Raw genomic sequence first — 144,179 nt, forward strand, 5'->3', positions numbered from 1 at the left:
CAAGATATCGGTCTAACTGAGTCTGTGACATAGGCTTAGTGAATGGATCAGCTAGATTTTCAGCTGATGCTATTTTCTGCATGGCTAAATCGCCTTGCCCAACTATATCTCTGATAATGTGGTAGTGCCTTTCTATGTGTTTGGATTTTGGGTGAGACCTTAGTTCCTTAGCTCAGATGATCGCTCCATTATTGTCACAGTAGTGGAACCGCGACTCAATGGAAGGAACTCTTGTAAGTTCTGTCACGAACTTCTTTATCCAAACGACTTCCTTTGCGATCTCGATGCAAAGAATATACTCAGCCTCTGTAGTGGAATCTGCAGTCGTGCTCTGTTTGGAACTCTTCCAACTGACTGCACCTCCATTACAAATGAACACATATCCAGAGGTAGACTTTCTATTGTCGATATCTGATTGGAAATCAGAATCAGTATAACTATCCAATTGCAAGTCTCCACCTCCATAAATCAAGAATAAATCCTTAGTTCTTCTCAAGTACTTAAGAATATTCTTGATACTATCGATGTTCCAAACTGGATTGGATTGATACCTGCTAGTCAAACTAACAGCATATGCGATATCCGGCCTAGTACACAACATTGCATACATTAAACTTCCAATAGCCGAAGCATATGGAATCCTGGCCATCTTATCTCTTTCTTCAGGTGTCTTTAGAGACATCTCTTTAGAAAGATGGATACCATGTCTCACTGGTAATAATCCTCTCTTGGAATCAAGCATGTTAAACCTCTTTAACACCTTTTCTAAGTATAGACTTTGGGATAAACCAATTATTTTTTTTGCTCTATCTCTATAGATGCGAATCCCAAGAATATAGGTTGCCTCCCCTAAGTCTTTCATGGAGAATGTATTTGACAACCATACCTTTATAGTCGTTAACATACCTGTGTCATTACCCATCAACAGTATGTCATCCACATATAAGACAAGGAAAGTGATAGCACTGTCACTAACCTTCTTATATACACATGGCTCATCCTCATTTTTTATAAAACCAAAGGATTTAATGGCTTCATCAAAACGGATGTTCCAACTCCTCGAAGCTTGTTTTAACCCATAAATGGATCGCTTTAGCTTGCATACCTTGGAACCATCTTGGGATTCAAATCCCTTAGGTTGTTCCATGAAAATGTTTTCTTCAATGTATCCATTGAGAAAAGCTGTTTTGACATCCATCTGCCAAATCTCATAATCATAGTATGCAGCTATTGCTAATAAAATCCTAATTGATTTAAGCATGGCAACAGGCGAGAAAGTCTCCTCATAGTCGATTTCTTGCCTTTGGCGAAACCCTTTCGCTACTAGCCTTGCCTTATAGGTCTCTACCTTTCCATCAAAACCAATTTTCTTCTTGAAAACCCATTTGTTCCCTATAGGTACAATACCTTCAGGTGGGTCAACAAGATCCCAAACTTGATTCTTATACATGGAATCAATCTCGGATTTCATAGCTTCAATCCATTTTGAAGAGTCTATATCTGATATAGCTTATTCATAGGTAAGTGGATCATCCCCATATCTACTTCTTCATGAGTAGACAACTCTTGTTCTTCTTCATGAAGAAAACCATATCTCACTGGTGGGTGAGATACCCTTGTTGTTCTACGAGGAACAGCTGTAGATGTTTCATCAACGGGTATAGGTTGACTAGATGGATCTATATCCATCTGATCTGCTGGTTGGTCAGAATTCTCCAATTCTAACTCTATTTGCCTTCCTTTGCCTCCTTCTTGAACAAACTGTTGTTCAAGAAATATGGCATCTCTACTTATCACAACCTTTCTGAAGTAGGAAAATAAAAATAATATCCAAAACTATCTTTTGGATATCCAACAAATCGACCCTTTTCTGATCTGGTCTCCAATTTATCGGTGTTCACTTTTGATATAAGTGGACAACCCCAAATCTTAACATGCTTAAGACTTGGTTTTCTTCCATGCCATATCTCATAAGGTGTGGAAGAAACTGATTTTGATGGAATCCTATTCAGAATATACAAAGCTGATTCTAATGCAAATCCCCAAAAGGAGATTGGCATATCAGTATAGCTCATCATACTACGTACCATATCCAATAGGGTACGATTTCTCCTTTCAGATACACCATTTAGCTGTGGCGTTCCTGGAGGAGTCAGCTGAGAAACAATGCCATGCTCTCTCAAGTATTCATCAAATTCAGTACTCAAATATTCACCTCCACGATCTGATCGAAGAGCTTTAATACTCTTTCCTGTTTGATTTTCTACTTCAGATTTAAATTCTTTGAACTTTTCAAAGGATTCATGTTTGTATTTCATCAAATACAAATACCCAAATCTTGATTTATCATCAGTAAAGGTAATAAAATAATGAAAGCCCCCTCTAGCCATTTCTTTAAATGGACCACATACATCACTATGTATTAGCTCCAAAATATTTTCAGCTCTTAGCCCTTGTCCAACAAAGGGTGATCTAGTCATTTTACCCTCAAGGCAAGATTCACAAGTAGGAGTAGGCTCAGAGCCCAATGAGGATAGAATCCCCATTTTCTCCAGTTTTGCAATCCTATCTTCTGCAACATGACATAACCTTAAGTGCCAAATATATTTTGAACTTGAGTTGGTTTTCACCATGGCATTGCATTCATTTAGATTGCTATACTCTGGCCAGTGGAAACACTTTCTTACTGGCAATGAAAACACTTTCTTGTTAGTAATGGAAACACTTTCCTGTTGGCAGTGGAAACACTTTCCTTTGCCTCCATCAGCTTTAGTCTTCCTTTTCTGTTTAGCTATTTTCTTGGAAGGACCAGGAATCTGAGGTTTCTTTTTCTTATTGTCCTTCTTCTTGTTGGACTTTCCAGCAGAAGAAGATGCAACCAAAGCTATCTCTTTTCCTTTATTGCCTGGCATATTCTTTTGGGCAATAACCAGCATGTTGAGTAAACCAGCTAAGGTGCATTCCTGTTTAGTCATATGGAAATTTGTCACAAAATTCCCAAAAGACTCAGGAAGGGACTGAAGGATCTATTCCATCTGTAGTTGGAAATCCATGTTGAAGTCAAGATGTTCCAACTGCTCAATCAGCCGAATCATCTTGTGGACATGATCCCCAACATTCTGTCCCTCAGACATCCTCATACGGAATAGCTGTCTAGATATCTCATACCTAGTATTCCTGCTGTGCTCACCATACAACTCTTGTAGGCGAAGGAGGATCTCTCTTGCACTCTGCATGTTTCCATGCTACTTTTGTAACTCATTACTCATGGAAGCAAGCATGTAACACTTAGCTCTCATATTATGCTCCTTCCACTTGTCCAAATTTTCATGTTCCTCTTGTGTGGCCTCTGGAGGTAAGGGACCAGGAACATTTGAGTCTAGAACATATCTTATATGTTCAAGATTCAGGACAAGTTTCAAATTTCTTAGCCAATCAGACAGATTAGGTCCTGTCAACCTATTGCGATCAAGTATGCTTGCAAGGATATTGGATGGTGGTGGTTGTTTTGTGCTCATTTTTATCAGAAAATTAACTGCAGAAAATAACCAGATTAATTAGTAAATGTATCATGTAATTAACCAAAATGATTATGGTCTTTTAATCAAATTGGTCCTCCCACTAACTTAGCGAATCCTACACTTCCAAAGTAGAAAACGGAAATCCTAGTTGGATGGATCTCTAGTGGGTGATTGAATTCTTATAATTCTATTGATCATCCTCAGGTACATCCATTATTGGAATTACAATAAACTATAAGTGAGCAACTCCTTGCCCATCACATCTCATGTGAGGTTCAATCCTTTACCTAGCCCCTAATGCTCAAAATCTCAGGTACATCCATTATTGACTTATCTTGCATTAGTTAAGTTGATCCCATTGAGCCAGTAATTATGCAAATAATTTTAATGTCCTCAGGTATATCCAATATTGGCCACTAAACCATTTACATATTTACAACATCTCATGCTTAACAATTATTCTTAAGAAAATCTCTTAAATTAATTGCATCTCATGCAACTATTTAAAACTTCTTAAAATAATTGCCCCAATGGAGGGCCTATGTTATAATTACTTAAATTATAGCATTTCCAACTTAATCATTTGTTTGGAAGATTTTATGGTCATTCTATTTACTATTAAGGTCTCACTTTGCACATTATCCATTTGGCATGCATATATCATATAATTGCATACATTCCCATACATCTCATACATTCATGGATAAGCAGTAAATATGGTATGATCATGGACTTTCTAAGGGATTCAATTCTGAGCCACCAAGAATTGAATCAGGGCATTCCTAGGTGCATTTCATTCATTCATTTTACAAGAGTTGCTAAAGGAGTACATAATCAACACTTGATCTTGAATTCCTCCCACTGGTCCCACCAATGCTCTTGACCTCCTTGAACTTCTTGCAATCCAATATTACATAGTAATCCTTGGCATACCAAGGCGAATTTACAAGAACTTAAATAAATGAAATTATAACCCAAAATTATTACAAACTTAATAATACATGCCCAAAATAAATTAAAATAAATTAATTAATTTACAATCCCAAAGAAACATAAAAGAAATAAATCCAATCACATTGGTCTTTTATAGTCCATGATCATCCATCATGCATATCACTATTTAACAATTAAATAAAACACACATACTTAAATTAAATTGAATATCTCATATTCAACTTAAAAATCCAGATTTGAATATGATTCAAATAAATTTAAAAATTCAGATTTGAATCTCATTCAAACAAATTTAAAAATTCAGATTTGAATCACATTCAAACAACTTTAAAAATTCAGATTTGAATCACATTCAAACATTTTTAAAAAAATCAGATTTGAATCACATTCAAATATTTTTTTAAAAATCAGATCTGAATTTTATTCAATCAATTTTAAAAAATCAGATTTAAATATGATTCAAACAACTTTAAAAATTCAGATTTGAATCACATTCAAACAACTTTAAAAATTCATATTTGAATCACATTCAAACAATTTTTAAAATTCTGATTTGAATCATAATTTAATTGTGTGATTAAAAATCCTAATTAAACATTTTAATTAGTCATATAATGAACCTTTCATCATGCAACAATTGCAGAATTTAATAACAACCATGCGCACCATGATCTTCCCAAGCCATGCGCACCATGTTGGAGTTCATCAAGCATGCCGCCACACCTCTTGATCCAACCAGCAATGGATCAATCATCTCATGATCAAATCACACAATTAAATCATGTAATCAACAATCTAAATGGCAAATATAGTGGCTCTGATACCAATTGAAGGCAGGCGTGAAAAACACAAGTTTATACCATTGAATTCAAAAATTTTCACCTAGGGTCACATGCATCATGCAAGATTTATTTTTATCTATTTGATTTCAATGATAAACAACATATTAAAACTCTTTTAATATGTTTTTGGATCTGTATTTGCCATTTAAGATTTTAAAATTAATCAGATTAATTTTAGAACCCTAGATTAAATCAAGAACGATTACACTAACCTCTTGATGCACTGCAGTGTGTCTGCGCCTTTGAGATTCGTCTTCAGGACACCAGACGTTGTCCCTCTAGCTTGTCCACACCAAGAACACCTATGGCAGCCCTTGAATAGCTTCTAAAGCTTTTTCTATTAATTAGAAAATCAAGTTCTGCCTTTTAAGAGATTAAAGATGTAAACAGGACACTAGAAACAATTTCTAGTGTTCTTAATTCAAGAGATTGATGGCTAATCTCTTTGAATTGATAAGAGATGAAGAAGAAGAGATGAAAACCCTCAAAGTGGCGTGACAAAGGAGTGTGGCTGCTAGTTGTATTTTATATTCTCATAACAACACTTAAATAGCTAGGTTAACACATTAAACCCTTGTCACATGTCACCCTTTGATTAGCGCTAGGTTTAAGTGACCCAATCACATTGTGCCAAGTGTCAAACCTATATTTAATCTTGATTTTAATCATCTTACATGATTTAAAAACATTTGGCAAGCTTATGTGTTATGCTATGTGTCACCATGTCATGGTGCCACGTGTCACACTGCAAAATGACCAAAATGCCCCTGTGTCTTAATTTTGAGTTCTTAACCCAAAATAATTATTTTCTTCTTCTAATTAATTTATATCAAATATAAATTAATTAATTAATCTCTATTAATTAATTTCTCATTAATTAAATTCATATTTAAACACTTCAAATATAAATTTAACTTATATTATACATCCAATAATCTAGATTTGGTTTCAAGTCATACTAGGGACTTTGCAATCTAATTGCATACCAAACCTATTTAATTAATCAATTAAACTCTTTAATTAATTAATTAAATCATATTTAATTAGGTGATAACTTGTGTATGTGTGTGACTTACTAGGCTCATCACTAATTGGCAATGAGACATGATATCAACTCTTAATATCATCAGAACTCTTTCTTACCATAAATGATTTCTCTAAATCATTTTATGAACCTCATAGACCATGGTTAACACCTAGCATAGCATGCCATGGCCACCCAATTACTAATAAGGTTTACCTTAAATGAACCTATAATCATATGTTACCATGCACTAGAATCTCTCTATTACAAAATCCCAACTCAAGCTGGAGTCATGGTTTATGTCAAACTCCATTTGCTATGAATATTATGTTCTCTTTTAATTCAAGTTCTTGATTAAAAAGATTTTCTCATCAAAAACTCTTTTCTGAATAAATCTATCTGTACTGGCAAGTAACTTGAAACATCAATAAAAATTAAATTAACATAGGATTTTATCTCTATTTACTTAGAGGAACATATTCCTTCTTGATCAACACCTACCTCCATATATAACTAGTAGGAGCCAACACATGCCCATATACCCATACAAAGTACAAGTATGAAAGCAGTATCAAACTCAAACTACCTATATACAAGATAACTGTGCTATCTCAGGTCTAAAGATTATATGCACTGATATGATTTATGACAAAACATCGACAAGAGTAAACTCCATGTGCTTGTCATAAGTGTCACTGGTTCGGCCTACTTATCATTTATAAGTGCCTATCATGTTTGTTATATGGCATGAGACTCACCATTCCATCTTATTTATATCTCATATAAATAACTTGGGAACAAACATGAATACAATCTTTCTGGATAAGTCATGTCCTTATTATGAAGTATCCTCGATTGTGAACCTATTTATGATACTTTGTGCTAGAAATATTGTCACTCATATTCTTAACAACTTAAGAATAATATTTCTAACAAAATATCAATGGACCTTTTCTATTACACATAAATATATTATATAAACAGAAAAGTGGAAATGCCATTTATTAATAAAAATATGTACAAGATACATACTAAATGATATGCTCTAGGGCATACTACTAACAGGAACCCTATGGGACATTTATTTGAGACTTAATTGAAGGATTAATGATAATAAAAATGTTATGGAAATGCCAGTAAACCAATGCCAATCAATAAAGACAAATCATGAGATGAGGGGCATTTTGGTCATTTCACATAAAGAGTCAATTTTTGACCAATTAAATCAAGTGAAAGTATTGTGATAAAATATGATGGAATTTTGATGAAAATACAACTAAAGAAGAGTAATTGAAAGAAGAAAAGAAAGAAAAGAAAATTTAATTCTAATAATGACCTAAGCATGATTATATGATGACCTCATTAAAAATTTTCACTAATTATAATTAAACACATAGAATATAAGAGACAAAAATTCATTAAAAAGAAAAAAATTGGTCATCTTCTTCAAATCCCTCTCTTGGCCGAAACCACTCCATCACCTCTCTTCCTCCATTTTTGGTTTTTCAAGCTTAATTTCCCTTGAATTTCTTCCTTATTTTTCATAACACTAAATACAAAAACTTGATTATAGACCTTGATTAAGAGACTAGTAGCAAAAAGAAGAAGGGAAAGTGAGGAATTGGAAAGCTTGGAAATCTCTCTAGTGAGGTTAGTGCCTAATCCTATCTCCTTCCCTCTTTAAATCTTGAAATTTACTTGAATTGAGATGGAATTTCATGAGAAATGGAAAAGATGATGTATGATTAAGGGGTATGGAATTTCGATTGATGTAGAGAGAATTAAAATTTTAAGGATTTGATGGAATTAAACTTGTTTAGCAGTGTTAATTGATATGTATATATATATGAATTTTAAGTTGAATTGTGTGAGTTATATGAGATTGAGAAAATGACTAATTAGGGGTTAAGAAAAATTGGGGATTTTGTGCTATGTTGTGTGATCAATGTTGTTGAGGTCAAATGTTGATCATTTGATGAGAATTGGTTGAGTTTTGAAGTTGGTTGTGGTGTTGAATGGTTGAATTGGGGTGTGTTTTCTGTGCAGGGATTTTGGACCTTGAGTCCAGTGTGTTTATGTGCCCATAAGTAGAGCTATATAGCTCTAATTAGTGTGAGACTAGTTGGAGAGTAAACCTTAGACATAATGCTAGAAATGGTATGAAGAAAGTTTGCCCAAAAACTGACCATAGCTTACCCTAAAATTGGCTTGAATTCAGATGTGGCATTCTAGACCTAGACAGAATGACCATTTGAATAGTGCTCAGTAATTTGAGAATAACTTACTCTAGGAAACTCCAAATGACCTGATTCTTAAACCCAAAGAAACCTGAGACATAGTAGAACATTTTGCATGCAGATCAGGAGACCTAGTTTTGACTCTAACTAATTCAAACTGTTAGGCAAAGTTAGTCTATCAAATATGCCTAGACCAAACCTAACCTAGAAATCCTAAATTTTAGGACACCGACCAGTTGTGGCAAAAATGCCATAACACAGTCTATAAAACTGCAAATGTAGTAATTCAAAAGCCAAAATCCTCATAAGACCTAGAGCTACAATTTTGATGTTTTGACCAGAACCCAAAACCAAATGCAACTTAGTGAAATTGCTAGGAGAAGTCAGGAATTCCTAATATGGAATTCCTACACCTAGACAGACGTGCCATTAAACACCCAAATGGTTAATAGACTATAACTTCCACTAGAAAACTTCAATTGGAATGAGCTAAATTGATCTGAAAACTTAAGAAATAGAGCTATAATTTTGATTCAGAAACCTTACTCAAATTTTGAGTGTAAGAACATTAAATATGAATTGTAAAGACTAACTTGAACCTGAAATCCTGGAGATACGGGGTTCATGAGTCTAGGTTAGTTAAATTACCATAACTCATCCTACATAGCTTGAAATTTTGTGATTCTTAAGCCTATGTGACCAAGACACATAGGACAACAACTCACATGAAGAACATTAGACCAAAATATGATTGTAGCTTATCCAAATGGCTAGACAAAGTGAGGTTCCAGAATCTACCAGGTTCTAGAACAGTAAAGGGTCAGTGAGCTAGTCTTGGTAAATTCACCATATTGTGAGCTATAAAACTCCAAGTTGAGTGATTCAAAAAGAGAATTAAAGTTAACATATAAATGAATAACTTTGATAAAGAAAGTGAGGTCAAATTTCTACTGTAGATTGGCCTAATATAACAGTAAACACAGGTTGCAAATTCTAAAAATTTTGAAATACTCCTAAAATGACTTGAATTATGGTTAGCAATTAATGCCAATAGCTTAATGAACTAAAATGTGGGGTGAATATGAATTTGGGGCTATGTCCCCATTATTAAGGACATAACTAAGATTGAGCATGAATATGACATAATATAAAGAACAAATGCTTAAGGTACTAATGTGCTCATGTATGCCTAAACTTTATGTATGGATTGGATAGATTGGCATGCCAATAGGGTTTTGATTTGCAGTACTGCTTATGGCCTTGTGCCATTCTATTATCATGGCTTTCATGCTATCCTGTTATCATGGCTTCCAGCCATTCTGTTATATGATGATGTATATGGCTTTATGCCTAATTGCTATTATGGTTTTTTAGCCATTTTGTTGCATACCTGGTTGACATTATGTGTCCCATGGTATGACGGCTCGCGACACAAGTATGTCCAGTGCTAGTTTACCCGCTTATCTACTCCAGTCAGTCTGTTATAGGTTACTTGGGCAGTAAAAAGCATTAATAAGATTAAATATGTGTTGAAACAAAAAAGAAAATTGAATATCAAGATAAAGAAAAAGAAAGATCCTAATAAAATAAATATTCTCAAAGATCAATAAAATGTAAAATGATGTTTAAAATCATTATAGGACCAACTAATAAGATGCGTAAAGGAGTTGATATCATAAATTTTAATTAGCCTTAAACAAATCTATATTTCATTAAATATGCATTTTTTCTGATAAGTATTACAAATAGCAGAATATTACTTTTATTTGTAAATTATATTTTCATTGTATTTTTGCACCACTAAGTAGAAATTCTTAGCACGTTGATTTTTCCATCGCGTAGGTAGTTCAGATAAAACCCAGTAGACTCCAGACTGGGATTTTTGAGAGTACATATTGCAGCTAGTGTCCAGCGTGTCACCTCACTTCGCAGTGTATTTTGGTAGGACCTGCTAGGCTATTTTAGTTATTTTTTTTATCTTGTATATAAACATAAGTTTATAATGTAAATTATGAGTTCATGTAATTAAATTTGTATATGATGTAATTAATAAAGTTGAAAATTTCATGTATAAATAGAGCATGAATGGATGAAAATTTGAATGAATTTGATGACTTGAAATTGAGAATTGTGGATTGAGATTATGAATTAAATTTAAGAATGTTGATGAGTATATAAATTGATATAGAATATTTTTGAAACAGGTGAATAGTATAACTCGTCAAATGTTAATAAAACAGGGGAAACTCTGTCCGTTTTCCCCATTTAAACATTTGGAAATAAATAATAAAGGAAAAATAAAAATTAATAATGAATAAAATATGACAATTGAGTTTTAAAATGACATTTAAAATAAATTATAAATAAAGTAAGGTAAGGTAAGGTGCTTCGGCACAGAATGTAGCATTCCTTGCTTGGTTACACTGTAGATCGGGTAAGGGGTGTTACATTTAGTGGTATCAGAGCATGGTTTAGGTGTTCCTAGGCATAGATAAATAGAAAGACATAGAGGATAAGTCATGCATTGCATTCCATAAGAGTCGAGGTGACGTTAATGCAGATATATTTCTTTGTTTGTTTTAGGTTAAGGTATGGACCCAGTGTCCTAGAGAGTCGTAGAGGAAGAGGTGGAAAGTCATGCTCCACCCATGGTTGATGCTGGGGACAAGGGAGGACCTGCTCCACTAGTGGCTGAGGGGCTTGCACAACTCCAATAGGCTTTGTTTGAGTAGATGATGGAGTTCTTTAGATGGATGACTGGTGCAATTCCACGAGTTCAACCTCAACCCCCATAGAAATCTCATTTGGAGAAAATAAGGATGTATGGGGCAGTTGATTTCAAGGGTAAGTAGGAGGATGACCCTGCAGCAGCCGAGTATTGGTTTGAAAGGATAGAAAGAGTCCTTCAGCATCTCCATTGAACACCAGAGCAGAGTGTGTAGTGTGCAGTATCGTTGCTCCAGGAAGATGCTTATCAGTGGTGGGATACAGTCTCACATGTGGTTCAGCCAGAGCAGTTGATATGGGATTTCTTCTTGGCTAAGTTCAAGAAAAAATATATCAGTAATGTGTATCTAGAGGCAAAAAGGAGAGAGTTCATCAGTTTAAGGCAGAGGCAATTGACAGTTTCTGAATATGAAAGGGAGTTTGTCAGATTGAGCAGATATGACAGGAAAATAGTCCCGACTAAAGCTGAAAGATGTAGAAGATTTAAGGAGAGATTAAATGACAATATTAAGCTGCATGTCACAGCTTTAAGGATCACCAACTTCTTACAATTGGTAGAGGCTACATTAAATGTGGAAAGAGTCAGAAATAGTGAGCAGAGCCAGAGAGATAGGCAACGAAAGAGAGAATTTAGACCAGGACAATCTAGTATGCCGACTGCTAGTAAGAAACCCAAAGGTTCACAGGACCAGACACAGGGCCAGAGAGGCCAGTCTGTAGTATCTGTGGCCAATTCCCTAGGCACAGTAGTAAGGAGACTAAACCAAGTGCCAGAATATACCCATTGTGGTAGGAGACACAGAGGGGAGTGTCGACTGTTGACTGAAGGGTGTTTCAAGTGTAGAGCTACGGATTATTACTTGAGAGATTGCCCCCAGAGGAGTAGTTCAACAGCTCCAACACAAGCTGATAGACCTACCTTTACAGCTCAAAGGGGTAGGAGATCTGGTAAAATAGAGGCAGCTGATACTTCATAGAAAGGCTACTTCTGAGATAGTCGAGAGGCTCGAAGTCAGGGTAGCACCACGGGTATATGCCATGGATGCTTGAGAGGAGTCGAATCCAGACACAGAAGAGGCAATACAGGAGAGTAGAGAAGCAAAGAGGTAGCAATTCCATACCCATTTACATTAGGTAAATTTCGAGGACAATTTTATTTAGAGGGGAAGAATTATAATGCCCTCACTTTAGGTAGTTCCGTACGTTCTACTGTTTTGATGACTAACGTCTATTTAGATAGCCAGAATGTCTGGAACCACACTTAAACTAGACTAAGGAGTCATAAATTAATTGAATAAAGATTAAGTAAAGTTAAAGGAAAATAAAAGAAATGAAGTGCAAATCGGTTAAATGAGCAGGAGGTCCCGGTGATGGGTGACTCTACAGGGAAGTAACTAAAAGTTTAGTTACCAACCCCACACTTATAAGGAACCCTCTGGGACATTTATTTGGGACTTAATTGAAGGATTAATGATAATAAAATTGTTAAGAAAATGCAAGGAAACCAATGCCAATCGATAAAGGCAAATCATGACCCGATGATGGGTATTTTGTTCATTTCACATGAAGAGTCGATTTTTGACCAAAATGTCAATTAAATCAAGTGAAAATATTGTAATAAAATATGATGGAATTTTGATGAAAATACAACTAAAGAAGAGTAATTGAAAGAAGAAAAGAAAAAAAAAGAAAATTTAATTCTAATTATGGCCTAAGCATGATTATATGATGACCTCATTAAAAATTTCCACTAATTATAATTAGACACATAAAATATAAGATACCAAAATTCATTAAAAAGAAAAAAAAATGGTCATCTTCTTCAAATCCCTCTCTTGGCCGAAACGACTCCCTCACCTCTCTTCCTTCATTTTTGGTTTTTCAAGCTTAATTTCCCTTGAATTTCGTCCTTATTTTTCATAACACCAAATACAAAAACTTGATTATAGACCTTGATTAAGAGACTAGTAGTAGAAAGAAGAAGGGAAAGTGAGGAATTGGAAAGCTTGGAAATCTCTCAAGTGAGGTTAGTGCCAAATCCTATCTCCTTCCTTCTTTAAATCTTGAAATTTAGTTGAATTGAGATGGAATTTCATGAGAAATGGAAAAGATGATGCATGATTAAGGGGTATGGAATTTTGGTTGATGTAGAGAGAATTAAAATTTTAAGGATTTGATGGAATTAAACTTGCTTAGTAGTGTTAATTGATATGTATATATATGAATTTTAAGTTGAATTGTATGAGTTATATGAGATTGAGAAAATGACTAATTTAGGCAGTTTGGAAATTTAATTGGCAATCAATGCCAATAAATTTGACACTCAAAATGTAGTATGTGGGTGTCATTAGAATTAACATACCCCTTAAGTATGAAGAAGTCAACATTTTGTGTAATGCCCTCACTTTAGGTAGTCCATACATTTTACTGTTCTGATGACTAACGTCTATTCGGATAGCTAGAATATCTGGAACTACACTCAAACTAGAGTGAGGAAGCATAAATTGACTGAATAAAGATCAAGAAAAATTAAGAAAAAATTTTAGAAATGAAATACAGCAAAGTTAAATGAGCCGGTACCCCAGTGATGGGTAACCCAACGAAAAGCGACTGTAAAGACACTTGTCGACCTTATAACCATAGAGGAACCTTGTGAAATAATTTCTGGAATGTCAGAGAAGAGTTACGGTGCCCTAAGTAGCATTAGAATGCCAAGAAAAGGTTAAGAGAATTTTTAAGATCGGTACAGACAGTTTTGACTCCTTAAGCCAAATGGAGGGCATTTTGGTCATTTCGCCTTCAGAGATGATTTTTGACCAACTTGTCCAATTGAGTAAATAAATTATATGACATAAAATGTGAATAAGTATTGCTAAAAATTAAATTGAAAATGAGTAGAAAAGAAAAGAAAAGAAAATAAACTAAATGGGACTTATGACATCACCATGATGTCATTAAAATGCCTCCACCCAATCACATTATGACACATACTTGTAAACCTAATTAAAAGAGATAAAAATGAGTTAAATTGAGAAAACAAATTCTGCTCCTTGTCTTCCTCCTTTAGCCGATTCTCTCTCTCACTCCTCTCACCATTGTTAACCAAACTTCTCACTTAAATCCTTAGCTAATCTTACCCCATAACCCTAGGATCCCTTCACTAAAAATGTTCCCTACACCTTGAAGAAGCTTTGGGCAGCAAAAATTTGAAGAAAAATTGAAGTTTTACAAGACTCAAACTTGGTTCCGAAGAGGTTAGTGCCATATCCACACTTCTTTCTTTCTTTGATCATTGTTAGTGTAGTGAATTAGTTTAAATTCTTATGAAATTGAAAGAAGATGATAAATAATTGAAGGATCAATTTTTAGCAGCCATGAATTAGGAAAGTGTTTGATGAGTTTTGATGCAATTAAAGATGTTTATGGGTGGCTTTGATGGTGATTATGAGAATTTAAACATAAATTGATGTGTGTGAAGTAGGATTTGAATATTTGAGAAATTTTGAGTTAGGGTTTGAATTAATTTTGGTACCTTGGTGTTATTGAAGGAGTGGAAGCATGGAAAACATAAGTTTAGATCATTGAATTCAAAAATTTTTCATATAGGGTCACATGCATCATGCAAGATTCATTTTTAGCTATTTGATTTCAATGATAAACAGTATATTAAAACTCTTTTAATATGTTTTTGGATTTACATTTGCCATTTAAGATTTTTAGAATTAACAGATTAATTCATTAGAATCCTAGATTAGATCAAGAACAAGTGCACTAACCTTTTTGATGCACTGTAGTGTGTTTGGCACCTTTGGGATGCGCCTAGGACACCAGATGTTGTCCGTCTAGCTTGTCCACACCAAGATCACCAATGGCAACCCCTTGAACAACTTCTAAAGCCTTTCCAATCAATTAGAAAATCAGCTTTTGCCTTTTGAGATATTACAGATGTATACAGGACACTAGAAACGATTTCTAGTATTTTTAATTCAAAAGAATGTTGGCTATTCTCTTTGAATTGATGAGAGATAAAGAAGAAGAGAAGAAGAGGTAACCAAGGGTGGCGGTACAAAATGATAAAGAGCATATTGTTATTTTTCTTTTTCATTCTTTCCCTTATATAGCTAGGTCACCACTTAAAACCCTTGCCACATGTCACCTTCTGATTGGCTCTGGGTTTAATTGACCCAATCACATAGTGCCAAGTGTCAAACCTATATTTAATATTGACTTTGATCATCTTACATGTTTAAAAGACAAATGACAAGTTTATGTGTAGTGCCATGTGTCACCATCTCATGGCGTCACATGTCACCCTGTGAAATGACCAAAATACCCCTGTATCTTAATTTTGAGTTCTCAACCCAAAATAATTATTTCTCTTCTTCTAATCAATTTATATCAAATATAAATTAATTAATTAATCTCTATTAATTAATTTCTCATAATTAAATTCATATTTAAAAACTTTAAATATAAATTTAACTTATACTATACATCTATTAACCTAGATTTGGTTTCAAGCCATGCTAGGGACTTTGCAATCTAATTGCAAACCAAACCTATTTAATTAATCAATTAAACTCTTTAATTAATTAATTAAATCATATTTAATTTGGTGATCACTTGTGTATGTGTGTGACTTACTAGGCTCATCACTAATTGGCAATGAGACATGATATCAACTCTTAATATCATCAGAACTCTTTCTTACCATAAATGATTTCTCTAAATTATTTTATGCACCTCATAAACCATGGTTAACACCTAGCATAGCATGCCATGGCCACCCAATTAGTAATAAGGAATACCTTAAATGAACCTATAATCATATGTTACCATGCACTAGAATCTCTCTGTTACAAAATCCCAATTCGAGCTGGAGTCATGGTTTATGTCAAACCCCATTTACTATGAATATTATGTTCTCTTTTAATTCCAGTTCTTGATTAAAAAGATTTTCTCATCAGAAACTCTTTTCTGATTAAATCTATCTATCCTGGCCAGGAACTTGAAACATCAAGAACAATTAAATGAACATATGATTTATCCCTATTTACTTAGGGTAACAGATTCCATCTTGATCAACACCTACCTCTATATATAACTAGTAGGAGCCAACACATGCCCATATACCCATACACAGTACAAGTATGAAAGCAGTATCAAACTCAAACTACCTATATACAAGATAATTATGCTATCTCAGGTCTAAAGATTATATGCATTGATATGATTTATGACAATGCATTGACAAGAGTAAACTCCATGTACTTGTCATAAATGTCATTGGTTCAGCCTACTTATCATGCATAAGTGCCTATCATGTTTGTTATATAGCATGAGACTCACCATTCCATCTTATTTACATCTCATGTAAATACATTGGGAACAAACATGAATACAATCTTTCTGGATAAGTCATGTCCTATATGAAGTATCCTCGATTGTGAACCAATTTATGATACTTTGTGCTAGAAATACTACCATTCATATTCTTAACAACTTAAGAATAGAATTTCTAACAAAATATCAATGGACCTTTTCTATTACACATAAATATATTATGTAAACAGAAAAGTGAAAATGCCTTTTGTTAATAAAACATGTACAAGATACATACTAAATGATATACTCTAGGGCAAACTACTAATAGTTATGGCTTGAGATTGATCTTGTTGAGACTGTTTGTTGATCATTTGAAGTGTTATGAATGATAAATTGTAGTTGGGAGTAAGGAGGATGGAATATTGGGAGTGCTTCTCTTATGCAGGAAATTCGGACCTATGAGTCTAGTATATTGTTTGGGTTATAACTAAAGTTGTGTGACTCCAATTGGTGTTAGGCCAATTGGAGGTGAAACTAGACTCAAAATGCCCCATTTTTCATGAAGAAACCCTACCCAAATTCTATCAAAATCTTGGTCAATTTACTATCCCAATCCAGATATTCAAACACTAAACCTAAAAAAATGAGCAAATGAATAGTACATGTTCATTGGCCATAACTCTCTCTAGACAGGTCCAAATGACCTAAATTTTATACCATTGAAAAGCTTAGACATAGGACTACAACTTTCATTGAGAACATCAAGTCCAGAAATGTCTCAAACCAAATGAAATTATTCCCTCAAGTTAGGACACCAAACTGACCTGCACCATTCTGTCCAGAATTTCCTGGACTAGAGCTCACCTAACCAATTTTAGAAAAATAGTCATAACTTGGTCTAAAAAAACCCAAACTCAATGAAACCAGTGGAAAAATTTCTATAAGACATAGATCTACAAAATTGGTCTTTTGACCCAACCCTAGAAACCAATGGAAATAGGTCAATTAACTAGGTTAATTTAACATATAAATTCTGGAAATTTTCAAAAGAACCATTTGACCCCAGAACACTCATTTAGCTATATCTCCTACTAGAAAACTCCAATTAGGTTGAGCCATACTGATTTGGAACCCTAAGAAATAGGGCTCCAACTTTTTTTTAGACTTGGTCCTCAAATTATGAACATAAGAACCCTAAAATGGGAGTCAAAGTTTCTGATCTGAACATGAGTCTTATTAGAACAGGGTACATGAGTCCAGGCCAGTGATTTGGCTATAATTAATTCTATAAAACTTGAAAAATTATAATAAAAATTTTTGAGTGACTATAAGACATAGAATAACAACTTTTATGAAGAACCTTAGGCCTAAAAATGATTATAACATGATCAATTAATTAGACAAAATAGACTCTAGAATTTGCCAAATTCTGGACCATGAGAAAGGTTCATAAAATAACTTAGCCTATGATATGAAACAAAATGGAATAGGTTGTTAAGCATAAAAATAACATGAATTAATGAAACTATAAGTATGAAATAACACTATTATGCCTAAAGTACACATACACTCATTTATATAGCTTGGATCAATTGGTATACCAATTAGGGACTGCATATTACAGTATTGCCCACAGGAATAATCATTGACAGACAACATATGTCTAAGATGATTATTCTACTGGCTTTATGCCTGCTCGATGGCCATAGTGCCAATTTTCATTATTACTGGCTTATGCCTACCTGCTGGCCTTGTGCCTAACATGACCGTTGTATACTGAGAAGACATACGGATGTCTAACTAGTATACTCTCGTGTATCCAGTCTTTATAGTCTGTCATAGGTTACTTGGGCACAGATAAAAGAAATAAGCCATAAAATTTGAATAAGTACCTGAGAAAATCATTAATATAAATTTTATAAGACTGAATATAAGGTACATGCACAGTAAAGATCCTGATTAACTTATTTGCTTCCGAAGCTTTCTAAACACGCAAAAGACTATGAATTTATAATGTTTTATATTTTATTATAAGATTATATGTAGAATAATTATTTTTGTTGTCTAGATTATTTTTCTTTTATATTATGCACCACTAAGTGTTATGCTTAGCGTGTTGGTTCTTACCATGTGTAGGTACTGGAGAGCAGTAGCAGCAATAGGGCCTAGATCGGACTTGGACCAGATCTGCTACAGTGTGAGTTGTCACCTCATCAGTCATTTTGGTAGGGCTCATGTACATACTAGATTTTGCATTTTGGTATTGTATGTAATTAAAGGATGTAGATAATTTTGGATTGTATATAAATTATAAATTATTGTATATGTAAACTTTATATGAATGAAATATAATTTATTTTCTTGAAATTGATATGAGCATGAGAAATGATATGATGAATGAATAGATGAAATGGATATGAATTATTTTAACAGGTAACATGAAACCCACCATGCACTAATAGAACAGAGGGGACTCTGTCTGGGTCTCCATAAAAATGAAATGGGATAAAAAAAAAAATTCTACAAGTGAGATAATAAAATTAAATGGATATTAAATTAATATTGTAAACGATAAGACAGAATTGGGTGCTCTGGCACTGAATTACTCGGCTGCACTGTAGACAGGAGAGGGGTGTTACATTTTGACTTGAATAGTGCCATGAATAGTGCCATTACACACAAAAATGTAAAGGATCTAATTTAAGAGCCGTATTAGGTAGGATAAGACTGCAAAAGTAAAATTATTGGGATTAGTTATTAGAAAAGGAATGAATGGATGCTGAAGCACTTTAAATTTATGTGTTTCAATTGGAAAGGGATCTTCGAAGAAAAAATGAAAATTGGAGTAAATTGAGTCAACAAAAGAGGTTTATGCACAACTAGTGTTTTTATTGGTTATGTTTCTTCACATGTCTTTTGACTAAATGATTTTATTTCTTATTGTATTATGTTTATCAAATATTGAATTTATCTCAACAATTATTTAAATATGTTATGGTATGAATAAGTTTAGTTTTGGAAAATGAAATTAATTATGATTTTATTTTGTTATGAATTGAATGAAACTGGCTTCGGAAAAATTTTGATTGAAATACGTTTACACGGTTTACATGGAAAATTTAATTTGAAAAATGGTATATACTTCACATGGGAAATGGATAAAATATGTTTTGAATTGTGATGGGCGTAAAAAAATTATTGGATATTGGAATTGACTTTGAATTGAATTGTATTGTGATTTATGCTTACAAAAAGGACAAAGAGATTCATGATATGTTTTATATCTCACTATAGATGCTTGACTAGGTTATTACCCGTCCCTCATTTGTTGAGGAGACACTAGAGTTAACTTTGTTTTGATTACAATGGTACATGCACATGCTTCGATTCTCTTCTTATTAGAGGTTAGATCTAAGTTTCTCATGGCCTTTTCGGAAGTTACATTGTTGTGGTGTTGTAATGTGAATGATGATTCGATCTCCTCGACCATAAGGAGTTAGAATCACGATTCGATCTCCCCAACCATAGGGAGTTAGAATCGCTTTGAAGATAGCCCTTACGGATTAGTCATGCATAGTTAGTGAGATAAAGAATGGTTTTGGAAAGTGAGAAATGGTGATTTTAAACTGTTATTTGAGTAAAATTGATTTGAAAGAGACTATTTGTTTTGTAATAACTATTTTCATAGTTGATGGAATTGTTTCAAATGACCAATTACTATTAGAAAATTTTTAATTATTGACTAAGGTCACTTAATTATTTGATTGTACCATTGAAAATATTGACTTGATTTTATGATTTTTGAAGGAATCAACATTTCCAATTTTTATTATGAATTGTCACTATATATATTTTTTTTATATATACTTTAAATTATAGTTGTGTATCACTGAGTTCACCACTCAGCGATAGCTTTGTATGCTATCGTAGGTGAAAGGACTATAGAGCAGCTGAGTAAGATTCCTTGAAGATTCACTGGGATTAGCTCCGGGTATATCATAGGTATACCTTTGTATATTAGATTTTGACGTATGCATGTAATTATATGTATGTAATTTATTTGAGCAGTTGTACAAAAACTCTTGTAAAATATTTTGGTATGTAATTAAATGCAAATTGTTGTAATGTAAATTTAAGATTTTTATTTACCTTTATAGTTTTATAATATTAATTTTATTACCTTAATGAATGTAATATTCAAAATTCTTTCTGAGTTTGGTAATGAATGAATTGTTCCCTCTATGATGAGTTTGATTTAAAAATTGAATTGAGTTGCTTGTATTGATTTGGGAGATGAAATTGAGTTTATTGGAGTTGTGGTTGAGAAAACATATTGAAAGTGTTTTTCTTTTCAGATTTTGAAGAATCGTTTTCTCAAAATACAGCCGGCACTCTGCCGAAATTTTGAAAAAATTTCGTAATACCAGATTTTAATCGAGAATTTGATCCATGACCAAAATTTCAAATAAAGGCTTTTAAATAAATATTCAATGTTCCACCACTATAAAAATGATCGAAAATTATTTTAAAATCCCTTGTAGTATATTTAATGGGTTACCGGTAGGCGAAGTACATTAATTCATTAGGTGTACTACAGGAGCATGTTATGCCTTATGAAGGGATAAGGTGTTACATATTTAGTGGGATTAGAGCAAATTTTAAAGTAAATTTTGAATTGTGAATTTGAAATATTTTTTAGTAAATACAACAGCTTAAATGTTTGATACATATAGTACATTTACATCATAAATATGAACAAATAGAGAGAAATCTCCTTGTGTTGGTTGTACAGGAGATAGAAAATCTTGTGAAAAGATATGGAAGAGAAGGATGAGACAATAGAACAGTCTGTGATGGCGGAAGTATAAGGTGAGGCCTCAGCTCCTCAGAGTGTCGAAGGCCAGATTGTACAAGTTCCACCGGTACAAATTACCGTGCAAATGGCCCAGCAATTGGCCACCTTCTTTCAAACAAATAGCTGATAGTCTGTCAGCCCAAGTTCAAGTATAGACCCAACCCCCGTAAGGGCAACATGAAATAGAGAAGAGTGAGAAACCTATGGGGTAGAGTTCGAGTAGTGGTTTAGGAAAGAGAAAAGAATTTGAAGGACCCTGAGATCAAGGATATGATAGAGACCGATCTTCAGGACAGAGGCCACCAAGATCCAGTCATCGAACAACTAGAAGTTCCTATCCTCCCTGCATCTGCAACTCTTGTGGCAAACTACATGGAGGTATTTATCATAAAGCCACTGGAGCCTGCTATAATTGTGGTGAATGCGGACACTTCACTAGAGATTGTACTAGAGTACATCGATCTGCTCTCTGAAGTTCACAGACAGTCGGTTAGGGCCGAGATAGAAATAAAGTTGGTATTCCTCGCAATCATAGCACAGCGAATCAACCCGAACATAGTAGAGCATCAGTCAGAGCGTCTACTATGTGCCAGGGAGAAAGAGCAGAAACTTCGGATGTAGCTGCTGGTATGTTCTTTATTTTGGAAGAAACAACTAGTTATTATTTGATCCCAGCACTACTTATTTGTATGTTAGTGTTAGAATTATATGTTCTGTTGCTGTTCCTTTACATAGGAATAAATTTTGATGCATTAGTGAATAGTTCTTTAGGATAAAAACTACGATAATAAGTGAAATTAGTTTTGGAAGAGTTAGTCAGCAAAAAGTATTTGCTAGCATACAATAATTTATAAAGCTAATTAGTGAGCCTACTTAATATAAAGCAAGAGGACCTAAAAGTAAGTTACATTAATATAATTACTCTAGATGAGGGCAAAGATGTTACTGTTAGTAATTATCAATGGATATTGTAATCAAAATAAGTTTCGAATATTAGTGAAATTGAGAAGGATAAGATATAGAAAAGTTGATCTATTGAGGATGTATCGTAGTAACTATGCAATGTTCTTATTGTTTGTACTGTAAGCTGCAGACTACAGTACTGACTTGAGATTATTATGTAGAGTTACATACTACTCGATAGTACACCAAGATAAAAATAGTTGCAAATGACATCTATTTTGGTATAATTATGCCAGTACAGAATTTTATTATTGGAAATAAGTTTGAAAATCCTACTTAGGGATTTAAAACTCTAAAGTTAGAATATTGAAAGAGTATAGTTATAAGATAGCTAGTGTCATTGACTCAGTTATCTAACCCAAACTACAATACGTCAGGAATTGCTATAAGACTAGAGATTTCAGTATAGTCATAAATTAAGATAACATTGATAGGGCGAGGTCATCCGCTCTCGGATATGGGGTTATAATTATTTTGGTATTGTTAAGAGGATTAGAACTATATTGAAGCCATCTAGAAAAGCCTTGAACAAAAATAAATAGCAATTATATGAAGGTAAAAAGGAAATAAAGGAAATAGAACATAAAAGGTTAAATGAGCCAGGGGTCACAGTGATGGGTGACCGTACCGGGAAGTGACTGCGAAGTCAATGGTAACCCTAAATTCATATGGGACATTGTGACACCGCAGTCCTAGGAAAAATTGCGAAGCTAGGGGAAAGGTGAAAATCACAGAAAAAAGTGCAGAACCAGATCAAATAATTAGGTCAGAGTTTCGAAAGAAATACTGAATTGTTAATAAATTGGATCAGACCGGTGAGAGGCAAATTGGTCAATTCACCCTTAGAGGTGACTCATAACCTAACTATTCAATAAAAAGTGAGAAATTAAAATTGTGAAACACATAATTAAATTGAAGAAGTGAGGAAAAAAGAAAGGAAAAGAAAATAAGGATTATTACATCATCATGGTGACATCATGCATGACTTCATAATTAATTTTAATTTAATTACTTAATTTGACTAAGTCAAATTTTGGATAACTATACATAAAATGAAAATAAAAACAAAAAAAAAAAAATTTGGTCTTCTTCCTTAGAAGTGTGCCGCCCCCTTTCTCTCTTGTTCCTCTCTCATCTTTTCTATTTCCACCATGAAAGCTTATTTTCAAGCTATCTAAACCCTAATTTTAATCATAAACCCCCTAAATCCCTTAGTTAAAAATTATTATTAAGCCTTGAGAAGAAGATTGGGAGAAAGAAAGTGGAGAAATTGGAGGAGAATTGGAAGATTTGAAAAGCTCAAGTGAGGTAAGTAATTTAATCCTCTTCTTTAGTAAAAATTGATTGAATTTAAGTTAGTTTTGATGGAATTACATGAAGAATTTTGAAAAATTCTATGAATTGAAACCATGGGAAATTTTAGCCACCATTAGATCAACTAGGTTTTGATTGATTTTGATGAAGTTAAAAGTATATTTAAGCTTAGATTAGTTTGTAGATGTATAATATATACTTTGATTGCATGAGATGTAACAATTAGTGAATTAGGGTTCTTGACCCTTAGGGTTTTGGAGAGAAAATTTGAGAATTTTTTAAATTGAAGTACTTTGACCTAAGTGAAGTTTAAAATGGTTGATTGATGTAATTTAGAATGTGTTTGAATGGTTAAAATTGAAATGGGATTGTGAATGTGTGATGTCCAATTCTGGATAGCCTGACCTTGGTCACTTAGAAGACCAAAACTGTAATTCTGTCACTCTAATTGGTGTGAGGCTAATTGAAAATAAAAGTAGACACATAATGCCACAATTTTTGTGTAGAAACCCTGCCCTGAAAGTGACACTAAATTAGTGAACAATTAGGTCAAACCCAGAATTGGCACACTGCTACTGTACAAAAATGACTAAATGAACAGTATTTTGTTCATTTGGATATAACTTGGCGTAGGAAGGTCCAAATGACCTGAATTTTATATCGATGGAAAGCTGAGACATAGCACTACAACTTTTATGAAGAATACAAACCCAAATTCTGACCATAACCCATCCGAAAAGTGAGTTGCAATTGGCACACCAAAACTGCCAGAACCAGAATTGTGTCTAGAATTCTGGGTTTGGACCAATCCGGCCAGCCTTAGAAAAATAGGCATAACTTGGGCTACAAAACTCCAAATGGAGTGATTCAAAAAGGAAATTAAAGTTAAGACATTAAGGAACAACTTTGATGAAGGATATTAGCCAAAAGTCCACTGTTGACAAACCAATGGAATAGTAGAAACTTGTGACCCAAAACTGAATTTTTGGGATTTTACTTAGGTAGTTTAGAAATTTAATTGGCAATCAATGCCAACAAATTTGACACTCAAAATATAGTATGTGGGTGTCATTAGAATTAAAATACCCCTTAAGTATGAAGAAGTTGATATTTTGACTTAAATAGTTCCATAAATAGTGCCACTACACACGAAAATGTAAAAGATCGAATTTAAGAACCGTATTGGGTAGGATAAGACTGCAAAAGTAAAATTATTGGAATTAGTTATTAAAAATAGATGCTGAAGCACTTTAAATTTATGTGTTTCAGTTGGAAAGGGATCTTCAAAGGAAAAATGAAAATTAGAGTAAATTGAGTCAACAAAAGAAGTTTGTGCACAACTAGTATTTTTATTGGTTATGTTTCTTCATATGTCTTTTGATTAAATGATTTTATTTCTTATTGTATTATGTTTATCAAATATTGAATTTATCTCAACAATTATTGAAATGTGTTATTATATGAAAGAGTTTAGTTTTGGAAAATGAAATTAATTATGATTTTATTTTGTTATGAATTGAATGAAACTGGCTTCGGAAAAATTTTGATTGAAATACATTTACACGGTTTACATAGAAAATTTGATTTGAAAAATGGTATATACTTAACATGGGAAATGGATAAAATATGTTTTGAATTATGATTATTGGATATTGGAATTGACTTTGAATTGAATTGTATTGTGATTTATGCTCACAAAAAGGACAAAGAGATTCATGATGTGTTTTATATCTCACTATAGATACTTGACTAGGTTATTACGCGTCCCTCATTTGTTGAGGAGACATTGGAGTTAGCTTTGTTTTGATTACCATGGTACGTGCACATGCTTAGATTCTCTTCTTATTAGAGGTTAGATCTAAGTTTCTCATGTCCTTTTCAGAAGTTACATTTTGTGGTGTTGTAATGTGCATGATGATTCGATCTCCTCGACCATAGGGAGTTAGAATCACGATTTGACCTCTCCGATCATAGGGACTTAGAATCGCTTTGAAAATGGCCTTACGGATTAGTCCGGCATAGTTAGTGAGATAAAGAATGGTTTTGGAAAGTGAGAAATGGTGATTTTAAACTGTTATTTGAGTAAAATTGATTTGAAAGAGACTATTTGTTTTGTAATAACTATTTTCATAGTTGATGGAATTGTTTCAAATGACCAATTATGATTGGAAAAATTTTAATTATTGACTAAGGTCACTTAATTATTTGATTGTACCATTGAAAATATTGACTTGATTTTATGATTTATGAAGGAATCAACATTTCCAATTTTTATTCTGAATTGTCACTGTATATATATTTTTTATATATACTTTAAATTATAGTTATATACCACTGAGTTCATCACTCAATGATATCTTTGTATGCTGTCGCAGGTGAAGGGACTGTAGAGCCGCTGAGTTAGATTCCTTGAAAACTCACTGGGATTAGCTCCGGGTATATCATAGGTATACCCTTATACATTAGATTTTGATGTATGCATGTAATTATATGTATGTAATTTATTTGAGCAGTTGTATAAAAACTCTTGTAAAATATTTTGGTATGTAATTAAATACAAATTTTTGTAATGTAAATTTGAGATTTTTATTTATCTATATAGTTTTGTAATATTAATTTTATTATCTTAATGAATATAATATTCAAAATTCTTTCTGAGTTTGGTAATGAATGAATTGTTCCCTCTATGATGAGTTTGACTTAAAAATTGAATTGAGTTGCTTGTATTTATTTGGGAGATGAAATTGAGTTTATTGGAGTTGTGGTTGAGAAAGCATATTGGAAGTGTTTTTCTTTTTAGAATTTGAAGAACTGTTTTCTCAAAATACAGCCAGCACTCTGTCGAAATTTTGAAAAAATTTCATAACACCAGATTTTAATCGAGGATTTGATCCATGACCAAAATTTCAAATAAAGGATTTTAAATAAATATTCAACGTTCCACCACTATAAAATTGATCGAAAATTGTTTTAAAATTTCTTGTAGTATATTTAATGGGTTACCGGTGGGCGAAGTATGGTAATTTATTAGGTGTACTACGGGAGCATGTTATGCCTTATGGAGGGGTAAGGTGTGACACCAGAACCAAATACAACTTAGGGAATTTGCTAGGAGAAATCGGAATTCCTAATATGGAATTCCTGCACCTGGACAGATGTGCCATTTAGCACCCAAATGGTTAATAGACTATAACTTTCACTAGAAAACTTTAATTGGAATAAGCCAAATTGATCTGAAAACTTAAGAAATAGAGCTATAATTTTGATTTAGAAACCTTACTCAAATTTTGAGTGTAAGAACCTTAAATATGAATTGTAAATACTAACTTGAACCTAAAATCTTGGAGATAGAGGGTTCATGAGTCTAGGTTAGTTAAATTGCCATAACTCATCCGACATAGCTTGAAATTTTGTGATTTCTAAACCTGTGTGACCAGGACATATAGGGGAACAACTCATACGAAGAACATTAGACCAAAATATGATTGTAGCTTGTCCAAATGTCTTGACAAAGTGAGGTTCCAGAATCTGCCAGGTTCTGGAATAGCAAAGGGTTAGTGAACTAATCTTGGTAAATTCACCATATTTTGAGCTACAAAACTCCAAATTGAGTAATTCAAAAAGGGAATTAAAGTTAACACATAAAGGAATAACTTTGATAAAGAAAGTGAGGTCAAATTTCTATTGTAGATTGGCCTAATGTAACAGTAAACACATATTGCAAATTCTGAAAATTTTAAAATACTCCTAAAATGACTTGAATTATGGTTGGCAATTAATGCCAATAGCTTAATGAACTAAAATGTAGGGTGAATATGAACTTGGGGCTTATGTCCCAATTATGAAGGACATAACCAAGATTGAGCATAAATAGTGCAATGAATAGTAAATGCAATAATATAATGTAAAGAATAAATGCTTAAGGTACTAATGAGCCCATGTATGCCTAAACTTTATTTATGGGTTGGATAGATTGGCATGCCAATAGGGTTCTGATTTGCAGTATTGCTTATGGCCTTATGCCATTCTGTTATCATGGCTTTCATGCCATCCTATTATCATGGCTTCTAGCCATTCTGTTATATGATGATGTATATGGCTTTATGCCTGATTGCTACTATGGCTTTTTAGCCATTTGTTGCATACCTGGTTGACATTATGTGTCCCATGGTATGACGGCCTGTGACACAAGTGTGTCCAGTGCTAGTTTACCCGCTTATCCAGTCCAGTCAGTCTATTATAGGTTACTTGGGTAGTGAAAAGCATTAATGAGATTAAATATGTGTTGAAACAGAAAGGAAAATTGAATATTAAGATAAAGAAAAAGAAAGATCCTCATAAAATAAATATTCTCAACGATCAATAAAATGTAAAATGATATTTAAAATCATTATAAAACCAACTAATAAGATGCGTAAGGGAGTTGATGTCATAAATTTTAATTAGCCTTAAACAAATCTATATTTCATTAAATATGCATTTTTTCTGATAAGTATTGCAAATAAGAGAATATTACTTTTATTTATATATTATATTTTCACTGTATTATTACACCACTAAGCAAAAATGTTTAGCACGTTGGTTTTTCCATCACGTAGGTACTGAAGATAAAACCCGGTTGACTCCAGACTGGGATTTTTGGGAGTACAGATCTATAGACTGTGTCCAGCGTGTCACCTCACTTCGCAGTGCATTTTGGTAGGACCTGGTAGGCTATTTTAGTTATTTTTTTTATCTTGTATATAAACATAAGTTTGTAATGTAAATTATGAGTTCATGTAATTAAATTTGTATATGATGTAATTAATAAAGTTGAAAATTCAATGTATAAATAGAGCATGAATGGATGAAAATTTGAATGAATTTGATGACTTGAAATTGAGAATTGTGGATTGAGATTATGAATTAAAATTGAGAATGTTGATGAGTATATGAATTGATATAGAATATTTTTGAAATAGGTGAATAGTGTAACTCGTCAAATATTAATAAAACAGGGGAAACTCCATCCGTTTTCCCCATTTAAACATTTGGAAATAAATAATAAAGGAAAAATAAAAATTAATAATGAATAAAATATGACAATTGAGTTTTAAAATGACATTTAAAATAAATTATAAATAAAGTAAGATAAGGTAAGGTGCTTCGACACAGAATGTAGCATTCTTTGCTCGGCTACACTGTACATCAGGTAAGGAGTGTTACAGGTTGAGACTTATGGTAGTCTCTCCCTCCCCACTAGCCAGTGTTACAGTCACCAATAGCTCGGCGGGTTGCCAAGAAGTCTCTTCTCCAGCCTTTAACACCTTTTGAGGAGAGGTAGCCAAATCAAAGGAGTCCTTGGTGGTGTTTTGTCCTATATTTGGAGTCAAAGTACTCATTGGAAGAAGAAAAAGAAGGAAAAGAGTGAACAAAGCCACTGACAATGACAATAGAAAAATTCTACGATGAAAAAGATAAAAACAGGAAGAGGGAAAAGCAATATTAAAGCAGATAGCAAAAGATACGAAAAATGCAATAAAATTTGGCATATTGTACATATAGCAGAGACCATAAATGCTAAAACTCCTCGAAATGTTAAACATGGTGCTTGGAGCATCATGCTGACTCAAAACTTTTGAAATCCCTCCTCTCGTCTGATGACACCTAAGCAACAAGTGCAGAAGATGATCAACACAAAATAACAAATATAGCCAAGCCTAAAGACTTAGATTATCGTAGGGGGACTAATGATATTACAATAACTAAAATAATAATAAGGGTCGAGTAATAGGTAATAAGCAATCTTGATACCCAGACACTCGAAGAAGAAAGTTAGTCGCCTAGTTATGTTAGCGGTACTCGGATCGCTTTTGAAGATAAAGATCCTGAGATATGCGCCTTGATAAGAATCCTACCGGTATAAGACCTCAATCAATGAAGAAGACTCCTAACACGATTCAATTGCAGAACTTCTAATCCTCATAAGAGACTACATCAAAGGCCTATATAAGGTTCATCAGGTATCTAGTTTGTCCATTCATCCTATTGTCTAGTTCCTATTACTAACTTAGGTATCAGAGCATTGGTCATCTAACCCACCTGGTGCTCTTTTTTCTTACAGATTCATCTAACCCACTTGGTGCTTTTTTTTCTTACAGATTCACTTCCTATACCCAACATTCACAACTCGCTAAAGAGGAAAACAACATCAATATCACGTCAGATTAACACTTAATCAATAAATAAATAGTTTATTAAATATGAAAATTCATAAAATTATAGTATTTTAAAATAATAATTTTTATAAATTTTAAATTTAAATATTAAATTTAATTTTTAGCTAAAATATTTTAATTCATAATACTAACAAGAATAATTATTATTTTTTAGGAAAAGAGATTGTCTAAGGTATTTTGCGGTCGCCTGGATGAAGCTCTTCACCGAAGTGGGAAAAGTGAGGAGTCACCACTTTAATTTTGAGGGAAATTAAAGAAAACCATTTATGAAGGTAAATAGAAAAACAACCACTTCGAAAACAGAGATTCTAGGTTCGGGGTCCGTAAACGGGTAGGGAAGGTGTTAGGCACCCCACCTCGTCCCTTAACGAGGGTAAACAGATTTAATGTTATGCTCTTCATAAGTTAAAAAGATAATTAGAGGGTTGGGATAGTGATGATGTTAATCCTTTGTGCGACATAAAGGAATATTTGATATTTCACTTATTTTGGGTTGCCTAAGAATACGAGTTCACGAGATGGCCCTTTAGTGAATAGGTATCGAGTAAAATTATCTTGTGTATTGGAGTTGTGTTATTTTAATTTGGATTTTGTTAAGAGAGCTTGGATAAGAAGTTTCTACCAATCTCTAGGTATGTTTTTAGAGTTTTAAGTGAGAGATTTCGGATACGAACTCTCCTCCGATCTCCATATATTTTATTAAGGTTTTGGCTGAGAATCGGGTAAGAACTCTCCCCCGAACTCTTAAAGTATTCAGTTTAAAGTTTTTAGTGGAGAATCTCTGATAAGAACTCTCCTCCGATCTCCACGTTTTATTTAAATGAGAATTAGGTAAGGACTCTCCCCCTGATCTCTTAGAGTATTCGGTTTAAAGTTTTAAGTGAAGGATCTCGGATAAGAACTCTCCTCCGATCTCCATGTTTTATTTAAATGAGAATCAGGTAAGAACTCTCCCCCAATCTCTTAGAATATTTGGTTTAAAATTTTAATAGAAGGATCTCGGATAAGAACTCTCCTCCGATCTGCATGTTTTATTTAAATAAGAATCAGGTAAGAACTCTCCCCCGATCTCTTAAAGTATTTGTTAGGATCGTATATCATAAGGACTGTGAACTAAGGATTCTGGAGCCAGGGAGCACCAGAAACCCGCGCAAAGCTTTTCTTAACCCACTGAGCCTTATAACTAGAGGGTAGATACAAGATCGAACTTCTCGCCGATCTCCTATATGATCACCTTATCAGAACTCTTTGACTGGCAATATCCGATCTCTTTTGGTTACTAGTTCGGGACCCGATCTCATTCGATTCTCGCTCTATTATGTTATCTCTTGGGCTCGTTTCATAGCTTGACCTCATAACTTATTCCTCTAATCTACTATTCAACCTTTTGTTATTTTTATTTGTTCAAAAACTTTCACGTTAAGATACTTCTACCAATATTTTTTTTAAGTTACCTACAATTTGCCCACAACCAGAACATCTATTTTCGAAGGAAATGAAAACTAAGAAGAAATAAATAAAGTTTATGAATGAATAAAAGAAGTAAACTCAAGAAATAACTATCGGCCTGAATAATCTACGTTAGGATTTTTAGTGCAACTGAACTTAATGGGAATTTCGAGGATAAAAGCAAATAAAATAAAACACGAGCATTCGATAAAATGACAGTCTAGACACTTACCTGTGGGAGGTTGAGGCTATTGAACTAACTCTGGGACCACAAATATTGTAAAGTTGAAAGCTGATGGTCCAAGGACTAATGCTTACTTCGAAGTAACAAGAACTAGGTCAGAATGCAGTTGAGCCGAAGCGATGGTAACCGGGTCGGAATGAGATCAAGCTTGGGGAATAATATGCTGATGTTAGGGTGATGAAGACGAAACTAAACAAAAAATGGTATCGCAGAGTAATGAACAGACTGAAAATGAAGAATTTCAAGGTCCAAAACTCCTTCAATGGAGATGCTTAAGAAAATTGATTTCTAAAGTTTCTCGATTTTATGAGAGCTTAGAATGGCAAAGTAGCAAGACTAAATTAAATTTCAGAGCCTTTCCACTATAATCACTGCCACCTTTTTTGTCCGTCCCTTCTACAGTATTGCATGCAGGTATTTATAGGGAATGGGTGCTCTTAATGAAGGGTCAAGATCTCCCTCAGGGAGACGGAGGGTTTGGATTCAAAGGGACATGATCCGATTTTTGAAAATTAAAGAGAATCAAAATGGAGGGCTGGGATCCTATTCAGAATACCCGTGCTTTCCCCTTTTAATCTAACAGCTCAGGGTCCTGCCTACAAGATGGATCCGAAGGCTAGGAATAAAAAGCGCCGATCCTATCGTCTACTTTTCGATCCAAGGGCTCTGGGTTCATCCTTATAAGTATGATCAACGGTTGAGATCAAGGTGTACAGGACTGTCGTAACTGTTTTGGCGTCTGTTAGCTAGGTGGGCTTTTCTGCAGATGAGGCGTGTGGTGAAGATTTGATCTGCCTACAACGCTTTAACTAACTCAGCACTGATTATGAAGATAGTTGATTGGAGGTTATTTTATCCTATTCATGCTTTTCGATCTCTATTCCTTCTGATCTCTCTATTATGACCCTTTCCTTTTCTGATCTTCCTCACTTCGGGTCCCCTATCGCTTCCCGATCTCTCCCATTCTAGATTCTTCCTCTTTATCCGTCCTGCCTTGGTCAAAGCAATTAATTCTTTGGTTATCGATTCATCCGCTTCGGTTTCTGTATGCAATAAATGCTCAGGTCCTGTCTATATGCACCCGCGAGAAAGCCCCTTCACACTTCACTTCTCCTTCAGTTTCTCTATTTCTCTGATTCTAGCTTTTCCGGTGATAATTCCGACTATGGTGACTGCTTTTGATCTTTTTCCGACTATTTTCTTTGCCCCTCGCCTGAAAATTTATGATCCTGGTGATCGGAGAATCATGAGAACAATATCTGATGACAGTGAGGAAACCAAACTAATTTACCTATCAAGATAAAAAATGACGATTGTGCCGATCTCGAATGGGTCCACCAGTATAATTGGTGGGCCAATCTTAGGCAAGAGTACTGCTAATTTCAATCTTAATGTCGGTGACCGCTTCTTGAAGTTCATTTGGCTCCTCACCACATCGGGCGACCCGACTGCAGCTCGATTCTGGTCGATGACATCGACGATGACTCCACTCACCATCATGAGAGTCCTAATCACCCTATCTGAGCTGCACATCTATCCGATACCTATGGCTGGCTTCTGATCAAACACATCTTTTGATTCAACCACAAGGCTAGGCTTTGACATAGGTCCTTACTAGGTAAGATGTAGTGCTGATCTTTAGAGATCGCCCAAATGATGTAATCTGATCTTTAAAGGTTCTCTTAATGATGTAATCCGATCTCTTGAGATCGTCCAAATGATGTAATCTGACCTTTTGGAAATGAAATGAAATTTTATTTGAAGGTTATTATTTAATTATTACATTGGTTATTTTTTCGATCTCTGATAAGTGCATCCGATCTGGTAGCTAAACGAATCGCCATTAGCCGATCCGTGGTTTTTAAAGTTTGCTCAATCTGATAACCCTAGCTAACCGATCTCTTTAATTTGATTTTATTATTGCATTTCTGGAATCTTCCTTCGACGTGTTAGGAAAGCGAGCCGATTTCGCTAACCGATGCGCCGCTTGGAACTTCATAAGCATTAAATGCTCAAATGGGTATAAATAGGGGATGGGTAAGTCAATTGCGTCCTTATGTCATTTTCAGAACCCCCCCTAGTAATCTCAGCATTCTCAAGCTTTTCCGGCACTGATCACATTCCGGTAAGGATTTTGATTCTTTTTCTCGGTTAATTTCGTTTGTTTTTCTTTGAAAATGAATGGCGCTGAGGGTCAGAGAGCCGCGAGATCGCTTTCCATCCATGTTTCATGGACCTCGGAAAAGGGCGATGTGATTAGATCAGGCGACTGAACAAGCACAGCCATCATTCTGGTTACTGGACCGGCTATTGGATCGAGGCGAGGGGCGTCTTTGAGGAGAGAAAACTTGCCAATTGATGAGTTACCTTCAGTCTTGAGAGAAACCGATCTCCAATCTATAAGTCAGGAGTACAATCTGTGGATTGACTCCTTTGAACTGATCAAATGCCACGGCGATCATCGGGCCGATCACTTCTTTGATGATAGTGATCTCATCATGGTGTATGAAGAGCAGTTGAAGGTTGGGCTTCGTTTCCCTTTGGATGAATTTTACAAGGCCATCCTAAAGTTCCACCACCTCTCGGTAGCTCATGTGCATCCAAACTCCTGGCGGACTCTAATAGCTTTTCGGGGCCTCTGCCGAGCTAAGGGACTGGAACCCACAGCTAAAGTCTTTGCTGAGCTACATAAGCTTGCCCGAAGGAAGGATGATGAGTTCTGGTTCTTTCAGGCTAAGACTAAGTGCTCCCTCTTTACTGATCTCCCTTCTTCATTGAAGAATTAGAAGAACTGGTTCTTTATTTTGAGGAGCAAGATTCGGAACGGCTTTGAGGGTATCCCACGGAGTTGGTAGCATTTGGTCACTCCAATCCCGAAAAAGATCGCCTTAAATAAGGATGAAGATGCCATGGTGAAAGAGTTTAAGTCTCAGGCGTCCACCTAGAAATTCTCTTACTTAGACGCGGTGATGGCCGAACTGAAGTATTGGATGATGCGGCTGATTACTGACGAAGAATTCGAGCTTTAGCTCTCTGACCTCGGCCTTGGTACTACCCACATCTCTGGTCTCTGAATCTTAGCGAACTCACTGACTTCTTCTTTGTGTAGGTATGGCGGGCGGGGATGCTTCCAAGGAGAGCCACAAGCAAAAGAGGGAGGTCTCCAGAAAAGTGAGGGCGATGAAGGGGGCCACCATTGCTGATGCTCAGACCCCTCGTCGTGAATCAGTAGAGGTGCCGAGCTCTCCTCCCCGATCTCAGGAGCAATCGATCCCTGAGGTAGAGGTCGTCGCTGCTACTCCTCAGTAAATCGAGCTTCTGCCTCCCCCGCCTCCTCCGATCTCTTCCAATGTAGAAGGGGAGTCTTCAGGTCCTACGGTTAGGACACTTTCCTGGGGTGCTCAACTTCTGATCCAATCGTTGGAAAGGAACCGCTCTACAAGGGGGAATCCCGGCCTGGCCAAAGTTATGGGAGCTTCCATCTGCTTCCAAGAAAATCAAAACCGATTGGCAGAGGATAGCATGGATGATATCTTAGCTCAGACAATGAGCTTGGGCTTAGAGGCCATTGCAAATCAGCACGTACTCAGAGAGAAAGCCCACACCTTAAAGAAGGAGATCCTTAAGGCAGTCCAAGATGCCTCAGCTGCACAAGCTCAGCTCTCTTCTACTAACGACTACATCGCCATAATGGAAGGCGGATGAAGCATTATGAGGAGAGGATAGCGGAGGTGGAATGAGAACTTAAAGATTCCCTAGTTGGTTGGTCTACTGATCTCGCTCATAATGCTGAAGACCTTCAGGTGAAGGAGGAAGAACTCTGAGCCAAGGATGAGGAACTCCAAGCCAAGGAAGAGGAGAGCACCACAAAGGAGGCCAGGGCTTGTGTGAACGCCCATTATGACCTTCTGGCCGAGCTGAAGAAGCGGTATCCTGAAGAGGACTTCTCTTGGATGAATGAGCTCACCCCAGAGGCCGAAGATGAGAGCGACGAGGATCAAGAGAGAGAGAGAGAGAATGAGAGAAATGATGATGTACTTAGAGAACAGGCTTGGGGAGACCCTCTAGCCGAATGACTTATAATTTTTTATTTTGAAATGAAGTGAAGTCCTCTCTTTTTATTCAATTTCTTGATGAGATCGGAAAGCATCCCAATTGTATGAGTACTTGATTGTTTGAATGTATTAGAACATCAAACTTAAAAGCAACTATTAACCTAAGTATAAGAGGTCGGAAAAACATTATAAGCATGAGATCGGACTAAGCCATGACCAAACACCGGGTAGAACTTCAGAACATTAGAATTGGAAAGACTTGATTCGAATTCTTAAGATCAGAATCATCATTAGATCGAACAGAAACCTTAACTTTATTTTAAGGAATATCTGGGACATACAAGTGAGGAACTCGATTCTAGCATTAGCTAAATGACTTTCCACAATATTTGTAAAGAGAGATTGAGAGGCAAGACTGGATGGTACGGAGATCTGAAATTGGTTCGAACCCCTCTGATAAGAGATCGAAAAACAATTAACTAAGTGTGGGATCGGTTTATTTCATGATCGAGCAATCGACGTGTTTGGAAAAGTCATTTGTGATCGAAGGACGTCGGCTGGGAGTCAATTTTAAAGTCCCTTGACTTCGGTGATCGGCCAAAAGATGGTGTCGACAACTGCCCCTCTTTACATAATTTATATTGAAGGGAATAAAATTTTTCCATATAGAAATTATGTAAAGATTCAGACCCATATTTTGGGCGATTGGGGTATGAAAAATTAAAACGCTGAGGATCAAATTTTGACTTGGAAGTTAAAAGCTAAAAACTAAAATCAACTTAGATCAAGGAACCAGCAGTTGATGATAGGAATTTAAATGCAAGAAATTAAAATCAACTTGGATCAAGGAACCAGAGGTTGATAGCATGAAATTTAAAATGTTGAAAATTAAAATCAACAAGATCAAGGAACCAGAGGTTGATAGCATGAAATTAAAATATTAAAACTTAAAATCAACTTGGATCAAGGAACCAGAGGTTGATAGCATGAAATTTAAAATGCTGAAAATTAAAATCAACTTGGATCAAGGAACCAGAGGTTGATAGCATGAAATTTAAATGATGAAAATTAAAATCAACTTGGATCAGAGGTTGATAACATGAAATTTAAATGCTGAAAATTAAAATCAACTTGGATCAAAGAACCTGAGGTTGATAACATGAAATTTAAATGCTGAAAATTAAAATCAACTTGGATCAAGGAACCAGAGGTTGATAGCTAGAAATTAAAATGTTGAAACTTAAAATCAACTTGGATCAAGGAACCAGAGGTTGATAACATGAAATTTAAATGCTGAAAATTAAAATCAACTTGGATCAAGGAACCAGAGGTTGATAACATGAAATTTAAATGCTGAAAATTAAAATCAACTTGGATCAAGGAACCAGAAGTTGATAACAAGAAATTTAAATGCTGAAAATCAACTTGGATCAGGGAACCAGAGGTTGATAACAAGAAATTTAAATGCTAAAAATTAAAATCAACTTGGATTAAGGAACCAGAGGTTGATAACTGAAAATTAAAATGTCGAAACTTAAAATCAACTTGGATCAAGGAACCAGAGGTTGATAACAAGAAATTTCAAATACTAAAAATTAAAATCAACTTGGATCAAGGAACCAGAGGTTGATAACAAGAAATTTAAAATGCTGAAAACTAAAATGTTGACAAAGTAAGGCTAACCTGACCCGAGAAGTTCTTCCGCGTCGAAGTGTACTTAACAGGATCCCGAAGATAAACGATTAATGGAGGATGAGTCCCAAGACTTAAACCACAACTTTCCTTTTCTTACTCACTTCCTAGGATGCCCTTTCTATTTTTGACTTCCTTCTTATTTTTGCAAAAAGTGCCATCGCGGGTTTTCACTTTCCCCCTCTGCATATTTCATTACTCACTTCCTAGTTTTTTTTTTTTTTGGCTATCGATCATTCCTTGCAAATCTCAGAGCAAAGTATATGAGGTTATCAATATTCAAATCCTAATCTTATGACAAAATTTTAATGGATTAATAGCGCATGAATATAGGTGTAGAAGAAAGATAACATTAGAGTATGGGTATATAAGAAAGATAAATCAAAGTGTAAGTAAGAAAGATAAATTAGAGTGAAAAAATGACTTTATTGTGGCTTGAGAACAAAGGAACAGTTTTGAAAAAGGTACAAGAATGGATCTTACAAATTCCTTGTAGTTAACTTCGAACTCCCTTAACTGCCATTATTTCAAGTAATCTTTTGATGAATGTTCGTGCCGTGGTGTCTTATTTCCTTCCCTAGTCCCATATTCCCTTCCTTATTTCTCCATTTTCTGGTTATAAGGGCGCCCTTTCGGGTTTATGCTCCTAGAATTTTTTTTTTTTTTTAGCTTGCTTTTTCAGGGTTTCTTTTTGGGTTTTCACCCTTCACTCATTTTACATAAAGCGCCCTTGTAGGTTTTCGCCCCTCTTTCGCACAATCTTGCTAGAAGCGCCCTTTCGAGTTTTCACTCCTACGTTTTTTTTTTTTTTTTTTTTTTTTTTAGGCATAATACCTTTTAATAGCATCGGCATTCACGGGTCTTGGGAATTCTTCGCTGTCCATGTGGGTCAAGATCAGGGCACCACCAGAAAATGCCTTTTTAACTACATAGGGTCCCTCATAAATTGGCGACCATTTACCCCGGGCATCATTTTGATTTGGAAGAATCTTTTTCAGGACCAGATCTCTTGGTTGGAATTCGCGCGGGCGAACGCCTTTGTTAAATGCCCTAGCCATTCTTTTTTGGTATAATTGTCCATGACATGCTGCTGCTAGCCTTTTTTCATCCAGCAAATTCAATTGGTCCAACCTTGATTGGATCCATTCTGACTCATCGATTCCTGATTCTTTCAGAATTCTCAGGGAAGGAATTTCTACTTCAATAGGCAAAACAATTTCCATTCCGTAAACCAGTGAGTATGGAGTTGCCCCAGTGGATGTCCTTACGGAGGTCCGGTAAGCATGAAGAGCGTAGGGAAGCATATCATGCCAATCTCTATAGGTGACGGTCATTTTTCGAATTATTTTCTTAAGGTTTTTGTTAGTGGCTACTACCACTCCATTCATCTGGGGACGATATGGTGAAGAATTGAGATTTCAAATTTTGTACTGGTCACATAAACTTTGGACCTTCGGACCATTCAAATTCTTAGCGTTGTCAATGACGATTTCGCTGGGGAGGCCATGTTGGCAGATGACATTATTTCGAAGAAATTTGAGGAATGTATTCTGCGTAATGTGGGCATATGACATTACTTTGACCCATTTAGAAAAGTAGTCAATAGCTACCAAGATGAACCTATGCCCATTGGATGCCTTGGGATTAATGGGACCAATTACGTCGATGCCCCCCATTGCGAAAGGCTAAGGTGAGACAAGATTAAACAATTGATGAGGTGGAACGTTTATCGGATCCGCATAGATTTGACATTTATGACACTTCCGAAAGTACTCGATGCAGTCTTTCTCCATAGTAGTCTAGAAGTATCCTCGTCTCATGATTTGCTTGGCCATCATATGTCCATTAGCGTGGGTTACGCAATTTCCCTCATGAGTCTCAAAAAGGATCCTCCTTGCTTCTTTTCCATCTACGCATCTCAACAATTCGCCATTGGAGCTCCTTTTGTACAGAATTTCACTGCTGGGAAAGTATCCCAAAGCTAATCTCCTGATCATTCTCCTTTTGTTACTGCTTGCCCCCGGAGGATATTCCCTAGTTTTGATGTAGACCTGGATATCATGGTACCAGGGCTTGCCATCAATTTCTTTCTCGACCATGAAACAGTAAGCTGGCTCACCCCTTGCTTTGATCTGCAATATCTGAGTCGTCTGCCCCTCTTCCATTTGAGCCATAACAGTGGCTAAGGCATCCGCGAATTTATTCTTATCCCGACTGTGGTGAGTGAAAGAAATTTCTTCAAATTTCTTGATCAATTCCAGTAGGTATTTTTTATACAGGATCAGCTTCGGGTCCTTGGTTTGCCATTCTCCCTTGATTTGATAAATGATCAAGGCCGAATCTCAATACACTTTCTGACTTTCATTTCGATGGCAGCCTGTAAACCTATGACACAGGCTTCGTATTCTGCGACGTTGTTGGTGCAATCAAATCTTAACTTGATAGCTATCGGGAAGTGTTTTCCATCAAGGGATATCAACATAGCTCCGATCCCATTACCGGACAAATTTACAGCTCTATCAAAATACATTTCCCATACATCAGTTGGTTCCTTTTCTTTGCCGCCAACCTCATTAACATGCTCATCAGGGAATTCAAAATCCAAGGTTTCATAATCTTGGATAGGGTTTTCTGCTAGGAGATCAGCAATTACGCTCCCTTTTACTGCTTTTCTGGTCATATAGACAATGTCATATTGAGAGAGTATGACCTGCCATTTTGCTATCCTCCCTGGTATGAATGGGCTTTCAAATATATACTTGATGGGATCCATCCGGGAGATGAGCCATGTCTTATGATTCAACATGTAGTGTTTAAGCCGATTCATCGTCCAGGCCAACGCGCAATAAGTTTTCTCTAGGAATGAGTACCTTGACTCACAATCATTGAATTTCTTGCACAAGTAATAAATAGCCCTCTCCTTTGGACCTGTGTCATCATGCTGCCCTATAACACACCCCATCGAGCTCTATTGAACTGCCATGTATAGAATCAACGGTCTTCCTGCCACTGGAGGGACTAATATTGGCGAATTTGACAGGTACTGTTTAATTTTCTCGAAAGCCTCCTGATAAACTTGGTCCCATCGAGTAGTGTTGTTCTTTCTGAGTAACTTAAAGATGGGCTCAGCTTTAGTAGTGAGGTTGGAAATAAATCTTGAGATATAGTTCAGCTTCCCCAGGAAACTGTGCACCTCTCTCTCTGTCTTTGGGGATGGCATTTCTTGAATGGCTCGAACTTTGTCTGGATCCACTTCTATTCCCTTCTTATTCACTATGAATCCCAATAGCTTTCCAGATGTAGCTCCAAAGACACATTTGGCTGGGTTCAATTTCAGCTGATACTTCCTGAGTCTTTCGAATACTTTCCTCAGTACTTGTACATGACTTTCTCCCTCTCTGGATTTGATGATCATATCATTCCCATACACCTCCACTTCTTTGTGCATCATGTCATGGAATAATGTGACCATAGCGCGTTGGTAAGTAGCTCTAGCATTCTTTAACCCAAATAGCATGACACGATAACAGAATACCCCCCACTGAGTGATAAAAGTAGTTTTCTCTTTGTCTTCTTCATCCATGGGGATTTGGTTGTACCCGGATGCCCCGTCAATGCATGAACATCTACCCAATCCCATAGTGTTGTCTACTAGCACGTCTATGTGTGGGAGAGGGAAATCATCCTTCAAGCTCGCTTTATTGAGATCCTTGTAATCAACACATACCCTGACTCTCCTGTCTTTCTTCGTTATTGGGACAACATTAGCTATCCACTGAGGGTACTTGACCACTTTCAAAAATCCAGCATCATGCTGCTTGACTTCATCCCTAACTTTGAGCAGGGTGTCGGGATTCATTCTTCTTAACTTCTACTTTACTGGAATTGTCCCGAGAATTAGGGGAATCTTGTGTGTCACTATCTGAGGGTCTAATCTAGTCATATCGTCGTAGCTCCATGAAAATGCATCCAAGAATTCTTTGAGCAAACTGACCATATCTTCTAATTCTCCACTTCCCACAATCTTAAGTTCCCTCTTTATTTCTTCAGTTCCTAGATTTATGGTATGCGTTTCATCCCCGCAAGGCACCAAGGAAGGTTTGTCTCTTTCACCCCATTCTTTTATAGGTTCTTCTTCAAAATCACTTGAAGCAATGGTAGTTATGGGAGTTTCAAAGTTAACACAAGGAACTTCTGAGTCAATTGAATTATTAAGTGTGAATTGGTCAATGGTCCTGGAGAAATGAAAGTGGAGTATATTTAAAAAAATGGCTTTCAATGGCAAAAGAAAAAGAGAGTTGGACACAAAATGTGCTTAGTTAATTCGTTAATACTTTAATCGTAAGAAAAGGGCCCATTTACAGCATTACACTTGTCACCATGGACAAAATGATCAAGCATTGATAACAAAATGTACTTTACTCGAGATTAAGCACAGGAAGGTCTTTTGCTTCCCAATTATCCAACTCTTGCCCCTCAGCCATTGGGGAGATCAGGGCTTCATATAGGGAGTCTAGTTGTATGACATCAATAGATGGCTCTTCGGGAAATTCTTCACCTTCCTCCAGATTCTCATTGGCCGATTTGGTGAAAACATCTGTGATCTTTGGGACAACTTTCATTTTCCCGATTCTCTGGTCAAACCTTTGATCCCGGAGCGTGTTCCTCATCCAAAATCGCCAATCCATGAGAGCATCCTCCTCATATCCCAGGCCGAAGCGGTCGATCTTCTGAATAACTAGTATGGGTTTAACAATACCCTACAACACAGCGCCCAATCCCTTGCCCTTTTCGTATTACTCTTAAGCATTATGTTCGCGACCATAGCCGTAGCTCCTTCTTCTCTCAGGGTAGCTTCCTGTAGCTCTAGTGCCTGGAAAGAACTTTCCAAGGACTTTTCACTTGTTTCCATGTAAGGGACTGATTGCGGCTTAGTGACCAGCATGGCTTCTTCCCCCCTTACTGTGATGATCCTGCCGCCCATGATGTATTTAATTTTCTGGTGCAGGGTCGAAGGTACAGCATTTGCTGAATGGATCCAAGGTCTCCCTAACAGCATGGTGTATGCAGGTTCAATGTCCATCACCTGGAATGTGACGTTGAAAGTGCATGCCTCGATTTGGAGTGGCAAATTGATGTCTCCAAGTACCTCCCTCCTTGTGCCGTCAAAAGCTCTTACCACCATGGCACTTTGGCGTATGTTTGATTGATTAATAGGTAGTCTCGCTAGGGTGACATTAGGTAAGACATTAAGAGCGAATCCATTGTCAATCAAGACTTTGGCGACTATACACCCTTTACATTTGGTTATCACATGCAAAGCTTTGGTGTGCTTCAAGCCAGTCGGGTCTATCTCCTCTTTCGAGAAAGTGATGAAACTAGATGCCTGTATTTGCCCAACTATTTTCTCGAATTGCCCCGGCGTGATATCGGGGTTTACAAAGGCCTGATCCAAAATCTTTTATAGGGCTTGGCGATGCACTTCCGAGCTCAGAATCAGTAACAGCAACGAAATCTGAGCAAGCGTTTTCCTCAGTTGCTTGACAACATTGTATTCACTCTGCTTCATTATTCGAAGCAACAGCTCCTCTTCTCCCCTTGGTTCAGTAGATTCTCCTTTCTCAACTTTCTCAGCCTCCTCCTCTGTGTTCTCTTGTGCCTCTTCCATTTTTGCTTTCCCCTTGTTCTTTTCCCTCTCTTAATTCTCATAACATCTCCCACTTCGGGTTATAAATTCTACCTCTTGCTCTGGCAAGGTGGAGTTACTGGTTGTTTCTGAGTTTGATTGGCAAGTAGCATTATTGGATGGTCCAGCGTAAGTCATTTTAAAATGCTCATGAGGAGCAAAGCACAGTCTGGGAGGAGTGATTGGTTGAACTTGGGCCTGGTTGAGGGTAGGAGTTGGAGTGCTGCTGGATGCACTTTGAGTAAATACCTGGAGATTGTAATTCCAAGGTATTGCATGGGAGTTGGTGACTGGGAGTTGAGGTGGGGTTCGGATGACTGTTATTGGTAGTGGTGGTGTTGGTGCGTTGGGAGCAAAAAAGGTTAATCTAGGATAGGGAGTGGAGGCATTCTGGCCAAACCTGGTTATGTTCACTTCACCCTCCAACCTCAATCTCCGCTGACATCTCAAATTTTTGAGTGACAACATCCTCCGGACTTCTTATTTAAACTCCTCACAGTCTTGCAACTCGTGGCTAACTGCTCCTCCGTCATAGGGGCATCCTGTATCATCTTCAGACCCTAGTGTTTAAGGGCAGAGGTAATCTTCCCTCACTGCCATTGCAAAAATTTCCTCAAAGTGAAAAATCAATTGATCTACCTCCAAGGTTGACCTTTCTTCTTTGGAGTCTATCATATTCACGCCATTGCCCGTACCATGATTGGGCAATGGGTTTGAAGTGACATTGGGGAGAGAACTGTTTCTTTCAATCTTCAACCAGCCATTTCTAATCAGGGCCTGTACTCTTCCCCTAAGAGCTCCGTAGTTATCAGTCGAGTGCCCGAGTGCCCCTCCATGATATTCACATCGGGCATTGGTGTCATACCACCTAGGATATGGTGGCTGAATCGGATCAAGGGGGATCGGCACTATCTGATTTATACAGAGGAGGTATCGGTATATTTCGCTGAGTGGGAGGGGGAGAAGTGGATTAGGATTTCTCTGTGGTCTAGGATTATTTTGGGGAGGAGGTGGTCTTGGTTGAACAGGTTGAGGAGGCGATCTGGGTTGGTAAACTGCTTGCGGTGGATACTGTGGGCATGGGTGAGGATAATTTGAAAAAGGGGATGGAACGTTAGCTATTGTCGGGCCATGAGCAAGAGGATATGGCCTAAAATTATTTTGAGAGAATAGAGGTTGGGTTTGTCGGGTGATGGAGTGCACATCACCTTCTTTCTTCTTACCAAAACTGGCAATCTTTTTTGTAAGATTTTCAGTCAACTCTTGCAACCGTCCTAACCTGAGGTTAGCTTCAATTCTTTCGCCAGCTTGAATGATGTCTGAAAAGCTGTTGGAGGTGTTTCCAATCATCATATTGAAATACAGAGCTTTCAACGTCTCAATGAACAGAGAGCAGAGTACATTGTCAGTAACCGAAGGATATACCTCCGCTACTTTCTTTCTCCATCTCTGGGCATACTCTTTAAAGCTTTCCCTCTCTCTCTGCACCAGATTTTGGAGGTCTCTCCTTGTGGAGGCGATGTCACAGTTAAATTTGTATTGTTTCAGGAAAGCGTCAGCCAAATTTTTCCAGGAGCGCAGTTTGCCTCTACCTAGTTGAATGCACCATCTCAGGGCTGCCCCGGAGAGACTCTCATGGAAGAAGTGGACCAGGAGTCTATCATCTCCCATAAGGGCGAACATTTTAGCGATGTAAGTAGCCAGGTGAATGCGAGGGTCTGAATTCCTGGTGTATTTGTCGAAGTCCGGAACTTTGAATTTGGGTGGCACCACCACATCTGGCACCAATTTTAGCGATGACACATCTACCGAACCATACATATTCAGGCCCTCTATTGCCCTTAATCTTTTTTCAAGAGCAGAAAGCTTCTCATTCTCTCTTGCTCTGCTCTCTCCTACTATATGAGCTATTCCCCCTGTTGGGAGATAAAGGGTAGGGTGAACTGGAGGGATCGGGATAGAAGAGTGTAGCTCGGCATTTGAGACAGTCGGGTAATAGGGGAAAGGTAAGTCATTATTTAGGAGGGTCTAATTGACACTGATTGTCGGATCCGGCATGGGTGGCTGAAAAGTAAAAGAGGTTGAAGCTTGGTGAGAATCAACCGTTGTAGGAAGTGGGGAAGGTAATGGCAAATTTGGTTCTGATGCAGGCTTATTTTGGGATATCTCCTTCATCAATTTCATGAGCTCTGAGACTTGATTTCTCAATTCATAAACTTGTCCCGGAGGTTCTGGACTTGTTCCTGATCTTCCATTTTCTACTTCGTTAGTGATCTTGTTAAGTACACTCGTCTCAGTTGAACTGCTTGTTCGGTTAGGCTTGCTTTGCTTGAAGTAATGTTGATTTCCTGTAGGAGAAATCATTAAATAAATTTCAAATTTTGTTAAAAATTAAAGGTCCTCATTTGGACAAAGGATACGGTGGCGCTAGGAATGGCATCTGTAGAAGGATAATCGCATCAATTTTATCATGGCATCACTCGATAGTCTAATGGTGAATGACTGGATTGAATGCGCATCTATGATACTTGTCCATATGGCACATTCATCTTTTCGCATAACCCTAGCGAGGATAGTTCCTATGGGAGTCATACTATTCATTCACAATTTTGCTAAACAATGGCCCAAAGTGATTTTATTAATCGAATAGTTCATACATAGCATTCTTTATATTGGCCTAGGCTGAGGGAGATTTTTAAGAATGCAATGACATCTTTTGAGATACTCATAGAGTCTTTCTTCTTGTCTGGCGGGGTTGAATGTTCTCAAGGCATATTCAGATTCTGGCAAGAGCTCTTGTTTCCCTTGTGCTATCATTCTCTCCAACTGGTCAATATTTTTTCTCAGCTCTTGATGGAGAGTAGCTTGTCTTTCTTTTTCCTTTCTTTCTTTAGCGCATTCCTTCAAAATATCATTGATAAGCTGTGCTTGCTCTTTTAGTTCAAGCTTCTTCTTTTTGCCTTTTTATTTATGCTCTTCCATGAGTATCTCTTGGTGTTTCATTTTCTCTTGCAATTCGTCATTCCGGACTCCTGCCTCCCTTATTGCACCTTGGAGGGAGATCTTTTCCCTTTCCCACTGCATTTCTTGTTTCTCAAATTCTGCCTTTTCTGTCATTACTTCTTCCCTGAGCCTTTTTACCTCCCTTTTGAGGATTTGCTGTCGATCCGCCAACTGCCTTATCCGTTCTAGTAATTACTAGTTTTCGGTATCCGATCTTTGTAAAGAGCTGACCAAAAGAGCATTAGCTTCTTTTGAAAGGGTGTTCTGATGGGGGATGCTACCTTCAGGTTCTGTGGGCTCAGTAGTTGGGTATCCTTGATCCCTGCTGGCCCTCCATCTAAGGTAATCTTTCGTGGCATCCGGCCTTTTAGGCAATTTTTCAATCATAGTGATGCTCTCCCAGGATTTGCGGAATACTTTCGATTCTTCCTCGCTGCCAAGCTCATGATAGAAATGACCTTGATGGTATTCTTCAACACTGAACGCGGATTGGGTTGAACCAAACTGCCTCATTACCAAAGCCGGGGTGTAACTCGTGTACCTGGTCACTCCGATCAAAGATACAGAATGATTACTCCCCGTACTGAACAAAATGAGTTGACCCAACGTCCACAATTTCCTCCAGCAGTAGTTGTGACTGTTGAAGCTTAGAATCTGCTCTTGCCACTGTAGCTCATTCTTTGGACTAATTGCTAATCTAGCCATTTTCTCAATAAGAGGCTGGTCAGGATACCAAGTTAACCCCTTAGTCTCCAGAGGGCACATGTGACTGAGGATCCAGAGGTGTAACAATTGAGAATAGCACTTAATAGATCCCCTGCCTTGTCGTCGACAATAAGTAAGAGTCAATACGGTCTCTGCAAGGATTGCCGGTATTGGGTTGACCTTCTGCTTTTCTACTGCCCAGAACACTTCCGTAACACTGCAGGTTATAATTCCTAAAGTTCTGGGAAATAAGATTAGGCCGTAAATCCCCAAACTAATGTCTTTGAAGCCTGTTCCCATTGTCTGTTTTGAATGTGCAGATCCAAATGTTTTTTTATGTAAGTCCAATACCACCCACGTGTGTTCCCTTTAACAATTTCTCTTGCTTTTGCTTCCTCTGCAGAGACCCCCAATATTTGTGCGAACCGTTTCCAAGTCTGCCTATGCTCGAGGTGTAGGTAGATCCGATTCTGCGCCACATAAGGGATCTCTAGTAATGCCTGATATTCTTCCATAGTGGGGGTCGCATCAATGTCGTTGAAGGAGAACACTCCGTACTTGGGATTCCAGATTGACAGTATGGCTTTTAGCGCCTGAACTTGGATTCTGACCCATATCAAGGTTGCAATCCTTCCATATTTTTCCTCGAACTTTGCCTTGATGTGATCGGGAAGTGATTTCCAACTATTGGATAGACCCTCGAGACCGATCATTCTGACTTTGACCTTGCTTGGATCTAATGGAGGTAACAGGCCAGTATCTGCCCCGGTGACATCACATTGTGGGGACTCTGAACTATGAGGCCGTCCGGACCATGGTCTAGCATTCTGTTCTTGTTTAGAAACTTCTTCCATCGACTGACTCAAGGATGCCATGTTAAAGTTTCTGTTTATTCTTTTACAGATCCCAATTCTGTAACGCTTGTGGAGAAAACTCGTTAACAAAATAAATTCAGGCAATTTCGAATTATACTGTTGGCATGGCGATATCTACGCATCTGTCAAAGTAGGAAGATGTGTAGATCATCCTGACAGTATGATTCAAAATTACCCTCAAAATTTAAAAAAAAATCACAAGAAAACACAAACAGAGTAAGGTGAGAGCAAGTATGTCCCTTTTGTCCTAAAATAGGGAGAATCCTAGTACCGGGTAAGTGCTATCTAATTGAATGTTCTATCTTACGAGGTAGTTTGCTATGGCTTCCAGCTACTGTGATGGTTTAGCTCAAGGTCTAATTTTCTAAAAGCCACAGGTTCCCAAATTGCCCCTACTGTAGATAGTAGAGCCCCATTTCACCACCATGATACTAACATGAGAATTCCACGGGTATCACAGTAGATGGAACAAGTTTCAATCTGAGCAGAAGCCTTCACGGATACTAACGGGGTAAAACCCATGAGTACCGCTACATGACTCCCTCCTACTTCCCTAAAGGGTAAGAAAGCTCGGGTATAGGGCTGAAGTGTGTGAGGACATTGTGTAAGTAATTGGTGTGTGAAATGACACATTTACCTCTTCCCTTCATGGGGGATTTTACTTTTTTTTTTTACGAAAGTGGCTGTGGGAGATAAGACCATCAAAATAAGCAAAAAGAATGGTTAGAAAGAATAGTAACAAATCAATATATCAGGATTTTCAAATTTTGCAAATAAACCCCCCCCCCCCTAATCATGATTTCAATTTATATGAGCATAAAACTAAATCTGTTTTTGGACCTCTAAACCAGGGTACTAAAAGTATATGTCCCCAGTGGAGTCGCCAAGCTGTCGCAAGGTATTTTGCGGCCGCCTGGATGAAGCTCTTTACCGAAGTGGGAAAAGTGAGGAGTCGCCACTTTAATTTTGAGGGAAATTAAAGAAAACCATTTGTGAAGGTAAAAAAAAAAACAACCACTTCGAAAATAGAGATTCTAGGTTCGGGGTCCGTAAACGGGTGGGGAAGGTGTTAGGTACCCCACCTCGTCCCTCAACGAGGGTAAACAGATTTAATGTTATGCTCTTCATAAGTTAAAAAGATAATTAGAGGGTTGGGATAGTGATGATGTTAATCCTTTGTGTGACATAAAGGAATATTTGATATTTCACTTATTTTGGGTTGCCCAAGAACACGAGTTCACGAGATGGCCCTTTAGTGAATAGGTATCGAGTAAAATTATCTTGTGTATTGGAGTTATGTTATTTTAATTTGGATTTTGTTAAGAGAGCTCGGATATGAAGTTTCTACCGATCTCTAGGTATGTTTTTAGAGTTTTAAGCGAGAGATTTCGGATAAGAACTCTCCTCCAATCTCCACATATTTTATTAAGGTTTTGGGTGAGAATTGGGTAAGAACTCTCCCCCGATCTCTTAAAGTATTGAGTTTAAAGTTTTTTAGTTGAGAATCTCGAATAAGAACTCTCCTCCGATCTCCATTTTTTATTTAAATGAGAATCAAGTAAGGACTCTCCCCCCGATCTCTTAGAGTATTTGGTTTAAAGTTTTAAGTGAAGGATCTCGAATAAGAACTCTCCTCTGATCTCCATGTTTTATTTAAATGAGAATCAGGTAAGAACTCTCCCCCAATCTCTTAGAATATTTGGTTTAAAATTTTAAGTGAAGCATCTCGGATAAGAACTCTCCTCCGATCTCCTTGTTTGATTTAAATGAGAATCAGGTAAGAACTCTCCCCTGATCTCTTAAAGTATTTGTTAGGATCGTATATCATAAGGACTTTGAACTAAGGATTCTGGCGCCAGGGAGCGCCAGAAACCCGCCCAAAGCTTTTCTTAACCCACTGAGCCTTATAACTAGAGGGTGGATACAAGATCGAACTTCTTGCCGATCTCCTATATGATCGCCTTATCAGAACTCTTTGACTGGTAATATTCGATCTCTTTTGGTTACTAGTCTGGGACTCGATCTCATCTCGATTCCCGCTCTATTATGTTATCTCCTAGGCTAGTTTCGTAGCCTGACCTCATAACTTATTCCTCTGATCTACTATTCAACCTTTTGTTATTTTTATTTGTTCGAAAACTTTCACGTTAAGATACTTCTACCAATATTTTTTTTAAGTTACCTATAATTTGCCCACAACTAGAACATCTATTTTCGAAGGAAATGAAAACTAAGAAGAAATAAAAAAAAAAAAAGTTTACGAATGAATAGAAGAAGTAAACTCAAGAAATAACTATCGGCCTGAATAATCTACGTTGGGATTTTTAGTGCAACTGAACTTAATGGGAATTTCGAGGATAAAAGCAGATAAAATAAAACACGGGCATTCGGTAAAATGACAGTCTAGACACTTACCTGTGGGAGGTTGAGGCTATTAAACTAACCCTGGGACCATAAATATTGTAGAGTTGAAAGCTGATGGTCCAAGGACTAATGCTTACTTCGAAGTAACGAGAACCAGGTCAGAATGTAGTTGAGCCGAAGCAACGGTAACCGGGTCGGAATGAGATCAAGCTTGAGGAATAATATGCTGATGTTAGGGTGATGAAGACGAAACTGAACAAAAAATGGTATTGCAGACTAATGAACAAACTGAAAATGAAGAATTTCAAGGTCCAAAACTCCTTCAATGGAGATACTTAAGAAAACTAGTTTCTGAAGTTTCTCGATTTTATGAGAGCTTAGAATGGCAAAGTAGCAAGACTGAATTAAATTTCAGAGCCTTTCTATTATAATCACTACCACCTTTTTTGTCCGTCCCTTCTATAGTATTGCATGCAGGTATTTATAGGGAATGGGTGCTCTTAATGAAAGGTCAAGATCTCCCTAGGGGAGACGAAGGGTTTGGATTCAAAGGGACATGATCCGATATTTGAGAATTAAAGAGAATCAAAATGGAGGGCTGGGATCCTATTCAGAATACCCGTGCTTTCCCCTTTTAATCCAACGGCTCAGGGTCCTGCCTACAAGATGGATCCTGGGTATAAAAAACGTCGATCCTGTCGTCTACTTTTCGATCCAAGGGCTCCGGGTTCATCCTTACAAGTATGATCAACGGTTGAGATCAAGGTGTACAGGACTGTCATAACTGTTTTGGCGTCTGTTAGCTAGGTGGGCTTTTCTGCAGATGAGGCATGCGGTGAAGATTTGATCCGCCTGCAACGCTTTAACTAACTTGGCACTGATTATGAAGAGAGTTGATTGGAGGTTATTTTATCCTCTTCATGCTTTTCGATCTCTATTCCTTCCGATCTCTCTATTATGACCCTTTCCTTTTCTGATCTTCCTCACATCGGGTCCCCTATCGCTTCCTGATCTCTCCCATTCTAGATTCTTCCTCTTTATCCATCCTGCTTTGGTCAAAGCAATTAATTCTTTGGTTATTGATGCATCCGCTTCGGTTTCTGTATGCAATAAATGCTCAGGCCCTGTATATATGCACTCGCGAGAAAGCCCCTTCACACTTCACTTCTCCTTCAGTTTCTCTATTTCTCTTATTCTAGCTTCTCCGGTGATAATTCTGACTATGGTGACTGCTTTTGATCTTTTTTTGACTGTTTTCTTTGTCCCTCGCCTGAAAATTTAAGATCCCGACGATCGAAGAATCATGAGAATAATATCTGATGACAGTGAAGGAACTGGACTAATTTACCGATCAAGATCGAAAATGACGATCGTGCCGATCTCGAATCGGTCCACCAGTATAATTGGCGGGCCGATCTCGAGCAAGAGTACTGCTAATTTCAATCTTAATGTTGGTGACTGCCTCTTGAAGTTCATTTGGCTCCTCACCACATCGGGAGTCCCGACTGCAACTCGGTTCTGGTCGATGACATCGACGATGACTCCACTCACCATCATGAGAGTCATAGTCACCCTATCTGAGCTGTACATCTATCCGATACCTATGGCTGGCTTTCTGATCAAACACATCTTTTGATTCAGATACAAGGCTAGGCTTTGACATAGGTCCTTACTAGGTAAGATGTAGTGCTGATCTTTAGAGATCGCCCAAATGATGTAATCTGATCTTTAAAGGTTCTCTTAATGATGTAATCCGATCTCTTGAGATCGTCCAAATGATGTAATCTGACCTTTTGGAAATGAAATAAAATTTTATTTGAAGGTTATTATTTAATTATTGCATTGATTATTTTTCTAATCTCTGATAAGTGCATCAGATCTGGTCGCTAGATGAATCGCCATTAGCTGATCCGTGGTTTTGTAAGTTTGCTCAATCCGATAACCCTAGCTAACCGATCTTTTTAATTTTATTTCATTATTGCGTTTCTGGAATCTGCCTTCGACGTGTCAGGAAAGCGAGCCGATTCCGCTAACCGATACGCCGCTTGGGACTTCTTGAGCATTAAATGCTCAAACGGGTATAAATAGAGGGAGCGTAAGTTAATTGCATCCTTATGTTATTTTCAGAGCCCCTCTAGCAATCTCAGCATTCTCAAGCTTTTCCGGCACCGATCACATTCCGGTAAGGATTTTGATTCTTTTTCTCGGTTAATTTCTTTTGCTTTTCTCTGAAAATGATCGGTGCTGAGGGTCAGAGAGCCACGAGCCCGCCTTCCATCCATGTTTCGTGGACCTTAGAAGAGGGTGATGTGATTAGATCAGGCGGCCGAACCAGCACGACAGTCATTCCGGTTACTGGACCGGCTATTGGATCGAGGCGAGGGATGTCTTTGAGGAGAGAAAACTTGCCAATTGATGAGTTACCTTCAGTCTTGAGAGAAACCAATCTCCAATCTATAAGTCAGGAGTACAATCTGCGGATTGACTCCTTTGAACTGATTAAATGCCACGGCGATCATCGGGCCGATCACTTCTTCGATGATAGTGATCTCATCACGGAGTGTGAAGAGCAGCTGAAGGTCGGGCTCTGTTTCCCTTTGGACGAATTTTATAAGGTCATCCTAAAGTTCCACCACGTTTCGGTAGCTCAAGTGCATCCAAACTCCTGGCGGACTCTAATAGCTTTCCGGGGCATCTGCCGAGCTAAGGGACTGAAACCCATGGCTAAAGTCTTTACCAAGCTACATAGGCTTGCCCGAAGAAAGGATGATGAGTTCTGGTTCTTTCAAGCTAAGCCTAAGTGCTCCCTCTTTACTGATCTCCCTTCTTCATTGAAGAATTGGAAGAACTGGTTTTTTATTTGGAGGAGCAAGATTCAGAACGGCTTTGAGGGTATCCCATGGAGCTGGCAACATCTGGTCGCTCTGATCCCAAAAAAGATTGCTTTAAATAAGGACAAAGACGCCATGGTGAAAGAGTTAAAGTCTTAGGCATTCGCCCAGAAATTCTCTTGCTTAGACGCGGTGATGGCCGAACTGAAGTATTGGATGATGCGGCTGATTACTGATGAAGAATACGAGCTTCAGCTCTCTGACCTCGGCCCTGGTACTACTCACATCTCTGGTCTCTGAATCTTAGCGAACTCACTGACTTTTTCTTTGTTTAGGTATGGCGGGCGGCGATGCTTCCAAGGAGAGTCGAAAGCGAAAGAGGGAGGTCTCCAGAAAAGTGAGGGCGATGAAGGGGGCCACCATTACTGATGCTCAGACCCCTCGTCGTGAATCAGTAGAGGTGTTGAGCTCTCCTCCCCAATCTCTGGAGCAACCGATCCCTGAGGTAGAGGTCGTCGCTCCTGCTCCTTAGCAAATCGAGCTTTCACCTCCCCCGCCTCCTCCGATCTCTTCCAATGTAAAAGGGGAGTCTTTAGGTCCTACGGTTAGGACACTTTCCCAGGGTGCTCAACTTCTGATCCAATCGTTGGAAAGGAAACGCTCTACAAGGGGGAATCCCGGCCTAGCCAAAGTCATGGGAGCTTCCATCTGCTTCCAAGAATATCGGAACCGGTTGGCAGAGGAGAGCATGGATGATATCTTAGCTCAGACAATGAGCTTGGGCTCAGAGGCCATTGCAAATCAGCACGTACTCAGAGAGAAAGCCCACGCCTTAAAGAAGGAGATCCTTAAGGCGGTCCAAGATGCCTTAACTGCACAAGCTCAGCTCTCCTCTGCTAACGACTACATCGCCAGAATGGAAGAGCGGATGAAGCATTATGAGGAGAGGATAGCAGAGGTGGAACGAGAACTTGAAGATTCCCGGCTGGTCAGTCTGTCGATCTCGCTCATTATGCTGAAGACCTTCGGGCGAAGGAGGAAGAACTCCGAGTCAAGGATGAGGAACTCCAAGCCAAGGAAGAGGAGAGCACCACAAAGGAGGCCGGGGCTTATGTGAATGCCCATAATGACCTTCTGGCCGAGCTGAGGAAGTGGTATCCTAAAGAGGACATCTCCTGGATGAATGAGCTCGCCCCAGAGGCCGAAGATGAGAGCGATGAGGATCTAGAGAGAGAGAGAGAGAGAATGAGAGAAATGATGATGTACTTAGAGAATAGGCTGGGGGAGACCCTCCATTTTATTTTGAAATGAAGTGAAGTCCTCTCTTTGTTTAATTTCTTGATGAGATCGAAAAGCGTTCCAATTGTATGAGTACTTGATTGTTTGAATGTATTAGAACATCAAACTTAAAAGCAACTATTAACCTAAGTATAAGAGGTCGGAAAAACATTGTAAGCATGAGATCGGACTAAGCCATGACCAAACACCGGGTAGACCTTCAGAACATTAGAATTGGAAAAACTTGATTCGAATTCTTAAGATCGAAATCATCATTAGATCGGACAGAAACCATAACTTCATTTTAAGGAATATCTAGGACATACAAGTGAGGAACCCGATTCTAGCATTAGCTAAATGACTTTCCACAATATTTGTAAAGAGAGATCGGGAGGCAAGACTGGATGGTACGGAGACCTAAAATTGGTTCGAACCCCTCTGATAAGAGATCGAAAAACAATTAACTAAGTGTGGGATCGGTTTATTTCATGATCGAGCAATCGATGTGTTTGGAAAAGTCATTTGTGATCGAAGGACGTCGGCTGGGAGTCAATTTTAAAGTCCCTTGACTTCGGTGATCGGCCAAAATATGGTGTCGACAGAGATAATGTAAATTAGTTGATGATGTCAAAATCTTTTATAGGTAGCATATTAAATATAGTTGTGACACCCCTTACCTGTCTACAGTGTAGCCAAGCAAGTTATGTCACTCAGTGTGCCGGAGCACCAATTTATGTTTCTATTATAATTTATTCCTTTATAATTCATTTATTTTTCAATTTTGATAAATCTGAATTTATCCGCAATTTTATAGAAAATCCGGCAGAGTACCGGCTGTAAATTGGAAAAACAGTTCCTCTGAACCTATTTAAAAACACTTCTAAAATAATTTCCAAATCCAAACTCCATTATACACATTCAAGTCAATCTCAAAATCACAATACTATTTTCAAAACTTTTCTGTTCACTTCATCACTTGAAGCATATTCACAAATAATTCTCAACATTTCATTTATCAACATACATTATGCAGAAAATCTCAATAATATGAAATTTCATATATTTATATTAATACATAATTACAGGAGTTTATAGTTACAATCCAAACTAATACAAAATGCAAAAGTACAAAAGGGCCACCTATAGTCCTAATATCCTACCATATGCAGTGCAGATGTGAGGTGACTCCGGACCCCGGATGCAGCTCTGAAGGCTCACCCCGTCTGATGTCTGCTGTGCTCCCCAGCTAGGTCTCCAGTACCTGCGCGTGGCAAAAGCGACGTGCTAAGCAATTCTGCTTAGTGGTGACAATATAAAATAAAATAAAATAATTATGCAGAATGTATGATTTCATTTTATTGTAGACTTAATTTCTGGTATTATTTGTAGTATTATTCACTTAAAATTTGATAAGGTTTATTATCATTGCCCGAGTAACCCATACTAGTTGACTGGACTGGATAAACGGGTAAACCGGCACTGGGTACTAAGTACCTCAGACCATCACACCATCGGTCACATTGTGTCTCCCAGTGTGTAACAGAACAGCTAATAAGCTGTAATAATTATCAAGATCAAAACCCAAGCATATCAACTCAAATAACATAGCCAAAGGCTATTATTTCATAGAATGGCATGGGAAAGCCATGAAACACAGAATGGCATGAAGCCATATGCAGTACTGCTAACAGAACCCTATTGGCATGCCAAGCTATCCAAACCAATCTTGTTAGGTATACTAGGGCATTTTACACTTTTGAGTTTTACAATTTTTGAATTTCAAGTTTTGATGTTACTATTCACTTCATTAGTCAACCAAAATGTTGACTTTTGCATAGACAATAGGTATATTGGTTTTTATACTCCCAACATACCACATTTTGCATTCCAAATTTGTTGGTATTGGTTGCCAATTCCATTTCTAAGCTTAAAGTTAATTGAGCAGAATTTTCAGTTTTCATATCTTATATTTACTGTTCCATTTGTAATTTTTGAAGTGGGAATTTGGAAAAATGATCAACATGAAAGTTGTTCCTTATTTTGTCTAGTTTAATTTCCTTTTTTGAATCACTCCATTTGGAGTTTTGTATCTCAAGTTATGGTTCGAAAACCACAACTGGCCGGATTGAAATTTTTCTGGACTGACCATATCTATAGTGCAGTGAACAGTGACTACAACTCACTTGTTGGATAGGTTCTGGTCATAATTTGGGTTAGGTTTCTTCATGAAAGTTGTTGGTCTATATCTCAACTTATTTCTGGTAAAATTTCAGGTCAATTGGACCATTCTAAACTGAGTTATGGCCAAATGAACAATCACTGTTCATTTGGTCATTCTGCAAAAATAGACTACAGTTCACCCGGATTGGGGCAAGCTTTTGGTCTACTTGGTTTGGTTTTATGGGCATGGTTTCTTTACCAAAGTTGTGCCATTATGTGTCTAGTTTCATGTCCAATTAGCCTTGCACCAATTGAACCTCTACAATTCAAGTTATGGCTACCCAAACCTGCTGGACTCATGTCCAATTCTGTAGGTCACCTTGGGCAGCCACACCAACTGCAATTCCCACTAATCAAACCACCTCATTTCTTGTTTACACATAACCAAATGGTCACTAATTGACCATTAAAACTCACTTTCATAATTACATGATTCAAGTCTCCATTTTATATCCAAGCTCTAACCCTATCATCTCAAATCATGCATTTAACTTGCATTGCATCAATCCACTTAGTGGGTACATATTGTGGGCTGCCATGATGGTCTTTTAACTTTATTAACTCACTAAAAACAAACCCTGACCATGGTTGCCATGAATCTAGGGTTTCCATCCAAATGGTATTCAACAATTTTTCTTTGCAATTTACACATATTCAAAGTTCTTAACATGAATTTAAAGAAAAATTCATGGTTAGGTCACTAACCTCAAAGGAGTGAGATTTTCCCACTTGCTAAAGCTCTTATTTTTCTCTTCTTTTTGCTCCCAAAAGAATCTCCAAGATGCAAGAATACTTTTTTGTGTTGGGAGTTTAGGATTTAGTGGGGTGAGAACTAGTGAAATCAAGCTTTGAAAAAGCTTGAAAATGTGGCTATGGTGGGTATGTCACGTAAGGAAGGAGAAAGGGAGAAGAAGTCTGATTTATTTTTTCCTTTTCTAGGCCATTTGTCTCTTTTAAGTAAACTTATGCCATGTGTCAACATTGGGTTGGTTGGGTGAGTTTTTAATGACATCAAGATGATGTCATAAATCCATTTTCTTTTAATTTCTCTCCATTTCTTGTCTATTTAATTGCAATTAAATATTTAACTATATTTATTTATATTTTATGTTATATAAATTATTTATTTAACTAGACAAGTTAGCCCAAAAATCATCTCTGAAGACGAAATGACCAAAATGCCCTCCGTTTGGCTTAACGGGCCAAAATTGTCTGTACCGATTGAAAAATTTTTCTAAGTATTTTCTTGGCATTCTAATGCCATATGAACCTTAATGACCCTTCTCTGAAGTTCCAAGAATTATTTTATAATTTTTCCTAAATTTTTTTTCTTATTAATATTTGAGTTAATTTTTGGTTTCTTACTTTAGTTTAAATATTTTTTTTTTCGAATGTTCTAGCTGTCCGGACCGACACTGGTCACCGAAACAGTAGACTGTACGGACTAGCTAAAATGAGGATGTTACAACTCTTCCCGTCTAATAAAAATTTCGTCCTCAAAATTTACCTGATGCAAATAGTTGAGGGAACTGTTGCCTCATTATCTCTTCACTTTCCCAAGTTGCCTCTTCAGTGTTGTGGTGCCTCCAAAGCACTTTCACCAGTGGAATTTGTTTATTTCTCATTTCCTTCACTTCCCGAGCTAGGATCTGTATAGGTTCTTCTGGATATGTCAAGTCCGGTTGGGTTTCAATCTCTTCCATGGAAATGACATGTGAAGGGTCTAAACGATACATTCTCAGCATGGAAACATGGAATACATTATGAATTTTATCCAGTTCTGGTGGTAAAGCTAATCGATAGGCCACTAGTCCCACACGTTCAATGACTTCATATGGGCCAGTGAACCTAGGGCTTAACTTACCCTTTCTTCCAAATCTCAGTACTTTCTTCCATGGTGAGACTTTGAGAAATACTTTATCGCCAATTGCATACTCTATCTCTTTTCTCTTCAAGTCGGCATAAGATTTCTGTCTATCAGAGGCAACCTTCAAGTTAGCTTTGATTATCTTCACTTTCTCCTCAGTCTGTTTCACCAGGTCTGGTCCTACCAGCTTATCTTCACCCAATTCAGTCCAACACACTAGGGTTCTACATTTCCTCCCATACAGTGCTTCATACGGAGCCATTTGGATGCTAGCTTGGTAGCTATTGTTATATGCGAATTCTGCCAGTGGGAGGTATCTATCCCAGCTCCCCTCAAGCTCAATGACATAACTCCTTAGCATATCCTCCAGGATCTATCACATAATTCACATTGTTACTATCATTTCAATTTATTAATTGCGAAAATTCAATTAGTTCTTAGGTTTACCTGGATTACTCGTTCTGACTGTCCATCCGTCTGGGGATGAAAAGCTGTGCTAAAAAGGAGTTGTGTGCCCAAGGCTTCTTGCAACTTTTTCCAGAATCTCGATGTAAACCTTGGGTCTCGGTCAGATATGATGGAAAGTGGGATTCCATGCAGTCTAAATATTTCACTGATATACAATTCTGCTAGCTTCTCTAGTGAGTAGTCAGTCCTAACTTGCAGAAAATGTGCTGACTTTATCAATCTATCCACTATCACCCACACTGCATCATGCTTCCTTTGGGTGAGAGTTAGACCACTAACAAAATCCACAGTGACCGGGTCCCATTTCCATTCAGGTATGCTTATAGGCTGTAGTAATCCTAATGGAACTTGATGTTCTGCTTTGACTTGCTAACATGTTAAACACTTAGTCACATAGTCAGCTATATCCCTCTTCATACCAGGCCACCAATAATGAGGCTTCAAATCATTATACATTTTTGTGCTCCCCGGCTGCATAGCATAAACACTAGTGTGTGCTTCTTTCATAATACTATTCTTCAGTTCCCCATCATCTGGTACACACACTCTTCCTTTGTAGTACAGACACCCATCTGCTTTCATCCCATAATCAGTCTCCTTTCCCTCTGGAATTTTATCTACAATGGCCATTAGTTTTTCATCTACCCTCTGCCCATCTTGTATCTGCTATAGCAGGGTTGGCCTCACTTGCAACTCAGCCAAAATAGCTCCATCTTAAGCTAAGGACAGATGGGCATTTAGTGATCTTAAAGCTGTGATGGACTTCCTGCTTAAAGCATCAGCAACTACATTTGCCTTCTCAGGATGATAATCAATCACACAATCATAGTCCTTTAGGAACTCAATCCATCGCCTCTGCTTGAGGTTGAGCTCCTTCTGGGTTGGCAAGTATTTTAGGCTCTTGTGGTCTGTATAGATGTATCATTTTTCACCATATAAATAATGCCTCCATATCTTTAGTGCGAAGATAATTGCTGCTAACTCCAGGTCATGAGTAGGGTAGTTCTGTTCATGTGGCCTTAACTGCCAAGAAGTATAGGCGACCACTTTCCCCTCTTGCATCAATACACACCCTAGCCCATTATGTGAGGCATCACTATAAACCACAAAGTCTTTTCCCGACATTGGCTGTGTTAACACTGGTGCTTCTGTCAACATAGCCTTCAGCCTTTCAAAACTGGCTTGGCACTTGTCATTCCAGCCAAATTTCACATTCTTGTGCAACAACTTGGTCATTGGAGCAGCTATAAGAGAGAACCCCTTCACAAATCTTCTGTAATACCCAGCTAGCCCCAAGAAACTTCTGACCTCAGTTGTATTTCTGGGAGACTTCCATTCCATCACTGCTTCTATCTTTTTGGGATCCACTCTAATCCCCTCAGCTGATACTATGTGTCCAAGGAAAGAGATTTCACTCATCCAGAAGTCACACTTAGACAGCTTAGCATACAGCTTCTTTTCTCGCAGGGTTTGCAGAACAATCCTCAAATGTTCATCATGTTCTTCCCTGGTCTTGGAATAGACCAGAATATCATCAATAAAGACCACTACAAACCGATCTAAGTATGGATGGAATATACGGTTCATAAGATCCATAAATGCTGCTGGTGCATTTGTCAAACCAAATGGTATCACTAAAAATTCATAGTGTCCATACCGGGTTCTGAATGCAATTTTTGACACATCTGCATCCTTTACCCTTAACTGATGATACCTTGATCTGAGATCAATTTTTGAAAATACACCGGCTCCCTTCAACTGATCAAACAGATCATCGATTCTGGGCAATGGATATTTGTTCTTCACAGTTACTTTGTTCAACTGTAGGTAATCAATACACAATCTCAAGGTTCCATCCTTCATTTTCACAAACAGCACCGGAGCTCCCCATGGTGACACACTAGGGCGTATGAACCCCTTATCAAGCAACTCTTGCAACTGAGTTTTCAACTCCCTCAATTCAATGGGTGTCATCCTATAAGGAGCAATGGAAATGGGTGCTGTACCCGGCATTACCTCAATAGCAAACTCGACTTCCCTTTCTGGTGATAAACCAGGCAACTCTTCAGGAAATACATCTGGAAAGTCTCTTACTGTGGGTATATTACACAGGTTTGGCTTAGCTTGCCTAGTATCAATCACGTGTGCTAGGTAAGCTTCACAGCCTTTTCTCATCAATCTTCTTGCAACTGTGGCTGAGATAACATTGGACAGGAAATCTGTCCTTTCACTCACAATAGTGATCTCATTACCCTCAGAAGTTTTCAGAGAAATCCTCTTCAATTTGCAATCAACTATTACCTGATGACGTGACAACCAGTCCATACCCAAAATCACGTCAAACTCGTGGAAGGGCAACTCAATTAGGTCTGCTGAGAATTCATACCCCTAAATCCTCAACGGGCAACCTTTATACACCTTATTCACTACCACACTGTGGCCTAGTGGGTTTGTGACTAGAATGTCTTGATCACACTCCTCTACTGGAACTCCCCTCTCTACGGGTAGTTTTGATGCAAATGCAGGAATGAGTGGATCCTGGATCCACTAATGCATGCACAGAAGTTTTGTAGAGGGAAAACATACCCATGATGACATTCGGGGCATCTTGCTCCTCCTGAGCTCTGATGGCATAGGCCCTGGCTGGTATTCTAGTGTCTGGCCTCTCAATTAACTCAGATGCAGGCCTCAGTGATGGACCAGCTGCCTCAGGTTTACCAGGCTTCCTACCCCTTTGTGGTGCAGGAGTAGGTCTGTCAGTTTGCGTTGGAGCAACAGTAGTAGTCCTCTTCGGACAATTCTTGATCTGGTGTTCTGTCGATCCACACCGTAAGCATACACCGGTCACTCTCCAACATTCCCCCTTATGCCACTTTTGACAGTACTGACAAGCAGAAGATGCAAGGGCTGGTCCCCTAAACACCGTCCCTGGAGAGCTGCCCATTGATAGTGTAGACTGGCCTCTCCTAGGTGTGAATCGTGGTGCAGGCCTCGAGATCGACCACTCGTGGTGGTCCTGAACTCTGAGCAGGAGGACCTTTACTCTTCTTACTGGGAGCAAAAAATGTACTGGACTAACCCGAACCCCTCTTCTGCTGTCTTTCCCTTTTATTTTGTTCATTGATTCTGACCCTTTCCACTTTTGATGTTGCATCTACTAGTTTAGAAAAATCCATGATCTCCAGTGCTGTGATCATGACTTTGATGTTGTCATTGAGCCCTTCTTCAAACCATCTGCACCTCTTTGCCTTTGTAGGGACTATCTCCCTCCCATACCGGCTCAGTCTGACAAACTCACGCTCATACTCAGCCACTTACAACTGTCTCTGTCTCAAACTGATAAATTCCCTTCTTCGCTCTTCTAAATACACTTTGCTAATATATTTCTTCCTGAACTCGGTGAGGAAGAATTCCCAAGTGATCCGTTCAAGTTGCACCTCACTGGTTATTGTGTCCCACCACTGATATGCATCATCCTGAAGTACACAAAGACCCACCGTGTTCTCGCCGGGGTGCAATTTAGTTGTTTCAGCACTCTGATGGTTCTATCCAACCAGTTTTCTACGCCCATGGGATCATCCTCCCTTTTCCCAAAGAAATCCACAGCCCCATGCTTTCTCAATTTCTCCAAATGAGATTTCTGTAGTGCTGGTGGAGGTTGTGGCTGTGGTTGTGGTGGTGGAATTGCCCCCATCATTTGCTGGTAAAACTCAATCATTTGTTGAAATAGTGCAAACTGAGGTTGGGCAGGTGCCTCAGCTGCTGGTGAAGCAGATTCTACCTTACCCCCAGATTCAGCCCTTGGTGGAGTACGACTCTCCACCTCTTCCTCAACTGCTCTTTGCAAAGCAGGATCCATATCCTATTCAAAATAAGAAAACAAACAGATCTGCATCAGTGTCACCTCAACACTTACAAATGCAATGCAATGGTATGCACTCTATCTAGGCTCAGAAACGTCTAAACCGATGCTCTGATACCACTAAATGTGACACCCCTTACTCGTCTACAGTGTAGCCAAACAAGTTATGTCACTCAGTGTGGCGGAGCACCAATTTATGTTTCTATTATAATTTATCCCTTTATAATTCATTTATTTTTCAATTTTGATAAATCTGAATTTATTCGCAATTTTATAGAAAATCCAGTAGAGTGCCGGCTGTAAATTGGAAAAACAGTTCTTCTGAACCTGTTTAAAAACACTTCCAAAATAATTTCCAAATCCAAACTCCATTATACAAATTCAAGTCAATCTCAAAATCACAATACTATTTTCAAAACTTTTCTGTTCACTTTATCACTTGAAGCACATTCACAAATAATTCTCAACATTTCATTTATCAACATACATTATGTAGAAAATCTCAATAATATGAAATTTCATATATTTACATTAATACATAATTACAGGAGTTTATAGTTACAATCCAAACTAATACAAAATGCAAAAATACAAAAGGGCCACCTATAGTCCTAATGTCCTACCATATGCAGTGCAGATGTGAGGTGACTCCGGACCCCGGATGCAGCTCTGAAGGCTCACCCCGTCTGATGTCTGCTGGGCTCCCCAGCTACGTCTCTAGTACCTACGCGTGGCAAAAGCGACGCGCTAAGCAATTCTGCTTAGTGGTGACAATATAAAATAAAATAAAATAATTATGCAGAATGTATGATTTCATTTTATTGTAGACTTAATTTCTGGTATTATTTGTAGTATTATTCACTTAAAATTTGATAAGGTTTATTATCATTGTCCGAGTAACCCATACTAGTTGACTGGACTGGATAAACGGGTAAACCGGCATTGGGTACTAAGTACCTCGGACCATCACACCATCGGTCACATTGTGTCTCCCGATGTGCAACAGAATAGCTAATAAGCTGTAATAATTATCAGGGTCAAAACCCAAGCATATCAACTCAAATAACATAGCCAAAGGCTATTATTTCACAGAATGGCATGGGAAAGCCATGAAACACAGAATGGCATGAAGCCATATGCAGTACTGCTAACAGAACCCTATTGGCATGCCAAGCTATCCAAACCAATCTTGTTAGGTATACTAGGGCATTTTACACTTTTGAGTTTTATAATTTTTGAATTTCAAGTTTTGATATTACTATTCACTTCATTAGTCAACCAAAATGTTGACTTTTGCATAGACAATAGGTATATTGGTTTTTATACTCCCAACATACTACATTTTGCATTCAAAATTTGTTGGTATTGGTTGCCAATACCATTTCTAAGCTTAAAGTTAATTGAGCTGAATTTTCAGTTTTCATACCTTATCTTTACTATTCCATTTGTCATTTTTGCAGTGGGAATTTGGCAAAATGATCAACAAGAAAGTTGTTCCTTATTTTGTCTAGTTTAATTTCCTTTTTTGAATCACTCCATTTGGAGTTTTGTAGCTCAAGTTATAATCCAAAAACCACAACTGGCCGGATTGAAATTTTTCTGGACTGACCATATCTACAGTGCAGTGAACAGTGAGTGCAACTCACTTGTTGGATAGGTTCTGGTCATAATTTGGGTTAGGTTTCTTCATAAAAGTTGTTGGTCTATATCTCAACTTGTTTCTGATAAAATTTTAGGTCAATTGGACCATTCTACACTGAGTTATGGCCAAATGAACAATCACTGTTCATTTGGTCATTCTGCAGAAACAGATAGCAGTTCACCCAGATTAGGGCAAGCTTTTGGTCCACTTGGTTTGGTTTTATGGGCATGGTTTCTTCACCAAAGTTGTGCCATTATGTGTCTATTTTCATGTCCAATTGGCCTTGCACCAATTGAACCTCTACAATTCAAGTTATGGCTGCCCAAACCTGCTGGACTCATGTCCAATTCTGTAGGTCACCTTGGGCAGCCACACCAACTGCAATTCCCACTAATCAAACCACCTCATTTCTTATTTACACATAACCAAATGGTCACTAATTGACCATTAAAACTCACTTTCATAATTACATGATTCAAGTCTCCATTTTATACCTAAACCCTAACCCTAAAATCTCAAATCATGCATTTAACTTGCATTTCATCAATCCACTTAGTGGGTACATATTGTGGGTTGCCATGATGGTCTTTTAACTTTATTAACTCACTACAAACAAACCCTAACCATGGCTGCCATGAATCTAGGGTTTCCATCCAAATGGTATTCAACAATTTTTCTTTGCAATTTACACATATTCAAAGTTCTTAACATGAATTTAAAGAAAAATTCATGGTTAGGTCACTAACCTCAAAGGAGTGAGATTTTCCCACTTGCTAAAGCTCTTGTTTTTCTCTTCTTTTTGCTCCCAAAAGAATCTCCAAGATGTAAGAACACTTTTTTGTGTTGGGAGTTTAGGGTTTAGTGGGGTGAGAACTAGTGAAATCAAGCTTTGAAAAAGCTTGAAAATGTGGCTATGGTGGGTATGTCACGTAAGGAAGGAGAAAGGGAGAAGAAGTCTGATTTTTTTTTGTTCCTTTTCCAGTCCATTTGTCTCTTTTAAATAAACTTATGCCATGTATCAACATTGGGTTGGTTGGGTGAGTTTTTAATGACATCATGATGATGTCATAAATCCATTTTCTTTTATTTTCTCTTCATTTCTTGTCTATTTAATTGCAATTAAATTTTTAACTATATTTATTTATATTTTATGTTATATAAATTATTTATTTAACTAGACAAGTTGGCCCAAAAATCATCTCTGAAGACAAAATGACCAAAATGCCCCCCGTTTGGCTTAACGGAATAAAATTGTCTGTACCGATTGAAAAATTTTTCTAATTATTTTCTTGGCATTCTAATGCCATATAAACTTCAATGATCCTTCTCTGGAGGCCCAAAAATTATTTTATAATTTTTCCTAAATTTTTTTTCTTATTAATATTTGAGTTAATTTTTAGTTCCTTATTTTAGTTTAAATATTTTTTTTCCGAACATTCTGGCTGTCCGGACCGACACTTGTCACCGAAACAGTAGACTATACGGACTAGCTAAAATGAGGATGTTATAATAGTAAATTCCAATATTTTTTAACTTGTAATTTTTAAATTCATAAAATTTTAATTTTTTTAGTTTTATGACAAAATTATAAAAATTTCTGTTATTACTGTTAGCTAATAGCTGGTAGCTAATAATATCTAATTTATGCTAAGTGTTTGGTAAAATTATATTTAGTTATTGTTGTTAATATGTAAAATGACTAATAAAGACATATATTATATAATTTATTTTAATATTGAAATAAATATAAAATTATAAATTGAATATATTATATTTTTATTTTAATAATATAATAAATGATATAATATATTAAATTAATATATTATATCATTTATTATATTACTAAAACAAATATATAATTGTTGATTTGTTATATCATATTATTTTTTTATTAAAATAAGAAAAAAATTAAATAACTTTAAAAATATAGTTATAATATAATAAAGTAGTTATTATTGTTGATAAAGAAAAAAAATCTTATAATTTTAAGTTTCTAAATGTAGAAAAAAGTATTTTTTTTATAATAAATAAGTATTTTATATTTTATGTGATTAACAGAAAATATTTTAATAAAGTTGCAATGTGCTAATTAAGGTGTTAAGGTTAAGATTGTAAATGAAAAAGGATAGATGCAAATAATATTAATAATATTGATTTTCGCGTTAAAAAAAAAAAGAATAATATGGTCTAAAAAGGATAATATAGTCTAAGAAATATTTGGTTCAGCTGTTAGATGCAGCTGATAGTTAATAGATAGCTAAATAACTAAACCAAAATATTTCGTGGACTCCTCAAAAAATACAATTGATAAAATATCTATAAGCAACTTTTGGATCAGCTCTAACTATATAGCCGTTCATAAACTGTTATGCCATTTTTATATTGTTTGAAAAAAATAACCCCAATATTACAAGCATGAACAGCTCGTGATGCCTCATGAATTTACGAATTCAAAAACACTCGTAAGATCCTCATTCACTACTTGCAGCAACAAAATCATGGCACTATTGGCTTCTACTTCTATAATATTTTATGCCTTTATGGTCCTTTTACTTTCATGTTCATGCACCATTGATGCAAAGTTAACAATTTTTTTTTAAACCAAAAATACACGCACAGCCAACGTTAATAAAAGGGAGAAAAAATTAATCCTACCCTTACTCAATTAGATTTACTAATTGTAATTTTATTAAATAACAAAATTTTTATATTAAAATTAAGAAAAAATTTATAAACGACAATAAAAAATAAGGAGATTAATTAATTATGTAAACAAGAAGGAAAAAAGTTATTTCTAATTATAATTCTATTTTATTTTAACAAATAAAATAATATATTCATATAATTTTTTTACTATATGAATTAGAAAATTAATTTTAATTTTTTTCTCTCTCTATCTCTAACCGTGCCCTTCCCTCTATTCTTTGTTCTCACAACTCAAAGCACAACGAATTTTAGGCAGTAATTTTTCAACATTTCAGGGGTTGAATAAAATGCACTCAACTCCCTATCTTTTCATTGAGGTTTTCTGTAACTTAATGGCAAGTGATCTGCAATATTTTAATTTGATTCTTGTCAACTCACTGTTAATTTCTAATGGTGAGCAAACAATTCAATGTCAACACCTTTTGAGTTTTTAAAGGTGATCTGTTTGCGTTGAATGATAAGTAAGAAGTGAGAAAGAATATAAAAATAGATAATTATATTTTTAATGAATAAAATATTATTTTTATCTAAGTTTTGATCAATTTGATTAGTTATATAACATTGCACTAAATTTCAAAAATTTAGCTTAAATTATCCATATTAAAATATTTGAAATAACATACACCATTTAAATTTTTGGAAAATTAGATTTTATTTATTTACATAAATAAAAATAATTATGAATTAAAAATCATTTGATGCACAACGAGTTTATATATATATGTTAATAAATGGAGACAAAAATTTATTTTAAAAGCCCATTTTTTAAAAAAAAAATTATATAAAAATAAATACATATATCTCCTCTTAAAAAGAGAAATAATTAAGAATTAATTAACAATATTTTCAAAGAATAATAGAAAATGCATATATTTCCTCTTATAAAGATTAAAATTGCACTCTTTTTAAAAAATTGATAAAAATTTTTATTTTTTTATTGATAACTTTTATTGTCTATTTTTTTAGGTAAAATAACATTTTAGTCCCTTATCTTTGACTTTCATATAAATTAAAGGGGACTAAAATGTTATTTAAAGAAAAATCTTAGATTAATTATATAATATTTTAATTGTATAAGTAAATTATTATAAAATTAAAAAATTGAGTACTACATTTCTAAAAATAAAAAGATATAAATGTTAATTTTATTAAAAGTAAGGGAGTTCAAAGGCAATTTAGCTTTTATTTCAATTAAAAAGACTATTATATTCCTAATTTTTTTTTTTTCAAAATTTCAGGGCTTAATGCCCCCATGACCCTATGCTCCCTATGCCCTCTTAGTGTCTCTGTCCCTGGTCAATAGTTAATTGTGAACTTACAAGAACATGGTTTAGGTATTTGATAAGAATATTGCTAGATTTTTCGAGTTTATACTCTGCAATAAACTTCTTGATATTAAATAAGAAAAGAGAGATTCATTCATACATAAGTCGATAATAAGTGCAAATTCAGATAACTCTATGATTATGAAGAACCAAAAGAATAATTAAAAATAGAAGTATCTTATTTTTACATGGATCAATTTAGTGTCAATTAAATAAGAAAAAAAAATAAAAGAAACAAAAGATATAAAATAAAATAAGACGAATAAAAAAACACTCCATGATAAGGATTGATTATATTTTCAAGGACACAACTTTCTTTATTGTGGAAATTTTTTTTATATACCAATATAATTTTTATGAAAAATTGCTTAAGTCATTGTGAATAAAAATAAAACTATAAAAGTACCTTCTACAGCATCACTTTTCTATAATTAATTAAGACTTATGTTTCAGGACTATAAGATTAAAAAAGAAAAAAAGAAAAAAACAGGCTAGGCTAACAACAAACTTAACTTTTGGCGTATAGAAATATAAGAATTAGTATTTTATACTAATTAATTAGTGTTATATTTAAATTTTTCAATTGGAAGAAAAAATTCTTAATAAATTATATTCTTTAATAGAATTTTGATTTAAAAAATAAATCAATCTAATCAATCAAATTAAAATTTTTTTAAATAATAATAAATTCTTATAGCAATTTGTCATTATTAAATTTATTAATGGATATTTTTGTTTATCCCATTATCTCATCTTCCTAAATTTATACATTATAGATTGATTATAGATATAGGTGAATTATAGATAAATAGATTATAGCATAATAAATGACAAATAACGAAATGAAAAAATGTAGGTAAAGGAAAAGTGCGTTAAAAATAAATAAATAAATAAATAATATATAAAATAATTAATTAGGATTTTATTGATTGGGATAGAGCCTTTGCATTCCTCAAACAGGACTTTAATACACTATATACTACAAAATAAAAAGCAGAATTTGCATATACATAGATCATAAATAATTATTTATAATTATATATAATTCCTAAATTATGCCTATAAAGATTTTATAACATGCGCCGGTTAGTTTTTATATAAATTAAACCTACACACACACCCCATGTATTGTATATATGCTTACGAATTGTGACTCTAATTTTATCAATTGAGCTGATATAAGAAATGAAGTTATAATTATCAAATTATTGTTGTTATAAAATTTAATTAAGTAGAATTTAAGTAGAAGTAAGACTAATTTATGTTTCATTGGTATTTTTATAAATAATATAAATAATAAAGGGTATTATCTATCTTATTAAGTATAATACTTTTTGCTCCTAATTTTTTTATTATTCATAATTTTTTTAAAAAAATTTAAATTAGTTTTGATAATAAAAAATTTTAAATTATAAACTTTTTGCTATTGTAGTAAATTTTTTAATTTTTATAAATTTTATATTGATTTTACATATTTATTATTTTTAATCAGCGGTGAAAATAATTAAAAAGTAATTTGATCCTATTAAGAGAGACCAATACCAATGTTGGATTATCATTTGGATGAAGAAAGTGTAGGCAAGAAGGATCAGGAATCTGATTAGCAATTGTAGGAACTTGATTCAAAGTTGTAGCCATGGAAGAAGTTCACAAGGAACAAATAGCAGCAAAAAATTGCCCTGATATCATATTAAGAAATTAAAAGAAGAATATTATGGAAGAATGAAAGTATTGCTAATGCTCCATTGATTGATCAGCCTAGCTAATCTAATCTGCTACTTATATACAAAAGGCTAAAAGTAGTTTCAAAGTATACAACTAATTCCCAAGCAGCTATAACTGTTTAACAAACTGAAAATAGCTAACTAAAAATGAAATTAACTAATTATAAATGAAAAGTAGCCAACTACATAATTAAATTTAGAATGACAAACGTTTCAACTATTCTCCTTATGTTGATTTATATTCGGTAATAGGTCTCTCATGGACATTCTACAAGTCTGCTTGTCCTAGAGTCGAATCCATCATCTGAAAACAATTCAAGAAAGGACATTGGACAAGCTGCTGTCTTACTTCATCTCCACTTTCTTGACAAGTTTTGATATTCTTATACTAAAATATTTTGTTTTTATACCGTTTGTCACGACCCAACCTATGGGCCAGACCGGCACTAGGACCTGGGCCAGCCTAAAGCCCCCGAGGCCCGTAGTAAGCCTAACTATTCATTAACCCAACTCTAAGGCCCATTTGGGCCCAATTTCAAGAAATCAACCGGACAAAGTCCGGCCATAAAATGGACCTTTCAACGGGAAGTTTTTGACTCACCCGACTTGTAAACACAATAAAAAATCAATTGGGGAGCTCAGCTCACCCTCCACATACTCATATCATCATAAAAATATATGGGAGCTCAGCTCCCTCATTCAGTCCATCAAACATGCATGAAATATTAAGTTTACAGGTCCAAAATAACAATTTATATTACAGACCCAAATCAAATAAACATTTCTAACACATGCGGAAATTCTAGAAATTTATAGAATTACACAAACATGAATAAATAACCTGCGAGGGAGAAAAGCAGGTTAACCTCAAAATATCCTCCTGTAGCCTGGAAAAATATTGAACAGGAATGAGCGTTCGACTCAGAGAGTAAAATATCAATTTTAACCATAATCTCTATAACTATCTAAAACTAATGCACCCTATAACGTGAAATGTAACAACAGCAATAATTTCACATCATAGCAGCAAAAAGGTAATTTGGAGTACTCACACACCCAGTAATATAAATCATAATATATGGGAGCTGATCCCCTATACAGCTCTCTTAAATCCAACCTGGTGCCAGCGAAGAACTCAAGCCGGACTTTTGCTTAATAGACAAAATCGAGGGTCCCAGCGAAGAACTCAAGCCGTGACTACCCCCGAAGGATCGGGTCCCAGCGAAGATCTCAAGCTGTGACTACCCGTCCTATCCATAGTCCACACCACATCACATGCACGCCAACGCACGCACACTGCTCCAAATTACCACAACAACATACATGGCACTTTCGCAGTTATGAATGCAACATAAATCGTGCCTACAGTTTATCTACATAGATATATGCATATAAGTGATGCATGGGCATGCTTGAACATATAATAATAGTGAAATTATAATTAAAATTAATATTTTACTCACATACTTGACAACGGTCACTGTGGCGGCTGGGGGGAGGAAGAAGGCTGTCCCGGCTCACCTGACAATTACATTACATTTATTTAATACAAATGACTCAATACAAATCAAGAAAAGACCGAATACGTCCTAAGTCGTGCCAAAAATCCAGCAGAGTCTCTCCTATACCTAGGACCTACCCAACCTGCAAAAGGGCTCAAAACACACTTCTATATTCACAACCCATATATCCACAACTCAATCACATCACACAGCCCCTCCTGGGCCCATCAAATCAGTCATCCATCACAATATGTAAAATTTCAATTTAGTCCTTATAATTGATCATTTTTGCAAAAACTGCCCAAATAAGCTCTAAAAATTCTAAAACTTTGCCCCGCGGTCCTTAGCAATATTACTAGGCTATTGCAAAAAGAATCATAATTTTCTAAGCTACCACGAATATTTTATGGATTTTTAATCCTATTTAAGCACTAGAAAATTACGAAAAAGTAAGGTTCGGGTTTACCTTTGCCGATTCCGACTTCGGGAACGCGCTCGGGATGTCTGACAATGGTGGGGTAGCCAAAATCTCGATCCAATCGAGACTTTTCCCCGTGGCTGGTGCATGCCGGAATTCACAAACCTGGACAACTGTCGAATTTCCGCGAATTGAGGATACCTACAGGAAGCCCACAACACGAGGGTTAGTACATAAATTTTTCAAAATTTTCTAAGCTCATTTAATGCTCGGAAAAACACTGCGAAGTTCCGTGGGACCCACCGAAAAACGGTGTCAGAAAATTTTGAAATTTACGTCGCCGCGAAGCTCTCGACGAGTGGAGCGCTCTGGTACTCTCGGTTTTCTCCTGTGGTTTATGGTTTGTGAGAAATCTAGCCCAAAAGTCAAAATGGGCTAAAACTTCCCGGGCAAAAATTGGACAAACCGCGCAATGGATTTCGGTGTTCTTGGTGTCTACGGAAAGCTCTCGATAAGTAGATGAGTTTAGACACAAGACCCGATCCGATTAGTGGTCGGATCGGCCAGATTTTGGCCAGGAAGACGAACGGTCGGGCGCCCGTGTGCGTCACTTCAGGAGCCGTTTTCCGGCATTCCAGCGCGCGCCCGGGAGGGGGTGGCGCACACGGCGAAATGGGTGGCAGGGGAGGTGGAGGCGCGGCAAGGGGAGGAGGGAGGAGAGAGAAAAAGAGAGAGAAAGGGAGGAGGAGAAATGCGCGCAGGAGAGGAAGAAAAAGGAAGAAGAAAGGCCAGTCCGATTCGATCGGTCCGATCCGATCTGGTTCGATTCGGCCGGTTCGATTCAGAATACAAAATTTTGAATTTTTACTCTGCCTTGGGATCAAAAACGAGGTCCAAAAGTTTCAAAAAAATTTCAGAAAACTCAGAAAAATTCGCAGACTCTAAATATATTTTTAGTTTTGCCACGTGGTCTTTAAATTAATTTTTAAAAATCATTAAAGTTTATATTTTCGAAAAATTGAACCCGATTTTTAAAATTCGAAAAATCTCAAATAATTTCTTAAAATTTAAATAAAATTAAAATATCAATATTACTCATAAAATAATAAAATTTAAAATTTTTGCGGTGTTACATTCTTTCCCCCTTATAGAAAATTCGTCTTCAAATTTTACACAAGGTAGAATAAAGTACATAATTACACATTAAACAGATAAGGGTACTTGCTACGCATGTCCCGTTCTGACTCCCAGGTGCACTCTTCCACTGATTGGCTCCTCCACAAAACCTTAACCATAGGGATCTGTTTTGATCTTAGCTGTCTCACTTGGTAGTCCACTATGGCTATAGGTTGCTCCTCAAATGTCAAGTTTTCTTTTTGTAACACCCCTAAGTTCGGTAGTGCGTTCTACTGCTCCAGTGACTAGTGTTGTCCGGACAGCTAGGATGCCTAGAACCGTACTTCAATATGAGTGAGGAGACATAAAATAATGAAATACAAGAAAAGAAAATACAAGAAAAACAAAGGAAAAAATAATAGCAAAGAAATGTAACCAAGTTAAGCGAGCCGGAAACCCTAGCGATGGGTGACCGCACCGGGAAGTCACGGCGTGGACCGTTGACTAGCCTTGGACTGCGGGGAACCCTGGAAAACATTTTTAGGACTTAAATAGGACCTTATTGAAGAATAAATATCATTAGAAAGATCAAAGAAAAATTAAATAATTAGTACAAAGAAAAGTGAGAAATCGAAAAACAGACAAAACCCGGTATTACCGAAAAATCGGGAATGCCACATGAACAGGGGCATTATGGTCATTTGACATCCCGAAGTGTCTTTTGACCTAAATGTCCATTAAAAATAAATAATATTACACTTAGAAAATAAAATAAAAAATTAAATTGGTGGTACCTAAAGTAAATAGTAGAAATTAAAGGTTAAATGTGGAATAAGTGGGAATTTAGTTTATTATATGATTAAATGACTAAGTGGACCACTAAGGGAATTAATTAAACACATAGTGGGACATGTGTACACTTAATATGCAGCTGAACTTCATCTTCCTCAAAGTTATTTCAACATTGCCGAATTGAGAGAAAGAGGAAGCCACCATTGACGTTTCATGCAAAGCTCTCTTAACTCTCCATTTTCATCTCTAAACACTTAGGTTCTTTCATGAAAAATGGTCTACACATCACAAGGAAGATATTGATACCAATTTTGAGAAGTTTGGTGAAGGTTTAGCAAGTTACAAATAAAGGTAAGTTTGTATTTTTGAGAATTCCTTTGTTAAGTTTTGTATGCATGTTATGGGTGTTGGTTTGGTGAAGGAAAATTTTGAGTTTGAAGGGTTATTGTTATTTTCATTTTGGACAGCCATGGGTCACGTTTATGATGAGGTATTTGTGCATATAATTGATAGGAAAGAATGTTAATAATGGTGATTTAGTAACTTAGTGAGTTATTGCATGTTTATATGGTGAATTATGCACTTTGATGGGAATTGATATATGGGACGGCAATGTGATGTTGATGAATGGTTTGTGGCAGCTTGTGGACACTTGAGTAATGGTGTATATTGAAGGAAGTGTGGGCAGCATATTGACCTAGAAGGATTGATGATATGTATGTGAATTAATGTTGTAAAGTGTATGTAAAGTTTGTAATGTTTAGGTGTGTTTGTAATGGTACTTAGAAATTGTAATTGTGAATGATATTTGGTGTGTTGAGGGTGATTGGAATCTGCCCAAAATAATGCTAATGTAATGTAGAAAATGTTTTTGGTAATGTGCCAAAACAGTTTGGTAGGGTATGGGAGTAAACCTTGCAAGGTGAGTATGTGTTTGAAGTTGGGGTGTAAAATGCATATTGAGGGCAGTGTATATTTTAGCCTATAACCTTGAATGTGTAACCTCAATTGGTATGAGACCAATTTGGGGTGAAACTAGGCACAAAATGTGCCAACTTTCATTGAGAAACCATGCCAAAATTCTGCTTGCAAGATGACCTAAAAAAATGACCAATTCGGATTAGGTGCAATTAGGACCTGAAAAATGACCAATTGGGCAGCAGTGAGTGTTTAGGCCATAACTCACTCAAACCAGGTCCAATTGACCTGAAATTTTGACCAAGAATAGTTAAGACCCATACCTACAAGTCTTATGAAGACACCAAAGCCCAGAAATGACCATAAGCAAGTCAAACAACTTGCAAAAGTTCGGGTCCAAAAACTGGCCGAACCAGAATTGACCAATTTGACCTAAAATTGACCTAAAATGGTACCATTTGACCAGCAAGAGTGTAATGACCATAACTCGGTCTACTTAACTCGGATTGACCTGAAATTTTACACCGCGGTCCATAAGACCTAGATCTACAAGTTTGTAGTTTCGATCGAGACCCGAAAACCGAGGGAACTAGATCGTCCGGTTAGGTCAAACCAGTGTCCCGGAATCCAGCAATTTGCATTAAAATGCACTAAGCAAGGAAATGACTTTGGTAAAACATACCAAACCTAAAACCTTATCGAATGTGACATATTAACGACACTAAAACCTAATGTACCTAAAACGCAATGAGGGTCGGTATATTAGGTGATTAAGTGAATAATTGAGATCAGTGCATTATTTACCAAACACCATCGATAGAGACAATTTAATTTTGTACTGAAACACTACAAATTGTGTTTCTCAGTTAACAAGGACTCAGCAAAAGGGAAAGAAATACTGAGTCAAGACCAGGAGACAATCATCAGAGGTTTGTGCACAACGGCTATTTCTTTTGAATTTTTCAATTGAAATAAATTATGACTATTGTACATTATTATTTTAAATTGTGTTTGTGCACAACTAGTTTTTAACTGATTTTGTCTGACTAATATTTCATATGATAAATTGTATGTTATTGTTTTAAAATTGTGTTTGTGCACAATATTTATTTCTTTTGAATTATTTTCAATTGAAATAAATTATGACTACTTGTATATTATTGTTTTAAATTGTGGAAATGTGTTTGATGGACACTTATTGATTGAAAAACATTATGAATGGTTTGAAACTGTGAAAAATTGTTTGAATGATATTGATGGATACTTATTGATTGAAAAGCACTGTAAATGGTTTTTGTGGAAATTTAAGTGAATTACGAATTGTGTTGCCATTTTGTGAATGAAATTATAACTTTGGAAATTTATTGGATTCTTACGGATCATTTGAATAAAATGTTTGGAATTGCTTTGACTCACAATTGGCATGACACTGATACTATTTCCTCCTCCATTAATGGGGTGAGTGTGATGATTCCTCCCTCTTTGACTTATCAGTCTGGGGTGAGTATGATTATGTTCCTCCCTCTTTGACTTGTCAGTCAGAGGTGAGTGTGGATGAGTACTCATTATATAGCTAGCTTCCTCCCTCATTGATTTCGATTATTGGGGTGAGCATGTCTTGTCGTGGTGTACAACACGGCATATATGGAAAAATTGTGTCATGACCTAAATTGTGTTATAGATTGGCAACACTGTATTATTCAGTTATTTGATCGAATTGTGTTATTGATTTGCAAAACGATATTATTCAGTTATTTGATCGAATTGTGTTATTGATTTGCAAAAAGGTATTATTCAGTTATTTGATCAAATTGTGTTATTGATTGGAAAAACTGTGTTATTCAGTAATTTGATCAAATTGTGTGTGAATTGGCAATACGGTATTCTTAAACTATTTGACTGAATTGTGGTATTATGAATTTTGATAATTTGTGAATTGGAGTTTAAATTCCTTATGACATTCATTGTCTTGAATTTAACTATGGTTTTAAGTATCCACTATTGATATGATTTATGAATTGTGATTTAAAATTGTATTTGGTTAATGTTGTGCACCACTGAGACATTGTCTCAAATGATAGCTTTATTCTTGTCAGTGTAGACAGTATTGCAGTGGTGGACTAGGTCGCTAGTACGACCAATGAGAGATTGTTGGGTATAGTGAGTATACCACATTTGGCATTTTGTACTGTAATGTATGACCACTGTATGTACATATTGTTTTGGTTTGAGCAGTTGTAAATTCAAATTGTAACTTGAGGTTGTAAAATAATTATGAGTTATTTTGACTTGTAAAAATTATATTATATTTCCTATATCTCAGCTTTTGAAAAATCACTATGGATTTGAGTTGATAAATTGTTGTGTTGAGAAATGTATTGAAGTTGAGATTTGGAAAATTATAGAAGTGCTTTTTACAGGTTTTCTGAAGAACTGTTTTGTCCACAATACAAATGGTACCTTGCCAAAATTTTTACAGAAATTCCAAATAAATCAAATGAGTTAGTTGTTTCATTTCAATTCACCAAAGTTTTTAATACCCGTAAATAGTGCTCACCATCAGAAAAGAAGTAAGAAAAGTTTTTAAAATCCCTTGTAGTGTATTTAATGGGTTATCAGTAGACGGAGTTGGTAATTCATTAGGTATACTACGGGATCATGTTATGCCTTACAGAGGGGTAGGGTGTGACATGTTTTAGTGGTATCAGAGCAAAGTTTTTAAATTCTGTTTTCACATGTTATTTGAATATTCTTTCTTCACAGTACAACTGCTCAATATCATTGTTTGATACATACAATACATTACATTATAAATATGCACTAACGGGAGGAAATCTCCTTGTATTATTGTACAGGAGGTCTAAAATCCTCGAATTGACTATGGAAGAGGGTGATCGTTCAGTCGATCAATTTATTGAGGCTGAGGTGCAAGGGGATGCCCCAGCCGTACATAATGTTAGTGATTAGCCCTTAAGATAAGGATTGTGATAATAAGTGAAATTAGTTTTGAAAGAGTTTATCGGCGAAAAGTATTTTCTAACACACCATGAATTATAAAGCTAATTAGTGAGCCTACTTAATGTAAGGCAAGAGGACGTAAAAGTAAGATGCAGTAATGGAATTGCTCTAGATGAGGGCAAGGAGGTTACTGTTAGAAATTGCTAATGGATATTGTAATCAGAATAAGATTCGAATATCAGTGAATTCAAAAAGAATAAAAGATAGCAAAGTTTGATCTATTGGGATGTATCGTAGTAACTATGCAATGTTCTTGATGTTTATACCGTAGTCGCAGACATAAGATCGACTTGAGATTATTGTGTAGAGCTACGTACTACCCGATAGTACACCTAGATAAGAATAGTTGCCAACGGCATCTGTTTTGGTATAGTTATGCCAGGATAGAATTTAATTGTTAGAAATAAGTTTGAAAATCCTACTTAGGGATCTAAAACTCAAAAGTTAAAATATCGAAAGGTTATAGTTCAGTACAAAAGAAAGTAAGTTATAGAATATTGACAGATAAAAAGAGTTATGAAAGTAGAGAATTGAACAGTTGATTCATGTGTAACAAAGAAATATTACAAATGTGAGGAAGACTATGGACTAGAATGGTCAGAGGATCCATGACTGATGAATGATTCTAACATGACCTCAAGGGTCATTCAAGAAGGAACGTGAACTGAAATATTAGACAACACAATAGTAAGAGGAGATTGGTGTTATCCAAACAAAGTAAACATTGTATTAGATTATTAAAAGTCTTATACAAATTTGAGAAAAAGAAGATTATACGATCATATAGAAAGGAGAAATAAACGTATGACTATTGTAAGATGACTACTGGGTAAAATTTCGTGGACGAAATTTATTTAAGGGGGGGAGAATTGTAACACTCCTAAGTTCGGTAGTGCGTTCTACTGCTCCAGTGACTAGTGTTGTCCGGACAGCTAGGATGCCTAGAACCGTACTTCAATATGAGTGAGGAGACATAAAATAATGAAATACAAGAAAAGAAAATACAAGAAAAACAAAGGAAAAATAATAGCAAAGAAATGTAACCAAGTTAAGCGAGCCGGAAACCCTAGCGATGGGTGACCGCACCGGGAAGTCACGGCGTGGACCGTTGACTAGCCCTGGACTGCGGGGAACCCTGGAAAACATTTTTAGGACTTAAATAGGACCTTATTGAAGAATAAATATCATTAGAAAGATCAAAGAAAAATTAAATAATTAGTACAAAGAAAAGTGAGAAATCGAAAAACAGACAAAACCCGGTATTACCGAAAAATCGGGAATGCCACATGAACAGGGGCATTATGGTCATTTGACATCCCGAAGTGTCTTTTGACCTAAATGTCCATTAAAAATAAATAATATTACACTTAGAAAATAAAATGAAAAATTAAATTGGTGGTACCTAAAGTAAATAGTAGAAATTAAAGGTTAAATGTGGAATAAGTGGGAATTTAGTTTATTATATGATTAAATGACTAAGTGGACCACTAAGGGAATTAATTAAACACATAGTGGGACATGTGTACACTTAATATGCAGCTGAACTTCATCTTCCTCAAAGTTATTTCAACATTGCCGAATTGAGAGAAAGAGGAAGCCACCATTGACGTTTCATGCAAAGCTCTCTTAACTCTCCATTTTCATCTCTAAACACTTAGGTTCTTTCATGAAAAATGGTCTACACATCACAAGGAAGATATTGATACCAATTTTGAGAAGTTTGGTGAAGGTTTAGCAAGTTACAAATAAAGGTAAGTTTGTATTTTTGAGAATTCCTTTGTTAAGTTTTGTATGCATGTTATGGGTGTTGGTTTGGTGAAGGAAAATTTTGAGTTTGAAGGGTTATTGTTATTTTCATTTTGGACAGCCATGGGTCACGTTTATGATGAGGTATTTGTGCATATAATTGATGGGAAAGAATGTTAATAATGGTGATTTAGTAACTTAGTGAGTTATTGCATGTTTATATGGTGAATTATGCACTTTGATGGGAATTGATATATGGGATGGCAATGTGATGTTGATGAATGGTTTGTGGCAGCTTGTGGACACTTGAGTAATGGTGTATATTGAAGGAATTGTGGGCAGCATATTGACCTAGAAGGATTGATGATATGTATGTGAATTAATGTTGTAAAGTGTATGTAAAGTTTGTAATGTTTAGGTGTGTTTGTAATGGTACTTAGAAATTGTAATTGTGAATGATATTTGGTGTGTTGAGGGTGATTGGAATCTGCCCAAAATAATGCTAATGTAATGTAGAAAATGTTTTTGGTAATGTGCCAAAAAAGTTTGGTAGGGTATGGGAGTAAACCTTGCAAGGTGAGTATGTGTTTGAAGTTGGGGTGTGAAATGCATATTGAGGGCAGTGTATATTTTAGCCTATAACCTTGAATGTGTAACCTCAATTGGTATGAGACCAATTTGGGGTGAAACTAGGCACAAAATGTGCCAACTTTCATTGAGAAACCATGCCAAAATTCTGCTTGCAAGATGACCTAAAAAAATGACCAATTCGGATTAGGTGCAATTAGGACCTGAAAAATGACCAATTGGGCAGCAGTGAGTGTTTAGGCCATAACTCACTCAAACCAGGTCCAATTGACCTGAAATTTTGACCAAGAATAGTTAAGACCCATATCTACAAGTCTTATGAAGACACCAAAGCCCAGAAATGACCATAAGCAAGTCAAACAACTTGCAAAAGTTCGGGTCCAAAAACTGGCCGAACCAGAATTGACCAATTTGACCTAAAATTGACCTAAAATGGTACCATTTGACCAGCAAGAGTGTAATGACCATAACTCGGTCTACTTAACTCGGATTGACCTGAAATTTTGCACCGCGGTCCATAAGACCTAGATCTACAAGTTTGTAGTTTCGATCGAGACCCGAAAACCGAGGGAACTAGATCGTCCGGTTAGGTCAAACCAGTGTCCCTGATCCAAAGAAATTTGCATTAAAATGCACTAAGCAAGGAAATGACTTTGGTAAAACATACCAAACCTAAAACCTTATCGAATGTGACATATTAACGACACTAAAACCTAATGTACCTAAAACGCAACGAGGGTCGGTATATTAGGTGATTAAGTGAATAATTGAGATCAGTGCATTATTTACCAAACACCATCGATAGAGACAATTTAATTTTGTACTGAAACACTACAAATTGTGTTTCTCAGTTAACAAGGACTCAGCAAAAGGGAAAGAAATACTGAGTCAAGACCAGGAGACAATCATCAGAGGTTTGTGCACAACGGCTATTTCTTTTGAATTTTTCAATTGAAATAAATTATGACTATTGTACATTATTATTTTAAATTGTGTTTGTGCACAACTAGTTTTTAACTGATTTTGTCTGACTAATATTTCATATGATAAATTGTATGTTATTGTTTTAAAATTGTGTTTGTGCACAATATTTATTTCTTTTGAATTATTTTCAATTGAAATAAATTATGACTACTTGTATATTATTGTTTTAAATTGTGGAAATGTGTTTGATGGACACTTATTGATTGAAAAACATTATGAATGGTTTGAAACTGTGAAAAATTGTTTGAATGATATTGATGGATACTTATTGATTGAAAAGCACTGTAAATGGTTTTTGTGGAAATTTAAGTGAATTACGAATTGTGTTGCCATTTTGTGAATGAAATTATAACTTTGGAAATTTATTGGATTCTTACGGATCATTTGAATAAAATGTTTGGAATTGCTTTGACTCACAATTGGCATGACACTGATACTATTTCCTCCTCCATTAATGGGGTGAGTGTGATATATTCCTCCCTTTGACTTATCGATGCAGGGTGAGTATGATTATGTTCCTCCCTCTTTGACTTGTCAGTCAGAGGTGAGTGTGGATGAGTACTCATTATATAGCTAGCTTCCTCCCTCATTGATTTCGATTATTGGGGTGAGCATGTCTTGTCGTGGTGTACAACACGGCATATATGGAAAAATTGTGTCATGACCTAAATTGTGTTATAGATTGGCAACACTGTATTATTCAGTTATTTGATCGAATTGTGTTATTGATTTGCAAAACGATATTATTCAGTTATTTGATCGAATTGTGTTATTGATTTGCAAAAAGGTATTATTCAGTTATTTGATCAAATTGTGTTATTGATTGGAAAAACTGTGTTATTCAGTAATTTGATCAAATTGTGTGTGAATTGGCAATACGGTATTCTTAAACTATTTGACTGAATTGTGGTATTATGAATTTTGATAATTTGTGAATTGGAGTTTAAATTCCTTATGACATTCATTGTCTTGAATTTAACTATGGTTTTAAGTATCCACTATTGATATGATTTATGAATTGTGATTTAAAATTGTATTTGGTTAATGTTGTGCACCACTGAGACATTGTCTCAGCGATAGCTTTTTATTGCTGTCGCAGGTAGACAGACAGACAGGGCAGCGGACTAGGCTGCTAGTACAGCCAGCGAGAGATTTTTGGGTATAGTGAGTATACCACATTTGGCATTTTGTACTGTAATGTATGACCACTGTATGTACATATTGTTTTGGTTTGAGCAGTTGTAAATTCAAATTGTAACTTGAGGTTGTAAAATAATTATGAGTTATTTTGACTTGTAAAAATTATATTATATTTCCTATATCTCAGCTTTTGAAAAATCACTATGGATTTGAGTTGATAAATTGTTGTGTTGAGAAATGTATTGAAGTTGAGATTTGGAAAATTATAGAAGTGCTTTTTACAGGTTTTCTGAAGAACTGTTTTGTCCACAATACAAATGGTACCTTGCCAAAATTTTTACAGAAATTCCAAATAAATCAAATGAGTTAGTTGTTTCATTTCAATTCACCAAAGTTTTTAATACCCGTAAATAGTGCTCACCACTGTAAAAGAAGTAAGAAAAGTTTTTAAAATCCCTTGTAGTGTATTTAATGGGTTATCAGTAGACGGAGTTGGTAATTCATTAGGTATACTACGGGATCATGTTATGCCTTACAGAGGGGTAGGGTGTGACACTTTTAGCTCTATTACATCCTGCTGTAGGACATGAGAAGGATCTGGAATGTATTTCCTGAGCATGGAGATGTGAAACGCAGGATGAACATGAGAAAGGTTGGGTGGTAGCTCCAACCGGTAGGCAACTGCTCCAACTCTATCAGTAACTTCAAAAGGTCCAATATACCGAGGCGCCAACTTGCCCTTCTTTCCAAATCTCATGACTCCCTTCATTGGAAAAACCTTCAGGAATACGTAGTTGCCTACTGCAAACTCGACATCCCTTCGTCTGGGGTCTGCATAGCTCTTCTGCCTACTGAAAGCTGTTTTCAATCGTTCCCTGATTAAGGGAACTATCTCTGAAGTGTACTGCACTAGGTCTACATCATGCACCTTCGCTTCTCCCATTTCTGTCCAACACAGAGGAGACCTACACTTTCTTCTATATAGTGCCTCATAGGGTGGTACTCCTATGCTGGAATGGTAACTGTTGTTGTAGGCAAACTCCACCAAAGCTAGCTGATCATCCCATTAACCTCCAAAATCTAAAACACTCATGCGAAGCATGTCTTCCAGTGTTTGGATTGTCCTTTCGGACTGTCCGTCTGTCTGAGGGTGGAAAGCAGTACTAAAGTTCAACTGTGTGCCAAGTGCCTCCTGCAATTTTCGCCAAAACCGAGAAGTGAACTGGGGCCCTCTGTCAAATATTATGGAAGCCGAAACTCCATGCAATCTGACTATTTCTAGAATATAGAGTCGGGCGTACTGGGCAACAGAATATGTAGTCTTCACAGGCAAGAAGTGAGCTGATTTGGTTAGGCGATCTACAATTACCCATATCGAATCATATCCTTGCGTGGTACGAGGCAACCCAGTCACAAAATCCATAGTGATCATTTCCCACTTCCATTCTGGGATAGGGAGCTCTTGCAGCTTCCCTGACGGTCTCTGGTGTTCAAACTTCACCTTCTGACAAGTCAAGCACTTGGACACAAAGTCTGCGATGTCTATCTTCATGCCATTCCACCAATAGCTATCTTTCACATCATGGTACATCTTGGTGGAGCCTGGGTGGACATTGTACAGTGTATAGTGTGCCTCTTGCATGATTTCATTTCTGAGATTGTCCACATCAGGCACACATATCCTAGAACCTTGCACTAGGGCTCCATCATTGGCAAATCCAAACTCACCACCTTTACCTTGCTGTACTCTTTCTATGATCTTCATCAATTGTTGGTCTCTGTGCTGGGAAACTCTAACTCTATCTCGCAAGTTTAGCCTCATTGAAAAATGAGCCAATAATACCCCCTCATCTGAAAGATCTAGGATTAAACCTTGATCCAACAACTCATGTACTTCCTGGATCAATGGTCTTTTCTCTGCTGAAATGTGCGCCAAACTGCCAGAAGATTTTCTGCTCAAAGCATCTGCTACTACATTGGCCTTCCCAGGGTGGTACTGGATGGTGCAATCATAGTCTTTCAGAAGCTCCATCCATCTCATCTGTCTCAAGTTTAAATCCCTCTGTTGGAAGATGTACTTCAAACTCTTGTGGTCGGTGTATATCTCGCACACTTCACCATACAGGTAGTGTCTCCAGATTTTTAGTGCAAAGACTACAGCCGCCATTTCTAAATCATGGGTGGGGTAGTTCTGCTCATGCCTCTTCAGCTGCCTTGAAGCATAAGCCACTACTTTTCCATTCTGCATCAAAACACACCCTAAGCCAACTCTGGAGGCGTCACAGTACACGGTGTATCCTTCACCGCTCATAGGTAGTGTCAACACAGGGGCAGTGGTTAGACACTCCTTAAGCTTCTGGAAACTCTCCTCACAGTCATCTGTCCAAATGAATGGAACATTCTTCCTAGTCAACTTAGTTAGGGGAGCCGCTATCCTGGAAAAATCTTGCACAAAATGCCTATAGTAGCCAGTTAGACCCAGAAAACTTCGCACCTCAATGACTGTTGTAGGCCTAAGCCAATCAGTTACAACTTCAATTTTCTTGGAATCCACTTGAATACATTCACTAGAAATCACGTGTCCCAAGAATGAGATGCTTTCTAGCCAAAATTCACATTTTGAAAATTTGGCATATAGCTGGTGCTCCCTTAAAGTCTGCAACACCATCCTCAAGTGCCTCACGTGCTCTTCCTCGGTCCGAGAGTATACCAAAATGTCATCTATGAATATGATGACAAAACGGTCCAAAAATGGCTTAAACACCCTATTCATCAGGTCCATGAAGGCTGATGGTGCATTAGTGAGTCCAAAAGACATCACCAAGAACTCATAATGACCATATCTTGTCCTGAATGCCGTTTTGGACACGTCCTCATTCCTGATTCTCAACTGATGGTAGCCTGATCGTAGGTCTATCTTGGAAAAGAATCTAGCCCCTTGGAGCTGATCAAACAGGTCATCGATCCGAGGAAGTGGATACTTGTTCTTCACAGTCACCTTGTTCAGCTGTCTATAGTCAATACACAACCTCAATGACCCATCTTTCTTTCTTATAAATAGCACAGGAGCACCCCAGGGTGAAGTGCTCGGACGTATGAAACCCTTGTCCAAAAGCTCCTGTAGTTGCTCCTTTAACTTTTTCAATTCTGCTGGTGCCATCCTGTAAGGCGGCATTGATATGGGGTTTGTACCCGGCACAATATCAATGCAAAACTCTATTTCCCTTTCCGGTGGCAACCCTGGAAGCTCTTCAGGGAAGACATCCATGAATTCTCTGACAACAGGAACATTTTCCATGTTAACACCTTCTACAGATATATCTCTCACCAATGCCAAATACCCTTGGCATCCACGCCTCAACATTTTTCTAGCACTAATTGCTGACACCAAGTTATATGGAGCCACGCTCCTGTCACCATCAAAGCTAAACTCTTCCACACCAGGTATGTGGAAATACACCTTTTTGTTCCTGCAATCTAAAGTGGCATAATGAGTTGCCAACCAATCCATCCCCAAGATTACATCGAAATCCATTACTGGTAAAGGAACCAAGTCTGCTGGGAGGATCTTTCCATCCACTATTACTGGGCTACCCAGAAAAACCATGTCTACCTCTATGTTGTCACTAAGTGGGGTAGCTATAGATAAAGGGTATTCTAAAGTGGTAGGGTTTCTACCCAATCTCATGGCAAACACAGGGGAGACAAATGAGTGCGTAGCACCCGAATCTATTAAAACATGAGCCTCATAGGAACAGACTATAAGAATACCTGCCACAACTGCATTGGAAGCCTGAGCATCCTGGTGGGTCAGGGTGAAAACCCGAGCTTGACCCCTATCCTGAGTGGCAGAACCACGACATCGACTTCTACCTCGACCGCCTCCAAATCCACATCCCCTTGTCCTCGGCCTGTGGCCACCGAATCGATCACTGCCATGCCGAAGCACCGGATACAACTAGCGAGGAACATTTGCAATGTAACTCGTGACCCCATCCGTGGCTCATCAACACGGGCATTCCCTAGCAAAGTGACCTAGTTGGCCACACCAGAAGCATACTCCTGAACCCATCATAACAAGTCCTTAATGTCCTCTTCCGCACTGTGCACAAGGTGCCAAGGAGGATCTCAAATGTACCTAATCGCTGCACTGAATCGTGACCACCGCTTTGGATCCGTACCCTGGTTTGAACCCTCGAGGTTTGTGTCTAAACCCACTCTTCTTATTCCTACTTCTTCCTCTGTTAATCTCTGGCCACCACTATCCGGAGTACCCATGTGGGGAACACCTGAAGAACCCTCTGCTCTATTTTTCTTTGCCCTTCCACTATCATCCACAGCATAGCTAATCTCAATCTGTTTGGCTCGATCAACTACCACATCAAAAGACTGATCAGACATCATGGCCAGGTTCGCATACCTCCTGTCAAGCCCCTTTAGGAATCTCTTCCTTTAGGAATCTCTTCACTTTCATAGTTTCTGTAGCTACTGCTGTAGGGGCATATCTGCTCAGTTTCAGAAATTCTGTAGCATATTCATCTACAGACCTGCCATTCTATCTTAAGGCCTCAAAGGCCCACTGCTTTTGATCTCTGAAGCTTTTTGGCACAAACCGATTGATAAACAGTTCCACAAACTGAGTCCACGACAAACCCTCCATCCGAGGTAATATGTAGTCATTCATCCATTGTCTAGGCATAGGCCCCATGACATGCTGCATACACTCTATAAGTCTTCCATCAGTCAACTGCAACTCTGTTCCTGCCTGTTTGCAGGAATCCAAAAACCGATATGCATCATCTGACACATCATAAGTACCAGGCACCAACTTCTTGAAATTGATGATTTGTTTGTAAGGTTCCCCTCTTGGTGCGGTGGACTGCTGCTGCTGTGGAGGATGGACCATATACTGCGCCATCATATCGATGGTTCTCTGCAACCCAGCTAGAGTAGCTGCCATTGGGTCCATGGGACCCTGTGCCATAAAAGACTGATCCTGAACTGGTGGCAGCTGCTCTTCTACTTGAGCAGCTCTAGGCCTCCTACCCCGCCTCCTCGGGGCAGGCGCCTCATCTTGTGCTAACACCTCGTCAGGCACATATGGTTCTGGTGCAGTGGCAGCTCTCCGGCTTCTACGCATTTTCCTGAAATTCAGCAGCATTAGCCCACAAAATTCAAAACTGCACATTACACAGCTCTATAGACTCATATTTATACATCATTATATGAAGTAGAAACTAGAAGCAAAGATGACAATGCAAGACGAATATGGACCCTATTTTTCCGCATGTGACTCCTATTAGACTCTTCCCAACATTCTAGATAATTTTTCCCTATGAATCTGGAGCCTAAGCTCTGATACCACATTTGTCACGACCCAACCTATGGGCAGGACCGGCACTAGGACCTGGGCCAGCCTAAAGCCCCCGAGGCCCGTAGTAAGCATAACTATTCATTAACCCAACTCTAAGGCCCATTTGGGCCCAATTTCAAGAAATCAACCGGACAGAGTCCGGCCATAAAATGGACCTTTCAACGGGAAGTTTTTGACTCACCCGACCTGTAAACACAATAAATAATCAATTGGGGAGCTCAGCTCACCCTTCACATACTCATATCATCATAAAAATATATGGGAGCTCAGCTCCCTCATCCAGTCCATCAAACATGCATGAAATATTAAGTTTACAGGTCCAAAATAACAATTTATATTACAGACCCAAATCAAATAAACATTTCTAACACATGCGGAAATTCTAGAAATTTATAGAATTACACAAACATGAATAAATAACCTGCGAGGGAGAAAAGTAGGTTAACCTCAAAATATCCTCCTGTGGCCTGGAAAAATATTGAACAGGAGTGAGCGTTCGACTCAGAGAGTAAAATATCAATTTTAACCATAATCTCTATAACTATCTAAAACTAATGCACCCTATAACATGAAATGCAACAACAGCAATAATTTCACATCATAGCAGCAAAAAGGTAATTTGGAGCACTCACACACCCAGTAATATCAATCATAATATATGGGAGCTGATCCCCTATACAGCTCTCTTAAATCCAACCTAGTGCTAGCGAAGAACTCAAGCCGGACTTTCGCTTAATAAACCAAATCAGGGGTCCCAGCGAAGAACTCAAGTCGTGACTACCCCTGAAGGATCGGGTCCCAGCGAAGATCTCAAGCCGTGACTACCCGTCCTATCATAGTCCACACCACATCACACGCACGCCAACGCACACACACTGCTCCAAATTACCACAATAACATACATGGCACTTTCGCAGTTATGAATGCAACATAAATCGTGCCTACAGTTTATCTCCATAGATATATGCATATAAGTGATGCATGGGCATGCTTGAACATATAATAATAGTGAAATTATAATTAAAATTAATATTTTACTCATAGACTTGACAACGGTCACTGTGGCGGCTGGGCGGAGGAAGAAGGCTGTCCCGGCTCACCTGACAATTACATTACATTTATTTAATACAAATGACTCAATACAAATCAAGAAAAGACCAAATACGTCCTAAGTCGTGTCGAAAATCAGGCAGAGTCTCCCCTATACCTAGGACCTACCTAACCTGCAAAAGGGCTCAAAACACACTTCTATATTCACAACCCATATATCCACAACTCAATCACATCACACAGCCCCTCCTGGGCCCATCAAATTAGTCATCCATCACAATATGTAAAATTTCAATTTAGTCCTTATAATTGATTATTTTTGCAAAAACTGCCCAAATAAGCTCTAAAAATTCTAAAACTTTGCCCCGCGGTCTTTAGCAATATTACTAGGCTATTGCAAAAAGAATCATAATTTTCTAAGCTACCACGAATATTTTATGGATTTTTAATCCTATTTAAGCACTAGAAAATTACAAAAAAGCAAGGTTCGGGTTTACCTTTGCCGATTCCGACTTCGGGAACGCGCTCGGGATGTCTGACAATGGTGGGGTAGCCAAAACCTCGATCCAATTCGGAGACTTTTCCGGTAGCGAGTCTGTCTAGCCGGAAATTCACAAACCCAGACAACTGTCGAATTTCCATGAATTGAGGATACCTACACGAAGCCCACAACACGGGGGTTAGTACATAAATTTTTCAGAATTTTCTAAGCTCATTTAATGCTCGGAAAAGCACTGCGAAATTCCGTGGGACCCACCGAAAATGGTGTCGAAAAATTTTGAAATTTATGTCGCCGCGAAGCTCTCGACGAGTGGAGTGCTGTGGTACTCTCGGTTTTCTCGTGGAGTTTACGGTTTGTGAGAAATCTAGCCCAAAAGTCAAAATGGGCTAAAACTTTCCGGGCAAAAATTAGACAAACCGCTCAATGGATTTCGGTGTTCTTAGTGTCTATGGAAAGCTTTCGACGAGTAGATGAGTTTAGACACAAGACCCGGTCCGATTGGTGGCCGGATCGGCCGGATTTTGGCCGGGAAGACGAATGGTCGCACAAGGCAGCGCCGCTTCAGAGCCGTTCCGCTGCTCCAGCGCGCCGGCCGTGGGGAGGGGGTGAGGCGCGCCACGCGAAATGGGTGGCAGGGAGGCGCGGCAAGGGGAGGAGGGAGAAGAGAGAAGAGAGAAAAAGGGAGAGAAAGGGAGGAGAAGAAACGCGCGCGGGAGAGGAAGAAAAAGGAAGAAGAAAGGCGGTCCGATTCGACCGGTCCGATCCAATCCAGTTCGATTCAGAATACAAAATTTTGAATTTTTACTCTGCCTTGAGACCGAAAACGAGGTCCAAAAGTTCCGAAAAAATTTCAGAAAACTCAGAAAAATTCGTAGACTCCAAATATAATTTTAGTTTTGCCACGTGGTCTTTAAATTAATTTTTAAAAATCATTAAAGTTTATATTTTCGAAAAATCGAACCCGATTTTTAAAATCCGAAAAATCTCAAATAATTTCTTAAAATTTAAATAAAATTAAAATATCAATATTACTCATAAAATAATAAAATTTAAAATTTTTGGGGTGTTACACCGTTCAACAAAATCTACTCATCCAAATTCCATAAACCAAACCAGTTCGTCAACAATAACATGTTTTATGATCAAAATTTGAGGACAATGATGAAGTTTGCTCTTCTCGTGTCATATTTGATGTAGAATGGAAGCCAAGGCCTGAAAGAGCTACAATAGATTGTTCTTTTACAATCAGATTGGAATCGAGATTGCATATTAAACCACATGAGTAAACAAGTAGCTAGTGGTGCCAAGATTAGTTACAACTTCATGCCATGTGTATTTTCTGTTCATTCTATTGAGGAAGCAGTTACTAAGCTGCTGTATTATATATGTATCTATATTGAGCTGTTGCTCATTCAGTTAATTAGAATTCCATTTTTCCTTAAAGTTTCTACATGGTATTAGAGCACTTATTTTTTCACTGAAAATTTTCCTTTCTTTTCTTAAGAATTTCTTATTTTCATGGCTGCCAATCAAGCTGCAAATCAGTCTAATGATCCAACCCAGAATCCTTCAAGCCTGTATTTTCTGCATCCAAATGAAAATCTTGCTTTGGTCTTGGTTTCACCAGTTCTCACATGGCCAAACTATCATTCTTGGGCAAGGGCAATGCATTTGGCTCATGTTTCTAAGAATAAATTAAATTTGTTAATGGTACTTTGAGGGCTCCGCAAGTCACTGATCCACTGTATCCTGTTCGTTGCAATACCATGGTGCTTTCTTGGATAATTCGTTCTCTCTCTTAGTCCATTACACAAAGCGTGTTGTGGATAGACAAAGCAATTGATGTATGGAATGATTTATAGGAAAGGTTCTCTCAAGGAAATGTTTTGCATATCTCAGATCTACAAGAAGAGATTTATTCTTTGAAGCAAGGGGAAAGGTCAATTACTGATTATTTACAGAATTAAAGATTCACTGAGATAAGCTATTGAATTTTAGTTCAATTCCATCTTGTTCTTGAGAAACACAATGTTCTTGTGGAGTTTTAACAAAAGTTAAAGATTATTTAGAGCACAATTATGTGATTCGTTTTGTTAAGGGTCTTAATGATTAGTATGCAAATGTCAAGTCTCATATAATGCTACTGGAACCATTTCCTTCCATAAATAAGGCTTTCTCTTGGTAATTCAGCAAGAAAGGCAGTTACATCCTTTTGGTATTAATTCATATCACTCTAAGGTGTTTGCTAGTAGGACTATGAGATCAGTTCCATCAGATTCTAGATTTTCATCTTCCAATTAGTCAAAATCATTTTTTGCAGCCTCAGCAAGAAAGGCAGCTACATTCACTTGTTTCAGGATCAAAATCCAACAATGATTTGAAGTCTACTTCTGGAGCTTGGCCCAGATCAGTAGAGAATGCAATACAAAACTTAGGAACTTGGCTTTTTTTCTATAAGAAAAGTGACTATTATAGCCAGAGCTCACTTTCTTTCTAATCCCAACAATGGAAAGATTGGCCAGAACGTGTAGACGACAAGCCAAGCTAAAGCCTATGCGTAAGAAAGTTTTATGACCTTTCGTTTTTGAAATCATAGCATAATTTTCTTAGTTTCAATATCATTAAACCCACCTCTCACAATACTAGTACTAGCATATTAAAGTTAGTTTAGTAGCTGCGGTGAATTGAACTTTGAAAATGTAGAGAGTTAAATTGGTAGATAACTACAGTGGCAGCATATAAGGACTTCAATATGCCAATGCACTAATGGCTGTTTCATATCAACCACAACTTCAATGAGAAGTTTGAGATGGAAAGTAAGAACTTCCAAATTCTTTAACACACAATATATTCATAGATATAATCCCTTATTCAATCAACAAGTGAATTGCTAATATATAGTTATTGCAGAAGAATCAAGTTTGACAATAATAGTTCATCCGATCAAAAGAATAACTAAAATACAAAAATTATCAATGAATGTCAATTGGGGTTGGGTCAGTTACAATTGACACATTCGCAGACAATTGAAAGTAATGTAGCCATGGGTTCAACAGTGAGCCCAGTTGCAATATTTCACATTCATATTGAGCTTGCATATTCTGATGCATACTAAGAAATTGAATATTTCATGGAGATTTAAGGAAAAGACACTTGCCTTCATGATCAAGTATCCCATTGCCATCAAACATTACTAAAGGGCCTCAAATAAGATGAAACAAATTAATGTTTGTCCAAATAAAACAAAAAAGGCTCTCTCAGTGTGGATATATAATAAAAAAGAGTTAAAAAAGAATACAAATTGGGAAACTAGGAAGCCGGCAATATAAGACATGAGCAGAATCTTTGTACACAACTTTGCTAGAGCGAAAATCCAAAAAAAGTATGGAAAACTATAATCTCTACTCATAATGAACCATATATAAACTTCTTAATTATGAACTTGCTTAATCTCTGCATTATGCTGAGAGGCTAATTCTTGCAGCTTGAAACAATACATTAACAGAGTTTTGAGATTCTTATGCTAAAATATTTCGTTTCTAAATCTTTCAATAAAATCTATGCATCAAAATTCCATAATCAAACCAATTCTCCCAATGATAGTCATTGGCTTCAGGATCAAAATTACAGGACAGTGATGGAGCTTGCTAAACTTGTGTCATATTTGATGGAGAATTGGAGCCAAGGCCTGAGGGAGCTGCAGCTTATTGTTCTTCTACAATTAGATTGGAATAGCAAGTTTGCATGCTCATTTGGTTTTGATAGCCTTCTTATCATCATCAGTTGAAGGTTTGCCTTTATTCTCCGCATATGGGTTAACGGGTTGAGTCTCAGGACAATGGATAGGATCAGGGAAGGCTTCATCATCATCCCAATGACATTTAACATGATCAAAATCTAACAGTGATTCTAAGTCTACGTCTAGAGCTTGCTCTTTTTATGTCATAGTTGTTGGATAAGGGAAGCCAAGGCCTGAGGGAGCTACAACAAATTGTTCTTCTACATTCAGACTGGAAAAGCACAATCACATGCTCATTTGTTTTTAATAGCTTTCTTGATCATCATCAGCTGAAGCTTTCATTTTGTTCTCCACATATAGAGTGATGGGTTAAGTCTCAGGACCATCGATAGGATTAGGGAAGGCTTCATGATCATCATTCCAATGACAGTCTTGGGTTTCAGGATCAAAATCCAACGCTAATTTGAAGTCAACTTATAGAGCTTCCACTTCTTGTGCCATATATGGAAAAAGGGAGATAAGACCCGAGGGAGCAGCAACAGATTATCCTTGTACAATCACATTGGTAAAGCAAAAGTGCGTCTTCTATTAGTTTCAATAGCCTTCATCATCATCATCTACTGAGAGTTTCCTTTTGTTATTCTCCTCATTATCATATCATTTGTTATGTGAATGCTTGTAGCTGATTTTGCACGGTACATAGTCATCAACCTAAAATAAAGAACAAAGATGTCACAACCCGATTTTTGAGCTGGACAGACTCTAGGACTTGGGTTGACATAAGGCGCCTGAAGCCCATAGTAAACCTAAGCAGTCTAAAACTAAACAACAAAGCCCAAAAAGGAAGGCCCAAAATTAAGAAAACAAACGGACAGAGTCCTACCATAAAATGGATAATCCGATAAGGAGAAAACTCACCCAAATTGTATCACAAATAAAATCACAATTGAAGAGTTCAAATCACCCTCACAAACTAAATCAACATCCAATATCAAAATAGGGAGCTCAGCTCACCCTAAATCTAACATCATACAAGCAACTTAAGTCAAATACATTAGTTTTACATTATAAGAATACCATTACAGTCACTGTGAAGTTTTAGATTTGAATAACAAAATTAATAATTAATATATTAACCATTTCAAGTTCTCTGCAAGAAATAAAGTAGGTTAACTCCAAAATAACATTCATCTGTCTCCTAGAGAAAAATAATTGAATAGGGGTGAGCATTCAATTTAGAGAATTTAGATATTAATTATAAATATAATTTCTATAGCTATTTAAAATTAATGCATCCCTAACTATGAAATACATATCGAATATATACAACAAGTAAATTATCCAATACTCGCACAAGAAGATAATTTGGAACTACACACGCACCCAGCAAAGTATTTTCATATATAACTATGGAAGCTGATCCCTTATTTAGCTCTCTTAATCCAAGACTCGCCAATGAGTTTAACTCAAGTTGGACTTTCGTTTAAATCTATGTGCGGGGGCCAGCGAGATCAACTTAAAGCCATGCCTCACTCTGACCTTTCATATCCATAAGGATCAGATTCTAGTGAGACTAGCTCAAGCCGCGACTAACCATCCAATCCCTATCCATCGTATGCCATATATATCTATACATAATACACATATAGTGCCAAATTATCTCAGGATGGCAAACACAAGTAATTATCAATAAATAAACATGCAATAATAAAAGTGCTCCTAATTTATTTAACTAAGCATGTAAATATATTTATAAAATGCATAAGCATGCCAAAAATATATAAATAATATTAAAATTACAAAATATAATTAATATCCAGCTCACAATGCAACCCAATGCTTATTGATTCTGCTCAAAAGAAGAAAATGGTTGATTTGGATCACCTATGAAAACATACCAAAGAACTATCAAGAATATACCATAATTAATTAAAAAAACAAAAGACTTCTTAGGATTGTATTTAAAATTCAGTGGAGTTTTTCCTATACTTAGGACCTAACCTCCTTGCAAGAAAGCAAAATTTATATCTCAATAACCCAAAGGCCTTAGGCTCATAACATAATATAACATAACAAAATGCCTATTTGGGACCTCCTAGAACAATCTAAACTAGTGTCATTGCTCAACTTCAGCTCAAAGATCTAAAATTCACTATTGTCTAACTATATCCAATTTGCTTTCAAAAATTCTATATGTGACACCCCTTACCCGTGTACAGTATATCCGAGTAAGCAATGTCACACGGTGTATCGGCACACTCTATTTTACCTTAATCAATTTTTGTCATAGTTTTGAATATAATTTATGAAATATAATTTATTTTATCCATTTATCGAAATTATTAGTTATTTGAGGTTCCGAAAATTTTATAGAAAATCCGGCAGAGTACCGGCTATAAATGGAGAAAACAGTTCTTCGGAACCTGTGAAAAACACTTCCTATGATTATAATCAATCGTCTCAAACTCCAATATCAAAATCTCAATATTTTTCAACCATTCATTTCTCAATCATTCATCTCATTTGATTATCAAGTACAATTCACATTTTCCATTCACCAACACAGTTTTCGTTATTTACATGAATATCAAAATACATTACATAAATCCAAATACATATGAGAAAATAGAAATTAGTTACAAAATATCAAAATGAAATCTAGTGTCCTACCAATGCACTGTGAAAGGTGAGGTGACACGGACACTATGCAGAGCTGCAGGAGGTCTCACCCAGTCTGTGGTCTACTGGGCTCTCGGTCAGTATCTCCCGAACCTACGCATGGCAAAAGCAACGCGCTAAGCAATAATGCTTAGTGGTGCAATAATAAAATAACAAGAAATAACAGAAAATAAATATGTATTGAATGTGCATGTCTTATTTGTTTTGTATTTGTATATCCATTCATTTTGTTAACTTTGTCCACTTTCATTCATTTGGTTGCCCAAGTAACCTATAGTGGACGACTGGACTGGATAATGGGTAAACTGGCACTGGGTATCAAGTACCTCGGGCCGTCACACCATCGGTCACATATGCATCTCCCGGTGCAACGAGCGGCTAATAAGTCAGTAATGACAATGGGCACAAGGCCAAATATCAACACAAGGTCGAATGGCTAAAAGCCATAAAATCAGAATGGCATAATGCCATGTGCGATCGCTATGAGAACCCTATTGGCATGCCAAACTATCCAAACCAATCTTGTTAGGTATACTAGGGCATTTGATACTTTAAAATTCTTCAATTTTTGAATTTCAAGTTTTGCTGTCACTATTCACTTCATTGGTCATGTGAAAACCCATATACATTTATTATTTATTATTATTTTATTTTAATTAGCTAACAATAATTTAATATATTTATAAAAAATATATTTTTTTTTATTAGATGGTCTGCTTATTTATTTTTAGATATATATATATATATATATATATATATATATATATATTAAAATTATTTTATTTTATTATTATTTAATATATTTTTTTTTATATTTTGGGTATGTAGGAGATTCAAATATTCAATCAGTCAATTGAAATTGTCTCCCTTTCATTGAAAATAACTATTGTCTTGGAGGTTCCAGGTGAGTGGTAATTATAGTACATGGCACCGTTTTTGTCCCTTTAAAAATTTCTTAGCATTAAGTTTGTTATTAAATGAAATTTTAAATCAATATTTTAACAATGATTTTATATGTGATTTTCTAGAGTTTTATTTTATTATTGAATTTTATCTCGATTTTGATTAAATAATTGATTTTTGCTAACTATCTCTGCATTAGACCCATTAGGATTCCGGGAACAGGCCTTTAATATATTTATATTGATTGATATTTGACTATAAAATTTACCGATGTGTTACTGAATTGATTTGAGATTGATTTGATTTTATTGAATTGATTTGAGATTGATTTGATTTTATTGAATTGATTTGAGATTGATTTGATTTTATTGACTCTTTGAAACTATTGAAATACACTATTGGAATTTCACTATCAGTTATTATTTGCTATCTGAAATTTTTTATTGATTTTGATTGATTTGTACAAATTAGTTTTCTGTTTTGAATTGGTACCTGTGCCCAGTATCTGTTTCTGTTATCTGGCCCCGCCGTGTGGACTATCACGGTATTAGGTTGCATTGTAGAGTCATGCATCATTGCAGTTTATGGTTTACATTAGTATCATATGCATTGATATCTGTGAAGGAGGAGGAAAGTATCTGATATCTGGTAGCGCGCTTACCATCTGGCCTTTGGTGATGTGGGGTATCATCACCCTGGTGCACTGTACCATAAAATTTTTATTGAATGAATTTCTTTTATATACATGTTTTATGAAGTTATTTTATTAATGATTTTTGACAGCATGAGCATGATTTTATTGAATAGAAAAATTTATTGTGAAATTAATCAAGCGTCTGCCTGTTCCTATTCCGTTGTGTGCTATAATTATCATTCACTGAGCATCTAGCTCAAACCACGTTTTCTCATGCATATCTGCTTTGCATCGAGAATTCGCAATTGATCCAAATATTCACCCATTTTCCGGAGAGGGACAACTTTGATTTGTTCTCATGGTATGCCCGAATTCATGTTTTCTCGGGCTAATAATTAGTTTAGTTTATTGAGCAGTTTAAGTTTTTATTTGAAATCAGAGAGACTCCAGCTTTACTTATGGGATATTTATGATGTTTATTCAGCATTTTGTTTATTTGGATTTTGTCTATTTTTGGGATTAGTAAGTGATAATATATTCATTCAAGATACTCTGATAAGGCTTGCATGATTTAAGAATACTTAAATTATGCGCCGGTCACGGTTCAGAATTTTGGGTCGTGACAAAGTTGGTATCAGAGCTCGGTTGAGGTCTAGTAAACTTGGGGAGTATAGGATCCTTAACTTCTTTTCAGTTTATCATTGCTTCAGATATCTGCGTCCTTCGTACTTTTTCACCTGTCTTAATTTGGCTCACATTTTCAAATTTAATGCTTGTTTACTAAAATGAATAGGTGCCTGGGTCTGTTAGACGTAAGAGGAGAACTAGGGAGGGTCTTAATGGTACAAACCTTGATCCAACAAGGGAGGTAGCCCCTCAAACTATTAATCAGACATCTGAATAGATGCCTATGGCTAAGACTGGGGCACAACCATTCCTTTGTTTCTCCATACTTTTTCACGATATTTAGTACGCCACCTACTTTGGTAGAGTATCCTTTATCTGTATCAACACCTATGAGGAATGCAATAGACACTGATATGGTGTATAGGGGATGTATAGTTCACATTGGAGAAAGGGAATTAGCTACAGATCTTGTTTCTTTAGATATATTTGAGTTTGATATGATTTTAGGCATGGATTGATTAGCCACTTAGCCACTTATCACGTTTCATTGGATTGTCATAATAAAATTGTACTCTTTGAAATTCCTGGGGAGGAAGAATTTCAATTTCAAGGAGATCACAGTATAGCCTCTAGTAATTTTATCTCAGTAGTGAGTGCTAGATGATTATTGCGAAAGAGGTGTAAGGGGTATCTAGCTTATGTTAGAGATGTTCAGGTAGAAGGTGCAGGTTTGGAGAATGTTACAGTGGTTAAGGAGTTTCCTGATGTGTTTCCAGAAGATTTATCGGGTTTACCCCCGGAGCGAGAGGTAGAGTTTGGTATAGACTTAATTCCTGGAACTGAGCCCATATCTATGCCACCTTATCGTATGGCACCCGCAGAACTTAAGGAGTTGAAGGAGCAACTACAGGACCTACTAGATAAGGGGTTTATTCGCCCTAGTGTTTCTCCATGGGGTGCTCCTGTGTTATTTGTACGAAAGAAGGATGGGTCTTTGAGAATGTGCATTGATTATAGGCAATTGAATAAGGTAACTGTGCGTAATAAGTATCCTCTTCCACGCATAGATGACCTGTTTGACCAACTTCAAGGTGCAAAGTATTTTTCCAAGATTGATCTATCTGGGTATCATCAATTGAGGGTCAAGAAAGAAGACATACTCCAGACAGCCTTTAGGACTAGGTATGGATACTATGAATTTCCTGTAATGTCTTTTGGTCTTACCAATGCTCCGGTCGCTTTATGGATCTCATGAACAGAGTTTCAAGCCTTTCTTAGATCAATTTGTTATAGTGTTCATCGATGACATTCTAGTGTACTCAAAGAGTAAGGAGGAGCATGAACAGCATTTGAGAATTGTCCTTCAGACCTTACGAGAACACAAGCTATATGCCAAGTTCTCAAAATGTGAGTTCTGGTTAGATAGTGTGGCTTTCCTAGGCCATACAGTATTGAAGGATGGGGTGTGCATTGATAAGAAGAAAGTTAAGGTAGTGCTTCATTGGCCTAGACCCACAACTGTGTCGGAGATTCGTAGTTTCTTGGGTTTAGCAGGGTATTATAGACGGTTTGTTCAAGACTTCTCTCGTATTACAGCACCTTTAACTAAGTTGACACAGAAGAATGTGAAATTTCAGTGGTCTGAGGCTTGTGAAAAAAAGTTTTCAGGAGCTTAAGACTCGTTTAACTACAACACTAGTGTTAGCCCTTCTATCTGGATCAGGGGGTTATGTAGTATATTGTGATGCTTCTAGGATTAGTTTAGGATGTGTTTTGATGCAGCATGGATGGGTTATTGCATATGCTTCTTGTCAGTTGAAAGTGCATGAGCAGAATTATCCAACTCATGATTTGGAAATGGCTGCAGTAATTTTTGCTTTGAAAATCTAGAGGCACTATCTGTATGGTGAGACTTGTGAAATCTTCACTGACTACAAAAGTCTCAAATACATATTTGACCAACGTGATCTTAATCTTAGGCAAAGGAGATGGGTAAAATTGCTGAAGGATTATGATTGCACCATACAGTATCATTCTGGAAAAGCTAATGTAGTGGCTGATGCTCTAAGCAGGAAGTCTTCTGGTAGTTTAGCCTATATATCTACCAAGATGAGGCCTCTGATTGGTGAATTACATGAATTGCTAGATCAGGGAGTAGAGTTTGAAATCATAGCTGGATCACTCTTAGCACATTTTCGAGTTAGGCCTATCTTGATTGATCGAATTAAGGTTACTTAAAAGAGGGATTCTCAGCTGTGTGAGATTATAGATAATATTCATCAAGGCCAAGCTCAAGGATTCATGTTGAATGATGATGGAGTTCTTCGTTATGGCACTAGACTTTGTGTCCCCAATGTTGATGAGTTGAGAAGAGAAATCATGGAGGAGGCACACCATTCTACTTACACAGTACACCTAGGTTCAACTAAGATGTACCGTGATTTAAGGGAGCATTATTGGTGGGGTGGTATGAAGAGGGATATTGCAGACTTTGTTGCTAAATGTTTGACTTGTCAACAGGTTAAGGTAGAACATCAGAGACCATCTGGGTTACTTCAGCCATTGCCTATTCCCGAGTGGAAGTGGGAGCATATTGCCATGGACTTTGTTGTGGGTTTACCTAGTACACGAGGTGGTTACAATGCAATATGGGTGATAGTGGACAGATTGACAAAATCTGCTCATTTCCTTCCTGTGAAGACTACATATGACTTTGCTAAACTAAACAAGATTGTTAGTCTTCATGGAGTTCCAGTTTCCATTGTCTCTGATCGTGGTACTCAGTTTACTTCTCGATTTTGGAAGAAATTCCAAGAAGCTTTAGGAACACGAGTAGACTTTAGTACTACTTTTCACCCTCAGACGGATGGACAGTCAGAAAGGACCACATAGACATTAGAGGACATGCTTCGTGCATGCGTTATGGATTTTAGTGGCTGTTGGGATCATCATTTGCCTTTAGTGGAGTTTGCTTATAATAACAGTTATCAGGCAAGTATAGAGATGGCTCCATATGAGGCATTATATGATCGAAAGTGTAGGTCACCGGTTTGTTGGGATGAAGTTGGAGAAAGAAGGCTTACTAGACCAGAGTTGATACATTTAACTTCAAAGAAGGTTCGACTAATTCGTGATCGACTTTTGACTGCTCAAAGTCAACAAAGAAGTTATACCGACCCTAAGCGTAAAGATGTAGAATTTATGATTGGTGATCATATATTTCTTAGAGTTTCCCCTATGAGAGGAATCATGAGGTTTGGGAAGAAAGGGAAGCTTAGCCCTCATTTTGTTGATCCATTTGAAATTTTGGAGAGAATTGGAGCAGTTGCTTACCGTTTAGCCCTTCCACCTGGTTTTGCACATGTACATCCAGTTTTCCATATTTCGATGCTTAGTAAGTATGTACCAGATCCATCTCATGTTTTACAACCTCAAACCATGCAATTTAGGGATGATATGTCATATGAGGAGCAACCAGTAAAGATTTTAGATCGACAAATTAGAAAACTCCGGTCTAAGGAAGTGGCTTTGGTCAAAGTCTTGTGGCATAATCACTCAAGTAGTGAGGCCACATGGGAGGCAGAATCTGAAATGCGAGCCAAATATCCTCACTTATTTGATTCTTCAGGTTAGAATTTTGTCTATTCAAATTCGGGGACCAAATTTTTTTAAGGGGTGAAGTATGTGAAAACCCATATACATTTATTATTTATTATTATTTTATTTTAATTAGCTAACAATAATTTAATATATTTATAAAAAATATATATTTTTTTATTAAATGGTCTGCTTATTTATTTTTAGATATATATATATATATATATATATATATATATATATATATATATATATATATATATATAAACTTTCGTCCCCTGTTCATCCACCATCGTCCCCTGTTCGTCCACCACCGAATTCGTCCCACCCAACATATATATATATATATATATATATATATATATATATATATATATATATATATATATATATATATATATATATATATATTAAAATTATTTTATTTTATTATTATTTAATATATTTTTTTATATTTTGGGTATATAGGAGATTCAAATATTCAATCAGTCAATTGAAATTGTCTCCCTTTCATTGAAAATAACTATTGTCTTGGAGGTTCCAGGTGAGTGGTAATTATAGTACATGGCACCGTTTTTGTCCCTTTAAAAATTTCTTAGCATTAAGTTTGTTATTAAATGAAATTTTAAATCAATATTTTAACAATGATTTTATATGTGATTTTCTAGAGTTTTATTTTATTATTGAATTTTATCTCGATTTTGATTAAATAATTGATTTTTGCTAACTATCTCTGCATTAGACCCATTAGGATTCCGGGAACAGGCCTTTAATATATTTATATTGATTGATATTTGACTATAAAATTTACCGATGTGTTACTGAATTGATTTGAGATTGATTTGATTTTATTGAATTGATTTGAGATTGATTTGATTTTATTGAATTGATTTGAGATTGATTTGATTTTATTGACTCTTTGAAACTATTGAAATACACTATTGGAATTTCACTATTAGTTATTATTTGCTATCTGAAATTTTTTATTGATTTTGATTAATTTGTACAAATTAGTTTTCTGTTTTGAATTGGTACCTGTGCCCAGTATTTGTTTCTGTTATCTGGCCCCGCCGTGTGGACTATCACGGTATTAGGTTGCATTGTCGAGTTATGCATCATTGCAGTTTATGGTTTGCATTAGTATCATATGCATTGATATCTGTGAAGGAGGAGGAAAGTATCTGATATCTGGTAGCGCGCTTACCATCTGGCCTTTGGTGATGTGGTGTATCATCACCCTGGTGCACTGTAACATAAAATTTTTATTGAATGAATTTATTTTATATACATGTTTTATGAAGTTATTTTATTAATGATTTTTGACAGCATGAGCATGATTTTATTGAATAGAAAAATTTATTGTGAAATTAATCAAGCGTCTGCCTGTTCCTATTCCGTTGTGTGCTATAATTATCATTCACTGAGCATCTAGCTCAAACCACGTTTTCTGTCATATCTATTTGGATCAAGAGAATTCTGCAGCTGATCCAAATATTCAGTCCATTTTCTGGAGAGGGACAACTTTGATTTGTTCTCATGGTATGCCCGAATTCATGTTTTATCGGGCTAATAATTAGTTTAGTTTATTGAACAGTTTATGTTTTTATTTGAAATCTGTAGAGACTCCGCAGTTTACTTATGGGATATTTATGATGTTTATTCAGCACTTTGTTTATTTGGATTTTGTCTATTTTTGGGATTAGTAAGTGATAATATATTCATTCAAGATACTCTGATAAGGCTTGCATGATTTAAGAATACATAAATTATGCGCCGGTCATGGTTCAGAATTTTGGGTCGTGACAGGTCAACAAAAATGTTGACTTTTGGATAGAAAATAGGTACATTGGTTTTAACACTCTCAATCTACCACATTTTGCATTCAAAACTTGTTGGAATTAATCACCAAATCCATTTCCAAGCTTAACACTAAGGGGCAGAATTTTCAGTTTTTGTACCATAAGTTTACTGTTCCATTAGGGACTATTACATTGAGAATTTGAGGAAATGGTAAACATGAAAGTTGTTCCTTATTTTGTCTAGTTGAATTTCTTTTCTTGAATCACTCCATTTGGAGTTTTGTAGCTCCAGATATGGTCCAAAAACCACAGCTGGCCGGATTTCAAATTTGCAGAATTTACCAAATCTACAGTACAATGAACAGTGACTGTGAGTGCCTTGTTGGATAGGTTCTGATCATAATTTTGGGTAGATTTCTTCATGAAAGTTGTTTGTCTATATCTCATCTTATTGCTGTAAAAATTTCAGGCCAAATGGACCATTCTACAGTGAGTTATGGCCAAATGAACACTGTTCATTTGGTCATTCTGCAGAATATGCTTGCAGGGTATCCGGATTGGGGCCAACTTTTGGTCCACTTGCTTTGGTCTTTTGGACATGGTTTCTTCAGCAAAATTGTGCCATTATATGTCTAGTTTCATGTCCAATTGGCCAAACACCAATTGAACCTACACAGCCAAAGATATGGCAGTCCAAACAGGCTGGACTCACAGCCTCCCTGCTGCTGTCACTAGGCAGCCTACCAAAACACTTTGCAACACTCTAATGCACTTCAAATTATGGTCAACTTACCTCAAATGGTCACTAATTGACCATTAGAATGTTATTCAACAATTTCATAAGCCAAATCAAAATTTCACTCCCAAACCCTAGCTTATTTTCAAGGTTTACACAATTTACCTTAATTAACTAACTAATTCATTATCCTTATGTTTATACACTTTAAACATGATTTCTAGTTCACTCCAAGTCCATCAAAAACACTCAATCCTATTCCTTCCTTAGGGCTGCCGAATTTCCATGGTATACATGCACATGAATTCTTTTCATTTAATTTACAAATTCTTGCTATATTCAAGTCTCTAACATGAAATAAAAAAGATAGGTGTATAAATAGGCACTAACCTCTTTGCTCAACTTATTGAACTTGTGAAAACTCTAAAATTTCTCCTCTTTGTGGCTGCCTAGAGCTTCCTTAGGGTGTGTGGATAAGTTTTAGTGAATGGAGTAGGAGAATTTATGGTGAAATGAGGAGAGAAATGAAGCTTTGGTTGAAATCAATGGAGGGAGTTGGGGAGAAGGGTTTCGGCTGGTTGGTCCAAAGGAAGAAGATGAATATTTTTTCTTCTATTTCCAGCCTCTTTTATTTGTTTTAAGTGTATTGGTTGTATGGTGATTGGTGGACAATTTTAAATGACATCATAATATGTCATATTTGGCATTTTATTGTATTTTCTTTTCTTTTCTTTTCTACTAACTTCAAATTAATTTTTCATCAACATTAATTCATATTTTATGTCATAATAATTATTTACTTAACTGGACAAGTCGGCCAAAAATTGCCTCTGAAGGCGAAATGACCAAAATGCCATCCGTTTGGCTTAACGGGTCAAAATTGTCTGTACCGATTGAAAAATTTTTCTAAATATTTTCTTGGCATTCTAATTCCATAGGAACCTCAATGACCCTTCTCTGGAATCCTAAAAATTATTTTATGAATTTTTTCCCGGGTCTAGGGCTCCTAGTTGCGAGAACCGCAATTTACCTCTGGGTTACCCATCGCTTGGGCACCGGCTCATTTGACTTGGTTGTATTTTATTTCTAAAATTTTTACTAAATTTTTCTTATTAATATTTGAGTTAATTATGGTTCCTGACTTTAGTTTAAATATTTTTCCGGACGTTCTAGCTGTCCGGACCGACACCGTCACGAATAAAGAGAATGTACGAAGTTGCTATCGGGAGGGTGTTACAACTCTTCCCCTCTAATTTAAATTTCGTCCTCGAAATTTACCTGATGCAAACAGTTGAGGAAACTGTTGCCTCATCGTCTCTTCACTTTCCCAAGTTGCCTCCTCGGTGTTGTGGTGCCTCCAAAGCACTTTCACCAGTGGAATCTACTTGTTCCTCAACTCTTTTACTTCCCGAGCCAGGATCCGTAGAGGTTCTTCTTCATATGTCAAATCCGGTTGTATTTCAATTTCTTCCCTGGAGATGACATGTGAAGGATCTCGAGTCAGATCTTCTGAGCATGGACACGTGGAACACATTGTGGATATTGTCCAGCTCTGGTGGTAAAGCTAGCCTATAGGCCACTGGACCCACACGTTCAATGACTTCATATGGGCCAATGAACCTAGGGCTTAACTTACCTTTTCTTCCAAACCTCAGTACTTTTTTCCATGGTGATACCTTGAGGAACATTTTGTCGCCAACCACATATTCTATTTATTTTCTCTTTAGGTCGGCATAAGATTTCTGTCTGTCTGAGGCAACCTTCAGATTGGCTTTGATTAGTTTCACTTTCTCCTCACTGCTTCACTGTGTCCGCCCTACTAGTTTGTCTTCGCCCAATTCAGTCCAGCACACTGGAGTTCTACATTTTCTCCCATACAGTGCTTCATACGGGGCCATTTGGATGCTAGCTTGGTAGCTATTGTTGTATGCAAATTCTGCCAGTGGGAGGTATCTATCCCAACTTCCCTCAAATTCAATGACACAACCCCTCAGCATATCTATATTTCATGTTATTTTTATCATTTCAGTTCAATATTTGTATCAATTTCATTGGTTTCAATTGTTTACCTGGATTACTCTTTCTGATTGCCCATCCGTCTGAGGATGGAAACCTGTGCTGAAATGGAGTTGTGTACCCAAGGATTCATGCAACTTCTTCCAAAATCTCAACGTAAACCTTGGGTCTCGATCAGATATGATGGAAAGTGGAATTCCATGCAGTCTAACTATCTCACTAATATACAATTCTGCTAACTTCTCCAGTGAGTAGTCAGTCCTAACTGGCAGAAAGTGTGCTGACTTCGTCAATCTATCCACTATCACCCATACTGCATCATGTTTCTTCTGGGTGAGAGGTAGACCACTTACAAAATCCATGGTGACTCGATCCCATTTCCATTCAGGTATGCGTATAGGCTATAGCAAACCTGATAGAACTCGATGTTCTGCCTTGACTTGCTGACATGTCAAGCATTTAGTCACATAGTCAGCTATGTCCCTCTTCATACCAGGCCACCAATACTGAAGCTTCAGATCATGATACATCTTTGTACTTCCTGGGTGCATAGCATATACACTGGTGTGTGCCTCTTTCAGAATACTGGCCCTCAATTCCCCATCATCTGGTACACACAGTCTTCCTTTGTAATATAGACACCCATCTGCTTTCACCCCATAGTCAGTTGTTTTTCCCTCTGAGATTTTGCTCATAATAGCCATTAGCTTCTCATCTAGCTTCTGCCCATCTAAAATCTGCTGTAACAGGTTTGGCCTCACTTGCAACTCAGCCAAAATAGCTCCATCTCGAACCAAAGATAGACGGGCATTCAATGATCTCAAAGCTGTCATGGATTTTCTGCTCAAAGCATCAGCAACTACATTTGCCTTCCCAGGATGGTAGTCAATTACACAATCATAGTCCTTCAGGAACTCAATCCATTGCCTCTGTCTAAGGTTGAGCTCCTTCTGGGTTGGCAAGTATTTCAGGCTCTTGTGGTCTGTATAAATGTAGCACTTTTCACCATACAAGTAATGCCTCCATATCTTCAGTGCGAAGATAATTGCTGCAAGCTCTAGATCATGGGTAGGGTAGTTCTGTTCATGTGGCCTTAACTGCCTGGAAGCATAGGCGACCACCTTCCCTTCTTGCATCAATACACACCCTAACCCATTATGAGAGGCATCACTGTAGACCACAAAGTCCTTTCTCGACACTGGTGTTAACATTGGTGCCTCTCACAACATAGCCTTCAACTTCTCAAACTGGTGCGACACTTGTCATTCCACCAAATCGACATTCTTGTGTAACAACTTGGTCATTGGGGCAGCTATTAGGGAAAATCCTTCACAAATCTTCTCAGAATACCCACTAGCCCCAAGAAGCTTCGACCTCGCTTGTATTCTCGGGAGGCTTCCATTCCATCACTACTTCTATTTTCTTGGGATCCACCGTAATCCCATCAGCTGACACTATGTGTCCAAGGAATGCAATCTCATTCAACCAAAAGTCACACTTGGACAACTTAGCATACAGCTTCTTTTCTCTCGTGGTTTGCGAACAATCCTCAAATGTTCATCATGTTCTTCCCGATCTTGGAATACACCAAAATATCATCAATAAAGACTACTACGAACCAATCTAAGTGTGGATGGAAGATACGGTTCATAAGGTCCATGAATGCCGCTGGTGCATTTGTTAGGCCAAAGGGCATCACTAGAAACTCATAATGTCCATATCGTCCCGAATGCGATCTTTGGCACATCTGCATCCTTCACCCTCAATCGATGATACCGATTCGAGATCAATCTTAGAAAATACTCGCTTCCTTCAACCGATCAAACAGATCATCAATTCTAGGCAACGATATTTGTTCTTCATACGGTCACTTTATTCAATCGCCAGAATCGATGCATAGCCTCAAAGTCCCATCCTTCTTTTTCACAACAAAGACCGGAGCTCCCCATGGTGACACATCTGGGCGTATGAACCCCTTATCAAGCAACTCTTGCAACCGAGTTTTCAACTCCTCAATTCGATGGGTGCCATCCTATAAGGAGCAATGGAAATGGGTCTTTGCAGCGGTGTCTCAATAGCAAATTCGACTTCCTTTCTCGTGGCAAACTGTGCAATTCTTCAGAAATACCTGGGAAGTCTCTTCGTGGGTATATCACTCAAGTTTGGCTTAGCGCCTAGTATCCACCAATTGCTAGGTAGGCTTCACCTTTTCTCATCATTCTTCTTGCAATCGTGGTGAGATAACATTGACAGAAATCGTCCTTTCACCCACAACTGTGATCTCATTACCCTCAGAAGTTTTCAAAGAAATTCTCTTCAATTTGCAATCAACTATTGCCTGATGACGTGACAACCAATCCATTCCCAAAATCACGTCAAACTCATGAAAAGGCAACTCAATTAGATCTGCCGAGAATTCATACCCCTGAATCCTTAACGGGCAACCCTTGTACACTTTGTTTACCACTACACTGTGGCCCAATGGATTAGTGACCAGAATGTCTTAGTCACTCTCCCCTACTAGTATCCCCCTTTCTACGGGTAAGTTGATGCAGATGTATGAATGAGTGGATTCTGGATCCACCAATGCATGCACAGGTGTATTGTAGAGGAGAACGCACTCGATGACGCCCGGCATCTTGCTCCTCCCGAGCTCTCATGGCATAAGCTCGCAGTGGTGCGTTATCCGCCTCTCGCTGGCTCGATGCAGAGCCTCGTGATGGTCCCACCGCCTCGATTTACTGCATTTCCTACCCTTTTGTGGTGCAGAGCATGTCTGTCGCTTGTGTTGGAGCAAATTGTAGTAGTTCTGCGTGGGCTTCTTCAATCGATGCTCTGTTGACCCACACCTTAGCAGCGGGCCACTCTCCAACACTCCCCCTTATGCCATTTCAGGCAGTGTGGACATGCAGAAGATGCTGGGGCTGGTCCCCTGAACCCCATCGCTTGAGAGTTGCCCACTGATGGTGTGGACTGGCCTCTCCTAGAGGTAACCGTGGCTCGGGCCCCGAGATCGACCACGACCTTGTGGTCGACTGAACTCTGTGCGGTGGACCCTTGAACTTCTTCCCAAATGCAGAGCCGAACTAGACCGACTGGCCCCTCTTCTGCTGTCTCTCTCTTCTAGTCTGCTCACTGATTTTAACCTTTTCAACCTTTATTGCAGCTTCCACTAACTTGGTGAAGTCAGTGATTCCCAAGGCAGTGATCATAATCTTTATGTTGTCATTCAATCCCTCTTCAAATCTCTTACACCTTTCAGCTTCATTAGGGACTATCTCCCTTTCATAACGGCTCAATCGGACAAATTCCTTCTCATACTCGGCCACTGAAAACTGTCTCTGCCTCAGATTAATAAACTTTCTTCTTCTCTCTTCCAGGTATACACTACCCACATATTTCTTCTTAAATTCAGAGAGAAAGAAGTCCCATGTCACTATTTCTGGCTGTACTTCACTGGACACAGTATCCCACCATTCATATGCATCATCTTGCAGTAGAGATACAGCAGCTTCTAGATTTTGCTCTGGAGTACAGTGGAGTTGTTTTAAAACCCTGCCTGTTCTGTTCAACCAATTTTCGGCTGCAACAGAATCATCTTCTCTCTTGCCAAAGAAGTCCACTGCTCCAAACTTTCTCAAATTTTCCAGGTGTGATTTTGGTTGTGGAGGTGGTGGTGGTGGTGGCATTACTCCAGCCATTTGTTTGAAGAATTCAGCCATTTGTTGAAACACGGCCTGTGGAGGCCGAAAGGTGCTCGCTTGAGTCAAGTGAGCGAGTTCTCCCATACCCCCAGTCTCAGCTGCTGCAGGTGGAGCATGACTCTCCACTTCCTCCTCAACTGCTCTCTGTGATGTAGGGTCCATATCCTATTCAAAATAAGAAAGACAAACAGATCTGCATTAGTGTCACCTCGACTCTTACAAATGCAATGCATGGTATGGACTCAATCTAGGCCCAGAAACGCCTAAACTGTGCTCTGATACCACTAAATGTGACACCCCTTACCCGTGTACAGTATATCCGAGTAAGCAATGTCACACGGTGTATCGGCACACTTTATTTTACCTTAATCAATTTTTGTCATAGTTTTGAATATAATTTATGAAATATAATTTATTTTAGCCATTTATCGAAATTATTATTTATTTGAGGTTCCGAAAATTTTATAGAAAATCCGACAAAGTACCGGCTATAAATGGAGAAAACAGTTCTTCGGAACCTGTGAAAAACACTTCCTATGATCATAATCAATCGTCTCAAACTCCAATATCAAAATCTCAATATTTTTCAACCATTCATTTCTCAATCATTCATCTCATTTGATAATCAAGTACAATTCACATTTTCCATTCACCAACACAGTTTTCGTTATTTACATGAATATCAAAATACATTACATAAATCGAAATACATATGAGAAAATAGAAATTAGTTACAAAATATCAAAATGAAATCTAGTGTCCTACCAATGCACTGTGGAAGGTGAAGTGACACGGACACTATGCAGAGCTGCAGGAGGTCTCACCCACCAGGGTCTACTTGGGCTCTCCAAGATCTCCGAACCTACGCGTGGCAAAAGCAACGCGCTAAGCAATAATGCTTAGTGGTGCAATAATAAAATAACAAGAAATAACAAAAAATAAATATGTATTGAATGTGCATGTCTTATTTGTTTTGTATTTGTATATCCATTCATTTTGTTAACTTTGTCCACTTTCATTCATTTGGTTGCCCAAGTAACCTATACTGGACGACTGGACTGGATAATGGGTAAACTGGCACTGGGTATCAAGTACCTCGGGCCGTCACACCAACGGTCACATATGCATCTCCCGGTGTGCAACAGAACAGCTAATAAGCTGTAATGACAATGGGCACAATGAAGGAACGGAAGCGTGAAAAACACAAGTTTATACCATTGAATTCAAAAATTTTCACCTAGGGTCACATGCACCATGCAAGATTTATTTTTATCTATTTGATTTCAATGATAAACAACATTTTAAAACTCTTTTAATATGTTTTTGGATCTTTATTTGCCATTTAAGATTTTGAAATTAATCAGATTAATTTTAGAACCCTAGATTAAATCAAGAACGATTACACTAACCTCTTGATGTACTGCAGCGTGTCTGCGCCTTTGAGATTCGTCTTCAGGACACCAGATGTTGTCCCTCTAGCTTGTCCACACCAAGAACACCTATGGCAGCCCTTGAATAGCTTCTAAAGATTTTTCTATTAATTAGAAAATCAAGTTCTGCCTTTTAAGAGATTAAAGATGTAAACAGGACACTAGAAACAATTTCTAGTGTTCTTAATTCAAGAGATTGGTGGCTAATCTCTTTGAATTGATGAGAGATGAAGAAGAATAGAGGAAGGGCTGCAAAATGGCGTGACAAAGGAGTGTGGCTGCTGGTTGTATTTTATTTTCTCATAACAACACTTAAATAGCTAGGTTAACACATTAAACCCTTGCCACATGTCACCCTTTGATTAACTCTAGGTTTAAGTGACCCAATCACATTGTGCCAAGTGTCAAACCTATATTTAATCTTGATTTTAATCATCTTACATGATTAAAAAACATTTGGCAAGCTTATGTGTAATCCCATGTGTCACCATCTCATGGTGCCACATGTCACACTGTGAAATGACCAAAATGCCCCTGTGTCTTAATTTTGAGTTCTCAACCCAAAATAATTATTTTTCTTCTTCTAATTAATTTATATCAAATATAAATTAATTAATTAATCTCTATTAATTAATTTCTCATTAATTAAATTCATATTTAAACACTTTAAATATAAATTTAACTTATATTATACATCTAATAATCTAGATTTGGTTTCAAGTAATGCTAGGGACTTTGCAATCTAATTGCAAACCAAACCTATTTAATTAATCAATTAAACTCTTTAATTAATTAATTAAATCATATTTAATTAGGTGATAACTTGTGTATGTGTGTGACTTACTAGGCTCATCACTAATTGGCAATGAGACATGATATCAACTCTTAATATCATCAGAACTCTTTCTTACCATAAATGATTTCTCTAAATCATTTTATGAACCTCATAGACCATGGTTAATACCTAGCATAGCATGCCATGGCCACCCAATTAGTAATAAGGTTTACCTTAAATGAACCTATAACCATATGTTACCATGCACTAAAATCTCTCTTACAAAAATCCCAACTCAAGCCGGAGTCATGGTTTATGTCAAACTCCATTTGCTATGTATATTATGTTCTTTTTTAATTCCAGTTCTTGATTAAAAATATTTTCTCATCAGAAACTCTTTTTGAATAAATCTATCTGTCTGCCAGAACTTGAAACATCAAGAACAATTAAATGAACATAGGATTTTATCTCTATTTACTTAGAGGAACAGATTCCATCTTGATCAACACCTACCTCCATATATAACTAGTAGGAGCCAACACATGCCCATATACCCATACACAGTACAAGTATGAAAGCAGTATCAAACTCAAACTACCTATATACAAGATAACTGCTATCTCAGTCTAAAGATTATATGCACTGATATGATTTATGACAAAACATTGACAAGAGTAAACTCCATGTGCTTGTCATAAGTGTCACTGGTTCGGCCTACTTATCATTTATAAGTGCCTATCATATTTGTTATATGGCATGAGACTCACCATTCCATCTTATTTATATCTCATATAAATAACTTGGGAACAAACATGAATACAATCTTTCTGGATAAGTCATGTCCTTATTATGAAGTATCCTCGATTGTGAACTTATTTATGATACTTTGTGCTAGAAATATTGTCACTCATATTCTTAACAACTTAAGAATAATATTTCTAACAAAATATCAATGGACCTTTTCTATTACACATAAATATATTATGTAAACGGAAAAGTGGAAATGCCTTTTATTAATAAAAATATGTACAAGATACATACTAAATGATATGCTCTAGGGCATACTACTAACACACAAGGCCAAATATCAACACAAGGTCAGAATGGCTGAAAGCCATAAAATCACAGAATGGCATAATGCCATGTGCAGTACTGCTAACTGAACCCTATTGGCATGCCAAACTATCCAAACCAATCTTGTTAGGTATACTAGGGCATTTGATACTTTAAAATTCTTCAATTTTTGAATTTTAAGTTTTGGTGTCACTATTCACTTCATTGGTCAACAAAAATGTTGGCTTTTGGATAGAAAATAGGTACATTGGTTTTAACACTCTCAATGTACCACATTTTGCATTCAAAACTTGTTGGAATTAATCACCAAATCCATTTCCAAGCTTAACACTAAGGGGCAGAATTTTCAGTTTTTGTACCATAAGTTTACTGTTCCATTAGGGACTGTTACATTGAGAATTTGAGGAAATGGTAAACATGAAAGTTGTTCCTTATTTTGTATAGTTGAATTTATTTTTTTGAATCACTCCATTTGGAGTTTTGTAGCTCCAGATATGGTCCAAAAACCACAGCTGGCCGGATTTCAAATCTGCAGAATTTACCAAATCTACAGTACAATGAACAGTGACTGTGAGTGCCTTGTTGGATAGGTTCTGGTCATAATTTGGGGTAGGTTTCTTCATGAAAGTTGTTTATCTATATCTCATCTTGTTGCTGTAAAACTTTCAGGCCAAATGGACCATTCTACAGTAAGTTATACTGTTCATTTGGTCATTCTGCAGAATCTGCTTGCAGGGTATCCGGATTGGGGCCAACTTTTGGTCCACTTGCTTTGGTGTTTTGGGCATGGTTTCTTCAGAAAAATTGTGCCATTATATGTCTAGTTTCATCTCCAATTGGCCAAACACCAATTGAACCTACACAGCCAAAGATATGGTAGTCCAAACAGGCTGGACTCACAGCCTCCCTGCTGCTGTCACTAGGCAGCCTACCAAAACACTTTGCAACACTCTAATGCACTTCAAATTATGGTCAACTTACCTCAAATGGTCACTAATTGACCATTAGAATGTTCTTTAACAATTTCATAAGCCAAATCAAAATTTCACTCCCAAACCCTAGCTTATTTTCAAGGTTTACACAATTTACCTTAATTAACTAACTAATTCATTATCCTTATGTTTATACACTTTAAACATGATTTCTAGTTCACTCCAAGTCCATCAAAAACACTCAATCCTATTCCTTCCTTAGGGCTGCCGAATTTCCATGGTATACATGCTCATGATTTCTTTTCATTTAATTTACAAATTCTTGCTATATTCAAGTCTCTAACATGGAATAAGAAAGATAGGTGTATAAATAGGCACTAACCTCTTTGCTCAACTTATTGAACTTGTGAAAACTCTAAAATTTCTCCTTTTTGTGGCTGCCTAGAGCTTCCTTAGGGTGTGTGGATAAGTTTTAGTGAATGGAGTAGGAGAATTTATGGTGAAATGAGGAGAGAAATGAAGCTTTGGTTGAAATCAATGGAGGGAGATGGGGAGAAGGGTTTCGGCTGGTTGGTCCAAAGGAAGAAGATGGATTTTTTTCTTCTATTTTCAGCCTCTTTTATTTGTTTTAAGTGTATTGGTTGTATGGTGATTGGTGGACAATTTTAAATGACATCATAATATGTCATATTTGGCATTTTATTATATTTTCTTTTCTTTTCTTTTCTACTAACTTCAAATTAATTTTTCATCAACATTAATTCATATTTTATGTCATAATAATTATTTACTTAACTGGACAAGTCGGCCAAAAATTACCTCTGAAGGCGAAATGACCAAAATGCCCTCTGTTTGGCTTAACGGGTCAAAATTGTCTGTACCGATTGAAAATTTTTCTAAATATTTTCTTGGCATTCTAATTCTATAGGAACCTCAATGACCCTTCTCTGGAATCCTAAAAATTATTTTATGAATTTTTCCCCGGGTCTAGGGCTCCTAGTTGCGAGAACCGCAACTTACCTCTGGGTTACCCATCACTTGGGCACCGGCTCATTTGACTTGGTTGTATTTTATTTCTAAAATTTTTACTAAATTTTTCTTATTAATATTTGAGTTAATTATGGTTCCTGACTTTAGTTTAAATATTTTTCCGGACGTTCTAGCTGTCCGGACCGACACCGGTCACCGAAACAGTAGAATGTACGGAGTTGCTACCGGGAGGGTGTTACACTATAAATATTCCTGGAAGTCCTTAATAATATTATCTTAATATTATAATTAAAATTATTGCATTTCATATGCCCACAAATATTTTATTAATTATCGATCTATAGCTTAACTTAAGGCAAAACGAGTGAATTTGCATTCAAGGTTACTTACGCTAATCTAACACTTGAAACGCATCTAGGGCATCTAAAAATGGTAGAAACGACTATAATATTGACCTACTTTTGAGGTGGGTCCTTGAGCCCGCACTTCTGGACCAAAACTATAGTTCTGGGTGCCAGTGGAATTTTTTCGAAACGAAAGTTCCTACACGAAGCCCACAATTTAACTCAAAAGATTACTTTAAAGACCCAAAATCTCACCATCAAGCTCGTGGGCCTAAAAAATTTTTTTAGTGTTGAAAAATTCCTGAATCAGTATTGTTTTGAAGCTCTCGAAATGTATGACATGCTGGTATACTCGAATCTTTGAGAAAAATTTCAGTTTGGGAGAAATTAGTTCGGAAGTCAAAATGGACTAAAACTTTCTAAGCTTGATTCGCACAAACTAGGAAACAATACCATAGAAATTTGATATCTACGCAATGCCCATGAAGAGAGGAGCATTTTGATACCAACAATGCTAGAATCGGTGACCGAAGAAGGAAGTTATGGCCGGAAAGAGAGAGAGAGAGAGAGAGAGACAGGAGGGGGGGGGGGAGCAGCTGTAATGTTTTAAACTTTTGATTTTTTTTTAAGCAAAACTATAAATTGATCCATAAACTTTCTAGATCATCTCAAACAAGTCCAAAAATTCTTTTCAACTACGTCTAATTTTAATTTAATACATTTAAAATAATAATAATAATAATAATAATAATAATAATAATAATAATAATAATAATAATAATAACATTAAATTTGAAATATCTAAAACATAAAATTGTAGAATTTCACAATCAAAGAAATTTTAATTAAAAGTTTGAAAATTAAATTTTAAAACTTTAAAAAAATAATCTCATGAAATATATTTATTTAATAAAATAATATTATAATAGTCTAATTTATAAATTTTCTATTTTTAAAAATTTTCTAGGTTATTAAAATCTTTCCCCCTTAAGAAAATTCGCCCTTGAATTTTAAACAAACCAAGGATAAAGAAAAGAAGATGATTGGAATAAGTGCGAGCACTTGTTACTTGAGATTTGCATAGATGATTGAAAGCACTTTATTGCTACCTGCCTTTACTGTAGCATGTCAGCTATCGTCCTTCGTCTAAAATGAGTTAACACATCTAACTACTCATTGATTCTTTTCCTGTCATCTCTAGTACCCATAATGCTTCCACTATACCCTAATGTGTGGTATCTTGCAATTCTAGTCTTTGTTTCCTTTTAATACCAATCTCTACGGTGCAAAGATTTGACTTATACAACCTAGCTTCCAAAGTCTTATAAAGTGCCCTGTTAAAATAACTATTTTTACATGCACCTTACCCGAGATCACTACTAATCTTGTTAGTCATTAAAGCTTTATCAAGTCTTTCTTTGTGCTTAAAGCACCTATACTTCTTAATTCCACGATATTATGACCTTCTAGCCTCTTTTTTTTTTTTTTTTGCCATGAGGTCCTTGTACAAACTCTTGCCTGTCTTATGACACTACCTATGTAGAGCTCCATCCAAATGCCGAGCATCCATATACTATCTATCAACATTGGAAAGTGGACTGGGTCTCTTCTCTGACTTAACAAAAGTTTATGTATTCCAGAACAACTTAATTAGCATGACTTTATCATTTCCCATTCCTCTAGAATTAGAGCTATTTGACTTCAACTTGAAACTTTTTTACTGTTTGACATACTTTTTAATACATTGGCACTTAGATCGAGGCTCCACTACTCTCTTAATATATCATTTCTCATAACTTTTCCTTTTTCACCCTTGTGCCTCTTTCTTCAAAAATGTCCATCCCATCATAAAATTTGAGCCGTTATTTATTTCTTAGTCTAAAATGATTGCTAGCTTTACTACTTCTAAAATTTTAATGTTGCGATTTGTTCCCACCAACACATCCTTTATGTTATATAACACTATAGTATTGACCTACTACTCATGCTCTACAACATATGCAATTCACCATGGAAGGTTCATGTTGTTCCTCCTTCCCTAGATTGACCATTAGAACATTGTTATTTCTTACTGCCCTTTATAGGAAATTCCTCATTATTGTTAGTTAGGGGTTTTTTAATTTATAAGTTCCATCGAAACTAACATGACAGTGGGAAATGTGTGTTGTACCACAATCCCAAACAAGATATTTTACATGTTCATTCTCCTTGATATAAACACATTTACTGCCCATAACTTTCCAAACTTCAGCCTCAAATTTACCCATCCGCAAATTTTCATCCATCAAATCCCATCCATAGATAGCACTCCCTCTAGCTAATAGTTCAAAAGGGCTGTAAGCTCTAGTAACTAACTTGATTTAACTCCTATCACTACCCTGATTGTCTATCCATCCTTGACATTAGGTATGCACTTATCGTCATTCTCATATCAAGAGATTGTGTATGAACTGGTGCCTACCAAATTCTCAAATAACTAGCTTATCTCGACCCAATCTCCATTCCTTATATAACCTTCTAGAGCCAAAAGCACGAGCTAAACTTGAAGAAAATGAGAAATATCCTCCTATTGTCAACTACATGTGATTGTCCGTATAATAATATTTAACCCATGTCTCTTGGTTTTTCTCTTCAAATTTTATTATCTCGTTATAAAAATTGTGCTCTACCTATAAGGTATCAACCTCACCAGCGCTCTATTATACCACTGTCCTATTTGACATAATATTTTATAATTTATTAACTTTGCTGATACTCAATCTATAATTCAAACCTATCATCATTCGTATTGTGCTCCTAAAGTTCTATGGGAACATCAAGAAATGTACTTTTTGCCACAATCAAGTCATATTCCTTAACTTTGTGGCATCCAAACATGGCATTGAAGTGGACAAAGAAAAGGTGCAAGCAATACTAGAGTGGCCAGTTCCGACCGCCATTTAGGAAGTGAGAAGCTTTTATGGCCTAGCCTCTTTCTACAAGAGGTTTGTAAAGAATTTCAACATCATCATGGGCCCCATAATTGAACGCTTAAAGAAGGGAATTTAATTAGAGTGAAGCTGCCCAAAAGAGCTTTGAACTCATCAAAGCAAAAATGACCTCTACTCTAATACTTGCATTATTGGATTTTTTAAAGACCTTTGAGGTAGAATGCAATGCTTCTAGCATTAGAATCGGGACTGTTCTAATGCAAGAAGGATGCTCCATAGCTTATTTCAGTGAAAAGTTGAATGGAGCTAGTTTTAACTACTAAACCTATGACAAAGAGTTTTATGCTCTTATTTGTGCCTTAGAAACTTGGCAATACTACCTCTTACTAAGAGAGTTTGTTATCCACACAGATCATAAGTCCTTAAAGCACCTAAAAGGACAAAGTAAGTTGAACAAGTAACATGCTAAATGGGTGGAGTTTTGAATCATTCCTATATGTGATCAATTATAAGAAGGGACACTCCAACATTGCGGCTAATGCATTATCAAGGAGGTATGCCTTAATCTCTTTGCTAAATACTTAGCTGCTGGGATTTGATTTGATGATTGAGTAATGAAAGTCAAACATGGACTTTTCTTCTATCTATGGTTCTTGTAAAGAGAAAGCCTTTCAGGGATTCTACTAACATGATGGCTACCTCTTCAAAATGGGAAAATTGTGTATTCCTAACTATTTAATTAGAGAATTATTGCTAAGGGAGGCACATAGAGGTGGTCTTACTAGCCATTTCGGTGAAAAGAAGACTTTAAAAGCCTTAAAAGAGCATTTCTATTAACCAAGTGTGATGAAAGATGTTCACAACGTAATGGAGAAATGTGTGGCGTGCAAGAAGGCTAAACTCAAGGAGATGGTGCAAGGGCTGTATATGCCTCTTTCAGTTCCTAATCCCCTAGGGGAACATGTGAGCATAGATTTTGTGCTTAGCTTGGCCAAAACTCAAAAGGGGCACATTTTGTTCCTTGCCATAAAACTGATGATGCTTCTTTTATTACTAACCTTTTCTTTAAAGAAATTGTTAGGTTGCATGGCATTCCAAGGAGCATTGTTTCATATCGTAATGCCAAGTTCCTAAGCTATTTTTAGAAGACTTTTGTGGGAAAAGCTTGGAACTCGCCTCCTTTTTAGCACAGCTTGTCATCCTCAAACCATGGGCAAATGATGGTGGTGAATAGAACTCTCTCTACCTTGCTAAGAACTATCATCAAGAAGAATTTAAAGAGTTGGGATGAATGCTTAGCCTATGTTGAATTCGCCTACAATTGAAGTGTGCAAAGTTTAACTAAGCACTTTCCTTTTGAAGTAGTCAATGGCTTCAATCCAATCACACCAATGGATTTGATGCTAATTCCTATTTAAGAAAGAGCCAATGTTGATGGGGAGAAGAAGGCAAAGATAGTGAAGTCTACGCATGAGCAAGTTAAATAGCTTATTGAGGAAAAAAAATGAACAACATAGCAAAGCCGCTAACAAGAAGAGGAAGCAAGTGCTGTTTGAACCTGCTGATCTAGTGTGGCTTTACTTGAGGAAAGAGAGATTTCCAAATCAGAGGAAGTCCAAGCTATTGCCAGGAGCTGATGGTCCATTCCATGTGATAGCAAGGATCAATGATAATGCTTATAAGGTGGATTTGCCTGATGAGTATGATGAAGTCAAATTATATAGATATTTAAGGTTAATATTCATTGTATTTTGTTAGTATTTTCAAGCTTTTATGTTTATTTTCAAGTGTTTTCAGTTTTCTTTCAAATTTTATGTTAAATTGGTCTAATCCCTTATTTTTTTGGACTTTATTAGATATGTTTCGATGATTTGAGAAGGCATGGATGAAATTGGAAAAGAGTTAAAGCTTTAAAATGCTATTTTAGGGCCATTTAAAATTACATGGCCCGTGTAAAAATTACACAGCCCCATGTAATGAATCCTGATGGAATTTCAATTTGACTTTTCTTCCTTCTCTCTCATTCAAAGAACTTCTAAGCCTATTTGGACTCTGAAACATGGGTTTTTCATTAGATATGAATACAAAAAGTTAGTTTTCATCAAAAGGGAGAACAAATTTACATTCAAGAGTGCACATTAACTTCAAGAAAGGCAAAAGAGAAATGAGATTTGCTGAAGTTTCAAAAGTCTAAGGTTGCAATTCTTCATCAGGGTTCTTTCATTTTATTTCTTCTTATGTCTTTCTTTATTTTATAAACTTTAATGTAAAACTCATCATGTGTGAGTAGTTTCTTTATTTTAGGGTTAGAGATGTGGCACTCTCAATTTAATTATGGATCTGGTTTGATTTTATTTAGTATATTGGGTATTTTTTTCTTTGATTCAATGTCTTGTATTCTTAATGCATGCTAAATGTTGGTACCCACTTAGTATTGATTTTAAATATTAATTAAAGGATTAAAAGGTGAAGATTTTGATTAATATTAAAAAATCAAGATTTTGATCTTAGGATTCTTGATCTAGAGATAGGCTGAAATTCTATGTAGATCTAACAATTAATCAAAAAACATAATGAGTTTTAATTAATTTAATCGCTACGAAAGTAAAGTTTAGGTTAATTAAAATACACCTTGAGTGCCTTGAGAGAGGAATTAAGATAACTTATGATTAATTTCCTTCAAAGTAATAATCTCCCATTTATTGAATGAATTAGATTGATTCTATAATTGATTGAAGTGTGAACCCCTAGCTCTAGAATGTTTTTATTAGTTAATATTCAAGTTTAGTTAATTGATTTAGATTTTATTTCTTTTAATTTAGATTTGATTACTATTTCTATACAATTCGATCATCTAGATAATTAAAATCAACGTAGTTTAGTACTCAATACAATCCTTGTGAGAATGGTACTCTACTCACTACTTTATTACTTGTTAATGATCCGTGCACTTGCAGGGTTGTAAACCAACAAACAAGTTTTTGGCATCGTTGCTGGAGACTAGTGCTTGATATCAAACGATTAGTGATTTGATTAATCTAGCATTTTTTATTTCTTTTATAGTTTATTTTTTGTTTTTATTTTTCTATATCTAATTTTTTTTACTTGTTTTTTCTTATGAGGATCATTGAGATGTTCATTAGTAAGTCTTCATAAATTTTATTCAACAACACAATGAACTTTTTTATGATGCTTGGAGAAGATTTAATGAATTGGTAGAGCAATTTGCCAGTCATAATCTTTCAAATCATGAACTCACTCTCAATTTCTACAATGGTTTGGATGAAGCGACAAAAAATTAGGTAGATAATGGAGCTTGGGCTACTGGTGATCACGTTCTTCAAAGAGACCATGAGGATGCCATTCACTTGGTAAATAACATGGCAAATTTTGATTACCATTGGTATTGGGATCCTTCATTATAGGGTTGAAGTCACCAATGCCCCCCGCACACCTATCAACCTAACATTTCACACCAACCATTCGAGCTACAATTAGAGAAGAGAGAGGGACTTGAAGAGGCGATAGCTCCATTGGAAAATTTTAACAACCTAATGGTTAATAATGAGCTATCACTTTATGATGAGGAATTAAATGAACGATGCTAGGAGAATGAAAAAGCTTCATGGGAATTTGAACCTATAGAAGTTAAACCTTAAGAACAAAATTCCTTTAAAGATGACTTACCAATATAGTTCCCATAAGAATAGGAGTTACTTGAAGAAGAAGTGGAACCTAAAGCTGAAGGAAACAACTCCTTTATAGTTGGGGGGTCATTGGAAGGATGCTTACATGAAGACAAATCAGGAATGAAGGTGGTGGATGAAATAGATGAGACTATCAATTTGAATTCATTAATGGTGCTTACACATATTGTTAGTAGTACACCCTAGAGCATATCATTTAGTATGTATCTTGCACATATTTTATTATTAAAAGGCAATTTCACTTTTTTGTTTACATAATGTATTTATGTGTGATAGAAAAGGTCCATTGATATTTTGTTAGAAATTCTGTCACACCCTACCCCTCTGTAAGGCATAACATGATCTCGTAGTATACCTAATGAATTACCAACTTTGCCTACTGATAACCCATTAAATACACTACAAGGAATTTTAAAAACTTTTCTTACTTCTTTTACAGTGGTGAGCACTATTTACAAGTGTTAAAAACTTTTGTGAACTGAAGTGAAATAGTTAACACATTTGGACTATTAGTAATTTCTGTAAAAATTTTGGCAGAGTGCCCTCTGTATTTTGAATAAAACAGTTCTTCAAAAACCTGTAAAAAAGCACTTTAATATATTTCTAAATCTCAACTCCAGCATAATTTTTCAAAGACTGAGATAAAAGGAATATGGTATAAATTTTACAAGTCAAAATAACTCGTAATTTACTTTACAACTTCAATGTACAATTTCAATTTACAATTGCTCAAAACCAAAAACACTATATACATACAGTGAACATACATTATAATATAAAATGCAACTATGGTATACTCAATATACCCGATGATCTCTCAATGTAGTACTAGCAGCCTAGTCACGCTTTGTCGATCTGTCTACTGCGACAAAGAATGAAAGCTATCGCTGAGTAAAATTTACTCAGTGGTGCACAATAACAATTTGAAATGCGATATATAAATCTTTTATTGACAATTCACAAATCAAATAGTTCACAAAATTTACAAAGTTCATATAATACAAATTTGATCAAATAAGTGAGTAACACAGCTTTGCCAATCAATAACACAATTTGATCAAATAACTAAATAACACAGTTTTGCCCATCAATAACACAATTTTATCAAATAACTGAATAATACAGTGTTGCCAATTGATAACACAATTTGATCAAATAACTGAATAATACAGTTTTGCCAATCAATAACACAATTTGATCAAATAACTGAAGAATACAGTGTTGCCAATAAATATCTCAATTTAGTCCATGACACAATTTTTCCGCACATGCCGTGTTGTACACCACGACAAGACACACTCAGCCCAATAATCAAAATCAATGAGAGAGGAAGCTAGCTGAATAATGAGTACTCACCCACACTCACCTCAGACTGGGAAGTCAAAGAGGGAGGAACATAATCACACTCACCCCAGACTGATAAGTCAAAGAGGGAGGAATATATTAACAGTGTCATGCCAAGTGTGGATCAAAACAATTTCAAATCACAACATTTCATACAAACCATAAATTACATTTTATCTCAAAATTTCCATTTACAAAGTTGGCAACATAATAATTTCCAAATAATATTCCCAAAACCAAAGCAATCAAAAATTATTCATAATTCATTTCTCCAAATAAATTTGCTAGTAAAAGTAGTGTATATAAAAGTATTGTGCACGGACACAATTTAAACAATAACATACAAATAATTATAATTTACTTCAATTGAAAATTTTAAAAGAAATAACTATTGTGTACAAACACAATTTAAAACAATACAAATAATCATAATTTATTCCAATTGAAAAATTCAAAAGAATTAATAATTGTGCACAAACCTTTGATATATGCCTCTTAGCTCTGACTCAGTGTTTCCTTCCTTTTCCCTGAGTCGTTGCTAACTGGGAAACACAATTTGAAGTGTTTCAGTACTCATTTAAACAATCTCTAAGAATAAGGTTCAATAATTAATTTATCGAATTCTATTATTTCCTTAATCAACCTAATATGTTGACCCTCGATGCAGTCTAGGTGGATTAGGTTTTAATGTTACCAATATGTCATATTTGTAGCCTTGTAGTATTGGTACATGTTACCAAATTCATTTCCATGTATATTGCATTTTATTGTAATTTGTCAAATTCCGGTTTACTAATTTGACCTAGCCGGACGACCTAGTTCCCTCAGTTTTCGGGTTTTGGTCAAAACTACAAACTTGTAGATATATGTCTTATTGCACGCGGGGCGAAATTTCAGGTCATTCTGAGTTATGTAGACCAAGTTTTGGTCATTTTACTATTGCTGGTCAAAATGCATCAAAATTGGTCACTTTAGGTCATTTTAGGTCAATTTTGGTTCGGCCAGTTTTTGGACCCGAACTTTTGCAAGCTATTTGACTTGCTTATGGTCATTTCTGGGCTTTGGTGTCTTCATAAGACTTGTAGATATGGGTCTTAACTATTCATGGTCAAAATTTCAGGTCAATGGACTTATTTTGAGTGAGTTATGGCCTAAACACTAACTGTTGCCCAAATGGTCAATTTTCAGGCCTTATTTGCACTTAATCCGGATTTAGTCATTTTTCAAGCTACCTTGCAAGCAGAATTTTGGCAAGCTTCCTTCATGAAAGTTGGCACATTTTGTGCCTAGTTTCACCTCCAATTGGAGCCACACACTTAAGGTTCTAAGCCCAAAACACAAACTGCCCTATTGCATTTTGTTTATACTCATCAAGATCACCTTTAACCCTTACCAAACTTCACCTTCATGCCATTTCTGGTTTGTACCCTAACCTAAACATATTTCATAACATTTTATTGATCATTTTGGCAGCTTACAATCACATTCAACAAACACCATTAAGTGCAAAATTTGTCAAAATCAATTACAACAATTTAGTCACCTATTCATGCTCATTTACATGTCCAACTTCACACCATCACATATATACCCAAACTGCCATCATAACTAACACAATTCAACATTAATATTCCATAATCCAAACATGAAATAACATCCTTATGGTTCACCAAACCAGGCTGCTGATTCATGCATTTACATTCCATTAATTTCCAAGCTTCAAATTTCAAATACTCATTCACATATACTAAGTATACATCACCCAAATAATTTCCTACACACATAAACATTTAATCAATCCTTTAATCTACCATTTACAAGCAAAAATAAACTGTCCTCAAAGAGTTTCCATGGCTGCCAAAAATAAACATCTCCCCTAGAACATCAAACTCCAAAATTCTTTCCACAATTCAAGTACCCATAACCTCCTTACTAACTTTAATGAAGCACTAACCAAAAACACAAACTTACCACTTTGGAAACTCTTCAAAATCTCTCCAAAACTTGGTCTTCTTGCTGCCAATCTACTGCCCAAGGTGCATAGACAACTTTTAGTGAAGAAAGGTGCCAAGAACGAAGCTTAAATCAAGCTTGCATGAAGCTTTCAAGTGGACAACAATGGTGGATCTTCTTTTCACCATTTTCAGCTGAATTTGGGAGCTTAAAGATGAAGTTCAATCTGCTATCCAAAGGGTGAGTTAGTGGTCCACTTAAATGAGTTAGTGGAGCACTATGTCAAAATTAACTATTAGTTTAATCTTAACTTTCATTTTCCCACATTTAACTCTCCATTTTTACTATTTACATTAGGTACCACTAATTTAATTTTTCATTATATTTTCCAAGTGTAATATCATATATTTTTAATGGACATTTAGGTCAAAAGATAACTCGGGATGTCAAATGACCACAATGCCCCTATTCGGGTTGCATTCCCGATTTTTCGGTAACACCGGGTTTTGTCCGTTTTCCGATTTCTCACTTTTCTTTGTACTAATTAATTAATTTTTCTTTGATATTTCTAATGGTATTTATACTTCAATTGATGTCTCTTTAAGTCCTAAAAATATTTTTCAGGGTTCCCCGCGGTCCAGGGCTAGTCAACGGTCCACGCCGTGACTTCCCAGTGTGGTCACCCATCGCTAGGGTTCTCGGCTCGCTTAACTTGGTTACATTTCTTTGCTATTATTTTTCCTTTGTTTTTCTTGTATTTTCTTTTCTTGTATTTCATTATTTTATGTCTCCTCACTCATATCGAAGGGTAGTTCTAGGCATTCTAGCTGTCCGGACAACACTGGCCACCGGAACAGTAGAACGCACTACCGAGCATAGGGGTGTTACAAATTCTATTCTTAAGTTATTAAGAATATGAGTGACAGTATTTCTAGCACAAAGTATCATAAATTGGCTCACAATCGAGGATACTTCACACAGGACATGACTTATCCAGAAAGATTGTAATCATGTTTGTTCCCAAGGTATTTATATGAGATATAAATAAGATAGAATGGTGAGTCTCATGCCATATAACAAACATGATAGGCACTTATACATGATAAGTAGGCCGAACCAATAATGCATATGACAAGCACATGGAGTTTACTCTTGTCAATGCATTGTCATATATCATATTAGTGCATATAATCTTTAGACCTGATATAACACAGTTCTCTTGTATATAGGTAGTTTGAGTTTGATACTGTTTTCATACTTGTACTATGCATGGGTATATGGGCATGTGTTAGCTCCTACTAGTTATATATGGAGGTAGGTGTTGATCAAAATGAAATCTGTTACCCTAAGTAAATAGGGATAAAGTCCTATGTTCATTTAATTGTTCTTGATATTTCAAGTTCTTGGCCAGGATGGACAGATTTAGTCAGAAAGAGTTTCTGACAAGAAAATCTAATTAATCAAGAACTGAAATTAAAAGAGAACATAATGTTCATAGCAAATGGGGTTTGACATAAACAATGACTCCAGCTCGAATTGGGATTTTATAACAGAGAGATTCTAGTGCATGGTAACATATGATTAAAGGTTCATTTAAGGTATTCCTTGTTATTGATTGGGTGGCCATGACACACTATGCTAGGTGTTAACCATGATCTATGAGATGCCTAAAATGATTTAGAGAAATCATTTATGGTAAGAAAGAGTTCTAATGATATTAAGAGTTAATGTCATATCTCATTGCCAATTAGTGATGAGCCTAGTGAGTCACACACATACACAAGATAATCACCAAGTAAAATGTGATTTAATTGATTAATTAAAGAGTTTAATTGATGTTTGGTTTCCAATAATATTGTAAAGTCCCTAGCATGACTTGAAACCAAATCTAGGTTATTGGATGTATAGTATAAGTTAAATTTATATTTAAGGTATTTAAATATAAATTTAATTATGAGAAATTAATTAATGGAGATTAATTAATTTATATTTGATATAAATTGATTAGAAGAGGAGAAATAATGATTTTGGATTGAGAATTCAAAATTATGACATAAGGGTAATTTGGTCATTTCACATGGTGACATGTGGCACCATGAGATGGTGACACATGGCATCATATAAGTTTGCCATTTGTCTTCTTAGCATGCAAGGTGATCAAAGTCAAGATTAAGTTTAGCTTTGACACTTGGCTTAATGTGATTAAGTCAATTAAAAATAAGATGCAATGTGGTGGTGATATGTGGCATAGGATTTAAGTGATTACTTGACCTAATAATATAAAGAGATGTTGTAAGAAAAATCAGCCACTCTCTCCATTCTTTCTTATGTGTGGTGGCACATCCCTCACCCTCTCTTCTCTTCATCTTTTCTCATCAATTCAAGGAGAATCAATTCAAGGAGAATCACTTTGTTCCCTTTGAATTAAAATTGCTAGAAATTGTTTCTAGTGTCCTATACACACATACAACCTCTCTAAAGGTAAGAACCCAATTTATAATTAGTTGGCAAAGGCTTGAGAAGCAAATTGGGGGCTTCCCATTGGTGATCTTAGTGTGGACAAGCTAGAGGGATAATACTTGGGGTCCTAGGTGCTTCCTAAAGGTGCCAATTACATCCATAGTGCATCAAAGAGGTTAGTGCTCTAACTCCTCTTTTAAACTAGGGTTTAAATGAATTAATTTGTTAATTCACAATCTTGAATGGCAAACATAGATCCTAATACATATTAAAAGTGTTTTAATATGCAATTGAGCATTGAAATTAATTAGGCACATAGAAGATGTGGTATGATGCATGTAACCTTGGAAGAAAAATTTTTGAAATTCAATACTCTAATGAACTAATCAACATGCTTCCACTCCTACAATTGGTATTAGAGCCACTATATTTGCCATTTAGATTGTTTAATGTGAGATTTATTTGTATGATTTAATCAATTTTGATTGATTCATTACTGGTTGCATTCATTTATGTGGCGGCATGGTATTGTATCCATGAAAGTGTGCGCATGGTTTTTACATTTAAAGTGTGCGCATGGTTTGTTGGTTCTTTATACAATTGTTGTATATAAATTAAGGCCACATACTTAATTAATTTATTTAATTAATAATTTTAATCACACAATTAAATTTTGATTCAATTGTTTGAATGAGATTCAAATCTGAATTTTTAAATTTGTTTGAATGAGATTCAAATCTGAATTTTCTAGTTGAATATGAGATATTCAATTTAATTTTAGTGTGTATGTTTTATTTAATTATTAAATGGTAATATGCATGATGGATGATCATGGACAATTAAAGACCAATGTGATTGGATTTATTTCTTTTATTTTTCTTTGGGTTGTAAAATAATTAATTTTATTTTTGGTGGCATGTATTATAAGTGTTGTAATAATTTAAGTTGTAATTTAATTTATTTAAGGACTTTAAAGTCCACATTCTTGTAAATTCGCCTTGGTATGCCAAGGATTACAATGTAATTGGATTGCAAGAAGATCAAGGGGGTCAAGAGCATTGGTGGGACCAATGAGAGGAATTCAAGATCAAGTGTTGATTATGTATTCCTTCAGCAACTCTTGTAAAATGAATGAATGAAATGCACCTAGGAATACCCTGATTCAATTCTTGGTGGCTCAGAATTGAATCCCTTAGAAAGTCCATAATCATACCATATTTATTGTTTATCCATGTATGCATGAGATGTATGGGATTGTATGCAAATATATGATATATGCATGCTAATTGGATAATATGCAAAGTGAGAACATAATAGTAATTAAGCAGACCAATAAATCTTCCAAAAAAATGATTAAGTTGGAAATGGTATAATTAAAGTAATTATATCATGGGCCCTCTATTGAGGCAATTATTTTAAGAAATTTTAAATACTTGCATATGATGCATTTAATTTAAGAGATTTTCTTAAGAATAATTGTTAAACATGAGATGTTATAAATGTATAAATGATGGCCAATAATGGATGTGTATGAGGACATTAAAGTTATTTGATGTTTACTAGCTTAATGGGATCAACTTAACTAATGCAAGATGAATCAATAATGGATGTGCCTGAGATTTTGAGCATTAGGGGCTAAATAAAGGATTGAACCTCACATGAGATGTGATGGGCAAGGAGTTGCTCACTTATAGTTTATTATAATTCCAATAATGGATGTGCTTGAGGATGATCAATAAGACTATAATAATTCAATCACCCACTAGAAATCCATCGAACTAGGATTTTCGTTTCCTACTTTGGAAGTGTAGGATTCGCTAAGTTAGTGAGAGGACCAATTGGATTAAAAGACCATAATCATTTTGGTTAATTACTTGATACATTTACTAATTAATCTAGTTATTTTTTTGCAGTTATTCTTCTGATAATAATGAGCACACAACAACCACCTCCATCCAATATACTTGTAAGCATAGTTGATCATAATAGGTTAACAGGACCTAATCTTTCAATTTGGCTAAGAAATTTAAAACTTCTCCTGAACCTAGAACGTATTGGATATGTTCTAAACTCAAAGGTTCCTGGTCCCTTACCTCCAAAGGCCACTCAAGATGAACATGACACTTTAGACAAGTGGAAGGAACATGATATGAGACCAAATATTACATGCTTGCTTCTATGAGTAATAAGTTACAGAAGCAGTATGAGAACATGCAAAGTGCAAGTGAGATCCTCCTTCACCTGTAAGAGTTATATAGTGAGCATAGTAGGAATGCTAGGTATGAGATATCTAGGCAGCTTATTTCATATGAGGATGTTTAAGGGACTGAATGTTAGGGATCATGTCCACAAGATGATTCGGCTTATAGAGCAGCTGGAACATCTTGACTTTAACATGGATTTCCAACTGCAGCCAGATTTGATCCTTCAGTCCCTACCTGAGTCATTTGGAAATTTTGTGACAAATTTCCATAAGACTAAGCAAGAATACACCTTGGCTGGTTTACTTAACATGCTGGTTATTACCCAAAAGAATATGCTGGGCAATAAAGGAAAAGAGGTAGCTTTGATTGCATCTTCTTTTGCTGGAAAGTCCAACAAGAAGAAGGGCAATAAGAAGAAGAAACCTCAAGTTCTAGGACCTTCTAAGAAGATAGCCAAACAGAAAGGGAAGACCAAAGCTGATTGAGGCAAAGGAAAGTGTTTCCACTACTAGAAAGATGGGCACTGAAATAGGAAATGCTCAGAGTATAGCAAGTAATAGCAGCTTGCAGTAACAATATATTAGACTCCGGGTTGGCAATGGATCAACTATTGAAGCTTTAGCCATATGATCTAAATCTTTATACATGTGTGGACATGTTTTGTATTTAAATAAGGTTTTGCATATACCTGATGCTTTTAAGAACATCATTTCTATATCTAGTTTGACAAGAGATGGTTATGAATTTCAGTTCATAAATGATGTTTGCAATATTTATTTTGGAAATAAATATGTTGGTTCGGATTATATGCATGATGGAATTTATTATTTAGATAATAATGTTAAATAAAAATCTAATGCAAGCAATCTAAATGAATGTAATGCCATGATGAAAATCAACTCAAGTTCAAAATATATTTGGCACTTATGATTAGGTCATGTTGCAGAAGATAGGATTGCAAAACTGGAGAAAATGGAGATTTTATCCTTATTGGGTTCTGAACCTACTCCAACTTGTAAATCCTGCCTTCAAGGCAAAATGACTATATCACCCTTTATTAGACGAGGACTAAGAGCTAAAAATATTTTGGATCTAATACATAGTGATGTATGTGATCCATTTAAGGAAATAGCTAGATGAGGTTTTCATTACTTTATTACCTTTACTTATAACTCCCCTATTTGTATAGCCTGGTATATTTCACTGTTCCGGTGACCGGTGTTGGTCCGGATAATTAAGGAGATTAGAACCACATCTAAGACAACTAGATAAACCCTGAAAATAAATAATTAGTAATTATGAAATAGTTAAGTATAAATAAGAAAAACAGAACGCAAAAAGTTAAATGAGTCGAGAGTCACAGCGATAGGTGACCTTCTTAGGAAGGGCTGCAAGGTCTATTTAAACTCAAATTTCGAACAGTAAAATGTGACGTTGTTGTCCTTAGGACTATTGCGAACACAGTGAAAAAGAGAAAATCACAAAAAAAAAAATTGTTAAGTAGCTTAAATAATTAGGTCAGGGATCCGAAAGAAATATTAAATTATTTACAAATCGGATCGAACCGGCGAGGGGCAATTTGGTCAATTTACCCCTAGAGCTTACTCCTGACCTAACTTTTCAATAAAATCGAAGAAAAAAAATTTCAGGATTAAGAATTAAATTAAAGAACTAAGGAAAAATAAATGAAAAAAAAAAGGAAAGAGAAAAAGTTGAAAAAGGTTAATTACATCATGCATATCATGCATGATGCAATAAACTTAATAATAAAAAAATTGAAATTATAGGATAAATGTGTATTAATTAAGATTTAAAAACACATAAAAGAAAAGAAAAAAAAAAGCCATCATCTTCTTCTCCCCTCACAAATGCTGACTTCCCTCTTCCCCATTGTTCCACCATTAATAAGCTCTTAAAGCTTGAAAAACTTAGTTTTGTCCCATAAGTTTTAACCCTAAACCCTAAAGAAAACTTCTAAACTACACTAGGCAAGGAGGTTGAGGAAGAAAAGAAAAGAAGAAAAGAGAGGAAATTGTAGAGGTGGAAATCAAAGAAAGGTTAGTGTTTAACTCTTCCTTTCCTAAATATACTTCATGTGTAGGTATGTAAATTATGAGAAAATTAAAACTAACCAAACGAAAACATGGTTGAGGGACTATATATGAATTTCGCCCTAGAGGTAGTGAACTAGGGTTTGCTTGAGTTTGATTGAATTAAAGGTGAACATGAGCTTTAATGAGTTGAGTGATTATGTTTATATGTTTTGATTTAGTAAAATGTAACAATTAGTGAGTTAGAGTTTTGGCACCTAGGGTTTTGGGAGGAAAAATGTGAGAAGTAGCCAAATGGTGTGTTTGACCTTGCTTGAGTTGAAAAATGGTTATGTATGACCAATTGTGGTGTGTAGGAAGCATTAGAATTAAGTTTGAATTCATATTGGTTATGGTCATTCTGCAAGTAGCATAACCAAGGTCCCTTTCAGGGATCAAAACTAAAAATTTATCAACCCAATTGGTGTGAGGCCAATTGGGAGTGAAACTAGATACAAAATGGCACATTTTTCATTCAGAAATCATGCCCAGAAAGTGATCATAACTTAGTGAACAAATTGACCAAATCCGGATTAGGCAAACTGACCTGTACAAAAATGACCAAATGAACAGTATTTATTCATTCAAATGACCTGAAATTTTACCAGTAGAAAGCTGAGACATAGCCCTACAAATTTTTTGAAGAACAAAAGTCCAAATTATGCCCTTAATCAAGTCATTTAGCCACCCAAAGTTAGTGGCCCAAAACTGCCAGAACCAAATTAGGTGCCCAGAAAATCTGGGTTAGACCAATCCGACCAGCCATGTTCAAATGGCTATAACTTGAGCTACAAAGCTCCAAATCGAGTGATTCAAAAAGGAAAACAAAGTTAAGACAATAAGGAATAACTTCTATGAAGAAAACTTAGCCAAATTCTAACAGCAACATGACCAATGGAATAGTACAAAATAGGACACCAAAACTGAAAATTTGAAATTTGTGCCTAAAAGACTTGAGATTTGAGAAAACAACCAAAACCAACAAATTAGGTAACCAAAATGTGGTATGTGGGTGAAATTAGAATTCCCATACCTATTAAGCATTAGAAAGTCAACAAATTAACTTGAATAGTGTCGTAAATAGTAACCCCAAGATACAAATTTTAAAGAATGTCAAGTTTAGCATATTTAAGCATGGTATAAGTAGATTTGAATTCATTTTTTGATTTATGATAAATTATGATACTGAAACACTGTGAAATTGTGTGTTTCAGTTGAAAAGAATACCAGGCGACTCATATAAGGTTTGTGCACAACATCAATATTCTTTAGAATTCATTTACAAAGTGCATGGAATGTTTATTATGCTTTTGACTTAAATTGTTAAAAGTTTACTTGTATGTGTTTGAAATGGAAATAAATGTTTGATAAATTGTTAAGATAGTTTTGAAACCATAGTGTCATGACCATATATTTGAATGCCTCACTAGCATGACTAGTGGGGGAAATTAGTTTCGAATTTTGATTCCTTCTCTGGCTAAAGTGTTGAGGTGTGTGCCAGTAGAAGAAGAAATTGAATTGATATCCATATATTTGAGCTAACTAGCCTTGTGATGTGACTTCTCATAAGCCTCTGGCTATTGAGATGATTATTGTTTCGAATGGCATGATATAACTCTGTGTGTTTATGAAATTTATTTTGAGACTTTCGAAATGAAATTGTTTGGATTAAAAGCTTATAAATCATGTTTGTATTTATTTCTCATATTCAGTTTAGTTTTTGAATAAGTATGATTTAAATTCTGTATAAAGGTTATTTTAGTATGTTGTGCACCACTGAGTCATAGTACTCGTGATGGTATTATTCTTTATGCAGATATAGAGACTGGAGGAAAAGCAGAGTGAGCTGCTGAGGATTGTGGAGCCACCTTCCCTAAAGTTCTACCGGGTATATTTTATACCCTGATTGTAATAATTACTTTGATGTATGTAAATGTATGTACATGTAGAACTGGTAATGAGCAGTTGTATAAAGTTTGTAATAATATTAGTTTGGATTTTCTAATGTAAATTTTGGTTGGATGAATGTAATTTGTTTTAACTTTAATGAAAAATGAATGAAAGTATTTTATTTTAATTTGAATGAAATTACTTAGTATTATTTTGGATGATATCTGAATTGGAAATTATTGATTTGAATTTTGGAATTTGAGAAATGATGTTGAAATTTGTTGTGGTGGATGTTGAAGTTGTTGAGTTGATGAGGAAAATCATTGAAAGTGTTTTTTTCAGGAATTTGAAGAACTGTTTTATCAAAATACAGACGGCACTCTACCGAAATTTTCTAAAATTTGCGAAAAAATAAAAAGGGATAAAAATTTTAACTAGTTTACAAACTCTAATTAAATATTTTAATACCTATTAGAAAATGCCCACCACTTCTAAAAAGTAAGAAAATGATTTGAAAATCCCTTGTAGGGTACTTAATGAGTTATCGATAGGTGAAGTTTAGTAGTTCATTAGGTATTCTACGGGATTATTTTATGCCTTACAGAGGGGTAAGGTGTGACATGTTTTAGTGGTATCAAAGCGAATTTTTGAAATATGTTTGATTTGTGAATTTTCATCTTTTCTTTGATAAGTACAACTACTCAATGTCCTTATTTGTTACATACAGTGCATTACATCATAAATATGAACTAACGGAATGAATCTCCTTGTGTTATTTATTCAGGAGATATCCTAACTTCAGACTGAAATGGAAGAAGGGGATCGCTCTGTTGAGCAACCTATTGAAGTTGAGGCACAAGGAGAAGCCCCAGCTCTACAAAATATCAATGAGTCAGTGGCACCAGCCCAGCAAATGCCGCAGTTTCCTACACAGTTCGCATAGCAGATGGCGGCAATGTTTCAACAGATGGTTGGGGGAATGCCTGCTCAAGCTCCACCCCAGACTTCTATGGTGCAACCTCAAGCTCCAATCAGACAGTATGACAAGCTGTTGAAGTATGGGGCTACGAAATTTAAGGGTACAGTAGACCCACTAGAAGCAGAGCAATGGTTGGAAAGAATGGATAGAGTATTCAAGAAATTGCACTGCCAAGATGAACTGAAATTTGAATATTCGGTATCTTTGCTACAAGGGGATGCTTATGATTGGTGGAAGACCATCCCCCACAGCTTGGCTGAACCACCAGTACTGACCTGGGGTGACTTCATCAGAGAGTTTAGATAGAAATACGTCCCAGATGCTTATGTGGATCAGAAGCTATAAGAATTTCTGAGTTTGAAGCAAGGCAACAGAACAGTGGCAGAATATGAGAGGGAGTTCTCCCGCTTAAGCCACTATGTTGGGAGTCTTCTTTCTATTAGCAAGGAAAGGTGCAAGAGATTTGAGACTGGTTTGAAGCCCAGTTTGAGGATGCAAGTAGTGGGATTCAGACACAGTACCTTCTCAGAGCTCATCTCTCAGGCACTTGAGTTGGAAAGAATTGAATCAGAAGCGACCCCAGCAAAAGAAAAATCAGAGAAGGCTGAAAAATCAGAGAAAGATAAAGGGAAAAAATCAGTAGAACAAAGTTCCAGTGATACCTCTGGAAAGAAAAAGAAATTTGGGGGACCTAGCAGAGGTCGAGGTGGAAGGTTTGGAAGGGGCAGATTCTCTAGACAGAGACCCCCTAGATCTGGTCAACAATCGACCAGGGGTTCACAGCCTCCTCGCCCCTGTGAGACTTGTGGCAAGATTCATGGGGGAGAATGCTATTGGGCAATAGGAGCCTGCTTTAACTGTGGAGGCAAAGGCCATCTTGCTAAAGACTGCACTAGTGGCCCTAGATTTGCTCCAGCTTCTACTATTGCAGAAGGATCTATTCAGAGTCCTGCTCCCAGAGGTTCACAATCGGTTGGCAGAGGAAGAGGCAGAGGTAGAGGCAGAGGTAGAGGCAATGCTTCAGGCAGTCAGGGTACTGTTGGTCAGTCAGCACAAGGAAGTGCTTCAGCCAGGGTTTATACAATGAGACAGCGAGAAGAGGCTGAGACTTCCACTATTGTAGCTGGTACATTCTCTATCTCTGATCAAGAAGTATTTGTGTTATTTGATCCGGGTTCAACCCACTCGTATGTTAGTGCTAGCATAGTCAGTTCACTTGTTGTTCCGTGTGTCAAAATGGGTTTTGAAGTGTTAGTAACTAGTCTGTTAGGACAAGAGGTTCGGGTCAACAGAATCTATAAAAACTATCCTTTGGTGATCCAAGGACATGTTTTTCTATCAGATTTGATTGAAATGCCCTTCAGAGATTATGATATTATCTTGGGCATGGATTGGTTAGCCAGGCATCACGCCATGATTGGATCAGAGATCAAGCGATCACTTTTGGTCTCCCTCTATACGGTGATGTGGTAATACGTGGGGAGAGGCAGTTACTACCATCAAACATCATTTCGGCTGCACTAGCCAGAATATGATCAGAAAGGCGTGTGAAGCATACTTGGCACATGTGATAGACACCCAAGTGGGGAGTCCAACACTAAGGGACATTCCTACAATATGTGACTTTTCGGATGTATTTCCTGATGAATTTCCAGGATTACCTCCAAAAAGAGAAGTGCAGTTTGAGATTGATGTTATGCCTGGTGTGGACCCAATCTCCATAACACCATATAGGATGGCACCTGCAGAATTGAAAGAGTTGAAAGTACAATTGCAAGAGCTGCTTGACAAGGGCTTTATCCGCCCTAGTGTGTCACCTTGGAGAGCACCAGTGTTGTTTGTAAAGAAGAAAGATGGCACTCTCCGATTATGCATTGACTATCGCCAGTTAAATAAGGTGAAAATAAAGAATAGATATCCATTGCCCTGCATTGATGACTTGTTTGATCAGTTGAGGGGTGCAGCTGTGTTCTCCAAAATTAACCTAAGATCAGGTTATTATCAGCTAAAAGTATAATAGCAAAGTATTCATAAAACTGCCTTTAGAACCCGCTATGGCCATTATGAGTTCTTGGTCATGCCATTCGGGTTAACTAATGCTCTGGCTGCTTTTATGGATCTGATGAACACTATCTTCAGGCCATACCTCGACCATTTTGTTGTGGTATTCATAGATGATATATTGGTCTATTCAAAGAGTGTAGAAGAGCATGATAGACATCTGTAGATTGTACTACAGATGTTGAGGGAGAAACAGCTATATGCCAAATTGTCGAAGTGTGAATTTTGGCTGAAGGAAATATCCTTCTTAGGGCACGTAGTATCAGTAGAGGGCATCAAGGTAGATCCAAGTAAGATAGAAGCTGTCCTTAATTGGAGGCCGCCTAGAAATATCACGGAGATTCACAGTTTTCTGGGTTTAGCTGGATACTACCATCGATTTGTGAAGGGATTTTCCATGTTGGCTTCTCCATTGACCAAATTACTTCGAAAAGATGTGAAATTTCAGTGGACGGACAAATGCCAGCAGAGTTTTGATGAATTGAAGAGGTGTTTGACTGAGGCTCCAGTCCTGACTTTACCTACTCCGGGTAAAGAATACACAGTTTACAGTGATGCTTCTCAAAATGGGTTAGGCTGTGTATTGATGCAAGAGCGGAATGTCATTGCCTATGCATCGCGCCAGCTGAAATCGCATGAGAGGAATTATCCGACACATGACTTAGAGCTTACAGCTATTGTGTTCGCTCTTAAGATTTGGAGACATTATTTGTTTGGGAAGAAGTGCTACATCTACACAGATCATAAGAGTTTGAAATATCTGGGCACTCAGAAGGAGTTGAATTGGAGACAGAGGAGATGGTTAGAGTTGATAAAAGACTATGACTGTTTGATAGACTATTAGCTAGGGAAAGCTAATATTGTGGCTGACACCTTAAGTCGCAAAACTATGGCAAGTCTCAGAGTTTCTCCTTTGTCTATGGTACATGAGTTGAGATCATTGGATGCCATCTTAGAGATTAATGATGAGGGGCAGACAGCAGTTGCATGGCATGTACAGCCAGTGTTGATTGATCAAATCAGAATGGCTGCTCAGAATGATGAAAGATATCAGAAGTTATTAAAAGAAGTTAGGCAGGGCAAGAAACCTGAGTTCTCAATTAGAGATGATGGTCTACTACTACTCTAGGGCAGAATGTGTGTTCCTAATGATGTTGATTTGAGGCAGATCATTTTGAAGGAAGCACATGAATCTCCTTTTGCCATGCACCCTGGTGGCACAAAAATGTATAGAGGGCTAAAGGAGCATTACTGGTGGATGGGTATGAAAAGAGAGGTGGCAGAATTTGTTTCCAAATGCCTAACTTGTCAGCAAGTGAAGGCAGAGTATCAAGTACCAGCTGGTTCGTTACATCCACTACCAGTACCAGAATGGAAATGGGAGAGAATAACGATGGATTTTGTGATAGGACTTCCGAGGACACAGAAGAGTCATGATGCAGTATGGGTCATTGTTGATAGACTGACCAAGTCTGCTCCTTTTCTGCCAATCCGGATGGACTACAGTTTAGAAAGATTGGCCAAGTTGTACATTGATGAGATAGTAAGACTGCATGGAGTGCCAGTATCCATCGTATCAGACAGAGATCCTAGGTTCACTTCTAGATTCTGGGGTAGTCTTCAGAGAGCCCTAGGAACTAGATTGAACTTCAGTACGACATTTCACCTATAGAAAGATGGCCAGTCTGAGAGGGTAATTCAGATCTTGGAGGACATGCTACGGGCTTGTGTGATTGAGTTTGAGGGCAGTTCGGACACACACTTGCCTTTGATTGAGTTTGCTTACAACAACAGCTATCAATCAAGCATTGGGATGCCTCCATATGAAGCTTTGTATGGCAGAAAGTGCAGAACTCCCCTGTGTTGGGATGAAGTAGGTGAAAGGAAGATGTTTGGGCCCAAAATTGTTTAGCAGACCGAGGAGAAGATCAGGGTGATCAGAGATCGACTTAAGACTGCATCTAACCGTCAGAAGTCCTCTATTGATTTAAAGAGAAGGGATATTGAGTATGCAGTGGGTGACAAAGTATTCCTCAAGGTTTCCCCTTGGAAGAAAATTATGAGATTCGACAGAAAGGGGAAATTCAGTCCTCGTTTCATTGGGCCATATGAGGTTCTGGAAAGAGTGGGTCCTTTGGCATATCATTTGGCACTACCTCCAAAGTTAGAGAAGATACATAGTGTCTTCCGTGTGTCCATGTTAAGGAGGTATCGATCAGACCCATCTCATGTACTACCAGTGGAAGAAATTGAAGTGAATCCAAACCTCACATATGAGGAAGAACCCATAGAGATTCCAGCTTATGAGGTGAAGCAGCTACGGAACAAATAGATACCGTTAGTGAAAGTGCTATGGAACCATCATTCAGGCCAGGAGGCTACTTGGGAACGAGAGGAGGACATAAGGAGACAGCACCCACAGCTGTTCAGAAATTGACACCAGGTAAAATTTCGAGACGAAATTTATTTTTAGGGAGGGGGGGGGGGGGAGAATTGTAACACCCCTATTTGTATAGCCTAGTATATTTCACTGTTTCGGTGACCGGTGTTGGTCTAGAAAATTAAAGGGATTAGAACCATATCTAAGACAACTAGATAAATCCTGAAAACAAATAATTAGTAATTGTCAAATAGTTAAGTATAAATAAGAAAAATAGAACGCAAAAAGTTAAATGAGCCGAGAGTTGCAGCGATGGGTGACCTTCTCGGGAAGGGCTGCGAGGTCTATTTAAACTCAAATTTCGAACCATAAAATGTGACGCCGCGGTCCTTACGACTATTGCAAACACAGTGGAAAAGAGAAAATCATGAAAAAGAATTGTTAAGTAGGTCAAATAATTAGGTCAGTGATCAGGAAGAAATATTGAATTATTTGCAAACCGGATCGAACCGGCGAGGGGCAATTTGGTCAATTTACCCCTAGAGCTGACTCCTGAACTAACTGTCTAATAAAATTGGAGAAAAAAAAATTTCGGGATCAAGAATTAAATTAAAGAACTAAGGAAAAATAAATGAAAAAAAAAGGAAAGAGAAAAAGTTAAAAAAGGTTAATTACATCATGCATGACATCATGCATACTTAATAATAAAAATATTGAAATTATAGGATAAATATGTATTAATTAAGATTTAAAAACATATAAAAGAAAAGAAAAAAAAAGCCATCATCTTCTTCTCCCCTCACAAATGCCGACTTCCCTCTTCCCCATTGCTCCACCATTAACAAGCTTTTAAAGCTTGAAAAACTTAGTTTTGTCCCATAAGTTTTAACCCTAAACCCTAAAGAAAACTTCTAAACTACACCAGGCAAGGAGGTTGAGGAAGAAAAGAAAAGAAGAAAAGAGAGGAAATTGTAAAGGTGGAAATCAAAGAAAGGTTAGTGTTTAACTCTTCCTTTCCTAGATATACTTCATGTGTAGGTATGTAAATTATGAGAAAATTGAAACTAACCAAATTAAAACATGGTTGAGGGACTATATATGAATTTCGGCCTAGAGGTAGTGAACTAGGGTTTTCTTGAGTTTGATTGAATTAAAGGTGAACATGAGCTTTAATGAGTTGAGTGATTATGTTTATATGCTTTGATTTAGTAAAATGTAACAATTAGTGAGTTAGAGTTTTGGCACCTAGGGTTTTGGGAGGAAAAATGTGAGAAGTATCCAAATGGTGTGTTTGACCTTGCTTGAGTTGAAAAATGATCATGTATGACCAATTGTGGTGTGTAGGAAGTGTTGGAATTAAGTTTGAATTCGGATTGGTTATGGTCATTTTGCAGGCAGCATGACCAAGGTCCCTTTCAGGGATCAAAACTGAAAATTTATCAACCCAATTAGTGTGAGGCTAATTGGGAATGAAACTAGACACAAAATGGCACATTTTTCGTTTAGGAATCATGCCCATAAAGTGACCATAACTTAGTGAACAAATTGACCAAATCCGGATTAGGCAAACTGACCTGTACAAAAATGACCAAATGAATAGTATTTATTCATTTGGCCATAACTTGGGCTAGACAGGTCCAAATGACCTGAAATTTTACCTGTAGAAAGCTGAGACATAGCCCTACAATTTTCATGAAGAACAAAAGTCCAAATTATGCCCTTAATCAAGTCATTTAGCCGCCCAATATTAGTGACCCAAAATTGCTAGAACCAAATTAGGTGCCCAGAAAATCTAGGTTAGACCAATCCGGCCAGCCATATTCAAATGGCTATAACTTGAGCTACAAATATCACACCCTACTCCTTTGTAAGATGTAACACGATTCTGTAGTACACCTAATGAATTACCGTACTTCGCCTACCGATAACCCATTAGATATACTACAAGGGATTTTAAAATAATTTTCGTGAAATTTAAATTATAGATTAAAATTTGGTGTTATAAAATTTTTTTCAAAATTTTGGCAAAGTGCCGGCTGTATTTTGAGAAAACAGTTCTTCAAACCTGAAAAGGAAAACACTCCCCATATGTTTTCTCAAATACAATTCCAATAAACTTCATTTCATCTCACAACTCAATCTCATCATAAAAGAAACATTTCATTGATTACAAGACTCAAAAATTAATATTACAAAACTATACAAGTAAATAAAATCTCAATTTTACATTTACAATAATTTACATTTAATTACATACCAAAATATTTTATAAGAGTTTTTATACAACTGCTTAAATAATTTATATACATATTATTACATGCATACATCAAAACCTGTGTACACGGGTAAACCTGGAGCTGATCTGAATGTCTCTTCAAAGAAGTTTACTCAATTGTTCTATGCTCTTTTCACCTTCGATAGCATACAAAGTTATTGCTGAGTGGTGAACTCAGTGGTACACAACTATAACTTAAAACATAGTTCAATATACCTTAGCAAAATTACAGCAAATAATTTGGAAATCAGGATACTCATCAAATTCTAAAAATCAAATTATTGATTGCCAATAACATAAATCATTTGTATGAAATGACTTTGATCATGAAATTCAGTTTATCAAATCACAACCAAACATTTTAGGTAATTCCAACAAAATCAATTATACATAAATCATAATTGAAATCACAATTCTTTACTATTCAAAACCATTCTTTATCTCAAAAGCCATTCTTTATATCAAAAGCCATTCTATATCTCAAAAACCATTCTTTATCTCAAAAACTATTCTTTATCTCACTAACTATGCAAGACTAATCTGAAAGGGCAATCTTTGGGGTGATTCTAACTCCCTATGGTCGAAGAGGTCGAATCAGATTCTAACTCCCTATGGTCGGGGAGGTCAAATCATCGTGCACAGTACACATCACAACAATGAATCTTTCGAAAGGGCCATAACATAAAAAACTTAGATCTAACCTCTAATAAGAGGAGAATCTAAGCCTGTGCACGTACCATGGTAATCAAAACACAACAAACTCCATTGTCTTCTCAATAAATGAGAGAGACAGGTAATAACCTAGTCAAGCATCTATAGTGAGATACAAAACAATATTACAATCCTTTAATAAGCATAAATCACAATACAATTCGATTCAAAGTCAATTCCAATATCCAATAATTTTTATGCTCATCACAATTCAAATCATAAATTTGCATTTTTCCATGCAAATTGCCCATCACAATTCAAAACATGTTATATCACAATTTTCCAAAACATAATTTATTCAATCCACAACAATGCTTAATACTTGTGGAAATACCATTTCACAAAGCTAAATTCATACATACTATAACAATTTCAATAATCATTGAATTAAATCCAATGCTTGTTAAACATAATACATAAGAAAAATATGTCATTTAAACATATGAAATATTCAGAACAAAATCAGTTAAAAACTAGTTGTGCACAAACCTCTGATAAATGCCTCTTGGCTCTGACTCAGTGTTTCCTTCCCCTTCCCTGATTCTTTGCTAACTGAAACACACAATTTGAAGTGTTTCAGTACTCATTTAAATCGTCTCTAACAATAAGGCTTAATAATTAATTTATTGAATTCTATTATTTCCTTAGTCAACCTAAGATGTTGACCCTCGATACATTCTAGGTGAATTAGGTTTAATATTACCAATATGTCACATTTTATAGCCCTTTAGTGTTGGTATATATTACCAATTTCATTTTCAAGTATATTGCATTTTATTGCAATTTGCTGGATTTCGGTATACTAATTTGACCTAGCCGGATGACCTAGTTTCCTCAGTTTTTGGTTTTGGTCCAAACTACAAACTTGTAGGTCTATGTTTTATTGCACGCAGGGCAAAATTTTAGGTCATTCTGAGTTGTGTAGGCCAAGTAATGGTCAATTTACCAATGCTGGACAGAATGCACCAAAATGGTAACTTTAGGTCATTTTTAGGTCACTTTTGGTTCGGCCAGTTTTGATACCTGAACTTGTGCAAGCTATTTGGCTTGGTTCTAGCCATTTATGGGCTTTGGTGTCTTCATAAGAATTGTAGATATATATCTAAACTATTCATGGTAAAAATTTTAGGTCATTTGGACCTGTTTTGAGTGAGTTATGGCCAAAACACTAACTACTGCTCAAATGGTCAATTTTCAGGCTTTCAAGTCACTAATCCGGATTTGGTCATTTTTCAAATCACCTTCTAGGCAGAATTTTGGTAAGCTTCCTTCATGAAAGTTGGCACATTTTGTGCCTAGTTTCACCTCCTATTGGTCTCATACCAATTGGAGTCACACACTTAAGGTTCTAAGCTAAAACATACACTACCCTACTATACACTTCTCATCACTTACCAATTGACATATTCAACACTTACCAAATTACTTTCTTCATGCCAATTCTGGTTTGTACCTTACCATTAACACCTTTAACAACACATTTTTGGTCATTTTGGACAGCTTGTAACCATTCTTAATATGTACACTATAATACAGAATTTTCCAAAGTCCATTTACATCATTTAACCACATGAACATACCCCATTTACATACCCAATTCCAAACCATTATACACATATCCATGCTGCCATCAATAACAACATCTTAAACAACCATAAACAAGTAAAAACAAGCTACATATACTAAATTTCCATGGCTGCCAAAATGTACATCTCCATTAAAACATCAAACTTCAAAAATTCTTCCATAAATCAACTACCCACAACCTTGGTTACACTTTTAATGAAACAAGAATTGAAAATACACACTTACCACTTTTGAAGTTCTTCAAAACCTCACCCAAACTTCTTCTTTTTACTGCCAATGTTTTTCTCAAGCTGAGTATGCAAGGTTTAATGAAGGATTTATGGCGAAAGGAAGCTTGAATCATGGATGCATGGGTGTGGATGTGAGTTTGGCCATGGAGTCTCCCATGGAGTTCATTTCGGCCACTCTTCCAAAGGTTGAAGATGACAGAATTTTCTGTCCAAAGGTTGATTAAAGGTCCACTTAAGTGATGTTAGTGGAGAACTAATTGATTAAAAGTCTATTT

The sequence above is a fragment of the Hevea brasiliensis genome, chromosome 9 (genome assembly GCF_030052815.1).
Source record: "Hevea brasiliensis isolate MT/VB/25A 57/8 chromosome 9, ASM3005281v1, whole genome shotgun sequence".
Lineage (NCBI taxonomy): Eukaryota > Viridiplantae > Streptophyta > Magnoliopsida > Malpighiales > Euphorbiaceae > Hevea > Hevea brasiliensis.